This window comes from Opisthocomus hoazin, chromosome 15 (assembly GCF_030867145.1).
Source record: "Opisthocomus hoazin isolate bOpiHoa1 chromosome 15, bOpiHoa1.hap1, whole genome shotgun sequence".
NCBI lineage: Eukaryota > Metazoa > Chordata > Aves > Opisthocomiformes > Opisthocomidae > Opisthocomus > Opisthocomus hoazin.
The window spans coordinates 7,561,788-7,705,966 of NC_134428.1; the positions used below are offsets into that span (position 1 = coordinate 7,561,788).

Below are 144,179 nucleotides of genomic sequence, written 5' to 3' on the forward strand. Positions count from 1 at the left end.
CAGAGCTCCATGTGCCCTGTAAGCTTCCAAGCACCACACACAGCTTGTGTCACTTGACCTATTACCTTTTCTTGTTCCCTCAAAACTGCAGTTACGCATGCACAGGGTGAGATCCTGGTCCTCCTGAGTGCATGGGAGTTCTGCAATAAGCTTCCGCCGCACCCCGGGTTGGAACTACCCAGTAAGCACAGATGAAACACTGGGGTATGTGACTTCAGAATTTTTCTATGTTCATTACAGAAACACCTGTACACAACATCTGTGTGCTAAGTCTGCTGGAACAGAAAGTCCTTTACACGTTTTTAGTAGTGCTAATGGCTCATAAACCTGGCAATGAACAGAACCTCAGAAAAAGAGTGTTTGGGTAGCTGCTTCTGTTTGCTTTGCTGCAATGATATTGGATGAATTTCAGAAGAAGAAATGAAGAATCAGAACACCTAGCTTCAGAATCAACTCAGTGCATGAGTTGGTGCAAACTCTTTAGACAATTTATGATTCCTAGGAAGCCATGACACATTAGCAGAGGGAAAACATCAATTCAGAAGTCACTGGAGTTTGACATTTTGAACAGTAGAAAAGTCTAATTTTCATCATATGCCTTTATGAGTGCCACGAAATAGCCCATAAAAGCCCCACCTCCGGTTACAGGAGCATTTCCCTGCCTCAGGCACAACTACAGAAACAAGCCCATTCTGCCTAGAGGCTCAGGAGAGATGTGTGGAGTGCGGCCATGGCACCAGAAAAATTTGGGGCAGCCTGTGACCCACGGGGAAGCCTGAGGAACCTACGGTAGGCACAGCTAACCGCTACAGCTCCACCACCAACCTATCTAATTCACATGCTGTTTCTATCCGCAAATTCCTGACCAGAATCACAGATGGCAAAAAGGACAACTGCTTTGCTAGTAGAAATGCCTCTGCACAGGACTTTGTTTTCCAGATAAGTGAAAAAAGAAAACCCTCCAAAAAAACTCCTGCATCTGATTTTCCGTCTCTGCATGTTTTTTTCTCTGACGTTAGCCTGAACCTTTTGTCACCATGAGCAACAACTGCACTGGGTTCCCACAAGCATTTCTTCCATAAGGCTCTGACAGCAACACAGATGCACTACACTACAAACAAAAAAGTGCGCTGCCAGTAAATTAAGGTGTTCCACACACAGAGCTGTGGAGTCCAAAACTCTAAAGGTTGTCTGTTTTAGACCCCTTACCCTGGAAACATCTGTTCTCATGACTGTATCTTTTGAGCATGATCCTCAGCTTGCACAGACTGAAGATGGTGGTGACTTACATACATACACACAGGATAAGGTTTCATGACATTCCACACTGCACCTGCAAAGTGTCTCCAGGACTCAGACTTCAGAGTTTACTAGATCTGGGAAAAGATTCATGCTTTGCTCTATTCTTCTAGAATGCCCATTGAATTTTGCGTACAAAATAAATAACCCTAGTCCACAAATCCCTTTTGCACACAGTTCTGCGCACTTTATTTAATCCTAGTGTCTACACTTAAACACACGGGAGACTTCCAGTGACAAATATAGTCTTTAGTGTAATTATATAATCTTTCTATTTGGCATGGATAATTTTATTTTGCTAAAAACAGTTATGACAGGAAGCATTATTGTATTACATTATATCATCTCGTATATCACCCAGTGCTGACAACGTGAAAACAGGATGAGTACCACATTACTAAAAAGTGAGCATTGTTACTTTTGTGAGTGGGAAAGTCATATTATTGTGTCTATTGATTATATATGACTTCAGATAACCTTTGTCATTTACTTCAGCATTAATATAACACATATATAGTAGGATAGACGCTATGCTGACTTGGGTATGAAAGCTGGTTTTAGCCAAAAAGGACTGAATGAAAGTCCTGTTCATTTCAAGTTATAAAGCAATGTGCTGTCTGTATTGTTTCTAAAATACCATTACATGGTCAGTAAGAAATAGCTTCCAGGATACATTAAAGTCTCAATTAAAACAAAAAATAAAAAAAAATTTAAAAATCCTATATTAGTTCACTAACAAAGTCCTACAGAGGGTCCTACAGAGGTAATGCTATTATTAATACTGTTGGCTGTATTAAATGTCAGGAACTACTCAGAAAATTCCTGATAACTAATCCTCTAGAAATGAGATTGGTTTGGGAGAACAAAATCTGAGGTTTTCTAATTGCAGATAAAATTATTGCTTTACTGGTAGTTTGGCAGAAGATGTAGCATATAATGGAATTATTCCAAAAGTCACCTGGAGTCATGACAGAGTCCTGGTTTACAAGATGTGCATTACTGCTACATGACATCCCTATTGGCTTCTGACTCCTCCGTCCAGCTGCCGCCCACCTGAAGAGGAGCGACGTACAAGGGGATCCTTCACACCACACTCTGCTGTTCCCACCAGGCTGTCCACAGAAGAGCACAGGAATCCAACCCAACAGCGTCGGATTCAAACCCCAGCTTCTCTCTAGTGTTTGCCCACGGCATGAGCAGCGTTTTCTCGACAACAGGTTTAATGTCAAGCGGTGGCATTAGAAGAGATGAAGAAGGAGACTGTGCAATGTGACTTTGTCATTGGCAGCTTGGGTTATTGCTCACAGAGCGCACCTCCTGCGGCGCTCGTGCTCTGCTCTAGCAAACTGCAGAATGAGCCCAGCTGGCTCTCCTGGTATACACTGTGTAGGACCACGTTTAGGAGGGCAATGGCAGATGAGTGTGACTAATGAGGGGAGATAAACTTCAACATTTTACGCTAAACCACTAAATCAATTCATTTTAAAAATGTGACATAATAGCACATTAATCTCAGCCTGCAGATGGGGAAAAAAGACCCAGCAAACACTACTACAGCTAAAACCCCAGGGGAAAACCTTCAATGTAAACACCAACATACAGCTCCAATTTAAAAAGTGGCTGTAAAAAACAATTCTTGGAATTCATGCTTCATGCTTTAGAGATTTCCGGACTCAAAGGCACTCAGCCTGCAAGTAAGATGTGTCCTCATACCTGCCAACTTAATCTGGAACACAAGCGTTAAACCAGGCTTTTCCTCCCCACCCAGCTGCATTAATGAAAGACAGGCCCAAAGAAGATACTGGCTATATCCCGTTTCTGCACGTCAGTTGCTGTCAGACAAGTGCAGCTGATCGGACCCAGCACACACTGCTGCAGAAGATGCACCATGAAGAATTTGACTCACCTCACTCAGCTGCGCTCGCACTGCCAGGTTAGCAAAACATAAGGCATTTGTCACCCGTGGCAACAAAGTACGCTTTTGGACACTGGAACAAAAGCAGTCCTGACCCTACTTCTTCCCATCTCAGACTGCCAAATAAACAATGCCTGAACAGGCCAGGGCTCCCTGGACAGGCCCTCCCCATCCCAGGACTTCTCTTCTGGCAAGATAATGGTATTGCTTTGTGAGCAAGGTGTTCTCTTCAGTTTCATTAAATTTTTCACCTTCAGAGCTCGGGGTCCCTTTCTGGGAAGCAGAAGCTATGGATTCAAGCTTACCCGAGGCTGAGATAGGTCTAGAACCCCGGTCTATCACTGCTGCTCTGGTTTCAACTAAGAGAAAAGAATGAGATGCTGCTTGTACCTAAGTGCACGAAACAATGTTATAGGAAGTCTGGTCCTTCACACATGCACCACAAGGCTCTTTGTACCTATCGTTCTCTGCAGGTAACTTCAGGGCAATTTTGATTCCCAAAACAAAATCATTTTGCAAAATGACTCCCCCCCCCAGTAAAGGTAGAATTCTTTTTTTTGTCTGTCCAGTGCTTTAACAATACTGTCACACTGTTACACACACAGTTGCACCTTGCCTGTTTAAGTCAACACTAGCTTCCTTCGCCTAGCAACTTTGTCTGCATTTCAATTGTAAGAAGCATCACTGCTTGTTAATCGGGGTTGATGCTGCACTGGCAGAGTTCATCTTCTGTTGTGTGCATCCCTCACAATAAATAAGGCTGGGAGTACAACAGGCTATTGACAGTGATGATTTCAAATCAAGAGGCAGTGCTGCCACTTAATCTGAGGTTCAGCTACAAACTAGAACTGGGAAATGGGAATAATCACCAGCCTTTCCAGTGGTCATTGCCAGGGTTATTTTGTCAAGGAAACAAGCCTGACCCAGCAGCAGGCGTGGCAGTGGAGCCACTAATGCTCCCTGAGCAGAAACACATTCTTCTCTTTACTGCATGCAGCTGCTGGCCTCATTTTCACTCTCTAGTATTTGGGCTCACACTAACGTTTTGATCACAGTAGCTACTATTTGAGAGATTTTTGCCAATGTTAGTGCGCATAATTCCCTGAAGTAATTCGTCCCCAAGGAAAAGAGCACTTTACCTGCTACTTACTATTGCTTTAAGCAACAGAAACTCTGCAAAAATATCATAATTGTGCTCTTTTCCCTGCCACAGGCGAAGAGAAACTAGGTTTTGCTTTGTCCTTGCAGGGGTAAGGAGAGAGCTCAAGGATGCCTACTTTTCTGTCTCTTTGCAAGGCAGTGGTATACTTCAGTAGGGATTTTTCACACACACTTTGCGGGGGACAGAACTGACTGCTGAGCACAGAGACATCCTGGTGACTCTCTCGCATATGAAGAATGAAAAAAACCATGCAACTGAAAGACGCAAAGATAGATCGGACTACTGTGGCACCAGTACTGTCTTTGCCATATGCCTTGGGTTGGTGGCTACCTTCCACTACCTATTGGAAGAGCTCAGGAGAACCGCATGTTATTTTCAAAACTGATCTCCAGTGAACTCCAGCACTCTTCCTGAGCATCCCCTCACAACCGGCACTGGGCTTTCAGCTTCCATACCCAGGCAGCAGTCTCAGGAAAAGCCTCTCTCTCTGTGTATGCATGTGTATGCACACACACATTTTACAAGATTTTCCACATCAGTCGCTTAACCTTTGGGGCTTGACTGCCCAAAACTTTTGCGTTTGCAACACCATCACAGGGTAACACTCATTTGGAAAATCCATCTAACTGCCTTGCTACATTTTAGGGATCGGATATCACTTCTGAAGAGGGGATCTATATCCCTAATTTACTTTAGTGCTTTTGAAAATGAAATACTAAAGAATGTGACATTCTACAGAAGAGACAGCCTAAACTTTAGGGATGAAAAGTGCCCTTTAAGGCTGCAATGTATTTTACCATTACTGCTGTAGGAACGATAATACAAAGAATGACAGAGAGCAACTTGACAGGATCCATTAAGACAGAGACAGTTTGTGTATGCTATTATGTGCAAGACACTGCACAAGTCTGCCTATGCAGAGCAAACTGTTCTGGTTTCTACTAACAGTGATTTATGAGTTTGGGGTTTTTTCTGTTCTAAGAGATGTAGCTAAAAAGCACAAGGCTAAGAGCACTCCTTACAAAGGTGCCCTGCTGAACACAGCAAGAGACGCAACACTGTGCAGCGTGACTAACAGCAAAGGCCCTGATCCTGCACTGCTGTGCGAGTGGCAGGCTTGTCAGGGTGCAGAAAGCCAGAACCCACAGACAACACACATTCACTCTTTCATATGCAAAATTTTTTAGGCTCCACTACAAGTCATTTTTTTTCAATCAGACACCAACTAAATGGTATGGGAAAGGAAATGCAGCAGATACATGACAGCATTGCACAGATCTCCTGGGCTCAGTCACTGCTGAGACTGCAGTTCAACACAATAATGGCTACAACACTGCCTTGTAGCAAAATGCAATTATCCTGCCAGGATCTCACCTACCTGGTTGTCTTGTAACTTTGACACAGCTTGTAACAAGTAGGGACGACTCCTCTCTCAGGCGGCTGCTTGGCTTCGATGTGCGCGTTCGGAGTCCTTGTGAAAGACAGCTGCTACAGCCAACGGGATACTGAAGTCTGCATAAAGTCAAAGTGCAGGTATAAAACTTAGCACTTGCTACAAACAGCATCAAAATACATTGAATTTTGAGGTCCAGTTCCAATTTCCTTGTGATTTGCTGCCTAGCTTCTTAGAAACTCATGCCCTAGATACTCATTAGCTTCTTCGATTTTAGTGAATAGTTGGCTGCTTGCCAATTAAGATATTTTTCATGTTTCTACACAAAATGAGTGCCACACAAATACTGGTATTCCTCTTGCTGTTAATTCACTGTGTACAATTTATTTTATTATTAATTGATGATTTTATTAAGCAAGATATCATTCTGCAAAGACAGTAGGATGAATATTCACCAAGAAATGTCTCTTACCACCCCCAAATTTACTGATAATCACAGTTCAGTTATCTTCAGGGTTGCACTTCCTTTACAACTTTGTAATAGAAAAATTTACTGTTTTAAAAGCTCCTATATACACTACAAAAGCTATTCTGATGTTTTAAACATGTTTCTTTTCATAATAGGAAGAGAATATACATATATTTGCATAAAGATTGTCTCTGTGTGGAGTGTGAACAGGCGGAAGAGAGAGGACTTTACACTTAAGCAAAGAGATAATACTGAGTCTTTTACCAGCTCAGATCCCATTCCCCATGTCTATATTACAGCCACAACCACTGTAGAACAGTACTTTCTCCTACAGAAGTACTACAGACATTGAAGTGTAGCCAAGGCATTTAATCAACTTCAGGGAAAGATGAAGCTGACTTTCCAATAACGACTTTCCAATACATTCTATTGTACTTGTTCTCTCTTCAACAGTGACTTTTTAGGATGGGTCACAGTTTCAGAAAAAGATAAGACACAAAACTGCATAGCTATTCTTTGTAAAATATTACAGTAATCAGTAGCCTTGAAACTCTTTTCTCTTATCTGAAAATGGGAGGAACGTGTATTGCACCTCGTACATTTATATAAGCAAAGAAGCAGCAAAAGAAGAGGCAAACGCAGGCGAGACAGCGTGGTGGGCAACACCTCCTGTCAATGCTGTCAGTATTACAGAACACTGGCCACAGAGAGTACTACTGATGTTAACCGAAGCAAGCCTGCATTAGTATGTTTAAGCAGACAAAGGGCATTACTTTATAAAGACGTAATGTTATTTTTTCCTCTCTCCTCTGCATTGCCTTTTGAGTTTGGTTGGTTGTTTCCGTTTGGCTGGTTGATTTGGGGTTTAATACCAGAATGGCCATAGTCCCATCAACAAATTGAAAACTGAGAAAAAGGCAGATTATCAAAAATGTCCACTGGATCAAGACAAAGGTTACAAAATTTAGGAGGTGACTAAGGCTGCAGTAAGAAAAAAATATATAGAATTGATAGTGCTGCCTGTTAATAACTACAGAAGTTTTATACCATCTGCTTATTTCCCCTTTGTCAGCTGCACAAGGGAACCACATGAGAGATACCATAATAAACAGAGGTATTTTTTCCCTCTTGAAGATCACAAGTCTCCAGAACCTGTGGCATATTTGTTCACTTACACTCAAGCTGTTAATATATACAAGTGAGAAGAGACCCAGTATTTTTATCAATGTGGAATAGCAGCTGAGACAGACAACAGAACCTCCGCAGAGGGGCATATCCATATGTTACACAATAATGAATGCCAGAAAAATAACACAGTGTTGGGGCTTCTCCTGGAGAGCTCTAGTCAAAGGCATTTTAACTAGAGGTCAAAAAAGAGTCCATGAAGACTCTGCAAAAACTGACATAGCCTGAGATCTTAAAAAAAGCCATTTGGGAAGTAAATGCTCTACATTAATCCCTAGACCTGCTTCTATTATCCAATTATGACAAGCACTACCCTCCTGCCAAAGCCCTGCTATGCATATACTATATTTCTTGATCTTTCCTGTTTCCTAGTAAAGGTTTTTGAATCTGCTGCCAGTTCAACCCCCGAAGCATAGATGGGAATAAGAAGCATCTTATCTCCTAGTATACTATTCCATATCATGTTTTCTACTGTTTTCAAGCTGTTCAATCTCTCAAGTTGTACGAGATGCCTGTTTCCCTTGGGAGACTATTTCACATACACACAGAATCCCAATACCCCTTGTGCATATTCCTGTATGTAAGGCTCGGCGCTGCGATACAGAAAGGAGCCCTCTGCTCTCACCTGTTTTCATCTCAGTCTTTCAACAACAGGAGGAAGAATTTCCAGAAAGCTGTCTTACAGGTTTCTCCTCCAGAACTTCAGACTGACTGAAGTGCTCACAGGAAAGGCACTTTTGCACTCTGTTGGTGAGCACAGAAAGCATCTCCTGGAGCATGCAGATCAGAGGTTGTGGTGGTTTAACCTGGCAGCTGGCAACTAGGACCATGCAGCCGCTCACTCACCCTCTCCCCCACCAGCATGGGATGGGGAGGAGAATGGACATGGCCAAAACCTAGAATTTGTGGGCTGAGACAAAGACAATTTAATAAGACAGCACAGGAAGTAATAATAATGATAACAAAGAATATGCAAAACAAGTGATACATAATATGATTTTTCTTACTGCTCGATGACCAATTGCACAGCCTGTCCATGAGCAGCGATGACGGAACTTGCAGATTTCACAAAGTTCCTCTGCGCCCCCCATCCAGCCCCCATTCCTAAACAGAGCACACCGTCCATGGCACGGAACGTTTCCATTGCCCAGCTTGGGTCGCTGCCTGGCTGTGCCCCCCCCAGGCCCTGCACACCTGCCCATTGGCTGAGCACGGGAGGCTGGAAAAAGCCCTGGATTTCACAGCAACGACTGAAAACGTCAGTGCTACCAACATTCTTCTGGTACTAAATCCAAACCACGGCAGCTAGTGGGAGGAAAATGAACTCTGTCCCAGCTCAAACCAGGGCAGAGGTGCAGATTTCTTCCTGAATTCACCCAGTGACATCTTAAAAGTCAGCTGCTCGTTTCCAGTGGTAACATCTCCAATCAAAAAGCTGGCACGTAACAGTAGATAGCATAAACTTTATCAAGACTTCTGATTCGGGCTTGTGTCATGTTTCCATAAGAAATTTGGGAAATGGAGGTTAAATTAGCCTACTGTAAAGTATGACCATAATAGAACAACACAGTTATCAGTAAGACTCCGATAAATCACAACGAGAAATCAAACAACATTCTTCAAAAATTTACTTTAAAATATCAAAACACGTTTGTATTTCATTGTCTAGGTCAGTAAGGGAAAGTACTACAGTTACAGATAACTCCTGTCAGCTTAAAAAGGAAAGCAAAATAAGGATCAAGAAGTGCTCACCATATAGCACAGTGGCCCGAAGTAAACAGGCTGGAGCACTGAGGACTAATGCACAGTCCCATCTACACACAGTTACTATACATCACAGGTAGGAATAATAGCATAGACACGCAAGTTTTGGCATCACAGCTCAGGCAGCAAATCTGCAAAACATGAGGCTGGGAATGACACCACTATACAAACTGGCTATGAGTGAGGAAAATCAGACAGGCCAAACAGGCAAATGGCATCAAGTAATCTTCGGGATCTGCTCAGATGTAATAAAGCCTCAGCTAGAACACTGTGCCAAGCCTTCCAGAGATACAAGGGTCAGGAGGAGAGTACCAGGGAAGACAAAAACCAGTAAGGCAGTTGTAATCAGTTGTTACTTAAACAATCAGTATGAATAAGCAGAGGTGTAGAGAAAAGAAACTGTGAGGAAAACAATGAAAAACTACAGTTGCTTGTGCTACAGAATAGACAGCTGAAGAGAGATACTATGCACAGATTATATAATTTGTAACAAAGAGTCACTGGAAAAGACGACAAACCCACTCCTGTCTAGTGGAAACGGAACACGGAAGCAATTAGGCCCCTTCTCCCTGGAGAAGGGAAGGCTCACAGGAGGACCTCATTGTAGCACTCCAGTACTGAACGGGCGGCTACAGAGAGGATGGAGGCTCTCTCTTCATAAGGAGCCACGTGGGGCAGCAGGGTACAGCTGCACCAGGAGAGGCTTCATCTTGACATAAAAACCAAATTTTTTTATAGTGAGAACAATAATTGATTGGAATGGAATGAATGGAACAACCCCTGTCACAGGATGTTTTCAAGATGCGAGTGGACGGGATGCTAGCTAATCTCATCTAGACGCCCTTTCCCATGGAACGTAGGACCAGATGGCCTTTCAAGGTCCCTTCCAACCTGGGCTGAGTCTTCAGCTTCTCTGCTTACACCACTGGCAGCGCAGGTAAGGAGTGACACGCATAAACACTGGTGTTGACACTGGTCCATTGAAGTTTAACAAACACAGAGTATTTTAGGGGACATAGTAACTGACAACAAATCATGTTTTAGATGGCAGCATGAATACGTATACTTTAGAAACACAGTCTCTTCTCCAAAGATCTTGTATTTGAAGTAGAATTACCTAGCAGACAGAAGCTACCACTGCATGAGTTTCAAGGATTTGCTCGATTTACACTACAGCAGAGTCAGCAATTGTACCTGGGATTTTAACTACGTTCAGGCAGGCCTCTCCTCTGCAGGATATCACTGTGCTCTGAAAAGCTGAGTCCTTCTGCCACTCCTTAGAGAATCTGGGTTTGATTATTTATCTCCATGGACTTTAGCATTATCCTAACAGAAGATGGCAGATATTCCAACAGCAATTTTAGAGTTCTGCTGTTTGGATCGCTGCATTTGTGAGAATAGTGCATGTGTGAAACCAAGGGGGATCAAAGCATTGGTGAGGAAAGGGGCCTCAGATGTAAAGAGAGCCCTCCCCAAACTACTTTTTCCCTCACTACTTGTCTAGATGGAGTTACTGTAAAATGGGTGCCAACTCCAATACGAAATTGATAGCAATCAGCAATACATGTTGCACTGTGTAAGATTTTCCAGAGGTTCGGCACCAATGGGTATTTTCAGTCATGACTTGGAGTACAGACTACAGAGTACCCTTGCAGAAAGGAACAACTTTGGACTGCAAGTGCTCGTAAGATGTGACTGGAATTCAAATGGTCCTGATGATCCAAGCTATTTCAGACCAGTGCAGATCAGTAATGGCATTTGCAAAATGCTACTAACATGAGGACATGAAAAACAGACAAGGTAGGAAATGGTGGACTAGAAAACATTTCTGCAAAGAGTATTTTTGAGTTCTAATGTCATGCAGAAGACAAACAATATAATCCTTCTACTCATATGGGTAAGGCTTTAACGGAAATGGCATCCAGAAATGTATAACTGAGCTCCAGAAACAAGAAACAGCAATGGTCAGATGTTTAGAACTTACAAAGACTGAGAAGAGAGCAAAAGCCAAGATAAAATAAAACTTTGTTATTTTAGAGAGTATTTCTTTTATCCTAGAGAAAAGACAGCTATGGAGAGACATGCTTACATCCATGTAAAGAGTTGCTGAAAAGAGGAAAATAATATACCCCACTGGAGACAGAAGAAAAATCTAGTTGGTGTAACCGTGATTTAGTCATGTATCAGAAGAAAAACCTTTTGAACAGCATGGAATGACAAGCAGTGAAATGGATTATATACAGAGGCTGTGGAGTTTCCATTGCTAAATGATTTTAAAGAAACACTGAACTGACTCTGTCAAGAGTGATTTAGATATTGTTGAACCCTTCTTGAAGAAAGATGGGCTAGATGATCTTTCAAAGTCCATTACAACTCTTCTATTAATTTTTCTTCAAGGCCCACAGCAAAGATGGGACAGAAAGTCTATTCCCCTAGGAATGAGGTTTTTTATCACATTTCTTTTATCAGTTAGCAGCAGAGGAAAGCTGTAATTAGTAGCATCTGAAGTTTTTTCCCCAAACTCAGTGTTGTTAAACTGCAATTGCCCATCAGGGCACGGTCTTCCTAAAACAGAGTTATGCAGTAGCTAAAAGCACATATCTTTGGACATGCTACAGACTGGAAACAAAGAACCCTGAGGCACAAACTATTTTAACTGTGTTATTATGTCTTACCAATATCAACTTCATTCATACATTTGACAGTAGCTCTTTCATTCCACGTCCCTACCTGGCCATCAGCCACAGTCTTTAAAAGGTCAAAATCCTGATCTCCAATGGAACATCCCATGGAGATGATGTGATCTCAGAGGTAAGGAAAGAACCTGCCTTTACAAGACAACTTATGGCTACATCCTGAATAGATCATGCCTCTGGATTCCAAGAAAGCATTTGAAAGGGTAGAAGAGTAGAGAAGGGAGGTAGAAAGGTTTTGAACCAAGAAGTAATATCGGGCTTCCAAAAAACATAGGTTTCATTTCCCGGTCAGAAATGGACTTCCTGCATCATTTATGATGAATCAGTTCCTTTTTTTTTTGTGGTATTAGTTCATTTTAAAAATGAGGATAAAAATAATCTGTCTTTAATTTGACTATCAATTCCCTGGGACACATAGTCTAGTCCATACTGTTTAAGAGGGAAAGGAAAGGAATATATTCCCAATTGCTCCCAGTAGAGCTAGTGTACAAGCTCTAGTCAGTCCTGAGAAGCACGCATAGGGTTAAATCCACTGAGAACTTCGGCAATGACGTCACTGTGACCAAAAGTTGGCCTTAAGATAAATAAATGTGCTTTCAGTATTCCCTGCAGTCATTTGCTGTCCCTTGGCACCAAGATGAAATCATAATGCTTTGTAATTATAGATAAAAGGGATTTGACATGAGAGCTCTCCAAACAAGCCAAACATCCTGGAAAGTAAAAAAAAGACCCAACAACTTGCTTGCATGCTCATTCTCCAGACTCGAGAATAACCATCAAGACAATTTTCTTATTATTAGCAGCTGTTCAGAAATCAGTACTAGATTCATTAGTTAAATCAGTGGGCTTTCCCAGACAAAAAGAAAAATATGGAAAGAGGAGGATTTGAGAATAAATCAGCCAGACTGTAACAATGTCACAAACACAAAACCCTACAGCTCTGGCATGAAGAAATTACACAAAACCAAATCCCACAAACAAAAGATATATTCCAAGCATAACTGAATAATGTGTAACCTCCTGTTCTTTTGACAGCACAGAGGATGGACTCATCTACTCCAGCAAAGACTCCTCTGAGAAAGATTACAGGGGTGCAACAGGAAAAAAACAAGGAAACCTTATGCACTACTATCTCTGTAATTTAAAAACAGCTCTAAATGATATTTGAGGAAATGTTGCCATCACCCTACAAAGGACATGATCCTATTTTCCTAACCCAAGATCATAATACATATGTGAAAATTCTTAATAATTACCACTGTAACCACTGTTACAACAGTACATGTCAGTCACACGTTTAAAACCACCAGTTTGAGGTTTGGTAGCTTTCCACATGTGCTCTGCGGGTAACCCTCTTAATTCTGTAAGTATTTACTGTTTACACTTTTGGGCTTGTTTTGAGTTCTGGGCTGCTGCCTACATCAGACCCTTGGCTGTAGCAGAGACATTTGTTACAACTAGTGAGACTGACAAAAGAGACTTCTTTCCTCTTTTGGGAAACTCCAGCAAACCACGCTATTGCTATTAACCCACCAGAGAGAAAAGTGCTATAAAATAAATGTAAGTTGAATTTATATCAACAGTACAGATGTGCATGTAAAAAGCATAGCCCAAAGTCATACTTATAAAGTAGGCCTGTATACATTTTTATTGATGAAGTAGAAAAAATGTTTAAAAATCTAATTGAAGTACTCCACATTTGCAACAGAAAAAACCCAAACACATTAAATCTTTTCACAGTGAGTTCACCATTAGGAAATGAGGACCACATTAGGAAACTCCAATTAAGCAGTAACTGTGGTTATTTTAATTTTATGCCTTAAAGCTTTTTCTAAAAAATTTAAAAAAAATGACTGTTTTCTAGGATGAACTGTTTCCTCCCAGGTATGTTATCTTTTGAATGTGAAACACTTTGGCTTAAATAATACAAACTACAGATGCAACTGCAAAAGTGCATCTGAAATCAAGTAACCATGACCTAGTCTAAAACTTCACGTAAGTTTTGGCCATTAATTTTCTGTCTCTGTCAATGCTTTCTTTGATGTTGCTCTGTCTTGCTGTTGCTGTGTGTATAAGAATCCTTGACTTCAGGTTTGTAAACCAATGTCATGGTCTCTAACAGTAGAGTGTGGTGGGGTGTGTTGAAAGAGGATCATTAAACAGGATTTTTATTCTCCTTTGTACTGGTGAGAATACATCTCCCTTGACAGACTGTGGGAGAAACTCCTATATATGCCAAAGAAATAGTTTTTTAAATTTTTATTTTGTATTATTATTACCGTCCATAGACAACCATACTCCCTAAACACTCTAGCCCTAGTTGAATACAAATATATGCAAAATATAAAAAAGCAACCCTACAAGTTACTTTGCAACTTAGACATATCTTCTTGATCTCATTACACTACAGAATTGGTCACTTTGTATTTACAAATGTAAATCTAAACCAATTATTCAGCTATTTCACAGGGAAAGTGGTGATATTTGCTGAATAATGCTGGCAATGATAATTTAAGAGTTTATATACATGACCTTGAACCTTGAAGAGAAACAGATTGCTAAAAGTAGTATAAATTGGATTAATGTTTAAAAAATCATTGTAAATGTTAGAAAAGCCTAGTAGAATGCTTCGCCACTGATACCAGTAGGATCACTTCAGTAGTATTTATTTCAAGAAGAGGCAGCATCATGCCCAAATATAATCCTTATAGATACTTCCCTACTGACCTCCATAAGGATTAGCTCCCACCTGATGACTCTTACTCAGCAAGGTATTTAAGCACTTGCCTTGTATCCAACAGTTATCTGATAGCTAAGGGCAGAGGCTCTGGACTTAAAGCTAAACTTGTTCTTAAGCATCTTACGGCACTGGCCTCTAGCTGTGAAAATACGTTTCTGAAACATGTGGAGTTATTTAAATCAAAAGGATAGAAAGCATCTGATTACTTAACTAGATCCTTAGCTGGATTACTTAACCCAATACAACAAACTCCTGTCTGCACGCTGAGCTCAGTTTCTGGCAGACTTGTTTTGCCCAGTATTGACTTCTGCAGCAAGTTGCTTGTGCTGCAATAACTGCTCTAACCTCAACCAAAAGAAGAATTACCTAAAATCTTTTATTCTGTGGTTTACCATACCATCTGATATTGCATTAATTTCATTCATCATTTACATAAAGTATTAAATCAATATACAGTAGGAAATCCTAGATTGCATATTAAGCTATTTCCATTTCTACATGTGTGATTTCACTTTTCCAGTGGGCACTGTCTTCTAAGCAAATGAAACTACAAGACAACTTGTTGTAAGACAACTGCAGACTTAACAAAATTACAAAATATTGCTTTTATCTTTTTTTAATTGTTTAATTAAATGCCATTCAATAAACATTCTGAAAAGGAGAAAAGTAAGGAAAAGGGAGAGCAAGCACCTGACTGCAAAAAGGGACAGTTTTCAAGCATATCAATAGCTAATCAGTACAGAAGTACAGCCGTTCTGTATTTAAAGGGGGCTTATAAGAAAGATGGGGACGGGCTTTTTAGCAGGACCTGCCGTGACAGGACAAGGGGCAATGGTTTCAAACTGAAAGAGGATAGATTTAGACTAGATATAAGGAAGAAATTTATTTACAATGAGGGTGGTGCAAGCCTGGCTCAGGTTGCCCAGGGAGGTGCTCGATGCCCCATCCCTGGAACCATCCAAGGCCAGGCTGGACGGGACTCTGAGTAACCTGAGCTGGGTGAAGATGTCCCCGCTCACTGCAGGGGGGTTGGGCCAGACAACCTTTAAAGCTCCCTTCCAACCCAAACTATTTTATGATTCTAATCCTAGTGTTCTGAACAAAAGTGGTCACTGGTAACAAGTGGTGGGTTCTGAAAGGCCTGAGTGACTTCAGGGGATCTGGGATCACTTAGTAGATCTTCATAAATTTTCATAATTTGTTGACATATTATTCTTGTTTCTGTATAATTGTCAGTTTGTATGAATTTTTCTTTTTGGTGGTAGCTTCTTAATCTAAACGAACCTATTTCATATTGGAAGTACACATCTTTACTTCTTTACTGGGGAAGATTATTACTATAGCATTATTCAGAAGAAGAAACTGCACCATACATAAATACCTTCAAAATGATCACTGTCTTCATTCTCTGTAAAACTGATGCATGGTAAGGTGTATGTTGCTAAAAAAATCTAAGGAAGAAACTTTCATTTTAGCATGAGATTTTTCTTAAACTTTTTTTATGGCTACCAAGCTGAAAGAAAAGCTGCATTCTGATCCTGGAGAAAGCTTTCTCAGCTGAAATTCATTAAATCATTTTGCCTCAGGTCATAAAAGACAAATTTTTTTTTATTTCTTTTTGTTTGTTCTCTGTAACTAACCATCAAAGTAAATCGCCTGTTGGAGCAGTCCCCTAAGAACGACTTACAGCCATCCAGGTAGCCTGGAGTTTTCATACATGAGATTCCTCTTTATTTCAGTATTAGTTCTGTGTTTTTAGAGGATGAAAGGTTGCATTTAATAAAATGTTTTATCCATAGATGAGCTCTTTATGATTTTCTCTCACCGTACTTTATCTTTCCATAAGTGACTTTATGCAGCTTGCATGCACTCTCCAGCTTTGTAAGCACTAGCACAATATACATCACTGGATAAAACATCATCTCCAGTTGTAATGGAAGGTTGCAATGAAGGCAGATATTTCATAAATGTCTAGAAAGACAGATAGCAAGTCAGACAGAATTAGAAAAAAAAATAGACAGTATCAATCTACATAATATCATTCCTTGGCAAGAAGTGGGCTATCTTAAGTGTGTGTAAACAGCAATATTATTCATGGTTACACCACAGTGTAACTGCTTGCTGGATTTGAACGAGGTTCCCTGAATATAAATGAAGTGACAAAGTGAAGAGAAAAGAAGCAGCTGAAGCTAGAAACCAGCAAACTGAAAACAAAAATGATCGAGTCAGATACACCTTTTTTTATTTGGTCTGAATAGGAATGATTATTAAACCAATAGATTTATAATACTAGCCAGAGTGAAGTACAAAGAAGAAAGAAAACCGTTTCCCAGTGACATTCTGCCCATGTGTCTCCGCCTTGACATTCAGCATTATTGCCAGCATAACCCTAAGTCTCTTTTAAACACAGTCTTGAAATTGCTTCACACTGTATCAGAAGAACTGGTGATTTTCAGGAAGATAGACATCTGCAGAACCCTCATAAATCCCTATCTCTTTGTGCCAAGCAAAATCTAATACCTAGGTCCCTCATGCTAAAAGGCATCAACCAGGCCTGCCACGTCTTCAGCATGTTGATTATTAACTGAAAACTGTAACAAGAACAGAAGGGAATTTAATCTGCCATTGTCAGGGCGTCGCTGCTATTTGGAGTAAACCCAAGTGAGCAGCAATGTTCAACATGTAATTCCCTTGTTCTGAAACTAGAGCAACAGGATTACGCATAAACCTTTTCAAAAATTAGCTGCTGAAAATGCAAAAAGACCAATACGTGAGGTGATCCACCCAAACTGCATTCCCGTATCATACTGGGACCTGACCCACTGCACTCTCAAGACAGGCAGAAACCAGCACAGAAACTGTTACAAAACCCTGACAACAGAAAATCTGGCCTGAGGCAGCTTGAAATGAGAAGGCAACGTCCTCTCTGGTAGCCAGTACGGAGATGATGGAAGCAGTGCCGAATAGATGTGGGAAACTACTATCAGTGAAAACCAACAGGAAAAAGATATTGTTTGTCTTCTTCCAAAATGAGCATCTCTGCATGGAGCAGACAGCTGGAGTCTGGATTCCTCTAGACAAATTAAGGCTGGCTTCCTTCAATATGGACATTAGGACAATGTTAACCACAAAAGACAGCAGCAAAGACTAAGCTGAAGGAGCAAGAAAAATTTTACTCCATCCCAGGAAAACCACACTGGAGTTTGCAGTGGCAGACACAGAACAGTGGATATATTGGCTGTCTTGCCAGTCCACACCACAGCTAAACTGCTACAGAGACCAGCTGAGCTGGACACAGTTCTCTCACTATCTCCCAGCTCCTCCACCAGAGAAAGAGCTGAATTCAGATTAAAATAAGGCAGACTTGGGCATTTGCTTTATGAATTGTGACTAATTTTGATTCAGTATGTTAGAAAACTTTTTAAATAATTTTGAAATATTTCTGCTGCAGACATTTAAACTTTTAAAAGTATTTTTATTTTCGTTTTCTTCATTTAAAAATGAAAAGTTATTATACAGAAAATTCGGATGTTCATTTCTCTGTTTCATTGAGACTGATCAATTCGAAATGTTCTAAAAACCTGAGTTGACAAATGATTCTTAAATGGCGTTTCCCCAGGAATGTTTTCTTTTGACATATACACAACATTTGGCTATAGCTTTTTTTCCTTGATAAACGTACAATGGACTCCAGCTCCTGACATAACAGTACTAACATCTGAAACTGTCTCCACGTGCAAGCTCAGCACCTCAACAGGGTACTCGTTTCAAAAAAGTAAAGCAGTTCATATACATCTCACCTTCTTTCAACATTTTTGAAGCATAAACAAACTTTTGTAAAGAATCAAAAGATTTTCAAAGCTTTCATTTACAGTAGAATATACATTGAGCTCAATTTAAAATTTCATTTTTCTACTTTTTAACTCCAGTTGTACTTGTTTCCTTGTTTATTTGTATGGCAAATTGTGGATTCATTCACTGCACACTGTTAGCTGTCAACTGAAATGACATCTTGTATTTTTCAAACCCAGACATGGCCTCCTTCTGTAATGACATGAAACACTTCTTTAGAAGTTTCTGAGATCCTGTTTCACAACTTCTTCAAATATAGTGGGGGGAAAGGAAGCTAAAGACATTTTTATATCAATACTTGCAGGAATTATTCAGTGTACTTCAGACTCTACACGTTATAATTTTGATCACAGCAGACTATTTGCATAGTGTCAGCTTCCAAAAATAGAAAAGCTACTTATAAATACAACTACAATGGAAGCTTAAAACATCTAAGATCGTTAAAAGAAAAAAAAAGAATTGAGACTAATCTTACTGAGCAAAGTGGTAATTTGGGGATTTCAATGATTTCAAAACTTGCTGTGCTTAAAACAAGAAATTTTATGGCAGATGGGATTCCGAAACCGAGTTTTCAAATGCTGAGGTTCATTTTAATTTTATTCACTCAAATGTTAAATCTTGGACAAACATTGTTAAAAAGATTAAATCAAATCAGGCATAAAAAGTTCAACAGAAACACCTGTGCCATCTACTGAGTATGGTGACATTTGAATGAATACATCTAGAATAATATCTATTATTAAAGCATTACAGATAGCAAATGCTTAACCAAGGAGCTAATCCTGGAGCAGTCTAAGAGAAAGACAAGGTCAAGGGGAAAAAAGCACCTGAATAGTACAAGAAGAGTAGTACGGGATCACCCTGAATCTCATCTCTCACAACGGGCAGAGCAGCTCAGCAGCAGGTGCAGTTTTGCGAACAGCATAAGAACCGGCGAAGCACACTCACCCTGTCATCCACTGGCTTCCAGCAGTTCGCAGCAGAGGAGCTCCTGAGCCAAGCATGACACCTTTCCATTTACTAATTCTCAGTGATTCTTTTTCTTTCATTATGTTTCCCAGTCAATTTTTACACATGTAAACTTTTAGGACCCTCAACAACCTGGAGAACGGCATTCTGTAACATTTTCTGCTGCATGAGGAATAACCCCTTTTTGCTTGTTTTGTATCTACCTCCTGCTAATTTCATTTTATGCCCTCTGAGCATTTTTGAGAGATCCGCTGGATTTAGGAAGAGATGAAGTTGTGAACCTAAGATTAACTATTCTTTATGAAACTTCACATCCATTTGTTTCATTTGTTATCCTTCTACTTGATGCTCAGTAAATGATAATTTGTATATTAGAAGCTAATTTAATTAAAGCCTAAGGTTACAAAAAGACAAAAAAGGGGGGAGTGCAGAAATGCTAGCATAGAAACACCGAGGAAAGCAATACAGAAATGGAAACAGACAGGGACATACCGTCTCCTAAACCAATCCTACTAGTGCTGTAGGGCCCTAGTCTAGAGCTTTTCCACTCATGATCTACAGACATCTAAGGGCCTATGGGCTGCTTCTACAACCTTAGGAAGAAATAATTAAGAGAAGCAAGCGTCTCATCAACACTTTTAAATCCATCACGCAGAGGTCCACTTCACTTAGAAAAATCTAAGCTGTGATTTGAAAAAGCCTGAAAACCCCATTCTAGTCAGAGAGACAACTGTGTGGAGGAAATAGTCATTAAGCTTGTTGATTTACAGGGAGGCTAATGAGAACTATTGTACATCATGGTTTTAATGTAACAGCTAATGGATTTTTTTTGTTCAGAAGGGGACATAATCCTTCCCTTCCACAGATCATGCTGTACAACGGATCTTCCCCAATGTCAGGAAGCTCATAGAGATGGTAATGCTTCTCTCTTGATCCCCTTCTACTCTGACTCCCCTTGACAGGGAGTTATTTGAGAACAGATGTGAGTTTAAACTTCAAAGCAAGACAGCCAGAGGAAAACAAACAAGTTTAAGGCTAAAGATATTACCAGTTCCATTGGTTGCCTTCCTTAACTTCATCGTTAAAAGCTGAGTCAAGTGGCTTTTAACAGAGTTTCTTTTCCAAAGCAACACTGGCATGAATGAGAGGAGGAATGACAATATCCAAGTCAACCCAATGTAAGTTAATTAGCTTCTAAAGAGCCTCAGGATGTCAGATTTAAAGTATTAATAATAAATATTATATATTTTCATTGAAAAAAAAATTCATATCATTAATGTCCTTGTTTCCAAGGATCTCTGATGGGAATGGGACTTCGGGATTAGTTCTATAGCTGTCAGCCAAGTCACCAGGCATAGAATGTTACTTTAATAATGGATAAATGGCAACAGATTTAATGTCAACAGGTATGTAACCTAGGGACATAGAAGCATTAATTAAATCAGTAAAGGCAGGCAGAAGCTGAAGAGGAAAAACCTGAACAAGAATTTGGGAAGCACTGATAAGGTTTGATTTTCTCTCTCCACAGCTTGTGCCTCCAGCAATTCAGCCCCTAAGATGCAAAAAAGCTGTGAAACGAGCTATCAGAACACTTGTCAATCACTGGACAAGCTGTATCATGGTCAAAAGGTACTGCTAGGGCCTGCAGGAAAATAATGGAATGAATATATGATGCAGGATTATCAGTGACTAAGCAACTGCAGTTTTGATTATTGCAGCAAAGAGGCTTAAACAGAAGGGGGAGAGTGATAATGGCTAAGTTAAGGATTATAATTCTTTCTCTCTTTTTCATTTCAAAGACTTTGTTTCAATTGCATTTGCTAATCTCCATGTTACAGGAGATTTTCTGTATTACAGGGAGAAGGAAGACCATTCTGCAAATTGTTAATTGAAGCTAGATCAGGTGGTGCTCTTTTTAATTCCAAATCCAGGGTTCTGGAAGTTACATTGGCAGGCAGAGGTACCCATTTCTCACTGGAGATGCCTGTTCTTCTTTGAGGAAGACGCGATACAGAACGAGAGAAGAATAACGAAGAGTCAAAGAAATCTGGTAGTAGTCTCATTTATTAAATTATCAGTAAAAATGAATCTGAGCAAAGTCTCCAGAGTACACAAAGTGTGTTTATATGTTCTGTGTATGTATTTTATATACATATAAAGTATGTATACACTCTGTGTGGAAACTACCTTCTTTACATATGGAAATACAATTAAAAATCTACCAAAGTGTCAATTGTCTAGAGTCTTTGTTAATGGGCTGAGCAAGAATGGCTAGTAAATGAGAATTAACTTCCAACTTTGGTCTAAAAAATCTGTACCTTATCAGTTCAATTTGCAAGCAAATTAAACATGTTGGTATTTGTTCTCTGGACATAATCTGTCACCTTGCTATCATGTGAAGAATTGTTTGCCATCTGGATGATCAACATGGAAGATTAATGCTGTTGGCTCCTTAGGTCAAGTGAAATTAAATTAAGATGATGGTTAAATGGAAGATACGTGATTGTTCATGTTCAAATATGTACTACAGAGCTCAAAATCCTAGTCTGGAGCAGGAGTTTGTGCTTTTATCTCTACATATTTTTATTATATGACTGTAACACTTTTGAAAGGATCTGGTTTCATCTCAAATTCCAGCCAAGCAAGAGCAACACAGAGAAGACTGTTCCACTCTTTAGCAATGAGGTGGAACAAAGGGAATAGGGAATGGAGTACTTTAGTAGTCAGAGAAATACTTGTCTTCTAAAAAGAGACCATTTTTTAGACTTCGCTGTTCACTACAATTTCTTGAAAATCCTTGCATTATACTTATTATATCTTCTGTTCTTAATTTACACATGCATATAAACAAGATGGAAATGTAACATTAGAGAAAAAGTAAATAGAGCATTACAACCCAGCAGTTGAACATGCAATTGGGTTTTCAAAGCGTTATTACTTCAGATTTGTTCTATTACTAGTAACAGATTAAACACGTATCCAGTTTTCAAAAGAACATCTCTGTCATCACGAGTATGTGGACCACATCCTAGTCTGCACTCTCAGTGAAACTGAAGCTAATCTAGAGCCTTAATCTGGAAAGGGGTCCTGTTTCCTAGGTTTCGAAGAGGTGGAATAGGGCATAGTGGGCAGACCAGCAACTGAAAGAGCTACCTCAGAGTGACTAATGCAATCACCTCAAAATACCATAGACAGATGACAGATTGCCACAAGAAACCTTTTCTTAGATGCTTGCAGTCATTCAAATGACAGATATTTTCCATTCTCTTCTCCATATCTTAATGTGCAGCCACAAGAAGATTTTTTCAGTGTGTTACTTTTCTATAAAGCCCTGAAACTGTGGGAGAAGTTGTACGCTTCAGTTATTTATTCATTAAATATTTTGCATTTCATGTTACCTCCCTCTTAAATAACCCCAAGCAAAATTAGCATAAAAAGTGGTGTTTGAGAACGGTATTTTAAATTATTTGCACTGCACTAAGAACCTAGCTGAAACATGAAATGCACTTAGTTAGGCTTTTATGCCAAGAGTCTAAGAGAAGTTTTCTCACCAGTAGAAACCTTCTATTAGTGAAGAGTTTACCTCAAGAAAACTAGATCAAAACAATTTCAAGTGCTAATTATGTTCTGCATAGGAAGTTGCTCCACCTTCATAAGCACAAATAATGAATGGACGGATTTTTTAATAAACAACTCCTCTAACAGGAAATCAGAAAAGTACATCCCTATTGAAGAGAAAATAACAGCCGAGCTCATTTTTAATTCACAGAAAACAACACAGCAGTTTAGTCAGTATGGAAGAAGGAGACATCAGTTACAGGGGACTTGTGCATTAATAGCAGAACTAGTCTGCATAGGCGTGTTGTACAGATCTCTCTAGAGTCCAAGTCAGAGGAAACAAGATGTGACAAAGTGGAAGAGCTGCAAACGGAAAAACTGAAAATGTTTGTGAGAATGTTCAGCAGACTTGCCGCAGACTAATCAATCAGCTGGTAAGTATGCAATCAACACACTGGGGAATTCCCAGAGTGTAACAACAGGTAGATAAATTGCGTGATACAATTTTGCTAGTTCTGCCGCTACAACTGGAAAGCAGACATTCATTCTGGTGATGACAGTTATACCCTCTGGCCATCACCACTAATTAAATCGCTATCTTTCCCATTCCATTTTGTCCCCAGATATAGATGTGATCAAAGACAGCACCATATAAAGAAGAAGCAGGAAACTAGATTTAGGTAATAATTTTAAAAGCAAAGTAAGGTAGCCTGAGATATTCATGCAATCCCTTGAAAAACAAAGCATGCTTCTGCAAGCAAGATGGGTACAACAGTGTGTGAGGGGATGTGTGTATGACTACAACGTTGTAATCGAAACCTTGTGCCTTTCACAACTCCCAAAACTGCTAGAAAAATGCATAGCGCACATATAAATTGGAATAGTTTTTGGGAAGTATGTTTATCAGTAACGTACTATATACAGGTTATTGCAAGTTACAGTACAGCCTGTTTCAAAATTAGGATTAATTGATTCTGTTTCAAATACTCAGAGCAGTTGTCACTTTTCCTCAGAAAAGACAAGCCCTTCTTGAAAAACAAATCATACTCAAAATATTACTTATCCAAAACCAAAGACTAGCCTAATGTTTACAGGACTGTGTGCATACTGGAAGCTGTGCTCCAGTGCTCAAGCCCTCTCCCACCCACCACCATGCATTTCCAATGATAGACACAAAAGTTAAAGGAAAAATCAAATTAAAATACAACATGTAGAAACTGATAGCAGCATATCATTGTGGGTCTTAAACTACAGACTGCACAATACAACAGATGGGAGAAAGTTTCAGCGGAAGCGATCCACCTAACTAAGGTCAATTCCCTTTTCTAATTCTAATGCAATTGCTTTTCTGAAGTGGCTTGTGGATACTCTCGCATACACTCCCCCTTCCCCAGGCCAGCTCAGATGCCACTCGCTGCTGGACACGGTTGACTCCTCAGGTGCCTTGAAAACCTTATGTCACTGCAAGACTCTCCAGACTTTCTTTTCTCACACAAGGAACACAGACCTATGTGCAAATGGGGATCTAACAACAGCATGACTTTGAAATTAAAGCTCTGACACAAAATGAGCATAGCAATATTGATACAATTCCAGCAACTTCAGTAGTGACTGGCTCTCAGACGTGGGTGTTTTGCCTTTATCACGCAGTGGTAAGTTAAATGTTTTAGAAATGCAACACAGTGAAAAGTCAAACACTACTGTAACGTGTTTTTGCATGTTATCCTTTTGCTGTCTGAAATACCCTCATACGGAACATCGCTGTAGGAAAGAACTCGGACAGTACCCCCAAAAGACTCACACCAGAATCAGTGCCTTTCTTTTCCAGAAGGATTAACTAAAACTCCAGTAAGTGCAAAAAATGGCTTGAGGATTTTCTTTTCCTTCCTCAGTGTAACAGTAAGTCCTTTGTATGGTTTCTGATGACAGGGTGCCTCCTCACCTCTCTTAGTTACCAGCTGCTGTAACAGCAAGATCACCAGATTATAGGTATGTGGCAATAGGGAAATGCTGTAGAAAAAAAAGACAGGCTTGAAGAAAGATTATGAAAAATGCTGACAAGACTGAGGGATAACAAGTAATTGCAACACCCTAGTATGGATCAGCATGTGGTTGTGCCAGTCTTCCTACAAATGACACAGTAATCACACTTGTCCTTATCTTTGCACCAACATCCTGTTTCAGAGATTCTTGCCTGGAGAGACAGTTTCAAAGTTGCTTTGAACTCCGTAGGTTTCCTTCTCCAGCTACCGTCCCTTTTGAACAGAAAGCATCCACAACAAATATTTGGTTGACCATTTTTGGCAAATCTGTAGTTCATCTAAAACTAGTATTCCACCAGGAATGTCCTTTGCCCAAGTTAACACCAATGGAAAGCTGAATTACACAATAACGAACAAACCTCAATTCAGTCATCTCACACAGGTTAGTTCCCATTTATTTTTCTACTCATTTTTCTCAAAGGTACTTCAGATTTCACCTCACCATTAATGAACCCAGCTAGACTGATGGCTCAGCGGATCTTTGTGTCAGTGCCTAGCCAGGAGTCTGTCCATCATGAAGATGATCTGTCTGCTTCAGCCTCGTGGGTCTGATCCAGTACAATTGGTGAGGCTTAAGGAAAAGGTGGAGTCTTCAAATCCTGAAGCATTTTATAGTGGATCATTATCTTTAATAGCCTGTAATACTACATCTTAAGTTTTAATCACCAAGAACTATCTTGCTGCTTACTCCTTTGTGGAAGACAATGGTGGCCCCCACCCATTCTTATAATATTTTTTCTTTAAAAATAAAATAAAGTCCATCACTGCACAAGCACGCAAAATGCAGAAAATCAACATGAGAAAGCAAAGCTTTAAATTAAAAGTAGGACTGTAGATCACTTGTGGAACTTAAAAAGGGAGACAAAACATCCAGTACTTAGGGAGTAACTGAATCCCACACTTCAATCATCTTAGCTAGCAACCTAATGTCCTGGCACACTTTCCTGGGCTAGATCCTGGAGACTGGATTTAGCACAGCACACTTCTGTGGGCCTAAGCAATGGGTACAAAGCACATTCAAATTGCAAATGCCTGGTGCTGTGCTGGGTGTCTAGACATAGGGTCCGAAAAATATGAAAAGGTGTTCCTCGCACAACAATCCTCTCGTCTGCAACTCTTTGTTCACTCATACTTTTCCCTGGTAGTTCTCTAAGTACTGACATATCCTTAGAGGAATTTTGCAGCTTAAGACATTACTGCCCCGAGCTGTCAACCTCAGCCTTTCCACAGAGGTCACTCACAGCAGTTGCTTAAGAGGAGATGCCAACCTGTCAGCAGAGAAAGGCGAGATGTGCACACGCATCCTGCTCTGTCAACTCTCATATGGGCACGTTAACCTATGGCAGAAAAGATGGTGATATAATGCCAGGAACTGCTGAAGCAACATTCATCAGAAGATGTCGGCAGCCTAAACATGAGCCTTGTCACAAAAGGAGTTCAAAAGCATTTTAGATTCGGTACAGCAAGATATTAAACCTGTCAGCATGCTGGCCAAAGTTAGTATGATTGTACGTATACGTAAGATGATACCTGCTTAAGTACCTTGCTAAATTAGGTTTTAATACCTTACATATTGGTGTTTCTAAAGCAATTAATAAAAAAAAGCTAGAACATACCAGCACAAACCCCGCTGGGAGACCGCATTAACTGAAACAATCATGTAGTTGACACATGGCTTCTGTTTCTAATGAGGCATGCCAACTAAACAGAAGACAAAGGGATACAAGCCCTGATACTTCCAGATACAAGATAATTAGTCTCAGGACAGACAGCACTATTATCCTGAGAGATGACTACTGCATGGGTCACAACAGGTTTCTTCTACTTCATGGCAACTGTGGCCACAGCGGACACACAGACAAACGGTCTGACCTACCACGGAAGCTCCCGCATTCTGTTTCTTTAAGGAACAGATTTAATATAGGTCCATATGTCTTCCCTTTTGTCTTCATAACTCCTATTAAAGTAATTAATACTGGAGGGGTTTCAGATGGCTGGAAGACAGCAGGTTTGTCTACATGAAACTGTTAATATCACCCTTCATTAACTTAGTACACTTCTCCCTGGGACAGAAATGTATACAAAAACAGGGCTAAAGACATTCCTGCAATATTGGCAAAAATTGAGCAGGCGCTTGCGGCAGTGGCACAGGGAGCTATCCCATACTCAATTCCCTTTGGTAATTCCAGCAGTTCCAGGAGTGGCTACACCACCAACAGTTCCCAAGACATCCATTTAATGTTTTTTATTACCCTGCAGTCACAGCAGCCAAAATTAATTCTGAAAGAAATAGTGCCTGAAGATCTGTAAAGCTACACTGAGGTTTCACTGATCCTCAGTACGTGTGTTACAATACACGTCTATACAGACACAGTGCAGATACATCACTCTGCAATGCAAACTTCAGAAAATGCAGAACTGAAAGATAAATTAAAATGCACCTAAATTTACTGCCATCCTGAAAGAAGTAAAATGTAAACATATTATTAAAGAACAGATTAGCATGTCTAATTCAACAGAAATTAGAATATAGATAAAAATGTAATACTGTAATTAAAAGAATGAAGAGAGAACATTAATAGGATGAGCTATAAACTCTAATGCAAAATTATATGTAAAACTGTAGGCCTGTTTTCAAAATTACTAAATGATGAAAAAAACCAGTCTGCTCCTGGGAAAAGATTGGTAACAAGCAGTTATAGTTATCATACAAAAACTGTTGACAGCTTCTAAAACTTGTTCGATATCTTTCATCATTTGCAGGTACGTAGAAGAAAGTTTTCCTTCCATGCTTTACAAAAAGAATAGAAGGAAGTAGAATTTTTTGTTACAAACACTGCTGAATACATTGGCAATTATGTTTTCCTTCTTCGGCTACAGATTAAACCCGCAGCTTTATATTACCCATTTTTCCCATTATAGTCAAAGCATCTCAGAGAATTTCCATTTCTAACTATTAAAGAAAACAGTTTTCAGTTTCAGGTTGGAACTACAGACATTCTCCTGTTTCTTTAGACAGTATTTTTTTGGCTGAATTTCAATTTCAGTTTACAGGATGTTAAAATATTCTCATGTTATAGAATAGTTTGGTCAAGAGCTGTCTAAATCAAGGTTGAAATAAGAAGTATCAACAATACGGGTTTTTTTGTCCCCAACATTCACGTAGGAGAACATGCACCTCCTGGAGAAGAATCATCAGCTATAGTCCTAAAATAATTAAATCTTTTTGTTTTGAAAACTGATGTACATACTCATTTCCGTGGTAGCTTTGTTTTGCATTTCACAAAGTTCTAACTCCGGAATTTTTGTTGCACCCAATATATGATGCTATCTCGAAGTTACCATCTACACAATGAGTTGCAAGAGTATCAGTTGTATTTCATGTATTTACAGGTGCGAGAGATATCAGAAGATTCATATCCTTTCTCCACTTTGCAATCCTCTGCTTACTTCAGTTTTCTTTCTCTGCTGATTGCTTTTAATCAAACTTTCATTTTTAACTAAAACACAGACATGTAGTCAAGTGATTTCCACAGTAATTGACCTCTCTGCAGTACAACAAAATTCCTTGTTAGTTTTCTCGCTGCTGAGCGGAGAAAACAGGACCTGACGACTGTCTGGTTAACTCCACTGAACTCCAGCTAAAAGAGCATACACCCATATAGAAAGGTATAGTCACACCTGAGTCTAGAATCTCAGAATCTCTTTTGAGAATCATTAGAAAATATAAAAACATCAAAAAGGTGTCCACGCACACACAATCCACAAACAGACAGGAGTGAGGGTGGGAAACAAGCTGTGATTTCAACCACTGCAGCCAAACCGTTATTCACTTGCCTTGGTCAGAAAGCAGCACGCATTTCACGTTTTGAAAACTATTTACTCTACAGAGAAAAATGACTGCTTTACTGCACAAAGTACAAATACAGTGTTTGCTTTCTTTTTAACCCACTGAAGGAGTAACTTCTGGTGAAGCTGATTTTTATTATTTACTAATTTGTTCCCAACAGATTTTTCTAGCAATATAAGCGTGCATGTATGACTCACAAAGACATTTTGAAGATAAAGTACAGCTATACCTCATAATTAACAGGTCATAATTAGACCTCATCAACTAAAATCAGGGTTTCTATTACTGTATGTGCACTGTTCTCCAAAGGCAGCTCATTTTAACAGTGATCTCATAGGCACAACTTCTCCCAACAGACTCTGGACATCACTGGGTTTCCAAGCCCAGAAACCAATCAATTGCTCTTAGGTATAAGACAGTTTTGGGTCAGGTGTCCTAACAACACACTAACGGTTAGTTGCTCAAGAACTGGCTTCAGGTCAGATAGAAGCTCTAAGAGAAATGAATGTGACAGCTTGCACAGTTTAATGTCTAATCTGCCATAGGAGCAGACGGGTGACTAGTTGCACTTGGTGAAGCTCTACATATGACTACCTCAGCTGAGGAGCTTGCAGGATCAAAGCTGTGCCCTCAGGCTAAGACCAAATGACCCATTTCATGGATGACTTCAATCAAACTTTGATGCAGAAGTGAATTATTAACTTAACTCATTGTCTCCCTGTGGCACTAGTATTTGTAAGCCTCCTCAGACAGACCGTAGGCTAATTCAGGCTGGAAGGTACCTTCAGAGGTTATCTAGTCCAGCTTCCTGCTCCAAACTTCCTTCTGCACCTTTTTGATATGTATATAACAAACATACAAACACACAAACACATTTTATTACTGTATTTTGTAAGGAAATCCAGTTTAAGGAGGAGATCAAGGATGCTATTCTGCTCTGATTTAAGGAAAAAGCAGCCTCACCGCCTTATGAAAGAAACACCAACATCTAATACAACATGCAAAATGATACAGAGAATAAAGCATTAGCTTTAAGGCCATACTGGCTTTTCTGTTAGCACCAAAAGTGCACGTAAGAGTTAACAAGAAAAATTAAAACAAAATAAATATGCTCTGTAATGAACTAATATACGTGGGTAAGGTAACATCTGCTACTTTGTTTATAACAAATGTGTCAAACATTAGATATGCCAGCATTCATGCACATATTCTGATGGAAGCTGGAGAATTTGCTTTATTCGCCTAGCAGAAAATGGAAGATTTTATGTATGTCATGGTAGAGTACTATCAGACCTGAGAGCACTAGGACAAGCAGAATTTTCTTCTGAAACAGAGACAACCCTTCTGATAACTGTTATTAGTTGGTTCCTACAGAAAAGCAGTCTTAACTGAACTGATTTGGGAACAAGGAAAGAGCACATTTTTTGAGAAGTTCTGACCTACTTTGTATCTCTAAATACAATTCTAAGGAAGGAGTGATTAGTAAATTGCACTGGGTCAGGATTAGCCCTGGGAGGTAATGTGAGCCTGCTGCTTCCTTTGTCTTTCTTCTCCCTTGCCAGACAATCCCAACAGGAAAATCCCAGCATTTCCCAAGCCAGTCCAAATCTGCTCTCACAGAGAACGCAAGAGATATCCCCTACTTCTTCACAAGCTTTGTCTATTCCTTTGTAGAAAGTCTTGGGAGTAATGCAGTTTAGTGGATCTGTTAGCACCCACCTTAGAATCTTCTTGCTTACCGACTGCGTCAAAGCCTATTTTTTTACAACGGTAAGTTGTGGAGGATGAAACATTAAAGAACTGGGGACATGTGAGCAATCCAGCATTTTCTCTATGAGGCCATGAAGCCTTAGCATAAGGCAGCAGAGCCTTAGCATAAGGCCACAAGGGCATCTAGAGGACAAACGGTGGTATAACCAAGGAAATGAATGCAAAGAAAAATGAGTCCAGCATACTGAAGCGAAACTTGCTACCTGCAAGAAAGCCACGAGCACAGCGCGTGAACAAGTAATGCACACCAATCATAATCGGGTTGCTATGTGATTTAATTTGATTATTGCCAATGGGAGATCGCCGCGTATGTAATGGGGAATATATAAATGTGAGCTATCTGGGGCTAATAAACGGCTTGTACCTGATCACATTGATCGTCGTGTCGAGTCCGGTTCATCCTCCGCAACATCTGGCGCCCGAACAGGGACCCTTGTGTGCCCCGAAGACTTCAGGCGATGGGATCCGTCTGGAGGTAGAAGAAGGCGACCAAAGGCGGAGAAGCCAACCAAAAGCAGCCGCTGCCCCGGCGGCATCGGTCCAAAGTGCTGACGTGTGGAATCAAACTTCACAACTCAGAGATTTATAAAGCAGTGCCCACCGGACTGGGAAGAAGACGCGCGCGCCGATTGAGACAGGAAGGTTATCCCCGTGTGAATCTCACCAGGAACAGGTGAGCGGTTGGGGAGGAGATGGGGTCCACGCTGACAAAGGAAGAAAGTGCAGTGGTGAAACTCCTCCAACATATCCTCTCTAAGAGAGGGGTCTCCTACGATGCAAAAGTACTGAAAGAGTTACTGATGTGGGCACGAGAGCGTAACTTGATCCCCGGGGTCAGAGCCACGTTTGAGCTGCCCTCCTGGGAAGCCATAGGACAAAGCCTATGGGAGGAGATCAGTAGCGGGGATAAGACCGCAGGTCGTTTCTGTACTCTCTGGTGGTTAGTGAGAGGGACTTTGCAAGAAATGAAAAGTGAAAGAATCGTCGCCACGTCTGCTTTCGCTGCACTGACCCCTGCTACGCCGTCAGCGTCGGGAAATGCTATGCTGCTTTCAAACGACGCGCCGAATTTGTTTGAGAATCGCATACGTATGCCACCTTTATGGACGGTAAAAGAAACAACAGTGGCAGAGACACGTGATGGGGAAATAGCTGAAAGGGCTAGTGAGGAAATTCAGCCTGAAAAAATATACCCACAACTATCGCCGACCCGACCGGGGACCCCGGAAGGGGAAAGGGAGTCGGGGGCGGAGGACGATAGTTCGCTTAAACAAGTACTGCAGGAGATCAGCCAGCAGTTAAAGGACTTGTCGTTGTGGTCACCTTCGCCGGGGGCTGGTGAAACGCTTGAACCACCAATGCAGGCAGAGCCCACGAAAGGGAATCCATTCCAGTCCGACCAGTCGGACTGGAATCCTGAGCTGTTACCCCCCCTGCTTCAGTTGCCAACAACATCATTACCATCGTTACCGTTGCCACCTGCTGGAGAGACGCATCCTGGACAACAATGGACAGGAGTTTTTCGAGACCCGCTGGTGGAAGGACAATTCATCACGTCTGTTGCAGCGTATCCAGTGGTGACGGGGGTGGTCGGGGAATCGAAATGGGAAGCATTTGATTGGAAGTTATTGGAGAAAGTTAAGACTTCAGTAATGCAGAATGGGTTAAGATCGCCGGTAACCCAGCAAATGCTAAAGCATATTTTTACTGCTGATCGGTTACTTTCTATGGACATTTTACAAATTGCTGAAATTGTGCTAACTCCTTCACAACAACTTTTATTCCACAGGGCGTGGTCGCGACTGTGTGATCAAGAAGCTGCCCGGCCTCAGGATCAAAATGATCCACTATTTGGTATTCAATCACAAATGCTTACCGGACAGGGTCCTTTTGCAGATGCACAGATGCGGTTAGGATTTATACCGCAGGTGTTACAGCTGTCGCAGCAACTCGCATTACAAGCAATTCTTTCAGTGCAGGAGTCGGGTCTGCCTACTGCTTTTACACATATTAAGCAGGGACAAAATGAGCAGTTTACACAGTTTATTGATCGACTTTACAAAGTAATCGAGACGCACCCAGACCTAACAGGGGACATGAAGACCAAAATGTTCCAGTTACTAGCTTTTGACAATGCCAATGAAAGGAATAAACAAATACTAGGCTCGTTGCCACGATCTGCACAGGTAGCAGACATGGTTGAGTTGATGGAACGAACCCAACAGACCAAGTACGCTGCGCGTGTGGCTGCCGCGGTACAAGGGGCTATTGCACCATTGCTACACAAAAATAGGGAAAGGAGAAATTCAGAAAAGTGATGTTTTAGATGTAGGAAAGTGGGATAGACAGCCAGTCAATATTGTTTCTGATTCTTTATATGTAGTAGAAGTAGTGTTGTGTTTAGAGCGTGCTATGCTAAAAGAAGTATCCAATAGACATTTGTATAAAATGTTGCGGCAGTTGTTAGTTATGCTAAACAATAGAACAGTGCCATATTTTATAACCCATATTCATAGCCATTTGATGACAGGGGGCCTTGCAGAAGGAAATCATCGCGCAGATCAGCTTGTTCTGCCGACGTGGACGGGCCCACCCACGGATAGCTTTGCTCAGGCGCGCAAAGCCCATGAATTTTTCAATCAGTCCGCAAAGGTATTATCGAGACAATTTCACATTCCTTTGCATGATGCTCAAGGAATTGTGAAGTCTTGTCCAGACTGCCAAAACATAAGTCCAGGTCTCGGAGTGGGAGTAAACCCCAAGGGACTACGATCCTTGCAGCTATGGCAAATGGATGTCACGCATGTGCCAGAGTTTGGTACGTACATGTAGTGATTGACACATTTTCCATGGTCATTTGGGTAACTGCACAGTCCAGAGAAACCACGTGGCATGTAATGAAGCATCTGTATACTAGTTTTGCAGTGCTAGGAATCCCCACAGAGATAAAAACAGACAATGGTCCAGCATACACCTCAACAAAATTTGCTCAGTTTTGTGTACTCTGGGGCATCCACCATACCACAGGTATCCCACATAATCCCACAGGACAAGCCACGTTAGAAAGAGCACACCACACATTGAAACAATTACTGCATAAACAAAAAAGGGGGGAAACTGGGAGTATGCCACAGGAACGATTGAACAAAGCATTGTATGTCTTGAATTTTTTGCGTTTGACAGGGGAAAGGAAGGAACCTCCAGCATTAATACATCACAGGGCGTTGATGGAAGGAGAACAGAAACAGGAAAAGGTGGTGGTTCAGTTTAAGAATTTGCAAACAGGAAAATGGGAAGGACCAGCTGAAGTGAAATTAACTGGTAGAGGTTATATGTGCTTGCTTACAGATAATGGAGCAAGATGGATTCCTGCTCGATGGGTCCGTCCGTGGAAAGGTCCTCATAGAGATAACAACAACGCAGATATCCAGGCTTTGGAAAAGAAAGATTAATGGATGCTGGTCTGGAAGCACATACTGGAACAATTAAGTGTAACTATTGCAAGGCGTGTAATCCATGGGTTTTATTAAGTGTTATGTCTGTGGAAATCAGCAGTAGTGCAAGGTAGCACGTGCGCAGCGCTGGTGTGATCAATGCTTAGAAAGCCTATAACCCGAAAGGTGCCCTTGAAAGGAGGTGCAAATTGATCTAATGCCCAGTTTCTTCTGTAACTATGTAAACTGTTCACAGATTTTTATTGCTGTAATGGATAACAAATCTGGAAAGCTTACTGCATCTAGATTAAGCATTTAACAAGAAATTAAACCACTTCCTCCATTTTGCTTGTAAAGTTCAACAGTTCATAGTAGCCAAAATGTACTTTTAATTTGCCTTCAGTCCACAAACCAGAAAGCTGAGAAATAACAGAAACACAAAACCCTAAGAGCCAGTAAAAAGATTTCCATCCCACTTGTTTGGACTTTTTAAAGATAAATCATGTCTCACAGGATTGCTAAAGTGGAGTAATTTTTTTTGTTTAAGCTGTTTTCATACTAAACATTTCAGCTGGTTTACCCTGTTAAAACCTTTTTTTTTTTTTTTTTAACATTTTTGTCCCACTTTGGATAGAGAGGAACACATAACTGATGGAAATAATCTATCACAATACCACATTTACTTCTTACTGAAGCACTTTTGTATGAGGATTAAAATTGCTATGCCTGTTACTGCCTCTAAAAGAATATCCAAGATCAACCTGTGGTAATAACATATGGTACTTAACCCATGATGAATAACTTTGCTAAACAAAAAAAACAGTGAAAATTGCATTAAATAAGCACCTCTACTGTGCAGAAAAATAGGGAACTTAATAACACAGGATTTTACTTGAGAGTTGGAACAGCAGAACTGTCAAAGTTGTTTGGGCACTAAAGTGCTGAGCGTAATAAGGACAGATGGATCGGTGTGAAAAACTAGGTTGTGAAAAATACAAACTTTCTTTATAGTATCTCATAGGCAACCCCTAGCTCTTCTTGAATGTCTTTCTGCAGTTGTATATAGCGACTGAAAATTCACTGAGAACAGAAACTTGAGGCTTACCAGCTGAACATATTATTGGTGTAGGAAGATCTTCACCATACGCAATGATCTGGTGCACATTCATTTTGTGGTACAAAAGGAATATTTTTTCATTCCAGGGGCATTGAATGGCTATGACAATCTCCAGTGAAAGGAAACGTTGCTCCTAGTGTTACCCAGCTCAGGGACACTGGCACTCTTGTTCTTCAGAAGTCATCCTGATGGTCCTGCTACAGCGCAACAGTATGTTGTGCTTACTGCTTGACTGGAGTGCTGAATGCAAGGTGCATTGAGAAAGGATCCAGACTCTCAACTCTGCACTGAATTCCCCATGGGCAGAATTCCACTTTCACATGGAGATCTCTCAGCATCAATGGAAAACATTTTCTGCTTGCACTCTTAGGGACAAGAAAGTAGAGAACTGAACCATGACTGCCAAGACCAGTAAATGCATAACGAACAGCTCTTCGTGGCAGGAGGGTGAAGAGGTCACAGGCAATAAAAATTACTGTTTAAGAAGCTTCTCACACCAGCTCTGAATATTATCTGGAATCGGTGATTTCACTCATCAACCACATTCTCACTTCTCACTAGCCTGACCCTCCACTGCTTTGCTGACAGTCTTTTCAAATCAACACTAAAACATGCCTGCAAGTTCCCAGTCACTGCTATTATGCTATACTTCAGCTAGGTTTCTTCAGGGAATTTTGTAATCAATCGTGTTTTCAGAATATAGACCAGAAGTTCTTTTGACAAGATATAGCTATGAAAAGATCACCTAAATTATTTCAAATATGCTGACATTACTAAAATACATGCTTTCCTCTACATCTAACTTGCACATACACCTTCAGGGATGGAAACTACTTTACTCTGAAAATATGCTTTCTTAATTAACGTTTAACTAAATATTTGTAATTTTTTCAAGCTCTGTTGTGACACCAGAAAGTATTAATAATAATTCAGAGAAGAAATAATTTTCATTTTACATACTGAGTACATTATTTTATTTTCTTGATTACTATTATACACTGAAGTCGTTAAAATGGCATTAGACTTTTTTTTCTCTCATAATTCCCCTGCATCTTGCTTTCAGTAATTAAGTCCATCAACTTTTCTTCCTTTTTACTTCAAGCCATTTGACAGTCCAATAGTAGGTAACAGAACACTATGTTCTTCCCACCTGTCCTGATAGTTTGACATGAAGTATCCTGTAAGATGCTTATACCGTTACGTACACGTACATTCATATTCTAAGTGCTTTTATTCATTTGCTGTTTCTGAATATTCTGAGATAGAAACAAAACCCTCATTTTAAGTATCTGGACTTGGCAGGTCTGGTCATTTCTGCTGGTTTTGATTTGTGCTCACTGAAACGCCCCATAAAATCCTCAGGAACCATCACTGACTTTAAGTACATTTTTACTAGACAAAGAGAGTATGATTTCAAAACACTTTGACATATTCTTCAAATCTGGTTACTCCCCCCTTCCCTTCATGCTAATTCAATTCACGGATAAGAATACAAGATACATTTTTCTAGTTAAAATGTTTGTCTCTTATCTGTCACTTATGAAGTCCTGGCCCCACTGATACAGACAGTAAAGCTCCCACTGATTTATTTTGTGTAGGCTTCCATAACCTATACATAATTCACCAAGTCTTAATTATTAATATCCAAATCTCTTTAATAGTCCAAACAGTTCTGCAAATATCACCATTCTTCTAATCTCCAAACATCTAATGAAAACACAAACAGAATTAATAAAAAAAACCCAAAACACAAACCCCAAACACATAGTATGCCTACTATAAGAGAAAAGCTGTGATAGTAATAATTTATCATATCTCTCCAGGAATCTTAAGTTATTTATGCTGCAGCCCATAGTAATTTAACATCAAATTGTACCCAAATAAACTAGTCCCAAAAGTTTATTACAACATAAGGAGTTGTAGACAGTATTTTCCTTGGATGAAAAACAAGTTTACATACAAATAGCACTGGATTTCTGCTTTTCATATTAAAATAATCCAGTCTAAAGGGAAGGAGAAGGCAACATAACTACAACTATAGTCACCCCTTTCATTTCTGTGCTGCCAAAGGCAGGGGAACTCCAAAATGCTCATGTCTCTGTTGCTGAAGTAGATCAAAACTGCTTGGCACTATGATCACTGCCTTCTAAGATCAGTTTACAGGAGTTCAGGGGGTGATGGGAAATTTCCCAAGTAACAGAGTAATTTGATGAGTCTGCTGAGATGCAGGTGGTGTGGCTGTCCAGCTGTCACTTTCCCTCTACTTCTGCACAAAAAAATGGAAATTCATTTCTAGAAATGTTTTTCAGCACTACAGATCACATACAGACAGAACTTCTTTCACAAACTCATTTCAAATCATAAACACAAAATGTGTCTCGCATATCCTACACGCAAACACTGCATTAACACTGAGGAAAGATATCAGCAAGTTAGTCAAAAGTTTAAATGAAATTATTTAAAATGAGAGATTTAAAAGTTAAAATGAAATTGTGCTGCTGTGGATCAACTATAAACTGTATTTTGAAAGTAGTAGATCAGAATGAATTAACAGATAATCGCATATAACAAAAATGAGACAAGAAAGGGCATTCATAGCTATATGTTATAGATTTAGAAATTATCCACTAATTCTCCTCCAAAACCTGAAAAGCAGCATGTGTCAATGGGAAAATTGTAGGAGGGATAGACTAGGGCCTAGGCTTCAAAACAATTCTCTAACTAGAGATGTCAGCAGAGGCTCTCATGATTCTTATAAACCCATTCAAACAGGCAGTCTAAGCTCTGATACAGGAAAACGCTGTGATATTCAAGATAATATTTCACAGGTACCGAACACTTTATGAGGATGCCATCCTCAACACTCCATCACATTTTTACTCAAAGATCTCAAAATAATGAGACTAACCCATGTTTAGGTGAATGTCTTCATCAATATCCAATGGACTTGGGTGATCTGTAGCTGGTTAGCCAAACACACATTTTGATTGCCATATGGCAGAAACAGAAATTTGATGGCTTATGTCAGGGCTGCTGTGTTAAAATAATTTTTAGACTCTCTTCACTGGTCATGTGAAAGGATGAAAAATACCAGATCTCTGTAGTAAGCGTCCGAGTTCCTTTCTAGTGAATTATTTCACAAAATCTGGAGGGGATAGAGAGATGGAGGTCAGTCAAGTTGATACTGGAATGAATAATCCTTGAAGAACAGCTCTCAGGATACTTACAAATAATCCATTACAGATTGGACTGTAGTAAGGAATGCGTTTGTTTCATATGTACTGCCTCAAGGGCCACAGATGTAATCTGGCATTATAACTACAGATTCAACACAGACACTAAAGTTTACTCCATCAACACGCCGCTTATGAAACATCAGGTAAAAATACAGGAAACAAATATGCATAGAAGCACATAGCAGACTCAACTGGCAGTCCAGTCTGGCAGAAGCCTATCACCTAGTGACAGCTTCCTTTTCTCTCAGTCGTTCGAACGATACACAGAGCAATGAGTAAGACAAGTCCTGGGCTTCATTACTGTAGGAAGGAAATGGTTCCCAAGAGACAACCAATCAGCAAGTTGAAGTATTTTGATGTAATGATCAAAAAGGCATAAACATTTTTAAATGTTTTCAGATTGTTCAAGCCAACTATATTCATATTTGATGCACTGAAAAACAAACTTGCTGATATAGACAGAAAACAGTATTAGGGAAGTAGAATATTTAATGGAAGCATCAAGGAAAGGACTGAAATTTAACTCCTACCTCTAAATCACCCACTGCCAGGTTAGACAGAGATTTCTCCGGTGTATAAGAACCATAATTGCAACCTCCTCCTTTGAGTTTGGTGTTTATCTCCCAAAAACATAACTGTCTTGTGCTTGGGACATCTTAGTCACTGTGTATTTGTGAACACTGCATATGTCAAAAGAAAATATCACTGGTAGGAATACCATAGCCAGCACATGAATGTCATTACTTGAAGGTAACACACAGTGGGAAATCTTGACTGAACTAGTGGGAAACAGAACTGTGTAAAAAAAGTGAGGAATGAATCATTCTTTTCCATGATTTCTATTGTCTAGAAAAAAGCCCTCATATCTGCTTTCTACTTTAATTTCTCTTTTGTTTCCTTCCACTTACTGATGCTGCTGGAAAAGCTACACAAAACAGTGGCTCAACACACACACACACACACTGTAAAGGGTTTGCTAAGGTAAGGAAATGATAAGCCAAAACTTGTCTGAACAGTTCACAGGTAATACCCAATGATAAGAGACATCCTTACAAGAAATCTTGTGGCTTTTATACAACAGACATGCAGCTGCACAGTGTGGGCCCCATTAAGACTGTATAATGATGTTTAGATGAGCTACAGTATGGAGCTCTCAAGACAGTTTTGAATTTATTGCCAACGAGAAGGGTGAAACGAGCCAACAAGAGGAAGAGATGACATAAAACTTAATGGTTTTCCTGTTTAATTCATGAAGTAATTCCTTCTAAGAAAAAAACACGTCACTGTTGAAGAATTCTCGTGTTCTGTTCTTAGTCTTGTAATGACTGTATCTACTGAACTCTAGTATACGTGTCCTGGTTTTGGGTGGCACAGAGTTAATTTTCTTTCTGGTAGCTGGTGTAGTGCTGTGGTTTGGATTTGGGGTAGAAACAGTGTTGATAACATACTGATGGCTTTAGCTGTTACTAGGCAGTGCGGACTTTCCAGCTTCTCACGCTGGCCTGGCCTGCAAGGCGCACGGGAGGCTGGGGGGACACAGCTGGGACAGCCGACCCAAGGGATGTCCGATGCCGTACGACATCAGATGCAGCAACAAAAGCAGGGGCAAGGAGGAGGAAGGGGGGGACGTTCGGAGCAAGGGCGTCTGTCTTCCCCAGCAACGCGTGGCGGGGCCCTGCTCTCCTGGCGATGGCTGAACACCCGCCTGCCGACGGGAAGGAGGGAACAAATTATTCCGCATTTCACTTTGCTTGCGTGCGCGGCTTTTGCTTTACCTATTCAACTGTCTGCATCTCACCCAAGAGTTTGCTCACTTTTACTCTTCCAATTCTCTCCCCCATTCCAGGGGGAGAGAGGGCGGGGGGGCTGTTGTTTGTAAGCAGCTATGTGGGGCCTAGTTGCTGGCTGGAGTTAAACTGTGACTTATATACGCCTGTAAAATAGAAATGTGACCTTCCTGCAGGTGTAATAATCTGTAAAAGGTTTCCATGGGATGCTTAGAGCTTGGATAACCTCTCAAAATAAAAAATTTACATGGAGAGTTTTGGAAAATATGTTCTCAAAAAGACTTTCTCACTTGGGACGAGGACAAACATTTTTTCAACAAAACCCAACTCAGTAGGATCATTGTGAGATAACTGAGTTTTTGAAGACTCTCTATCTGTTATTAATCACTGGCTTGAGCAAATCCTTGCTCAAAACCAATGTCCACGTACATTTCATTACTCACGGGAACATTGTGAGCACACTGTGGGTCTTAAAAGGTCCCAAGGTTTTTCCATGGAAAGTGCAGTATTCAAGTAGCATTTGTACTGTCTTTACTTACTGACATGGAACAGCATTTGCATGCAAGCCACAGGTACCTCTAACAGCAAAGAGACCAACTGAAAAGCTTAATTACAACATGTTTCCTAAATCTTTACAATTATACCCACGCAACCTTACAAAAGAAAGGCTTGATATTTGCTGGAGCGAGGACTATAGGCCAGATCAGCATCTTTCAGAGGGTGAAAATGTACCATCACCTTTTGCTCTCACCAACTCTGAAGACCCTGTGCATCCCCTGTAAGAAAAAGTGAGACTCCTTCCTTTTTCTTCTTTCAAAAGAAGCAAGAATGGCTGGCAAACAAGTGAGGTATTTGTAGTTTCCTGTTCAGACATATGGTTGAACCCAAGTCATAGCTGAAGAACAGCTTGTAAGAATGGACTGATGCTGAAAAACACATATTTCCAATTTCTAGTTCATTCTGAGTGAGGATTCAGTACACTGCAAATTATTTCAGTAGTAACTGCTAACACCACAAGTGCCCTAGCTCCAATGCTCCAGCATGGAACAAGATGCCATAGCTGAAGAGTTAAGTAATAACTTGTTTTTGAGTCCCTTAAAATAACACTTGTCAAAGTGTTCAAGTTGTTTTTACAATAATTTACTATGTTCTCCACTTAAATCATCTTCTCTCAGTGTTTCCTAATAAAGACAGACATTGCAGTGACATTGGCTAGACCTTAGCAAATTTCCCCCCAGCGAGACAAACACGAGCAGAGAAATCAGTTTAGCGCATGGACAAATTCCTAAAGAGTCCCTGTGGAAGCTTGCATCACAGGCCTAATTCCATTTTTTTTCCCCTTCAACTTGTTAAATAAATGCCCTATAAACGCTAGAATACATTAAGGGAGAGAATGAGGAAAGAAAGAAAAACAACACCTACCACTGTGCTGATAATGCAGAGGCAAGTAGTCTCCGACTACCATATAGAATAGGTAAGGGAAAGGGGCAAGGGTCAGGCAGACATTATTGGAAGTAATTTAAAATATACTATGTTACAGAAAATCAGGAAACCTGTCTGACTAAAAAAAACCCCTTTATCAAAGAGAAATCTATAGTATAGTATAAACTCAAGAAAATAAATGTTTTATGATTTTAATCCTCAGACCTCCAAAAACAGAGAGTTCTTTTCTTGAGGATATAATTAATTCACAGATTTTTCTTTCGAATCTAAAACCAAAGTGTAATTTCAGTTCAGTTCCACTGAAGAAAGCAAAACGTTTATTTTTTGTACTTCATTACCTTGATCTCCTAGCTTTGCCCTGAAACATTGCCAAAAAATATTCAGCCTTGGTAACAGAATTCCATTCACCTTCTACAATATGATAAAGCAAGCTTTGCACTTGGCATGAACACAAAAACTTCTACTGGTCATTTTCTCTGGGTGTGTAAGAATGCTTTATGTCAGCTTAGAGTAAGTTCATTCACGCTTCGTTCAACCTGACTTTTGACTGTAAAGATAATATATGAACTACTTAAATTTAGCCAATGGGATTTTAGAAAAATATTGCCTTTTTACTCCCCAAATATTACACCCTACAAGAGTTTTCAGACTCAAATTGCCATCACAGCACTTAAGGGTCTTAGAAAAGTAAACTATTTTAACTAAGGCTGTGAATTTGAAGGACATTGATTAAATTGCATAAAACTATGTAGACAGTTTAATTCAGAATTTAAATAGCTTATTTCATGTGTCTTAATTCACTTTCACTGCAATTTAGGTGAAACCACATTAAGATCAATTTAATTACGAGTAAGGTGGCCTGTACAGAGATTTAGCATTATTTAAGTTGCTAAAAATCATTCAGCCCCTGCACAGACATTCTTGCAGGACATGATTACATGTTATATTCTCCTTAGTGGCAAAACCACTGTAACAAAAGGCCATGTCCCTCAGACATCTCTTGCCCGAGCCAGCTGGACTTGTCCCCCATGCTGCAGTTCATCACACACACAGTTTTGCAATGATCCAAACTGCAAATAACTTTCTGAAGCAAAGCTGCTGCCATGAGCAACACCTCAGATCCGGCAGTTAGACAACACGCAGCCAGCAGAGCTAGGCTGACCATTCACTGCGTTTCCCTCTCTGTGCTGACTGGGGTTTTAAGTTTTGTGTTCTCCCCCTCGCCCTCTTTGGGGCATGCTGGCATTTTCGTTGCTTTGGTTACTCCAGAGCACTTACCTTAGTTTTTCTGCAACTTACATTATCTAAAACAGTAAAAACAAGGTGAGTTTTTAAGAGCTTTCACAGATTCAGGATTTGATCATAATCAAATGACAGCTTTCTAATTTCATACAATACACCTATGTGATATATTTGAGACACAATAAATGCTGTCCTATTGGGCTCATCTGTGCTTAACCACGACCATACCACAAGCTGCTCTGCTAACCATTTAAGCCATTTTTAGTGCATGTGCGCACTGCAAAAAAAAAAAAAAAAAAAAAAAAAAAAAAAATCCAGATTATGATGCTCTTGAAGCATATCAAAGTGTCTGAACAAAATCACCTGTGGTTGCTGTTAGCATTACAGTTCTTTGGAGCTTCCAAATCCACACAGTTGAGCACCATTTTACATATAAAGTAGTCATCACATTGTAACACATAACTGCCAAAGATGCTTCAAAGGTCTGTTAGAGCCCATTTTGCTTTGAACTGCAGTGCCTGCTAAAGTACATGCAAATTTCACTGAAGTTGTATTTGATTTTAGCTTACAGCTTCTCACAGAGAACAAAATATATACAAGACATCATGTTTGCCAGATTAAGTGTTCCTGACCAGAGCTCAAAGAGCTGGCTCAAATACAGGTGAGAAATAAAAAAAGCTAAGCTTTGATTTCTGTTGGAATAGGTACAAAAGTTTATCTACATTCATAGTAACCTCTTCAGTATCATCTCACAATATATTCTCATAAGCAGGAAGATTCTATAGTCTGCCTCATTGTGTTTTCATATCTGCAATCCGATTCACAGCAGTGAGATTATGCCGGTAACTCAACAGGCTGGTACTTCTGATCCACATGGGATAAACTTCAGGCATTCATGTGCTTTATATATGCCTAGAGCTGCCTTCACATCCAAGCTGAAAAGATGTATTTCATATAAAACCTGGAGGCAAAGGCAACTCTAGCAATATATAAAACCGATTAATGCCTGAAGTTTATCCCACACATTTTTAGACAACCAGAGCAGACACACAGGTACTTTATCAGAAGTTACAAGTTTCCATCAAGACTGAGTGTTTTATTGAGGTTTAAATAAACACCAAGACCGTTTCTCAAACTCTGCCCTTGCTATGCAGAGGCACATAAGTTGTTTATAGGCTGAATCTAAGCAGTCCTGCTTATACAGGGAGTTGGAATGACCTCCAGAGGCTCTTTGCAACCTATACTGCTCTGCTATTCTACAAACAGCCATAACTGATGGCAGTACGTAATCATAAATCAGAAGTGGCACCTCTCAGAGAGCAACTGCTCTGAGATCATGATCATTGTCCTGGGTTTGGCCAGAACAGGGTTAATTTTCACCGGAATCCAGGAAGGGACACAGCCGGGGGGTGGGGGCTGACCCCACCTGGCCAAACAGAGCCCGGTATTCCATACCATGTGACGTCACGCTGGGTTCCGGTGGGGGGGGGCGGTGCGGCGGGAACGCACTCGCGGCTTGGGGGGGACGCGGCGCCGGTGCTGTCTGGGTCCTGCGGTTCGTTGTTGTGTTTTCTCGTTATTTGTATTGTTGTTGTTCCTGTTTTCCCTCTGTTTGCTGTTCTGTTAAACTGCCCTTATCCCGACCCACCAGTTTCTGCCTCTTTCTTTTCATTCTCCTCCGCACGCCGGCGGGGGGAGGGGTGGCCGCGTGGCGCTTTTGTTGCCGGCGGCAGCCGAAACCAAAACATTAAATTGGCGCCCAAGCGTGGGGCGGGGATAACGGCAGGGCTGAGCAGCGGGTGTTAAAACTGTTTTCTTAGATTTTGTTAAATTTTGTTGTAGGCATTCTGTGTTACTTAAATAGTCGCCGGTAAAAATGTTTCTGTCTTTCATCAGATGGTTGTGGTTTTTGAATCCGTACTTGCTGTACTTGTTCCCTGTGGTGCTATCCATCGTCACGGGGAAAAGGATCAGGATTATTATTTTACTGTACTGTACGATATCGACTTATGACATGATGACGTCAATGTGCATGAAATTAGGCTTGTGTTTGCATGCGGCACTGCGGTCATTTCCGTACCTCGGACCCTATATCTTAGAATTTGTTAGTAATCAAACCCAATCTGTGGGGAAAACCGAAGGGGATACCTTCCCCCACTCTTTCGCCCCCCCTCTCTTCCTCAGGCTGGTCCTAACTGCTTTTGAGAATTTCGAGTACCCCTGGGATGCTCAGGGCAGCACTCTCCTTTTGTTCTGCCTCCTGAACGGGTTTTGGTTTTTGTTTAGGGTTAAGCAAGTCGTTAAGAACATCGTGCAGAGACCTGCCCCGGGGCTGGATAGCTGTGAGTGGCTGGGTGTGTGGGACAGCATGGGCAAGTACCTAGGGCAGTGGGCGCCTCCGGTGTTTTTTAAACTCACCCCTGAGGAAGTACAGGATCCGGACAAACTAGTAAAGTATCTGCAAAAAGTGTGCTGCCACCCTGGGAACTCCAGAGAGACACAGATCACCGCAACGTGCTGGGGTCTGGCCCACGCCTACCGAGCCCTGTTCAACACTGTTCAGTGCCTTAAGGGGGAAAGGGAGGGAAACGAAGCGGCAGGCACTGCAGCTGGCGCTGCCCCCCCAGCCGGCCCTGCAGCCCCTCCAGCCCAGCAGGCAGTCACAGCCCCCCCGACCGGCAGCATGGCTGCTGCAGCCACTGGTGTGGTCCCAGCTCCCCCGGCGGGCACAGCAGCTGCTCCAGCCCCAGCTCCAGCCACAGGCACAGTGACTGAGCCCAATGACCAACCTGTGCAGGTAGCAGTCGCCCCCGTAAAACTAAAGAAAGACGCAAAGAGAGCAGATCGCTCCGGGAGGGATGATGATGAGCCAGGGTCATCACGGGAGATAGAGACAGAGATCATCACCCGGTCCCTGTCCCTGGGCGAGCTGCGGGACATGCGGAAAGATTTCAGCCGCCACCCAGGCGAGCACATTGTCACCTGGCTGCTGCGCTGCTGGGATAACGGGGCCAGCAGCTTGGAATTAGAGGGCAAGGAAGCCAAGCAGCTGGGATCCCTGGCCAGGGATGGGGGCATTGACAAGGCCATTGGGAAAAAAGAACAAATCCTCAGCCTCTGGAGGAGACTTCTGTCAGGCGTGAGGGAGAAGTACCCCTTCAGTGATGATTCTGTATGCTATCCTGGCAAGTGGACCAATATGGAAAGGGGTATTCAGTACTTGAGGGAATTAGCTGTGCGGGAGCTGGTTTACTGTGACACAGACGATGAGCAGGTACCCACAGACCCAGATGAACTCCAGTGCTCACAATCCATGTGGAGGAAGTTTGTGCGGAGCGCACCCTCCTCGCATGCCAACTCACTGGCAGTTGTAAACTGGAAAGGTAAAGACGCACCAACAGTGGATGAGGTGGCTGTCAGACTCCGCCAATACGAGGAGAGTCTCTCTTCCTCCCTTGTCTCAGCCGTGGAGAAACTGGTCAAGCGACTAGACAGGAATATGTCCTACTCCCCACCTGTACGGGCCAGTGTCTCAGCTATTAGGGGCAGGCGTTTCTCTGCTCAGGAGAGGGAATACAGAGGCTATACACCCCGGGGCACCCTGTGGTTCTACCTGCGTGACCACGGAGAGGACATGAGGAAGTGGGATGGAAAACCCACCTCAAGTCTAGAGGCACGAGTACGTGAGTTGCGAGGTAAAACAATCACCAAAGGGGATTCTGTTAGGAAAAGTGCCGCTCCAGTTTCCAGCAGCCAGCGCTCCAGACCAGGTAGGCAGTTTGACCTTGATTCCGATCCTCTGGAGGGGACCTCCAAGTCATTTTTACAGCAAGTGAGCAGCAAATTCTCTGACGAGGATTAGAGGGGCCCTGCCTCCAGCCAGGTGGAGGAAAGGGACAACCGTGTCTATTGGACGGTGTGGATTCGTTGGCCTGGCACGTCAGATCCACAAGAGTATAAAGCTCTAGTGGACACTGGTGCACAGTGTACTTTAATGCCATCAGAGTTCAAAGGGTCAGAGTCCATTTGCATTTCGGGAGTGACAGGGGGGTCCCAAGAGCTGAGTGTACTGGAGGCTGAAGTGAGCCTCACTGGGCAGGACTGGCAGAAGCACCCCATTGTAACTGGCCCCGAGGCTCCGTGCATCCTTGGGATAGACTATCTTAGGAGAGGCTATTTCAAGGACCCAAAGGGGTATCGTTGGGCTTTTGGCATAGCTGCTGTGGAGACGGAAGAAATTAAACAGCTGTCCATTTTGCCCGGTCTCTCGGAGGATCCTTCTGTTGTGGGGTTGCTGAGGGTTGAAGAACAACAGGTACCCATCGCGACCACAACGGTGCACCGGCGACAGTATCGTACCAACCGAGACTCCCTTCTCCCCATTCATCAGCTGATCCGCCAGCTGGAGAGTCAAGGAGTGATCACCAAAACTCGCTCACCCTTTAATAGTCCCATATGGCCAGTGAGAAAATCTACTGGAGAGTGGAGACTGACAATAGACTACCATGGCCTGAATGAAGTCACACCACCGCTGAGTGCTGCCGTGCCAGACATGCTAGAACTTCAATATCAGCTGGAGTCAAAGGCAGCCAAGTGGTACGCTACAATTGACATCGCTAATGCATTCTTCTCCATCCCTTTGGCAGCAGAGTGCAGGCCACAGTTTGCTTTCACCTGGAGGGGCATCCAGTACACCTGGAATCGACTGCCCCAGGGGTGGAAACACAGTCCCACCATTTGCCATGGACTAATCCAGACTGCACTGGAAAAGGGTGAAGCTCCAGAACATCTGCAGTACATCGACGACATCATTATATGGGGCGACACAGCGGAGGATGTTTTTGAGAAAGGGGAGAAAATAGTTCAGATCCTTCTGAAAGCCGGTTTCGCCATTAAGCGAAGTAAAGTCAAGGGACCTGCGCAAGAGATCCAGTTTTTGGGAATAAAATGGCAGGATGGGCGCCGTCAAATCCCAATGGATGTCATCAACAAAATAGCAGCTATGTCTCCACCAACCAGCAAAAAGGAAGCACAGACCTTCCTGGGTGTTGTGGGTTTTTGGAGGATGCACATCCCAAATTACAGCCAAATTGTGAGTCCTCTGTACCACGTGACCCGGAAGAAGAATGATTTTGAATGGGGCCCTGAGCAACGACAGGCATTTGAACAAATTAAACAGGAGATAGTTCATGCCGTAGCCCTTGGTCCAGTCCAGTCAGGGCAAGATGTTAAAAACGTGCTCTACACCGCAGCCGGGGAGAATGGCCCAACCTGGAGTCTCTGGCAGAAAGCACCAGGGGAGACTCGAGGTCGACCCCTGGGGTTCTGGAGCCGGGGATACAAAGGATCCGAGGCCCGCTATACTCCCACTGAAAAAGAGATTCTGGCAGCATATGAAGGCATTCGAGCTGCTTCAGAAGTTGTCGGCACTGAAGCACAGCTCCTCCTAGCTCCACGATTGCCGGTCCTGGGCGGGATGTTCAAAGAGAGGGTCCCCTCTACGCATCATGCCACCGATGCTACGTGGAGTAAGTGGGTTGCTCTGATCACCCAGCGCGCCCGAATGGGAAACCCCAGTCGCCCAGGAATTCTGGAGGTAATCATGGACTGGCCAGAAGGCAAAGATTTCAGAGCATCACCAGAGGAGGAGGTGACACGTGCTGAAGAGGCCCCACTGTATAACCAGCTGCCAGAAGATAAGAAACAGTATGCCCTGTTCACGGATGGGTCCTGTCGCATTGTGGGGAAGCAGCGGAGGTGGAAGGCTGCTGTATGGAGCCCTACACGACAAGTCGCGGAAACGGCCGAGGGAGAAGGCGAGTCCAGCCAGTTTGCAGAGGTGAAAGCCATCCAGCTGGCTTTAGACATTGCCAGTCGAGAGAAGTGGCCAGTGCTCTATCATTACACCGACTCTTGGATGGTGGCCAATGCCTTGTGGGGGTGGCTGCAGCAATGGAAGAAGAACAACTGGCAGCGCAGAGGCAAACCTATCTGGGCTGCCCCATTGTGGCAAGATATTGCTGCCCGGCTGGAGCAGCTGGCTGTAAAAGTCCGTCACGTGGACGCCCACGTCCCTAAGAGTCGGGCCACTGAAGAACATCAAAACAACCAGCAGGTAGATCAGGCTGCTAAGATTGAAGTGGCTCAGGTGGATCTGGACTGGCAACATAAGGGTGAACTGTTTATAGCTCGGTGAGCCCATGACACCTCGGGCCACCAAGGAAGAGACGCGACATACCGATGGGCTCGTGACCGAGGAGTGGACTTGACCATGGACACTATCGCACAGGTTATCCATGAATGTGAGACATGCGCTGCAATCAAGCAAGCCAAGCGGGTAAAGCCTCAGTGGTATGGAGGACGATGGCTAAAATATAAATATGGGGAGGCTTGGCAGATTGACTACATCACACTGCCACAAACCCGCCAAGGCAAGCGCTATGTGCTCACAATGGTGGAGGCCACCACCGGATGGCTGGAAACCTACCCTGTGCCCCATGCCACCGCCCGGAATACCATCCTGGACCTGGAAAAACAAGTCCTGTGGCGACATGGCACTCCTGAAAGAATTGAGTCGGACAACGGGACTCACTTTCGCAACAGCCTCATAGACACCTGGGCCAAAGAACACGGTATTGAGTGGGTGTATCACATCCCCTACCATGCACCAGCCTCTGGAAAGATCGAACGTTACAATGGGCTGCTAAAAACCACTTTAAGGGCAATGGAGGGTGGGACTTTCAAAAATTGGGATACCCATTTAGCAAAGGCCACCTGGTTGGTTAACACCAGAGGGTCCACCAACCGGGCTGGTCCTGCCCAGTCAAAACCTCAGCGCCCCGTGGAAGGGGATAAAGTCCCTGTAGTGCACATGCGGAACATGTTAGGGAAGATGGTTTGGGTTAGTCCTGCCTCGGGCAAAGGCAAGCCCGTCCGCGGGATTGCTTTTGCTCAAGGACCTGGGTGTACCTGGTGGGTAATGCAGAAGGATGGCGAAGTCCGGTGTGTACCTCATGGGGATTTAATTTTGGGCGAGAATAGTCCATAAATAAATTGTACAAAGTTAGTTGTTAAATAACCCTGTCACTGTCTGTTATCACTGTTATAATTGTTATATTTTGTACCAGTAGTAGCATAGTAAGAATTGTCCAGATTAAAGAAGGATGAACTTTTTCGATGAAAACCTAGCAGAGCACAGCGATGATGGAACTGGACCTGGTTTTCAACAACTGGCATCCAGCAACTTCATCAAGATCAACATCTCCTGCAGACTGTGGGCACGGGCCGCACCAGATACATCAGCCGTGAGCTCCGGATGCAGCAAGTGACCGCCCACCACCACACATCACCTCTCCTGCCACGGAAGACCATTATGACAGATGGAGCCTGAAGTCATGGATTAAATGAACTCAACGGACACTTTAGAGTGATGATCCATAGACTAAGGGAATGATATCTGGAGACAGGAGAAGTGGTGGTGATCAACCGGACAATGGGGGACCTGGGCATGACGTAGATGGTATGGAATAAGGGGTGGATAATGTCCTGGGTTTGGCCAGAACAGGGTTAATTTTCACCGGAATCCAGGAAGGGACACAGCCGGGGGGTGGGGGCTGACCCCACCTGGCCAAACAGAGCCCGGTATTCCATACCATGTGACGTCACGCTGGGTTCCGGTGGGGGGGGGGCGGTGCGGCGGGAACGCACTCGCGGCTTGGGGGGGACGCGGCGCCGGTGCTGTCTGGGTCCTGCGGTTCGTTGTTGTGTTTTCTCCTTATCTGTATCGTTGTTGTTCCTGTTTTCCCTCTGTTTGCTGTTCTGTTAAACTGCCCTTATCCCGACCCACCAGTTTCTGCCTCTTTCTTTCCATTCTCCTCCGCACGCCGGCGGGGGGAGGGGCGGCTGCGTGGCGCTTTTGTTGCCGGCGGCAGCCGAAACCGAAACAATCATTCTATTAATGCTAGTTCAACGCTTCAGGTAAAACACCACCACTGAACCTCTACCTGCAACAGTATGTGCCTTTTTTCCCCTGATTGCTTTGGCCACGTCCAACCGTGACACAGGGGATGGTCTAGTGATCCAGGAGGCCGGCTTGTTTGAGTATGCAAAGGAAGCCTTGTGACTTGTCACAGTTAAAACTGACAGATATACAGGCCACAAATACAAATGTTTACAAATGGAGAGAAAGAACATCCAACGTCATTATGTTAGGTTTCTCCTTGTGCATGATTAACACCAAAGGGTGAAACAGTACACAAACAATATCCACCATAATAAAAAATCCTTAGTATTTTCTGTGTCAAAGTTACCGCAATGCTGCATCTATTTTCCTTTGCTTGCAGCTTTTACAACAAAGTGGTTATTAAATTCGCCACTCTACTTGCTGTTTTTGGAGATGGAATTTTTAATCAAGCTCCTTCAGCAGTGGGATTTAGTCCTCAGCACATATGTGAAGACATATATACAAGAGCTGCACTCAGAGTAATGCAAAAAACAATAAGCTTGTCTAGTCTGAGTTTAGATACAGACACATTTATTGAAGAAGCTTCCCTGCATCTTTCTTTCATTTTTTTTGGTTGTTTTGTGGGGGAGGGTGTTTTGTTTTCTACTTGGCTTCTGCAGGCATTGTCACATATAAGTCCAAAGCTCACATCTTTCAGATAGTAGACCAGTCTTTCCCTTTTCATTAAAACCTTTAATTTATGGGAAAATATACCTAAGGAAAAACGGACCACAAAAAGGTCGAAGTTTTGACATCTCTCTCAATACTTGTTCTTTACAAAGTACTGTGCTCAGCAACCTTCAGGGAACAAGCTTGGGTACCACTGATTGTAACCAAGTACGGTTTTCCAGAGGCTTTCACCATCTTTTATTCCTACCTTTGCCTAACTTTCTCCCGATTAAGATGAAGGGTGTACAAAACAGATTTGTTGTAAAGCAGTAACATCTAATGGAGGAAAACCGCCACCTTATGACAGCAGAGCTTTTTCAGTAGTAAAAGTTTGACTGAAGGTCTTGTGGAGAATTTTCAAGCAGAAGATTCCTTTGCTGCTGGAGAATCTAAAGCCATGATTTCAAGCCTGCTGTGTAGCACTTTCCTTTTCTTGTGAAAATAACTGTAAGGTTTGCAGTGATTTTCCTCAAAAGAATCTCTTAGGGAAATCAGATCTTAAGCTAGTGTGGAATGATAATCTCACAAGGCATTAACGGAATCTTCCTCAGTTGGAAAACATGAGCCTAATTTTAACTCCCATTTGTTTTACAGCAAAATAAGTCAATGACATCAATACTATTGTAAATAAATGGGGTCAGATTCAAACAGTTTGCACTGTTCAAGATACAGTGTAATAAGCAAAATTCTATGCATTTAATAGATCATCACTGTGACATTTTTATAACAACTACGGTTAATGTTCTCCACGTGTTATTAACTGCTCTTCGCAACAAGTTCCCCCATACAGCTTCTTTGTCACATATGGATCAGTTCCTAATGTCATTTACTTTTAGAGAAATAATTCAGTTAAAATGAATAATACTTAAAGCTACTGAAATGATTCTACGTCTGCTCAAGCAAGGGCATTCAGACTCAGGACCACAAGGCTAAGTTAGTGGTTTACTTTTCCTATTGCTCCTCCTGAGATAATCTTTGAGATTTCTAAATTCCAGCAGTGGAAGCATCAAAAATATCTTACAAGAATCATAATCTTACTAATTGAACATTTAATTATTATCCAACTAAATTCACTAATAGTGCTCTCTAAATACTTAATGTGAAATAAGCAGCATAGGAAACATTAGGTAGCTCAAGATTTCTGGGGTTTCTCCAGTTATTTTTGTTTTATACTTCAGTCAAGCTGTATTTGATGGTCTGTTTCCTAATCGGAAATCCACCCATCTTTGCAACAAAATAATAACAAGGAGAACACAACATAATTTAATTTGAAGAGAAAGTCAGTTCAGTTGAATTTTGAAATCTATTTTATGTATTTTTCAAATGACATCAATTGCAGCCAGTGACGTGCCAGTTTGTCCTGCTTTCTCCTCATTTCTCTTGCACTCATCACAGTGAAATCATTAAAAGATCAAAATTTAATCACATGAAATTAAGGTCACTAGGAGGCATACAAAAGAAGTCACTCCTTCATGTGAATATGGAAGCTTTTTATTTGTTAGGTTACCATGCCGTTTGAAAAAGCTTATCACTTGCTCACAGAAAAAGTCATAATTTGCATGAAAGAAGGATCTCAGCATGCAGTGTTGATAGCAAGGTTCCACAGCTGATCTCTGCTGCAAAGCCTGCCACAGGAGACCAGGATAAAATTTTATTTTGGCTGAGAGCTGGCTAACTGCAAACCCGACCATCCTCTTATTTCATAAGAGCACACAATTCATTAACATCAAAGTTCAGCAAATAACAGGAGGTTTTGCTGCCCTCCTTGTACTGTTACCCCTCAAGGGCAACGGGTTTTCATCAGGAGGAATGCTGCATTCCACAAGTGTGAGATTTACTGTGTGGCTGCAATATGGTTCAATCACCACTACTGCACATCTAGAATAATTTCACTGCAGTATAAAGGCAGTACCCAAATACTGGGAAGGTATAATCCTTTGTGCTGTTGTCTATGGCTACATAAGAGGCAGGGAAAAGAAAGGTCTGATAGCTTGTCTCCTACTGTTCAACATTAAGGTTAAAGTATTTATATTCAAACAAAAATACTTTCCAATCCTGATACATAAAAAGTAAAGGCTACTTGTTGGAAAGCAGGAATGGCAAATATCACACGTCACACTGAGAAAGTTTCTCATTTAGATATGCTAACCCCTCTTTCCTGAGCATGGCAAGTCACTAGAAGTTTTGGGGAAGTAGAGCCATGCAAACCATAGTTTGTTTTGCTACTCAGGGCTACACCTCAAACCAAAACCTCCTTATTTCCTGATCAAGCAGAAAGTAAGAACAGACAAAACAACTGTATATTATATGAAAGATAATCTAACAAAACAGCACGTTACAGAGTGAACTTAATTAAAACAATAGGTCCCTTTAAGTCACAGGTCTCTGCTTCCATTCCAAATAATCCAATTAAGACAGCTAGAAAATGCAGCTTCAATATACAGTGTCCAAGCACCAAAACTGACATTATCCAGAAGAAACATCGAGAGCCACTGCCCTCTCCACCTGCAGAAATGACTATAGCACAAGTCAGGGTGTTTGCCAGTGTAGGCCATGATGAAATTGGCAGAGAAGTGGCAGATCCTGACATTTTAAATGAGATGAAAACAGAGAATGAGACTAATGAAGAGGTGGAATGTGGGCAATAAAAATGTACCCACATCACATATGCCAAGTAAACAGAAGAATGCCTGGTACGTCAAGCTTGGGTCCTGGGAGTAAGAAAAATCTGCACAAAATTAGCTGGTGTGTGCACTGCAACAGCCAGCCTTAAGCTAGCAGCCAATTTCCTGGGACAAGCAAAAGTTACTGACTGCAAAACCTAATTCAAAGCAAGAGAAAACCTACCTGGAACAGAACTAGATAAGCAGGTGCACAAGAGAGGTAGTGACAGAAGAAAACATGCAATACACTTGATACTATTCTAGGTCTTCTTACTTCAGATCACAGTGCAGAGTCTGAGCAAGCGAAACATCCCTGAGGCAACTCAGAGCATCCCTGACTCAGGAATTAGAGATTGGTTAAGCACAATCACCTCAAAAGGCAGAAAACGTAGTAGCAAGACATGAGGGTGTAAAAACAAACCCACCCACAACTACACCAAGCACCACTGACCCATCTTCCACCCTCCCCCCCCCCCCAAAAAAAAAGTGTTACGCACGAGGTCAGCCCTCTGTGAATCAAGCAAAAAGTGACAGGGAAGTGCATGTAGCACTGCTCTGGGGAACGCAGCAGGCCTTACTGAATAACAAACCAACGGGAAATCCCCGCTCCGACTGTCCTGATCCTCCGTGCAGGGCCCAGCCAGGGGTCTGCAGAGTGCAAGACCCTTCGCAGGAGACGGATCTGGAGAGACCATATGTCAACAGTCCCACGCCCAGGCACTGCAGGACAGCAGGCGCGAGCTCCCTTTCCCAACGCTGCTCCACAAGGCCTCACGCTACGCAGCCAGTTTGCCTTGGCCATTTGCACAACTTCCCAGCTCAAGGAAGAGGTTGTGTGGCCTGGCGGCAGTAAGTTTGTCTGAAGTGGGACTGATCTTTTGTTATGCTGACAAACACTGCTGGTGGGTCTGATCCAGGCCTCCAAGGTGCCAACCACACTAGAAATAACTAATAAAAATCTAGAAAAATTCCTTCCCCAATAACAAATTGCTATCAGTTTGTGTTGCTAGGATAGTTCACTGCTCTCCAACGCCTCTTAGAAATAAAGGAACAAAGGTTTTAAGCATTTTTGCTTGTTCCTTTGTAAAATAAAGGTGTGGGGGGAAGACAAGAGATGGAAAAGCAACAGGAGATTAAAAGGGCTCTGGGAATCTCCCCTTTCATCCCCTGCCTGTGTAAAGCATCAATCAACACTAGGCCCTTCACCCCCCGTTTACCTCCAAGAGAATGTCCCCCCTACTAAACCGATGGAGACTCTGGCCTGTCAGAGCACGCTCTCAGCCCGCACTCCCCTCCCCCTAGAAGCAGAATATTGTCCCCCATTCTCACCAAATGATCTGGGTAAACTCAGATCATCTGAACAGGTCTGATTTTTGTCTAGACCTCAAAACTCTTGCCTTCCTCAAGGGCCACTAACAACAGTGATTAGCCAGAAGTCCTCCCTGTATCAGAGCCCTATTTACAGAGCTTAGACCAAACATTTTTACAACAAAAGACAAGTGGTTTGGTTTTTTTTGTTTAACTGGTAGTGGGGGATTTTGTTTTTCTTGCAATTGCTGCAGGTTCATCTGTCCCTATGGAAACTCATCTTCTCAACTTCAGAAATGCACTGAAACTTCATAGCATACAACTTCTGGCAAAATAATGTGTGCTACCACCTCTTGAAAACAGGAATTCTGAATTCACCTGTTGCGGAGTTTTTTTGTTTTTTAAACTTGCAAGCACATACAAACTGCCAGGAAAGTCGCCCTATTGCTACTGAGGGTTACTTTCTTCTCTCTACCCTAAAAGGAATTAGCTAATTGCTTTCACATAGGGAGTTCCTATAATGCAGGATAGTTTTTCTTCGCTGACCTGATCACATAAAATATTAATAGAAGGGAGGTTATTGCATAACAACATCAACAACATTAAGAGTTACATCCAAAGTTACATAGTTCCTGTTGACGACTTCCAGTACTCAGTATTAATTTCACCCATTTCTCTGCAATGCATAAAATTCTTATGTATTAATTCATTCAGATAATCTAAAGTATCTTCCACACAGAAGTCTTAACTTGAAAATCATTACTTATGAGGTGTCAAGTGAACAGTATTACAGCTGTAAGAGACTATTTGATAGAGACTTGGGATGTGTTAAATTTTAAGAAACTGACATGCCTTGTTAATTAGAAATGCCAACATTTGACATTTTTATACCTAAGAAAATGGATTTATTATAGATCCATTTAATTTTGGAGGAAAAGCTGGTGCTAGGAATTCTGATTCACAGTCCACAAAGGTAGATTTCCAACCACAGTGCAGTACAGTTTCCGATAATTTATGTAGACCAAATAGATACAAACAACACACACAGAACCCTGTATTTCTAAAACTCTGAGTAAGCTCAGCTGTGTAAAAGAACCGATTTCCATCCACTTTCTGATTCCTCATTTCCCACCTGGGACTGTGCAAAGCACTTTTTAAGCAGTCTTTCTAGTAGCTAGAAGAAAACTAATGATTTCACCACTCCGTAGACAGAGCTATGCCAGTGACCAGCAGTTGCCTTTTTTTTTAAATTTTATTTCTGTCAAAATAAAAAATATGACATAACAATACAAACAGAATATACCCATTCCTGATTTTCAAAATTATTTTTGTACCTGGCAGTTCTATCTGAGGAGTGTTGCTGATGCACAGTGAACAGATTTCCTCGTAAAGCTGTGTAATGCCAACATGAAGCACTGGTCAGACAGACTTCGGAGGTATTTTTCCCAGAAATCCTGGTATTTCCCTACACCAGGGTACTTCAAACATTGGAGCAAACTGCTTTAAGAATCAGTGTAAACAAAATGGAAAAGCCCACTGATTTCAACCGTGCTGCAAATTTATTTTCTTCCCTCACTCAAACAAATAACAGTATCATAAGTGACCACCTTATAGCCTCCCACTAAATTAATCATAGTAGTCGATAAATTCACACAACCATAGAGACAGAGATAATAGCAATTTACATGTCAACACGTAGTTAAAGTGAGGAGAGGAGGGTGAGGTACACATAACTTGCTACTGTTGAAAGAACTTAAACCAGGACTAAGAGGGTACTTCTGACTACTCAGGGCAGTATTTGGAAGATTTCAGGCCAAAGCCCATCAGCAGTGATTCTTTCAGTTTGAGTAAAACAAGAGGTGTCTTATTCATATGACTGTGTCATAGTTTAATGAAACTTCATGTTATTTTTGCAATGTGTAACAGCAAATGTGTGTGTTTGAGCTTCTTCATGTGGAACATGAATGCTTCTGCAAAACAAACACAGCAAAACCTGATCATAACGGGCACCAAGGGGACTTCTACTTTCCAGGTCTTTGTAGCAGCTGGCTGAATAAAGCAGGGTAATTAGATTCAAGCACTCAGATGGCTGAGATTTACTGACTGTGAGAAGTAGAGCTGTCCCCAGCGAAGAAAGCAACATAAAATAACCGCTGGCTCAAGGGCTACCTTTGGACATACTGACATTGGCTTCACAAGGTATCAGTACGTCAAGCTCCCTCTGTGTGGGGTAAGCAGGCTAATCTGCTGGGGTGGGGTTAGCGTGCACAGAAAGTAACGGAGAGGCCATTTGAAGCATCTCTCAGCTTGAATATAACATATAGGAAAAGAACGTTCAAGGGAAAGATGCAGTAAGAAAGGCATAGAAAAAAACAAAAGGCGAGGAGAAAAACAATAGAGACAGTAAAGGAATCAAGCTAGAAGAATGTTCCAGAATTAGAAGCACAGACCTAGTCTACAGACTCCTCTTACACTTTCTTTAAATCCAAATGATTGCAGACTATTCTATAAAGAACTGTTGCACTACGGCTACGTCTACACTGTAGTTTTCACCTGTGTCCCTACAAGTGTTTTTGCCCAGGTTACATAAAAACCACTTATTTATTCTTCTAGTGCTTGCTGTCATTTGAGTGCAGGGGTTGTTAAAGGTCCTTCTGTATTTAGAAGGAACATTCTCCCATGGTTTCCTGAGGGGGAAAATAACCCTTGGACATTTGGCACGGAGAACATTGCAGTTTATCTGCAGAGACACAGGTGAGGACAGACCACGCGACAGCACACCAGCACAGAGGGGAATCTGTTCAGACTCCATGCCAATTATATGGCCTAACGGTGCAGCAGACTTACCTGTAGCTGCATCCCCATGGTTATTTCCCAACAGTTCGTTTTGGTAGAGGTGCAGGAAAATCTTACAGAAATAAAGCTTTGTGAGAGCCTTCCTAGGCACCACTAGCAAATATCAAAAACTGCTGAAGGCAAGTGGAAGGTGAAGGCAACAGAAAGAACAAAAGGCAGAGCTTGTCTTTTTTTCCTACTGATGTTCTGAGATGCCATTTCAAAAGGGTTTATCTCGAAGCACACAGACGTGTGCTAGAGGTTGGGCATAATTATTTAGACTCACTGACTCACAGATGTTACCTTTAACTAGTTTGTCAGTTGTCATGCACCATCTGACAATCACACTGAAGAGAAAGTACAAGCAAGACTGCACATGTACCTTCCAACTATAGTGCTGTACACTGCATCAAAGTGACTGTCAAAGACAGAAATATAAAGAGCAGCTCTTCAGTTTTTCACACTCGTAAACATGAAACAGGAGTGCCACATACTCATCTATGAGACATTGGCCTCTTGGTTTATGTACCAGGGTTTAACACCAGAGACTTACAGAGCTACCAACTTCAGCTTAGGTGCTAAGGGTACAAAGCATTCAGAACGTGATCAGTATTTTACTGTCAGACTATGAAGTCACATCAAAGAGGCTTTTGGACAAGTCTGTCCTTAACAGACAGTTAATCTCATCTTAACAGTGTGTATATTTCAAGTCACAATGCATTTATAAAGCTGCAGATGTCACTAATCTAAAAGAGTTTGCAGACATTCTAGAGGGACAGAATCAAAATTGTTTTGAAATCTGTTCAATGGAGAACTGTATGCTTTCCATGTTCTCTGTGACAAAAAGAATCAAGACTGACAGACTGGAAAATCTCTTGCTTTGCTGCAAAAATATTGATGCCCTAGTATCTGCTAAATTAAGCCAACCGCTGCAGGTATTTGTTCTGCCCCACTGGCAGGAGGTAAAAATGGGAGTCAGAGTGACATGTTCTAGGCAGCACTGAACTGTAACTCAGTATATCTGAATTTAGTGAATACAGAGTAATTTATTAATTTTTTTTTTTACAGTTGATGTAAATCTCTATAGTGACAAACATTAAGCTTCTTAGGAAGCCCAGCAATGAAGCATCATTGCCTCTGAACAATAAGGAGGCTTGAATAGTGCGATATTCTTGGTTCCATGCAGTCACCTCAGCTATTATGAAATACCACACGATGTACACTTATGTAGCTATGCTCAGTCATGTTTCTTAAGACACTTCAAAGAATTTCAAAACAAATATTTCTGACAGAAGTGACAAAGGAAAACCCTACATATACAAATTACATTTACAGTCAAGACCTATACTGCTACTCCCATTGTTTAGACTTGAAATGACAAGTAGAATTTAAGTGAAGCTTTAAAGAACAAACTCACATATAATCTTAATACAATTTCTTGCTTTTGATATATTTCCTGAAAGAGGCTATTGCAGTATTCTTAACTAATTATTTTAAATTGAAACTATGCCTAGTCACTACAATTAAGGGAGATAACCATACTCAGAGTAATTCATCTCCACTAATTCCTATAAGGAAAAGAAGATGAAATAACAAAAAAACCAAACTGCATTTTAAGCACATTGGCCCCTAACATATGCTAGGAACTATAAAGTAATTACAAGTTGCTTAGAATACCTTAAAAAAGTACTGGCTGAAATATTTCTAACAATTGAAGACACCAAATCATTGAAACCAAACGCTTTGCTCAGGAATTACGTTAAATGTATCTCCTTGAAAACAGGGCTTGAAGGTGACAGAAGGGCACCCTTTTAGCTGAACAGTTATGCTCCTAAGTGTTTTTTGCTTAAGAAACAGAAGTCAAAGTTTCTGAAAGTGTGGCTGAAATAGACATACCAAATTACCACAGCTAATTCTTTTAAAAGCTTTGAAATGTGCCAGTTGAATTAAACTTGGTTTCCTTTTTAGTTGACTAGATTTTAACTTTTCCTGTGCCAAACCAGAGAACACTTCTAAAAGCTGCATTGTTTCTTAGTGGCCCAGGAATAGATCCGTGCATGCAGGGCATGTGCAAGGTAGTACCTCACAGAGGATTCCTGTTACTTGTTCTGTGTTCACGATGTTAAAAACCCAAACAAAACACAATGACATTACCAGACTTCATAGCAAAACCAGGAAAACTAAGCTTCAACTAAACTTCCAGGTTTAGAAGTAAAAATATCAAATGCACAAACACAAATATGGGCAGTCTTGGCACACACACCAGATTACATCTATGAAATACTACAGACACTTTGGAATATGCAGACCGTGTCGATCCTAACACCCGTAGGCAACGCAGCACCCAAAGAGGTACAGCAGGTAATGGTTGTTCCATGTTACAGTATGCTGTTCTTTAAGACCGTGACTTGATCAGGTGGAACCCTCTGGTGAGAAGAGGAAAATTGTTCTTCCTCTTCAAGCTACATCATTTTCAGGGAGGGAAGCTTCAGACTAGCATAAGGGCAGGCAAAGAAAGCGGTAGAGCGCAAGAAGGGCTCAGCAAGATCTAGGAGCCTGCAGTTTATTCTAAGACCAGGAGACTACTGAGAAAAGCAGGTAGAGTTACTCAGGGTAACAGCAAAATACCAGCTCTGGGGTTGACCATCAGTGTTGGATACCAAGAGCTATGAAGGAAACTTGAAAATACCACCTTCTGTAATAAATTTGGTGAGTGATAATATATAGAATAAAAAACCAAAAGTGTCCAGAGACATAATGGGACAGTAAAGCATCAAATTCTTACTGAAAATGTGTTGGAAATGAGTTTCCAAAGTTCCCCTAGAACGCTTTGTCAACCTATATTTTCAAATTAACTCTTAAAACACAGTATCTTCTTAGGACAATCTCATATTAAAACAGGGTCCATCCTATTTCAGATTGCTTCCTATCGTCAGCTTTTTTCATTCTAATGCTTAATCAAACTGCGAATGTTGCCATATTTCTGATGTAGGACTGTCAAGAAAGGAAAACAGAATTTGTAGCCTCAACTTTAAGTTTATTTTACTTCATGCTAAAATTTCCCAGTCACCAGAGATTTCAGCTGCTTTGCCCTGAAAGGTATTTACTGACATGGAAAAAGCCTTTCTGATGGCATCTGTGACAATAAAGTCTTGGTATGCATTAGAGAAGCAGCATGACAGACAAAACATATGCGAGAGGCTGATTTCCCCGCTCCCTGCCATTGTTATCTAGCTATTCCTGTTGCAGAGCTTAAGCCAGGCTACAACACAACAGTGCCACGCTTTAACTACAGATGAATTCTTTCCAATACATTTTTCAATGTAATTTCTAGACATATTTTACATTTTTATTGCAAATTCAGTTCCCATAGGAGCTCAAGCACTTTGCAAACTATTTGAAAGAGTGCACCTCAACAGACTGTTAGGTTTTGGAGTAAGAAGCAAGTAAATACTAATCAGTGGGTGGCAACAGTTATGGGTAAAGTTAATTTGGGACCAGTACCTGTCAGAAAGAGGTCTCCAATACACGTAACTTCGTTAAAATGTAATTCAGTACTACCAGGATATGAGCCATGGATTTTATAGTGTCATACTTCAACACTTCTTGACAGACATTTTCTAACCACACTGAAGTTTCACAGTATGAGTTCTGAAGTTTAACATGTTAAACACACACAGCATCACATACCTTCCCTGAACTCCACTAGGGCTAGCTTACATTGTCACACCTTTGCCATATAAACACGCCAGGTTCATAAACGTAGAATGATTTAAGAAGGATCCAGCCTGTGGTAAGAAATTTACCATGCTTAAGTACAATTACACATTTTTCAGAAATACTTAATACACCTAGTCTCCTAACATGTGAGGATAGATTTCGCTCGAGCTTTCAGTGGACACCAACTCCAAGTAAGAATATCAACCAGCTAACTGAAACGTGAGTGCTCTCTTAATATGAGCTTTGGCCTTTTTCTGCAGCGAGATATTCAGTACTGAATGTAACAAACCATGTTGTCTCCAACTTACAGATATTATTAACAGCTGAATCATCACAAGGTATCTTTGGATGGGTATATAAAGAGTGCATAAAAATTCACAAGCTGTTTTCAGATTAAGCAACAACAGCAGTCCTTGCAACAAAACGAGTTAAACAAGCAGATTCTTCTAGTCATACGCTTTAAAAAAAAAAATTGTCCCCTAAATCTCATCTCAGTGTAAAAGAAATTAAAATTCTTTTGCCTGGGAATTCATTTTGCATTATTCTGCCTTGCTCCCAATGTCACTGCCTCCTATGAGCTTCTTTTTGTAAGAACCTTCTGGTCATAGGAAGTACAAAGTCCTAGTGATACCAACAGTAAATACATTGAGCATTTTATCATTTAATGTCATAAATTCACATTATTTTCTTACCATGTAATTTACAAAAACCAAGAGAAAGTATCCTGAAGGATACTCAAAATATGTCATATCAAATTAAATCTGACTGCAAAAACTACCCTTCTTTCTAAATGCAGAATGATTCCATGCTAAAAGGGTACATTCTTCCAAAGGAAAAAAGCTGACACAAGAGATCTAAGTTACCAATGGATAGAGAGAACAGTGAATTAAAGACCTGCAGATCAATCAAAATAGAGAAATGTAATTTGGATGATAGGGTATCTTTGGGGTTTTCATGAAAAGGAACATAAGGAACATATGGACAATCAGTGTCAGATTAGCATCTAGATATGATCGGATCACTGAATATTCCTGCACCTTTCAATACTGTTTCATCACACTATGCCCAAGAGGTACCTTCCAAGTAATTCCTATTAGAGAATGAACTAATTAACTAAGCAGTAAGATATTCAGAAACTCCTGTCAGTATAAACCAAGAATTAAATCTGGCAGATAGCTTTTCATGTTTTTGAAAACTAGTAAGGCAAGATTTTCAGTTAGTGTAGATTAAGTAGATATTTACAGATTTCAAAGGCTTTCTAATAGTTTAACAACTTTTTCAAATCTTCAACAAAACATTCTTTGATAACAGATGTTAGTCTCCTTTGTTTCTAAATCCAAAGGCAAGTAAGAATACCTTCCAAAACAGTCCTGTTTACAATTTAGTCTCAAGGGAGAAGAAAAAAAAATACCTTCAATAAAAAGCAATAAAGAAAAACAGTTTCCTATTCACAGGAGCTAATTATGTTTACTAAAAAAAAAATTCCGAAATCACTTTCAATAAAATGCAAAAAGTAGCAGAGGGAAATAAATAAAAACCCAGTAGAATTGCTTGGTGTGATTTTGCAGAAACAGAGAGCTGAAAAAGAATAAAAAGTTGCTTTCCAATAACATGAAAATAATAATGTTACAACTAGCCAGGCAACAGAGGCAGAAAATGGGTAACTAGAGGAGGGTGACAGAACCAGCTTTTAGTGACACAGGGATAAAAAGGAGATACAAGCAGCAGAAAACACTGATGAAACAAGTCCTTGTAAACACCAGATAAAGAACAGCTGAAGGCAATAACTCAGGCTATAACATGGCTGATAAAGCAGCCTTGCAACATTCTAATCACCTACAGTCCCAGGACTCTTGTTTTTGTGAGGAGCAAATAACTCATTGTTTTGACAGAGCAGTAAATTTCATGCATAATTTTGAAGTGCTGAAATAAGATGCATCCCTTAGGAAAGCAGACAGTTTCAAAGTAATTGAGAAATGGACATCGGAAATGGAATTACAATGTAGTTTGGATAGAACAATTCCTGCACAGAGAGATTCCCGCAGAGTGGGATGTCCTTATAATTAGACACCTCTTGGTGCCCAGAAGCAGCTTCACTTTTACTGTTTGACTCTGCACTGGTAATTTCTGATCATTCTACCTCATCAATATGGGAAGAGGGGTTGCAATGCAACAAAAGAGCAATCACATATAGGTTATAAGAAAGGATGTACAGGCTTTATAGAAGTCTCCCACAGCCATCTATGGGTGCACATGAACTTCAGCAGAGGCTTAACCAGAAGGTATTTGGGCATTTTAACTTGCTTCCTCCCTAAAAAGCTGGCTAGTCTCAAAGAGGTTTCACATATAACTATGCTCCCACCCATAAACTTTGCCAAATAAGCCCCTCAGAACCCACCTGCAGGGCACATAGATCTAGCTAATAAGAGTATGGCCAAAGCCCAGAATGAAACGTCACTTCAATACTATTAAAAACTGTCTCTAAGCATTTGTCTTCATTGTGTTTAAGTGATCCTGAAGTACAGAGAAATATGTGGATGGACCTTGGGCCAACAATAAATTCAACAGCAATGGAGCCTCAGAATGCGGATGGATGACATAGATGTGTTGGAACCAAATTAGACACCATAAAAAAATTGAACATTAGTCTTCGTATAATTAATTTGTTACTGATATTAATTGTACCTTTCCTTTTGAATTTCGGTGAAGCTATTCTCAATCACATAGTTTCTAATTTGCCTGAAGCCTTGTGAGGAAGCAGCATGTGCAATAACACAGGGCGATGCTTCCCATAGCGCCCTGCTGTTACATTCTAAATGACTCCTCTTTGCACAGACTCATGCCTCTTTGCTATATGTCTGTATTAGAAGTAGAGCCTTTACACTTGCTGAAGGCTTTTGTCATCTACATACTGTATACAACAGATTAAAGCTCGCACCAGGAAGGAATCAGAATTCATAGCTTTGAGAAGGCATTCCTCTTTTTATTATACATAAAAATATCCCTGTATAGTCCCATTAACAATAACATACAAGTATGAGTCTTCTCTCTGAGCATTCAGCTCTAAAATTCCCCCAGATCCTGACAAACAGCATGCAATTAAACGAAGAAGATCAGAACAAGATCAGAACAGGAATCAGACTTCCAAACCTCTGGAGAGTGCCATATCTGCGCACATGTTGATAGGACTATTCCCTTTACTTTGGTGATTATACTGCAAACTGTTTATAACTCTTTCCCCGACTAATAAAAACCACACTTGAATAGAGCTTCACCCACTGAGAGCCTGCAAGTTCTTCATGCACAAAATTTCCCTTTTATAAAAGAGATTCCTAACTGTTTCCATTGATTTGTTTGGTCTTTTTTTTTTTCTTTTTTGAAGGTCTATATGACAGTAATATTTTTTGGTGTACATCCGACAAAAGTGCATCAAGCATTAAAGATAGTAGAAGATTAATTTTTACCAGCTAGAGTTATGTGATATTTTGGTCACGCCAAAACTCTTTAGAAATTGACAGTCATTCTCACCCTTATGAATTCAGCCTTTTGCTTCCTTAGCTGTAATTCATTCTAAGAGAAGTCAAGCAAAACACAATTAGGTGGCACTATGTCAATCTTAGGGACTCATTAACCTGTCATTCCACATGAATTTTGGTTCTCGAGTGTATCTAGTGAAACTGGGAAAAAAACCCAACAACCTATAGGGGTGCATATTCAGATTTTAAGCCTTATTACGCATGAACCACTTATTAGGAGAAGTCCTGAAACACAGAAGAAGAATTTCCTCATCTTGAATCATTCTGACTGATAGAAAGATTTGGACATGGTGTCTACTGTCATTCTACCAGGAAGAAAATACTGTTTCATAGTGTGTTATATGTGATTAAGTGCTCCTTGTTACCTCATGTATTTTTCTGCAAGATTCCTGCCAATTTAGTGTGGTAACAAGTCCCCTGCAGAAACTGCACATGAAAAGAGCTGTAACCTAGGAAGCTTTTCCCCACTGATACTCATTAGTTTCTGACTGAAGAAAAGTCATTTGAGAGAACCCACAGCAACTCTTAAATTCCAAAGCCAAACCTGAAAATTTGGCAGGTGTCAAGTCTTAACCTGCTGAGCTTCACTCTGCATGTTTTAAAGTGCAAGTGCTCCCCTGTGCAGGGGCAGAAACACCCCACACTTGCATATCTTTTTGGAAACCACCCAATTCAAATATATTCATTGGGTACCCACCATCCAATCCGAGTAATAATTTTTCCATCCATCTAATTAACCACAATTTGCTGGTTCAGTTGAATTTACATTTACCACAGGCTCTTGAGAAGCGAAGATTTGAATATTGCTGTTACCACAAATCAGTTGGCCTTAGTTACAGTTTAGTAGTGGCTTCCTTTATTTGTGAAGGATTTACTGGGATGAGAGTACACAACAAATATTCCTATACCCGCTGGAGCTGGGTTCTGCCACCATATTTAAATCTTTGGCATATATTTCAAGAATATATACAAAATTTTATTAAATTTACGTACTTAGTCAAGCATTTAGAGGCACAACTCAAGCTTAAAATTACCAAATATTAAGTGCTAGAAGATTAATTAATCTCCTATCTCTAAACCATGCACTTTCTTTTTGATATCTAATCTTCATAGATATAAAGAGACACGGAGCAAAATAAGCCACGTATCACTTGTTTGATTAGCAAGCTACTTCATCATCGGATGCATACGTTTTTTCATCCTGTTTTAGAACATGCAGGTAGACCATAGCAATGTTGTTTTCCTACTGGTTTCTTACTTATCTAATCCACATAGGCTCATTTCTAAAGACAGACTCTTCACTGAGTTTGCACCTTTTTGCACAGCAATCACAGAATCACCAAATGTTAAGAGAGTATCTACAGCAAAACAGTAAAGGGACTTGAAGTAGTGGGTTGAAATCCCAGAGATAGTTTTAAGAACGATGTTTGTAGAGGGACAGAATCTCTTCTTCTGCCATCTGACATAGCTGGGGGAAAAATCCAAAAACAAGATACGAAGTGTTAAAGTCCTTCTGAAGTCATAACACATCCGTGGTATGAGACTGTATTCTTCTCCGATTTTACCTGAGTGTCTGTGTGGGGCTTCTCCTCACTCTGGACATACAGGCAGGTATCCCCCACCCTCATAATGATAAAGTTAATTTTCATATCTTTTAGTATAGTTGTAAGCTTCGGAAGTAACCGAAGGCGTAAAATTTCCCCTAGTGTTAGGCCAGCAACACTAAAATGTTAATTGCTTATAGAATACATTAACATAACTAACCTGTGCTTCACAGGTGATAAAAAAAATCAAATTTTATCATAAAGACAGCACTGAAAAGAAGGAACTAGGATTGCTGAGTTGCTAAAAAATGCTTGGATTATTTCAGAGGCATAGGCCTGAGTTACTTCAGCATTTAATTCCTATTGATCTTAATGGAACTCCGGCATCTCTATTCCTTTGTGCATCTGAGACTTGCATTCGTAAGGCCTTTCAATCACAGTGAAAAAATGTACCCTATCACTGGCTAAATAAGTTCACTCTAGGTCGTATTCATGTCAGCTTTCATATGGGCAATGCTAGCAAAGGGAACAGCAATCATTTTCATGTAGCTTGGGGCTTGAAACAAGCTCTCACTTATACAGGAGTAAATTCAGGGTAATTCCATTTACTTCATTTGATTGGATCTGGCCTCTTGCCTCTGACACTGCCTGTGGTAAAAAAACAAATGTACTGTAGCATTTTTTCCCCTCCAAAATAAGATTGCATTTTAAGGAGAATGCTTACTAAGAGGAATGTCAAGTTTTTGCACCACTTACAGAGATTGCTAGCCTCTCTCTATGGACATTGAAGCACAAGCAACTAAAATTATTTTTTGCAAAATGACAGGGAGAAGTCATGAACAGACATAACACTTACTACAAAATACCTTCCCCTCACACACACAATTACTCCCCACCCCCCATACCCCCCAAGAAAGAAAATGGAAGTCTAAACACACAAGATGCCTGTAGTAATGTCACCTCAAACTCTATTGACAAGGTCAGAAAGATCCATGCTAAGGATTAGTAGTCCAGCAGTTAAAAGAAAAAGGCAAGTCAGATACCTAAATATCTTTTCTGGCACAGTAAATTATTTTTACTTTTTTGTTTGCTCTGATGTAACTATTCCCAGCAGCAGCAGCCTGCCAGGCAGGAGCAGCTGTACAGCTGCTGCTGTGCCAGGTAACACACTGCTGAAAAGGGAAGCCAATTTTAAGCACCTGCAGAACACCTTCTATCACCCCCCTTAGCAGGGTTTCAAGTTTGGCATATCTTTGCGTCACTACTCTCAAGAATTTTGGCTTTGCTAATTAAATATACAAATATTCTGTAATAACTTACTTACAGTTCCCTGTGATAATTATTCTTTCCACTGAAAATTATGGCAACTGGAATCCTCTGCACCGCAGCACATACTGTGTACGCCAAGAAAGAAATCAAAGTGTGTCATCACTGTTGATAGAAGGATAAATATAGTCAAAGTCAGATTAATATTTCCAAGATTACTCATTTCTACTTCAAAAGAGAAGCAAAGATCATGTGCAAAATGACAGCTACCCATCTGGGACTAGAAAAGTCACCATATGGATGTCTTTTTGCTAATTATAGATAAATTTTTGAACTAAGGGATTTAAAAGTAGGGATCTGTCAGTTCAAAAATATACTTCCTCTCCTCCCTCATTCAGGCAGTGCTTTGGCGCTGGCTAATCAGTTAAGCAAAGAACTGGATCACATAGATTTGCTGCACCTTTAAGAAGGCAGTTTTCTCCCAACTTCATATAATATGCAGTCACATTTGTAGCTCAGTTAAAGGAAATTTGTTACAGTGATTCCTTGTCTTTTTCCAGATCAGAGGAACCTCTGTCATCCCTTAGCCCATTACTGCTTCACGTACCATACCTCTACTTGAACTACAGCATATACTCCTGAAAAGCATCCCAGGAAGATTAAAAGATGTTCAAATAATGTAATTCTCACCCAAGTAAGTTCTTCCAAGAGCAATCAATTTACATAAATGATTAAGTATGTATTCGTGACTTTGCTCAAGTTGGTTCCTCTTCCACTCTAACACTATTTTTTTTGTTGTGTTTTGTCTGCTTGACTGATTAATCCTCTATCAAATTACTGAATTGGCTACATGTATTATACACCAATCCCATTGTGCTTCAGCCTTCACTTTGATACACAATAGACTGGGCTTCTTCATCTTGGGAGATGTTTTCTATACTTGAAGTCAGAAAAAACGGGCTCCTCTAAACCCCGCAGCTTATGGCCTCCTTCTAGAACTGCAGACATGAGACAATGCTCCAATAGCAATGACATCAGTGCCAAACGAAGAGGCTGTGCAGTCTTTTCATACCTGCTTAGCATTTTATAGCACTTATACATGGATTGCATTAGCCTTTTTGTCACTACAGTAGAAATTAACTTCCGCACATAAATGTAGCTGATGTGAAGAAAATTGCATCCCTAATCAATGGGGAGAAACAGGCTTTTCCAGAAGACCATTGAGAGTACTCATACTATGCTCGTGATCTCCGATAAAGCCTTTTTCCTCCTCTCTGTTGAGCACACTGACGGGCAGGCAGAGCAAGTACTTTGGATGTCACCCCTCTCTCCCCACTGTGCTAGGGGTGGGGAAGACTTAAAACAATACAACTGAGTTCTGACGGGCCGCTGTGCTCTTCGCTCCTCTCCAGAGGAGTTCAAGACACATCACAGCATCTTCAGTTGCACTTTACCCATATGCACCCAGTATGAGTTCTGGTTAACATACAAATCTAGATACCAAAGACTCTTTTTTATGCTTTTCTTCTCCTGTCCTGGTATAGTCTCACATTCTGTCCACAATTAAACCAAGCACCTATCACTGTTATGCACAGAGTTAGTCCCTGTACCCGCCTTAGACACACCTGAGGATCTACTTCCTGAAGATCACCAAGTCATATTTGACATCTACACAGCAGCAAGACTGAGGATGAAAAGGCAGACGGATACGGTAATTGCACCTGACCTATTAGTTTACTGCTTAAAAGACAGCAATTTCAGCTTGCGGAGCGCCCAGCTGCCTCAGGAGTTAGTGCTCCCAGGGAAGCGGGCTGCCGGCAGGACCAGGGGAGGTGCTGCCAGCAGCTGGGGGGCAAGGGCCTGTATTCCAGCTGCTCCCATTACCTCCCCTCACAGCCCCAGGGGAAAAAAAAGAAATCAGTTCTTTTCTTACATGACTTCTAATACAGGCAGCAATGATCTAGCACAATGACTGTCTGTTGAGTAACATAATTGTCCTTTTGAGCATTAGTTAAGTAATCCTTTATCCTGGATATGATTCTTCTGTCATCACGGAGCTAGCTTAAGACAGCATTCTTTCCTCCAACTGTAACGCTACAGCATTTAACTACAAGTGTTAGCTCTGTCCTCATCACTAGACCCTTATATCCAATCATGTTGTTATGAACAATATAACCTTATACTTTATCCATGCCATGTAACCATGCATGAAAGCCTTTTGACTGTTGCAGCCACACTCCTGAATGAAGTGCGCCCACCCTCGCGCAGATCACACACTGCAAAACCATCTCACACCAGTCCCTACTAGCTTCAGGTTTTCCTCATCTTATCATGGAGTTTTCCACTATTACTGTCAAGGAGTAAAATTACAGCACACAAACGGTTTAGTCCCTCAGCTAAACCAAAGAGCCCATACTTCCCTAGAGAAAGCGCAGGAAGTTGGCCAGCCTTCCAAAGGACCATCAGCTTTGAACAAAATATAACATCCACCCCATGGACAAGACCAGCAGTTCTCCTCAGCAAAGCAAAGGTAAGACAAGGCACTATAATTCTAGGCTTATGTTCTGACCTCGTTTTGTGTTTAAAACCAAATAACCTGCATCTGCCCTAGTCACTCTCCTCACACCACCTCAGCAGCCATCTTCGTGCGCAAGCCCCCACTGCATTCACCCTCCGGCTGATATCCTGAGGAAGGGCTTTTCCCTCCCCTCACACCCTAAAAAAACATCAAGCAGCCCTGCCATCACAGCTCTGTTTATCCCAGCCCCAGCCCTTTTACGTGCTTCCAAAGCCACTCACAGACACAGCCGTTGCGCTCCCACACAGAGCTGCTGCAGCCAAGCAGAGGGGTAGCTGGCAGGGGGCTGCAGGCACCTTCTCCTCACGCGCCTGGTGCCCTCCAGACAGGGGCAGCTGCCAGGGGGCTGCAGGCACCTTCTCCTCATGCGCCTGGTGCCCCCCAGACAGGGGCAGCTGCCAGGGGGCTGCAGGCACCTTCTCCTCACGCTCCTGGTGCCCCCCAGACAGGGGCAGTTGGGCAGGGGGCTGCAGACCCCTGCTCCTCACACGCCTTGTGCCTCACCAAACAGGCTGCAGCTGCCAGCCCCTTGCCCTGCAGGGCCTGCCACCTCGCCCGCCCACAGGTGCCCCTCACAGCCACCCCGCGCCAGGGCCTTCTGGAACCTTCCGCTGCAGCCCCAAGCTAACTCCGGGTCTCCTCCTCTGCACAAAATGCTCAACTTCAAAAAAAAGAAGGGGGGTGGGGCTGGGTTTCAAGCTGTAGCACTGAGCTTTCCGAGCTGTGAGCTGGGTCTGGAAACCTCAGGGAGGGGCACAGAAAGGCCCGGGGAGTCACAGCCCTTGCGACGGGATCCCCAACTGTTAGTGGGAGGGGCAAAGAGCTGCCCTTTGCAAGGCAGCATGAGCAGAAACGTAAATATTCAGCACAAGCTCCTGAAAAATGTACTTTCATGGGAGTCAACAGTTGATGTGGTGAAATACATTCATTTGATTCGTGTCAATATGAAAGCTAGAACAGCATGATAAGATGTGATTTACTGTCTTGCATATCCTTGTATAACCACAAACTGAAAGAAAGCAGTGCTCTGGTTAATATACATTGTTTCTGTATCTTGCAAAGTTGCCTGACAAACACCCTGGTATCCCAGTTTAAACCAGTTTCGTTGTTACATAGTGTTACACAAGAGAAGCCCACAGGGCGCATGGGTAAAGTCCAGAACCTTCTCTATGAATATGTATTAACAGACTATATATAAACCGGAGACGGGAACTGGACGGTGTGTGTCTTGGTCGAGCAGAGACTCTCGGCACACCCAGTGCTGTTTGCTTGCCTTTATTTGCCTAATAAATTGGATACTTTAATTGAAACCCTGTTTGGGAGTTTTGTTTGTTTCAAGGCTTGTTTTTTGCTTTAAAAGATCAGTGTTTGCTGTCTCTGCCCTGCTGCGTTCAGCAGAGCACTAATACGGAATAAGTGAGTCAAAGTCCAGTCTCTTCCTTATCTGAAGAATCAACAGTGAAAACTCACTTTTCTTGCCCTTCTGGAGAGCAACCTATTTTCACAAGTCGTGCAGGCCATTCTTTACCTCTCCATCAAAGCTGAGCAACAGCTCAGCAGAATGTCTGGCCAGGCTGACAGGGCCGGGGACAGGGAGGAGGACGCTGGCCCAGCGACGCAGAGTGTGGCCCGAGGCGAGAGGGGACCAGCAGGCAGAGACTGCTTCAAGCACAGCACCAGCTTCCCTGTCCCCCGCTCTGGTTTGTGCTCTGCTAGGCTGGGTTTTTCATCCAGATGGCTGTACAGTGGGCCATGCTTTCAATCAACTACCTCCAAAATGTACAAGCATTTTAGCAAAACACCTAATATTTTATGCAACTGGTACATATTGTGAACGAACTTGTGGGATGCTAACATCCCATGTAGGTATTTCCCAGAGCTGTCGATGTGTTACAACAGATATCAGGTTAGTTCTTTGCTGCTTTGCACCAGGTTTAGTTTGCTCAAGATGGCTCTTTTTGCATTCAGCTGGAGGACCATTAGGACTAAGTAAGAAATTTCAGGTGGAGTTTCTACTAAAACGAATACCTCTCCTAATTCCCTGATGCTGTCCTTTGTCTTCACATGAAATTCAGGGGAAGGAGGGAGGAAATCCCTTAGAAGAACAACCAAGAAGAGAATTTACCCTGTCTGCAGATAAAAGCATTGGTATTGATGGAGTTAAGGGATTGGCACAATCAAGTTGTTTTTCTGCTGAAAAATATGAAGCATAATGTGAATCATTACAATTCCAAAGAAAAGAAGATCTATTCGAAAATGAACAACAGCATATGCTTATGCTTCCTTAAAATTAGCTTCAGGCCATTTGTTTGTATCCCACAGTAGTACCAAGCATGAAACAAAAGAAGAAAGTTTCTATATTATAAATTTCCTTTCGGAGTGAGTCCAAAAGGACATGGATATGCAATAAGCACTGCTCAGGAGAAAACACATCTGAGGTTCATTTCTACCAGAACTGCTCATAACGCAGCCACTTCAACACACTAACTAGAAAGTTCGGTGTTTTAAATGTAGAACTTCCCGATGTAGGGAACAAGTAATGTGAATTTAGGTCCTTCTGACACAACGCTAACTTTCTAAACATATGCAGGTATATTTAGGAGAACAGGATGTAAGGTACTGATCTGTCCGTCCATCAAGAGGGGTTGGATAACAGGTACTTCCGAACAAATGGCATGGCGTGCGGGGGCGGGGGTTGTGCAGTTTGTAAGTGTACAAAATTTTAATCATGGACAAATTGTGCATTCTGATGTACTAACCCAAATTAAAACAATTCACAGACATATATCCTATTCAGCATGTTATTATACTACAGAGTTAATGCTGTTATGCATATCTACATCTAAGGCAAAAAATGTTTGCAAGAAACTACAAAATGAAATAGTCAAATCCTGGACAAAATGTTAGAATACCAGCCTAGATGAAAATCAATATACTTTATCTGAAAGGACTTTAACAAAGCCACTCATGAATTCACTGCATGTTTCTTTGCCTTAGCTCAGACCAACAAATATCAAAGTAGTTAGAGTATGTACTTCAACAACAAATAGATTTTCTTTCATAAAACTTTAATTGGTAAGGGTGCCCTACATTCAACTTCCCACTCTGCTGTGGATATCTTAAAAGGAACTTATTTCTTACTCCATGCATTGTGCTGTACATCATCTGTACTAAGTTCCGCCTCTAACCTGTATTACAACAATGATCTTGCTAACAGGTTATTCTGATAGACTGGTCTGGGTTGGGAGGGACCTTACAGACCATCCAGTTCCAACCCCCCTGCCCTGGGCAGGGACCCCTTCCACCAGCCCAGGCTGTTCCCAGCCCTGTCCAGCCTGGCTTTGGACACTGCTGGGGAGAGGGCAGCCACAGCTTCTCTGGGCAACCCGTGCCAGGGCCTCACCACCCTCAGAGTAAAGAATTTCTTTTTTATATCTAATCTAAACCTACCCTCTCGCAGTTTAAAGCCACTGCCCCTTGTCCAGTCACGCCAGGCCCTTGTCACAAGCCCCTCTCCAGCTCTCTCGCAGCCCCTCCAGGCGCTGGAGGCTGCTCTAAGGTCTCCCTGCAGGCTTCTCTTCCCCAGGCTGAGCAGCCCCAGTTCTCCCAGCCTTTCCTCCCAGCAGAGGGGTTCCAGCCCTCGGATCATTGCTGGGGCCTCCTCTGCCCCCACTCCCACAGCTCCAGCTCTGTCCTGTGCTGAGGGCTCCAGAGCTGGATGCAGGACTCCCGGGGGGTCTCAGCAGAGCGGGGCAGAGGGGAAGAATCCCCCCCCCTCGCCCTGCTGCCCACACTGCTGGGGAAGCAGCCCAGGGGATGGTTGGCACACACTGCTGGGTTATGTTGAGCTTCTCATCACCCAGCACCCCCAAGTCCTTCTCAGCAGGGCTGCTCTCCATCCCTTCATCCCCCAGCCTGTATTGACACCGGGGGTTGCCCTGACCCAGGTGCAGGACCTTGCACTTGGCGTTGTTGAACCTCAGGAGGTTCACACAGGCCCCCTTCTCGAGCTTGTCCAGGTCCCTCTGGATGACATCCTGTCCCTCAGGCGCATCGACCGTACCACCCAGCTTGGAGTCATCTGCAAATTTACTAAGGGTGCACTCGATCCCACTGTCCCCATCACCAACAAAAATATTAAGCAGCGCCAATCCCAGTACTGACCCTTGAGGAACACCACTCACCACTGGTCTCCACTTGGGCATTGAGCTGTTGACCACAACTCTTTGAGTGTGACCATCCAGCCAACTCCCTATCCACTGAGTGGTCCATCCATCAAATCCATGTTTCTCCAGTTTAGAGACAAGGCTGTCATGCGGGACAGTGTCAAATGCTTTGCTAAAGTCCAGGCAGATGACATCAGTTGGTCCTCCCTATCCGCCAACGCAGTAACCTTTTACAAGATGAAAGGTTTTCTCTTTTCCTTAGGACATTTCTTCTCCAGGCAATATTCTCAATTTTATGTTTATATTAAGTAAAAGAATTCTTCTGTGACATCATATATGTCCACTGTGCTTTGCAGATCTGCAGTCGCAAAATGGAAAATAACGCACCTGTCTAACAGACTGGCTGGACCACAGGAATTACCTTCAGGCATTCCGATTGTTTACATAGCAAAGAAAAAACAAAAAATCCGGACAAGCTGGCAGCTCAGCAGCCCCATTTGTAGTGTGTGGGGACTGGGCTGGCACTGACCAAGCAGGGCTGGCCGAAGACCTGTCCCTCGTGCAGAGCCAACACAAGCGGAGCTGCTGATGAGGTGATAAAGGTTCCAATGAGGCACTGCCTTGGAAATGTGTTAACACCAGCCACCACAGGAAATATCAGATGTCAGCAAGCATAAGGTGCTTGCAGGAGGGTTGGCAAATGCAGGCCTCTCAGTAGTCTTTTACAGGCGAACAATGCTTTTGCTACAATCTCACACAGGTGTTTAAGGAGCCAACTTGTCTTACGTTCATTACCCAGAGTACAAGAACCTGCACTGAAATCAGAGGAGCTGCTGCTGGAGATGCACTCCCTCTCTTCTCAGTGGAACATGTCTCCATCTTCTCTAGCATGGCTAGAGGAGAGAAGGAAACTCCACAGAGGGAACTACTGAACTAGAAATGCTGTTTCTCCTAATAGCACTAGAAATGCTGTTTCTCCTATGCAGTAACCTAGAATTTTACAGTTCAAATAAGTATTCAGCCCAGCTTAAAAAATATAAATGCTAGTTTCAGTAAATACTGATTAAGCTTTTAAGAACTATGAGAACTTTAATTGTGTATTTTATTTTGTGTGTGTGTGCAAATGTATTATTATGACAATTAACAACAATTTCTCGCTTCAAGCCATGGATGTGTATGGCTTCTCCGACGACTAGATTCCAGTGACACAGTCTACACACTGTCCACTGAACAGCACGATGGCTTCTAGAGTACGGTACTGCCGAGGCTTAGTCATGAGGTCAGAGCCCCTTCCCACTCTTGTACCGATAAAAAATTTTGGGGAATATAATGTGTAGTAATTTACCATCTTTGCTTTCACCTGAAGCTCATGACACTGTGTAAATTGCTCATAACAGATAACCACGGGAACAATGACATTACAATAGGACAGATTTTGAAAAACTTACTTGTGCTGCTTTATATTCTATCAGGAAAGTAAGAAATATTGGCCCCAAGGGTGCCAGAAGTTGACCGCTTCCGTTTTCTTTGTTGTTATTTCCTGTCATTGCTACTATTTTACATAAATGAAAATGCAACTGCATAAGCAGATCAATATTATGAAATCTTCAGAAATAATAATACTGAGGTATTTAATAATATTTTAAATTTAAACATTTAAGTCTTTCAAAACTCTGTTTTTGAAATGCGTACAAAAATCTAACTACAGTGGCATGAAGTATAACCAAGGTAACCAAAACAAATTCTACTGTTTGATCTGCTGTACTGCCCAGAATATACATCTGGAACACCGTGCTGTGAGGTGCTGCACACTTACATCTAGGAAGCATAGAATGTTTGATTGCTCCTGTTCTCTGGCTAATTCTTGGAACTGATTTGTGCTCATGTAGTAGGAAGTTATCATAACGCATAATCCTGTGCAGCAGCAGCTCCAGGCTGTGAACAAGTTTTAGCCTGAGTTGGCATTATTATGCTACAAGATGTTACTACACAGTAACACAGTCTGACCTAGGAAAACAGAGACGTTTGACCTGCGTTCGTGTCATGGGTGCGTACGGTTGCCAGCAAGAGCTGCTGGCCATGCCCCTTTGTTTATGAATGTAGCTCAAGTATGGATTTCTACAAGAAGCAGAGGGAAAGTTCAGCATGGTTTTGCAGATTAGTGGAGCCACAGCCACAGATCTGAAGGCACGCAGTTTTGACCATTCACTCAAAATTACTTTCGTCAAAGGCAGTGAAAAAAAGGCTGCTATTCAGATAGTTATACCTTGTAGAACAGTCCATCAAAAATTATCCACCATTTTGATACCCATGCAATGTTTAACGTCAGTGGGTTAAACCACAATTCCATTTTTGTATAATCATTTTAACAAAGTATTATTCTTCATTGCCATGTGATGTTGCCATGATGGTCTCGGAAAGGGAAGTCAACAGCTGCTATTAAATATCTGAGGCACCGTGACTGTGCTTTAATACACAGTGTCTCAAGCTTGCTGTGAAAATTTAACAATTTCTGATCTTTCAAAGAAACATCTGACTTAGAAAGTGCTTGTGCCATTACTCACCTGTATTTACGTGTGTGACATTGTTGTCATTTCTTCTTCCATTTCCACCCTCTGAAGAAAAGTTCCCCAAAAATGTCTTCTAGTCCCTACAAGTTGAGGACAAAACAAAGATGTTTATCTTTGACACTTGGAGGCATGAAGTCATTCAAGAAAGCTGTAGTTTAAACTTTCTTCTATCTCTTGCTACTACAGCTGTTAGACAACAGACCAAGATCAGAAGCACAGCAAATGGGAGACAGGCCTTGAGTCAGTACATATGTGTACTTAAAAAAGGGGGTTTGAGTTCAAAAGTGGGTTAAGCTCCTCAGGTCTAAATAAAGTATAAAAAAATCTCCACACTCCAGAAAATGATCAGGGAACCAAGAAGCAGATAATAGGATTGTTTTGTACGTTCTGTCAGTAGCCTTTTCTCACAGGACATAACAAATGAGCTTTTCTAGCAGACGGAGAGAAAGGAGGTTCCTCTTTTTAAGGAACCTTTTCCTAGAAAAGTAGTTTGACAGGTAGGTATACGTTAATACAATTTACACATTTCTATAGCTTGGGTAGGTGTAGCCTATTAGTGCAGGATGATGTAACCTGTGTGACAAGAGGCTGGAAACTGAGGAGAGATGAAAGAAGATGCAATACAGTATGTGATGTGCAACTCACACCATTATTCCTATCACTTACGTCCCCCAGCTCTCACAGACTAGGAGTGAAACACAATCTGCATATATGTATGAATATATTGAAAGAGCCATAGGCAGCAACCAGGGGAGCAATGAAATTGGACAAGTATTTGAAGGATATTTCAAAGAGTTTTACCCTCGAGAAGAAAACTTGATCTATTATTAATCTGACTTTTTTTTTTCTCTCACAGTGCATTTGGACCACAAGAAAAAACTCTTTCACCTTCCTTCTGTGCACTGAGGAACAGAACCAGCAAATCTGGGAGATCACCTATTATATCTTGAGTTTTGTTACTCAGTATAAAAAAAGTAAGCTTCAATATCTCATCCCAGTTTCCAACAGAAGTCATTACTACACACTGTTTTATTTTCCAACTCTCTTAGAATTACTAAATCATTCCATTGGCCTGGCTGGCTTTTTTATTTACCACCTGTAATACAAGTCTAGTTGGAAGTCCTCTGTTCCAAATCTATGTTTAGAAGGTATATTCACCAGATATAAATCAAAAGCAACATAATATTTTCCTTGCTGTATTTAAATGGCATTTATCATACGAAGCTGCGTAACCTTACAGTTTCCTATGTTACAGAACTTCAATAAAAATTCTGACAAAACGCCTTCCAAATGCACGTCTGTAACTTCCTTCCCAGTATTTACATCAGCTTCCAGCAGATGAATACACGGCAGATGAAAATACTTTTTTTCCTGGAAAATTTTTGGAGCCTTCTACTGCAATATCCAGCACCCTGCCATAGAATCTCTGCCACCGAATGAGCTAAAAAAAGTGCAATTATTTAAGTGGCAGGGTTGCTAAAACATAACTGTTCAGGTCATGCACTTACCGTGTTAATAGTACAGACTGCATTCAAGAAGTTGGGGCGTAGTAAGAGATGGAACTTCTGATCTACACGTCACTTATTAACCTCCACATACAGAACCTGAGAGAGCAGGAGTAAGGTGGGCAAAGAAGATTCAATGTCATGTGTTAGTGTATTACATCTAGCTACATGAAAGATAGTCATAAATCTTTAAACTTCTACAGCTGTTTGCAAATAGCTACCTCAAATATCCTAACGTAAAAACCGCTGTAACAACACTATTTCAGTGTTACTGTAACCGTACACTGATGCGTGAAGAAACCAGGACCCAACTCCATCAAAACTCCAATGTCTAGAGGCCCTTCTTCCTCCAGCCTCCATGCCGTTCCGACAGCTGGTGCTTCTCCTCTGCACTCCCCTCTCCTCACGGCGCATCAGATCTCCTGTCTCTGCGGGAGCTCTCTCCTCCTCCTCAAACACAGCTCTGGCAGCGTGTGTAGCTGCCTAATACCCTCCTTGTTTCTAAACGTTTTTATAGATCTCCAGGATCTTGTCACCGAACAGCTTAGGCCGTCACAGAAACAGCTAGAGACAAAATTAGGGCCAATATCTTGTGATCATCCGTGTGCCCACAGGAACCACCAAGCAAAGGCATTTGAAAATGTTAATTTGTTTTGAGAAACACAGTTTTAATTTTTTTGTTAGCTTGTTCTCATTTTTTCTCCCCACATGCTACAATATTTAAAGGACATTAAAACTTTTCTAACACTTGGTGTCTCATATCAAGGCAGAAATAATACTTTCAGCTGTCTCACTTTGTATGAAGCTTTTAAAGAACCTTTGTTATCTGGAAACAGTAATTGACAACTCAAGACAGAATTACTCTGTGTGATTTCTTTTCCAAAGGGTAAACAGATTTCTTTCTTTTGTTTTGTCATTCTTTTTTCTCTCAACATATTTTGTCCTTCTCATTTGGGTGGCCTCCAAAGCTCTGACTTTACATTACCCTACGTACACACTAAGAAACCCACAGCTGAAATCAATAAAATAATTCAGATTGGAAGGGATCTCTGGAAGTTATCCAGTCCAGCCCCACTCACAGCAAGGTCAGCTTCAAAGTCAGATCTAATTTTCAGGGCTTTGTTTGATTATCTCCCCAGATGGAGATTCCACAGCATTTCTGGGCAACCTGTGCCAGTGTTGGGCTGCCCTCACCATGAAATGTCTTTTCCGTTGTATCGAGTTGGAATTGTCCTTGTGTTGGTTGGCCTTGGTCCTTTTGTGGTGCACCTCTGAGAAGGCTCTGCCTTCTCTATGCCCCGCCATCGGGTAACTGAAGTCAGCGAGCAGATTGCTCCCGCCTCGGCCTTCTCTGGCTGAGACCGTAAGCCTTGGACTCCTGGCATGCCATCCTCCAGCTCCCCAATCATCTTCACGGGTCTCAGCCAGACTGGCTCCAGTATGCCAATGTCTTTCTTGTACTGGGGATCAAAAAGGACACAGTACTCCAGGTGTGAGTGACAAGGAAGTTTGCCTCAGTTTGTTATTATTCAGCTATATTCAGAGTAAGCTGGGTATTTAACTTCCATTTTTCTCTCAGTATCTGCAAGTCACAAGGAATTCTTGCCAGCTCTGTGGCTAGAGAGTATTTTAGGGAAAGGCCTCAGACAAGACGAGTTTCCTAGACATCTGGAGTAACAGTAGCAGTAGTCTTCCACACACCTCAAAAATCAAATAACCATCTTTACCCCTTTAGTATGCATACATATCCTGTGCATTCTGGGATGCTTTAACTTGTAACTTGTAAAAATAATCCTAGTCCAAATCTAACAAAAGTAATATATTTAATGCAGTATATAATGTTTGAGAAAACCATAGTAATTCAACGAAGAAAAATAACTCTCTTTCTAAAGGTGGGGTAATCCTCACCCTTTCCCTCTGTTTCTACCACATGTCAAAGGAGCCTATCAGCACGGTAGCTGATCTATTTCCGCAGCAGGCATTCTATAAAAATTCTGTGTTACATGTATAAAGGTGCTTGTGAGACTCTCTGGTTCAGACCTGCGAGGACATCCCTAGTTTGTATTCCATTTATAAACCATTCTTTAAGTACAGATGGATTTTAAAGAAATGAGAAAAAGACCAAATGAAAAGTGGTAATGATTTCAAGTCTGATCAATTGAAAGTAAAAGCTGAAAACTCCTTCACCAGTCTGTCCACATATTTGTTCTCTGAAAGAGCTCTCAAAGGAAAGGGCCTAATAAATAACATTTAATCATAGATTCAGGGTTCCTACACAGAGAAGCAGAAGAACTAGAAACAGAGACAGAAATGTTGGTCACAGGGGGACAAATATATCCCTGTTGTAGCTCTACTGGAACCTACAATCTCGATTAGATCCACAGAATACAAAATTGAACAGATATTTCAGTAATAATTCAGTAGGAGATTTTATGAAAGAATAATTATTTAATAAACATCAAGTGCAAGTAGATAACAACAAGGTTCAAACTGTCTCAAAGGATCTCTGAAATACATAAAACTAAGTTAAGTCTCTGTCAAGAACTATACTCCCATATCTAGCTTTGGCAAATGAAAATCTAACCTCTCTCATTAGCCTGCTAAGTAGCTTTTCACACCTGCAAATCCTCAGGAGCCTTTGGAACATGGAGTCATCTGTACCTTTAGCAGCTAACATGCAAAACAATTACAGGAGCATAGCCTGGATCAGTTCATCTGGTGTTTTGCAATGCCTTCAGCTTCAAGCACTAATTGTTCAACGTTCTGTTCTCCAGAACATATTCACCCACAGTTCCCACGAGCCTGAAAGCCCTTGCTCATTACCCCAGCGATATTCTTTCCTGCTCTCCTACCACTTGCTTCTGACTCACCTCTAGACCAGCTACAAGGCCAGTCTCGGCTGAAGACTGCCGCCCTCTTGACCTAACCCAGCCCCTCCCCTCTCCTTCCCCAAGAAACCGAGCCCAAATCACCATAGGCTTCACTGCAGAAAATAAGCAGTCTGGTGGAGGAAAGAAAAGCCATTCCCTGTGACAGAACTGTAGGCTGTCAGGGTCCTCCTGCCAGGACGTATATACCCTGTTCCACAAGACACAGGTGTAAGGGCAAGGTGACCCACTTACTCCAGTGCGTACTTTACCCAGTTGCCGGGACTTTCGTAGGTGCAATCACAGCGTCAACCAACCATTTATGTAATCAAAACACAGCCCTTCAACCCAAATAACGTGTTCTCTTGTGGAACACTACCAGAGAGTATCATGTGTCCTATGGGGGAAATAAAGCAAGCGTGAAGTTCATACTACATTCTCTGGCTGATTTGTACACCTGATCAGGACCCTGATTCTTGATCTAGGTGAATCCATAGCACTGAAAAGAGGTGTTAATGATCACCTGACAAAGCCGGAGCTCAACTTTGAAGAAAGATGTATGGGTAGTTTTGTGACGCCCTTGCAAGCAGCAAGTATGACTCCCCAAGTAACTATAGCAAGCTCTTACGGCACAGTGCCTTCTAGAAAAGTACCGCAGATGTCTAGGCTGGTATATTTAAAAACAAGATCGACTGCAGGCTATTTATAAGTACTTCTGCTTGTGCACAGTAAAACTGAAAGAGTTTAAACTAAGAAAATGCACTGACTTCCTGACATTACTTTCTGCTTCAGCAGAAAACTGAGCAACGCCCCCCCCCCAAATTCCCAATAGCCAGGCAGAAGGAAAAGAAAAGCAACAACAGTGACACGAAAATTTAGCTAAAAGGAAATTACTTTGTTTTAAAGATGACCAAATTTGCTTTCTGATTATCGGATTCCTTCTATTACACCTGAATCTCTTACCTGGTCCTCATAAATAGGCAAGTGGAAAACTCAAGAATACATAAAACCTTTTAATATATTAGATAGTTGAAAATGGTGTGGCAATACTTCCTTTTTATCCCGACTTAAAGCTTTATTTATTGCTAATACACTAAAGTGACAGTTGTCTTAAAATCCCCTATTTCATGGGAAGAAATAGAAGTACAAAACTTCTTTTTCACACACTGAACAATTGTCATGTACAAGAGACTGATGGCAAATGCACAAGATTTTCACACCAGAACATTAGAGGTATCTTCAAGAAAAGAAAATATACATGAAGAGTGATACCTGAAAGTTTTTCTGACAGCTGGAACTTTCTTGAGTCAAGATTCAACTTTCTTGAGTTGGTGCTGTGAGATTTAATCTCCCTTGGTGTTCTGTAGCCTTTCTGCTTTCTTGGCCCTTACTTTGCTGGAATGAGATGAGATGAGATGAGATGAGATGAGATGAGATGAGATGAGATGAGATGAGATGAGATGAGATGAGGTAGGCTACAAATATACTGTTGCACGTAACAGTTTAATAGCATGATAACATTTGCTTCTGATACTGTGTCTGTGAAAAAAATCTTGGATGTTTATTAGAAGTTGTCATAAAACTTCACTACGCAGTTAACTATTATAACTATTCTTCTATCAATAAAATGACCTTAAATTCCTGATAAAGTATCAGGGCATGAACACGCAGATTAATCTCTAGTTTGCCTTCTGCTGTAAGATGCTGAGGGGCATGGTTTGGAGGCAGCAGGAGGGGAGAGGTAAACAGAAACAACAGACCGTTTGGAAATCTCTGTGGAGTTGGAGCAGTAACTACACATCAGCCTCTCACTTGACTAACTGCTTTCACCTTTCATGGCACTATTTCATTGTCATAGTTTACTTTTATAGTGACAACACAGTTGTGTGAATTAGATCATCAGTATGACTGGGTTGTTAAAGGATGGTACTGCAGCCCAAATTAGTTTACTAAGTCGTTAATATCACTAGTATAACTTTTAAATCCTTACTGGATTTGGAACATTACTTCTATCACTTGCAGTGTTCTAAAATGAAAACAGGAGGTGCTCTGCAGGCAGCCTGTCAACAGAATCTGAGAGATTCCAAAAATATGAAATTCCTGTCTTCAGCGTGCTCCTAAACTATAGGATGAGGTCTTAAACCCAGCATTCCCAGGCAATATGTTTACAAAATCAAATGCAATTTTCACTCTGTGTGAAAGCTTCGAATATTCTGGTCTCCAGTTTTTGGTCTCTTCCCTTATTTACTCACTGTAATTACACTCTATATTTGTGCTCAGTACAGTTTAACAAAGTTTATGTCTGTCAGAGGTTCCTTTAGGACAAAGGTAAACCTATGATGAAAATTAAAGTTTTTGAATAAACATCCACCTGGAAAGACTATGGGCAATGAATTAATCCAAAGGATTTTCTAGTAAGGCATTTAATCACGTTGCAATGAGATATCTGTTTCTCTTCACTGATTCCGCTCAGTGCCAAGACCAACAGCTTAGACAGAATCGCGATCACATCACCGTGTTGCAAAGACAGAGCCCATCGTTCCAAGCAGGGCGAAGCCCACCTGTGCTAGCTGATGTGCCTGTACCGCCTAAGGTACGCGTGCCCTCTTATACAAGGCTTTTTTCCCTTTTATTTTTTAAATACCTTTTACAGCTGTGGGACAAGGTCAAGAGGAGGCTATGCATGTTTCCCCCACCCACATAAGGGACTGGTGAAAAAGCTGAAGACCGAACACAGAAGATGCCCTCAGCTTCAGAGCTGGGTGAATACTTCAGCTTGAATTTTACTTTTTTACTGAACAGACCACATGTAGGTCAGCCAGAGACTGACTGATCCAAACTTGTTTCCATTTGTTTCAAAATATTTCATAATTGGAAGAGTTATTTCTCTTGCCTATATTATTTTCCGCCCTACAAATAAACTGAAAAACAATTATGTATCAGATTTTCCTCAGCTCCAGTCTATTCCATTAATCACAAGACCAGTCCTGATGTCTTGTTCAATAAGCACTCACATTTCTGATTTTACTTATGCCAGCATGCTGATTTGCCTTATTTTTAAGACAAATTTTCCCATTAAATGTGATTTTAAAGCAAACTCAGTCGACCCTGTATGTATATAGCAGTTCGAAGCTTTTGTAGTTCTGTTTTGAAAATGTATTAGACTGAAATGCTCCAAGTAATATTCACTCTTTGTTCACATTGTCCCTTTCAAACACGACACACAAATGAGAATACCTTATTATTGATGCTAGCCCATTAAGAAATCTGTTTTATGCTTACACTGGCTGTAGTACATTGAGACCACGGAAAAAATGACAAGAGAGACCCATTTCCCTGTATTGGAGTCTGCAGACAGTATCCATTTTCTAAGCATCAGACAACACACCGTCAGACCTCTGAGCTTTGCTTTTCATATCTCAAACCTCTCGTCAATGCATGACAAAGTAACGCTAAGTTAATAATGAAGGCTTAAGTGACTATTCAAAAGCAGACTGAATGACTTGCAAATGCAACATAATTGGCAACCAGGTGGGGAGGTTATCCAGAGCAGCTGACTTGCGCATCTGCTCCTGTCCACAGAAACTTCAAAGAGTTCTTATGCCTGAAGTTCATTTATAATGCCAAATCCACCCCAGTGTAATTATTCTAATTTTTATTGAATATGATGGAAGTATCGTAGATACAATTTGTCACGTCATTTCATTGCCTCCTATTTTAGTCATGGGTACATATTTTGAACCTTTATGCCAAAGCATGGAACTTTACCACAAAAGGGCATGAACCTCTGCCATTCTGAGAATAAATTTTGAAACTTAAACAAAATGAAGTGGGATTCCACTCGGCTACACTAAATACAAACTTTTTTTTTCTTTAATTTATTTTCACAATAACAACTCACAGTCTTTCTCCTTTTTTTTCTGTTGTTACCCGTTTAATGTCACCACACAACCTACTTGCATAAAAAACAAAGAACAAACAAAAAGCTTCTCACTTCTTTTAAAAATAACCTAAGACTATTTTCAAAACATAGAAATCACAGAAAAAATTACAGACACCTTATCTGGTTTATGCTTAATTGAAAATTTAAAATGTTGCAATTATGATTTTTTATTTTGACTCTGAAACAAAAATTACTAGGCTTTACAAAAATAAAATGGCTGAGTTGTTAGAGCCTGTGAGTTACCTGCTGTGCCCAGGCAGTAATGTTTTCTAATGTGTATGTCTATATCAATATAATGACAGCACCATGCTTCAGATCAACTGGATACTAATTACAGATTTACCTGATAGACTGGAATGGCTCCCAAGGAGCTGCTGCACTCTATTTAGCAAGTAAGTGATTCTCCTAAAAGCTGCATAAGGACTTGCAATGCTAAATAATCTCATCTGGATACCATTTTGTAATACACTTTTTTTACAAAAAGTTTTTACGTGCTTCAGCTAATGCTGTGCAAAGATGGGGTAGGACGTTGTAGACGCTTGGAGCTCCAAACACCGGGGTTTTCCTTCAACTCACGAAGCCCATTAGCATAGAACAGAGATTACAGCTCCTGAAGCAGCTCCTCAGATGTCAGTTCTAACATTTCCTTTAGCGCTGTGAAAAGCAAGAATTCTCCATTCCATGCACCATGAGAACTAGGATACATCCATTGAAATTGCGAAGCAGAATATTCAACAAAAAAAATCCATTCGTTCTTCAAACAACATGTGATTAAATTGTGGACTTCATAACTGCAAGAAATTGTGGAAGCAAAAAGAATAAGTAGATTCGAAAAAGATGAGCCCAGGGAACAGGGAATACAGCTAGCAGACCTTTAGCACGCTCTTGATACAACCTTACAGTCAAGTGACCTACTCATTTTTTTTGAAAGTAAGAGGATGGGTTGGTGGAATAACTGCTTTAAAGACCATAAGTACTTTCGACTGATTTTTCCCTTCCTTGAAGCAGCTCAGGCTGGTACAGAGCCCACAGCACGTACGCAACTCCCACTGCACATAACCAAGCCCACTGAAGCACCGTGGGAAGGTGTTACTCAACGTGCGCAGAGTATCAGGTTGTGAGCTGTAATCATTGTTTACACAAGCTTGGAAAGCCTTAGAGAAAAACTAAAAAAACTAAAAAAGACAATTTTTAATGAATACTCTCCAAAGAGGTGATTAATTTGCTCATGACCTGTTACTAAAAATGTAGTCAGTGAAATGTAAAAAATGTTTTATACTCAATATAATTGCCTGCCTGTAATGTAATAGTAATAATGAAAACACCTACAGTAAAGGCTTGCTAACTCAGTGTGGGATATATGATCCCCTTTGCAGCTGAAAGCAGAGAAATTATTCTGAGCCAGCATTGAGAAGAATTAGATGTAACAAGCGTAAGCAAGTGTCTTTTTGTTTCAAAAGCACAGTAGCATAATCAATTGTTCCCATCTCATTCGGAAAATCAACACTTACAGCTCCTATTATGAATCATCATTCTCCTTGTCTATCACTTAAAACAAATATGTTTTGCTGTTCCTTGATTGGTCTTGTCTTTCAGGTTTTCCATTCTGGAGAACAAAATGCACATCACTAACTACGCTAAGTAATGTGGTGATTTCTGAAATATGTACCCTGGGAAAAGCACAAAAATTACACTGAAACAAATTAAAATGCAATGCAAAATATACTACAGTTTATAAATGTTGTATCCTGATTACACTGTGGACAAATTCTTGCTGCTTACCTAGGCTCTTTAGTATCTTGCTCTACAGGCAAATTTGACATTTGTCTTTAAATAATTCACATTGCATCCAACCTGGCAGAAAAAGCCATTGTGCTTTCCTGGATCGGAATTAAATCACTGGACACTGACAGGAAAAAAAGGAGAATAGTTGCTGAATTCTAAAATTGTGGCAGAATTTTCATAAGTATATGGTACTTCTTACTTTTTACACTGCAGGGTTTTTGCCTGACATGTTAGTCAGGAAAAAAAAAATTCTACAAATGGTTAATAGCCTACAACTCATCATCACAAATCAGATTCTGACTTCAGAACACTAAGTAGGATCTTATCCCTTCACATTGAGATTTATTCAACAGAACTAATCTGAAAATGAGGTAGCATTCAACCTCAGTAATTACAAGCCTGCTCGCTCCTTTTCTGCAGAACCTTCTGGGGTTTGTTGTGGTGATTTGGGGCTTTGGTTTTAAAAGTGACTAGTAAAACGTACCAACAAACAGACGACAACGAGGGGAGTCCAGAGAGCAGATCACAGGTGAGACATTCTTGGAAAAGCAAGCAAAGGCCAGAAACAGCCACTGCTGCCAGGGTGAGTCCCCCGGCCCCAGGGAGCACAGAGCAAGTCTAAAAGCTCCAGGGAGAATTAAGCTTTATCACATCATCAGCAGTGACCTTGTGGCAAGAATGACAGTTCTGCCTAGGAAAGTGCTAAGAAGTATATATTTTGTATTCATCTTTTGTTATTTATTTTTTATAGGGCATAGGTCTGTATTTTGCTAAGCTTTACTGGTTCCAATCCTTAATTTCCTCACAAATAATCGCACCAAAAATAGCCCAAGAAATGATTAACAGGAAGCTGCAGTTTCAGATTATTGCTGACTTTATTTAATTACTGCATGTTGCTTTACCCTCAGATATGCACGTGTGCATACAAAAGTCTTACACCTTTCCTTACAAAAAATAAAATTACAGTAACTCCTGCAATCAGATTGAATGTAATAGGATTATCTGTTCCATCTATTCACTGAGTGCCTCCACACATGCTTCTTCAAATCAAGTTATGCGTAATAAAGAACTGTAAAATAAGCAGCTATTAAGAACAGGAAAAAAAAACTTAAAACACTGTGCTTTTGAAGTTTATTTTCAGTAAACAGTCTTCCCTTTTTCTGAAAAAAGAAAGGAAGAAGCATTACATTTTAATGCTAAAAAAGCTTAAAAAATGGGATTTTCTAAGGAACCCAAGGAGATCGGGCTCCTACTCCGTTAAGCGCCTTTGAAAATTGTAGCATTTCTCCTCAGAAGCGCTTACAGCCAGCTGGTGAGAGGCTGGCTGAAAGGATCCCGTCAGGATGTCGTGTGAGTTGTACCTTCCTCTTGGTTTGCTGGAGCTTCTGAGTAACAGAGGCAACACTGCTGTCCCAACACTGGTGAGCATACCCCAGCACGCCCTGAGAGGCTGGGGTGAGGAAAGCACGTTCTGAGCTTCAGCCAGAGGAGGGAAGCCTCAGAGAGGAAGACCCCCAGGGGAGGCAGGTGATCTGCCAGGCGCCTGGGAATCGGCCAGCCTTGAGCCGAAGAGCCAGTGCAGGACTGGGGAGCAGGGGGCTGCTTCCCTGGTCTCCTCTGCCCGAAGTCCCTACGCAGGGGAACAAAGGAATCATGAAAATCGAAAACCGTTGTGTGCCGGCTTCTGCCAAGCCGAGAAGGTTCACCACGAGGCTTAACCATGTACTTCTGTGACCTGAAGTCTGAACCACCAAGGACGGACTTGCCTCGACACATCCCAGCCTGTGCATCCCTGTTTTTGTTCTGTTTTGTTCCTTAGAGATTTGAACTAAATACATTAAACAGAGCTTCTTGCTTAGACACAATTTCACAACTAGTGAATGGACACAGAGTCTGGCTCTCAAAAACTGTAGTTTGGAAGAGGCACAGTAAATGCTACTAATATTGTTTTGTTAAACAAACGGAGACGTGTGAAACCTCTGACTAACTCAAACTGATTCTGTGCTGACAATGCTATACGCTTGTAAAGGTTTATGAGCATTGACTGGATTTGTTTTTATAGCTCAGAAGCCACCAGCTGTTCCTCTCAAAGTCTGCATATCTTTGTTCCCTGTCTGTATGGATGGAAAGATGAGTTTTCCAATACATGATTTGCATTTTAGCATTAAAGACAACAGCTAAATGGTATACAGCACAGTGCAGGAAACACATACACTTTCCAAACTGTGGAAATGCGTTAAGCATATGTCTCGAGTGGAAGCAAAGCAATTGATCTTATATTACAGGTCTGATCCTTCTGCAAAACATGCTGCATTCCATCTCCAGAGAAACAAGTTCAACAAACAAATATATACCATCGCATGCTATAAACAGTGAAGTCAAGCACAGAGAGCTCCTTTCATGCATCATTTTTGATTGTCCTACTTTGCTCTGTCAGAACAGCAGTGACAGCTTACATGTTTAAGCTTTTTGACATTGCAACAAAGCAAACAAAGCCTAGTTGCACATTTTGGAATTTATTTTATATCACATCTAAAATACAAACGAAATCGGGAGTTTTCAGCACTCAAACAATAGCAGCCACGAGGGACTGTTTCCAGAGATGATGTTTTCCTCATATAAGGCTTCTCGCTAGCTGAGTAGAAAAAACATACTTGATAGCCAGCTCCAGCGCCAGGCTGGCCAACACAATTATTGCACATTCTGTCAGCACATTTCCTCCCTTCAGCCTTAATTCTCCAATCTTTTTCAATATTGTTAAAATGAGCAATCATTCGTGATTCACACTCCCAAAAAAGGCAGAAACCAACAATTCCCAATGGCTATAAATTATTAATGCAATTGTGCCAATCACACAGAGCTTAGTGCTTTTAAAAATGGAATGAGATTATCTGCACAGTTATTTTCAATCAGATTCATCTCTTATTAGGGGGCATTATGCATATGGCTTGCTTTCAGAAAGCCATTTTTTTAAAAAAGATTATTGCACAGTCATTTCTTGTGAAATACTATGCAAGCTCTACACTTAGATACCAAATCAATTTTTTGTTTCAGGAAACAATTATATGTAATGGGTATTTTCTTCTGTAGATAGATTCTTTCCAACGTAAAAGCCTGTTCCATTCTCAGTTGTTATTCCCATTCAAACCATCCTTGCTTTGAGTCGGTCCTGATTTACACCAGTCTAGCAAATATGTAGACAGATCTGATGGCTACAGCATGGCATTTTTTGCTGCGATAGCTTTAACAGGGTGTAATAGAAAAGTCTGTAAGAGTTACTGTACAGTGCATGTATTAAAATATAGCTGGGGTATATGGCTGTCTCAAAAACTACAAGCTAGAAAATCTTCCTTTCTGGTACACAAAAATCTAAAAATCTTATAGTCAAGGGCAGTAGAGATTCAAAGGATTTCCGTACAAAGGTCAGTTCTGTGGCATCCAGAAGGCGGTCAAGGGAATCACTTTCTTTGTACGTTCTCTCTGGCATACGCTGTTCAAATGTCTGTGATATTTTGGACTCTGTCCTGCCCAGGACTTCACTGGAGGCGGTATGGAAGAGACTACATGAACTGGAGACAGAGGATGATTTTATATTCACTGTTGAATCTTGTAAGAGCCTTGTAAAATTGTCTTTGTACTCCCAGCTCTATATGACATGCTCGGATTATCCCAACTCACGCCATGGCGGCTAGGACCCACCGATACACTGAACGTGAAGAATCTGCACCCTGATTCAGGGATGCCTCAAGGTGCATGAGTAGAAAAGTTATTTTTCTATTCCCTTGAGTTCACCTGGCTAGCAAGGCGGAATCTGCCCTGCATTATATTCAGGTAGCTTGAGAGCTGAAATACTGAAATCACAAGGCTAAAGACACCGATTCAGAGCACATAAGCATGTTCCACATGACGGAACTTAAATGGACTCTGAATCAACAAAAACGTCAGTAGAAGAGTCTAGCACATGCTTAAGTGCCTTACTTAATCTAGGCCAATAAGCAGGTCTCACTTTCTAAGACCCTTGCTTTTTGCACTAAGCGTTACATTATTTATCCTTTGCACTGATGGAAAAAGTGATCTTTAAAGCACTGAGCTGTCAAAATACTGCATCAGGATTTTGCTATATTATTTTACATATTTCAGCTCTGTATTTCAAGTCCTGGCAATCATCATATTGAACACATCTTCTACAATATGGACAACTGTCTGATGCTTGCGGTCATATGCCATGGTGCCATTTAACAACATGGATTCCCATCTGTGGATTTTCTTTCTGGCATTTGGCTTGTACTTTATCTTTCCCATGTAGAAGTCTGGCAATGTTTCTCACTATTATTCTGATAAGAGTGTGGGTCAAACTCATTCCACTGTGAATGTGCATTTGTACTTGCAGAGAGTGAGTGATTGACGGGTATCAGGCCGAAGTGACTTCTCCTGTTCCATTTCTGGCATGTTGTTCTGTGGTTAATCAGTTCTACTGAGTGTCAGTCAGACCTACCAGATGTGACTCTAATGGAGAGCTGCTAGTTGCCTGATGTCTGTTTTGTCACTGATGGAGCTAGAGTGCTCCTAAAAGTTAAAAAAATAAAGGGGGACACAAAAGAGCACGTAGCTTAGCATGTAGGAGGAAGCTACGTTTAAAAAGTAGCTGTATTTGTATGTCTCTGCTTTTAAATATTCAGTCAGCTGATTTTTTCAATATGAATTAATCACAGCACTACCTGCCTTGTTTAATCAGGAAAGATTCACACAAAACAGTACTTGGGACTTTTTGGTATGTCCTCTGCGGGGTAAAAAGAGTGCTATTATTAATTTAGTTCTTTAAATATTGGAACACATGCATTATGAACAATCTGCACCAAAAACGCCACAGAAATTTGTATCACAACAATGCCTTTTAGGCTGAAGCAGAGTCCCATTGCAGTAACCACTGCCATGAAGACAGAAAGGAAGATTGTTCTTTCCCAAAAGAAGCTTCAAATTCAGTCATAGTGAAGGACTGATATTCTTTTCATTTAATTAAAAACCATAAATCCATCCAGTTTTAGACCCAATATGAATCAAAGACTGCAACTTGAGCTATCCCAAGGTTCTTTTTCCATTCTTGTTTCTATCTGAGACTCGCCTGGAACTACCAGATATTTGACAACCAGCAGACGGGAGCTTCCAGCTCCTATTTATGACCAATGTGGTTAGATTAATCAAATCGCAGACACTGAAGTATAGGGGTATTTATTCAAATATAATCTTTGGCAACTGCGCATCCCATGCCGCTGGATCTAAACTTTACTTACAGATCTGAACAGACCTGATACAAATTTTTAACAAAAGGTCAATTATTTCATTGTTGTTTAAGATTGTATTATATTGATGTTTTCCTCACCATATAAACAAACTTCTGTTGTGTATTTGCCAAGCATTTCAGCAGCAGTTAAATCCACTGCCTGCACAGTTCACTTAGTCTGTTCATTCATTAGCTTCAGTAACACTATTTTTTTCAGCAGGCTTTGGCTTCAGAAAGCCTGCCTGGCATTTGAAAATACAAGTGAAATGTGTAACACTGGCAGCCCAGCGCTGCTCACCCTGTTCAGTCTCACCAGAGCCAACAAGCTCACCCAGGTACGTGCAGCGCTAGTCCTGCTTGTGATGGAGCGGAACTGAGCAGTGGAACGAAACAACCTCAGTGTTCTGAGGCCTCTCGGAGAGCAAACCTTGAGACTACCTCCATATTTTAAAGTTCTAAAGTATGAAAAACATATTTGGAATAAATAAACCTCGAAGTTCACTGTGAACTTGATAGGTGAGCTTGTTTCAGGAATTACTACAAAATGCCATTTTTGTTTTCTGGCTTTTCTTTTTTAGACCTGATTTTTAACATGGTAGAACTGAAGAAATTGAATCCAAAATTGAATTATTTTGGAAATTCCAGGGTACATTCTTGTCCTAATGCAAATCTATAGCTGCTGACGGCTGACAAAACTTCTCATCAAATCTATTCCCAATTTGGAGATTACAACGATGCACATGTCATCTAATGGAGAGCATCAGGGCGGCAGATTTTCTGAGTGACAACTCAGAAGAATTTTTTATTTTGCTTTTAAGCAAACTGTAGCTTAAATCAAGCATTAATTATAAACCTTGCAATGAGACTGGAGATGGTAATTGTGCTTCATTTTGATCACGCAACGAAGGTGACCCTTTCTCTTCTGACACCTTAGAAAATACAGACATACATTCAATGCAAAGCACAAACTGACCTTAATTCACTGACCTAAAACATTTATATGCCTTTGTTGCTTTTCATTTTCAGTGAAAATGACATAGTATCTTCAACACACTCCCAAATAGCATTGTGGTGTTTTTACATTCTATTAATAGGTCAAGAATAGATCAAGATCACAGCCATCAGTCCTGAAACTATTGTTCTGCTGAAGCAGGTTTCGGAAACTAGAAGTGAACTTGGTTTATTGGCACTTTTCTGATTAGTATGAGTGTTCTGATTTTCACATTGCTGAGATATCATTTAAAAAATAATATGTTAAAGAATAATTCTGAGGAAAAAAGTCAACCTTTAATCATATCTTCCTCCAGATAAATTAATGATATTGAGAAATGTAGAGAAATTATGAGTTATGCTAAGGACTCGGAATTCAGCAGATACTATTTTTACAACTTCTACACACTTAATATGTGTAAAAGTATGAATGTGTCTGTACATATGCACACAATACACTCCACATTTGTTTCATGTATGACTTCCTTGACCATAAACAGACAAGTCATCACGAGCTGTAGCTTTAATAATTCCTTGTAAGCACAGAGATTTGGCAAGGAGGATACCGGATATAGATAACGTTAATAACGCCAAGAAAAAGGAGCTAGATGTGGTTTTAGAAAAAAGAGCAGTGTGGCAATAAGGATATTTATAGTACTGGAAGCAGAGAAGAGACATGAAGCTAAACTTAGCAAGTCAAAGGGACCAATTATGGAGCAGTACGGGCAACAGTGTGGCTGTAACTGAGTCTCGCAAAGGCAATGCTCACCTTTATCATGCGCACAGCAATGCTCTCTTACATGCGCTAGAAAAATGGAGCACTGAACAGGAAGATTTTACACTGCATAAACCTCTATAAAGGGGCTAAACAAAACATCACAGAGCTATGAATTTAGGGAAACAATGCTTCTACTCTGTTTATCAATTCACCCATCCCAGCCTATGCTGTAACAGCAGTTCTACAGAACTTAATTAACTGGTACTTGTAAAGAACTGCCAAGTTAATATCAAAGCAGCTAAGTAAGTGCAAACTATTACTATTTTCAATATGGAGACCTGCTCCTTGGAATGAGATAAAATTTTACTGCACATGTAGGAATGGGTTAGGCCCCTAAAAAAAGCAGTGAAGAAAAAACAGACAAACTCAGACCCCACAGTTTCAGTTGGGGTCTCTCTTAATTTAAAATCTGCAAGGAAAAAAATAGCTGAAGACATGAAGTATAAAAGAAGAGTAATAAGCATTTTGTACTGCAGGTAATACTTCCCAAGTGCAACTGAAATGCAAAGCAGGAAGAATAGCAAATTCTAGAAATAAAATATAAAGAGTTGCAAGTGTTTGTCTATCAAGCCAACTCCCTTCATGTTAGTGTTAGGAAACCTTTTTTATGTTTTCGGATGCAGTCGTTACCAGTAAAGCTGGCACAAGGGACAGAAGCTTGTCGTGGGGAACTGGGCAGCATCAGTCCCGTTCCTCTGGGTACCGCAGGCACTGCACGAGAGCCCAGGGCCAGACCCTGTGCTGGTGCAGCCCACGGGCACAGAGCTGCTCTGGTCTTCAGCAGGCCCCGGTCCTCCTAGGGAAGGGGACCGTTACAGAAGAATGCCCACTAGACAGGTGGGAAGATATTAACAACATGTATCTAGAGGAGAACAAGCAAGATAGTCTCTCAGTACTATTGTCTCAGCCAGCGACAAGTACACACGTGGGCTCCCAGACAAATATGCTGTCAGACAGCTACAGTCTGTAGCACAGCATCACTGTGCTGGTTTAAGACTCAGCTCTTAATGGCTTTCTGACAAACCCTTGGTTGTAGCTTCAGCAGCAAGCAGACATGTCCTTCCAAATCGCCACTTTATTTTTAACATCTTCATGCTACTAGTAGCATGCTGTTCATACGCATTTTTTTCCTATGTGTACATTCGCATCACACAAACAACCTACTCTAATCACTGCCTCTGAGCACCCTCAAACCACTTGCCTGTCACATCTTTCTTTTTCCTCCCTGGACAGCTGATCAAGTACAGGAACAAAGCTATTTTGTTGGACCTGCAATATTAATACCAAGATTTCAAAACATGTCTATGAATGGTACTGAGGAAATGTATTACTGAAGTTGACATATTTCACAAATCTGCCGAGTGATTTGGTCACCACATTTATATCAACATCTCCAGAAAGCTGGTGGATGCTTATGTCTGAGAAGATACAGATGCTTTTATAGCTCCACAACTGTTTTGTTCCTTAGGATGCTCTAAATTCATCATAAGGCCAGAAAGACAGGACAAAAACCTCCCACAATGAAAGCAAGCTGCTAGGTTGGGTGGTAATGCCGCCAATGGCAGTGCCTTTCTAAGTGTTCTTTGTGCTTGTTAGGTACTCTGTGTTTGCCAGCCTGCACTCTGATCAATCTCACCAGCTACAGCTGATAATGCGCTATATTATAACCTCCCAAATGACACGCATCAGGGACGGGGGGTGTTCAACCACTGGCCTTGACTACTGCACATAATGGCCTGCTGCGTGAGTTGCAGATCACGAAGTATGAATGTTGAAAAGATGTATTGCAAGTATGAAAGTATGAGCAAGGAATTTCTTAATCTAACATTCAAAACTCTTCATCCCCATCATGTTTATGGCTAAAACTTCTTTCAGGTCTGCCAGTCTAACCAGTGAATCAGACAACAGTGTTGCTGCTCAGTAGTCCTAGGTACTTGGAGGAGCACGCCCCAAACCTGTCTCAAGGTGTGTCTTGTAATAAAATGCAATGAAATTATAGTAAATGGGGTTTTTTTTTTATTATGTTCTTACTCCAGTTAAGGACTCTGAATTATAGCATTTACCTTAAAGGTGATGTAATTTTTTTTCATGCCTTAACTTGCGGAAGAACTGAAGTGGCTTATAAGCTTCCTGGCCTGGCTGTTTAGCACTAGTTCTAACATTTGCTTCACTACAACACACTCCTAGCAAACTGTTAGACACAGTTCTAAATCTTGATGTAGCTACATACTAGCCCCTTCAAATCACTCAAATCATCCCCTCTACTTCTCTACATGCCATCTTCATCATACACGAGCATGAGTAGCATTTCTAAATGTCATTTGGGTTATCACAAGGGTCTGTTCATAAGAAGAGAATGCTTGCATTTAAAAAAAGTCACATACACCCGGCAATGTTTTACCCACACCTGGAATTAATTATATGTTGGTCTGAAAAACAAAACTTCAATAAAAGACAAAAAATGAAACGCAACACTGCAAGAATTTCATGGAGCAGCTTATCCTGGAGGTCATCAACAAGCAAGTGGAAGAAAAGAAGGTTATCAGGAGTAGTCAGCATGGATTCACCAAGGGGAAATCATGCCTGACCAATCTGATAGCTTTCTACGATGGCATGACTGGCTAGGTAGATGAGGGGAGAGTCGTCGATGTTGTCTACCTCGACTTCAGCAAGGCTTTCGACACAGTCTCCCATAATATCCTCCTAGGGAAGCTCAGGAATTGTGGGCTGGATGAGTGGTCAGTGAGGTGGATTGAGAACTGGCTGAATGGCAGAACTCAGAGGGCTGTCATCAGTGGCGCTGAGTCTAGTTGGAGGCTGGTAACAAGTGGTGTCCCCCAGGGGTCAGTACTGGGCCCAGCCTTGTTTAACTTCTTCATCAATGACCTGGATGAAGAGTTAGAATGTACCCTCAGCAAGTTTGCTGATGACACCAAACTGGGAGGAGTGGTAGATACACCAGAAGGCTGTACTGCCATTCAGCGTGACCTGGATAGGCTGGAAAGTTGGGCAGAGAGGAACCTGATGAGGTTCAACGAGGGCAAGTGCAGGGTCCTGCACCTGGGAAGGAACAACCCCATGCATCAGTACAGGCTTGGAGCGGACCTGCTGGAGAGCAGCTCTGCGGAGAGGGACCTGGGTATCTTGGTGGACAACAGGTTAACCATGAGCCAGCAGTGTGCCCTGGCTGCCAGGAAAGCTAACGGGATCCTGGGATGCATTAGGAGGAGTGTGGCCAGTAGGTCAAGGGAGGTTCTCCTTCCCCTCTACGCTGCCCTAGTGAAGCCTCATCTGGAGTACTCTGTCCAGTTCTGGACTCCCCAGTTCAAGAAAGATGAGGAGCTACTGGAGAGAGTCCAGTGGAGGGCTACGAGGATGGTGAGGGGACACTGGAGTATCTCTCCTATGAGGAGAGGCTGAGGGAGCTGGGCTTGTTCAGCCTGAAGAAGAGAAGGCTGTGAGGGGACCTAATATATGCTTACAAATATCTGCAGGGTGGGTGTCAGGAGGACAGGGCCAGACTCTTTTCAGTGGTGCCCAGCGACAGGACAAGGGGCAAAATGAGCACAAACTGAAGCATAGGAAGTTCCAGCTGAACATGAGGAAGAACTTCTTCCCTCTGAGGGTGACGGAGCCCTGGCCCAGGCTGCCCAGGGAGGTTGTGGAGTCTCCTTCTCTGGAGATATTCCAGACCCACCTGGACAAGGTCCTCTACAGCCTACTGTAGGTGACCCTGCTTCTGCAGGGGGGTCGGACTAGATGACCCACAGAGGTCCCTTCCAACCCCTACCATTCTGTGATTCTGTGATTCTGTGAATTTTCATATTCGCTAACAAACAGCAAGAAGTATGATTTTGGAGTTTCCCCCACTCCTAGGACCAGTATTTTTTAGATTTTTTGATTTGTTGATTGTCATATTAGAAAAATAAAATAGAAAATCAAAATAATGCAGAAAAAAATACATATCAGCCGCATCTTTTGGAGTGTCCAAGCACAGAACAAGCATCCAGATGGTCTGTTCATATCTTAATTAGTTATAATTAGTCAGCAATCTGACATCTAAAAAGTATCACATATGACAAAAGATTATTTCCACTTTGTGACTGGTCTCTAACTGCTTACTTAGATTGATTAAAAATAAACCCCCAAAATCTTTCAGCTGCCTAGATAACACATTTTCTGATGTTCATTGCTAAATTTTTGGATAATATTTCTCAAGAGGCCTTGTGCAGTTAAGGAGGTTTTGATCACTAGGATCCTGTAGTGAAGGAAGGCCATTAACGGTGTGCCAGAGTGTGCTCTGGACCAGACAGAACGCAGAGGAAGCTACGGATCTTCCTCAGCGGTGCTCCCTTCCGCACACACAGACCATCCAGCCTAGCAATGCAGGCAGCTCCGGATAAACTGCAGAAACAATATCACAGTCTACAGGTTCTCCTGTTTTACTAAATAAATGACCTACTGCTGTCTGACGTGTCTCCTGCTGTCTGTTCAGGTGTATGTTAGCACCCTACGTCACTAAGCACCTGGCCATCGTTGCCACATTTTCAGGCTGCTTCACAATCATTCATGGATTTCTTTCTTTCTTACACCCCATTTAGCAAGACATTATTCCTGATATCCAGCCGGAGAATGGCAGTGACAAAAAGTCTGTGATTAAATTGGAGTTTCAGCTCCTGCCTCCCAGGCCTAGTCCACAGTCCTTCCCTACCTGGCTTCCTCCTCTGCTGTAGGCAGAGGACAGCATGTGGGAGTTGTCCGTTGCTGAGATGAACTGCAGAGGGCTGCTCTCAAAACACCCAGCAGTAAGGTTTTTCCACCATTCTGCCACCTCCTAAATCACGTCATCGCACAGAACATTTTGTGAACCTTCTGTACCAGGAAGGCTTTGCAATCACCCGCAGTACATGAACACAGAAATAAAATATATTTCATCTGTTAGAAACAGTGGTAATGTCTTAATCCCACAACTAAATACCACAAATCAAAGCAGCAATTAATCGTCAGTGGAGACCACACAGCTGAATTCCATCACATGCACCCACAACCGCACACAGAGAATCAGGAGGACAGCAGACAAATGAAAACAACATGTAACTACACTCCAGACAGGTCCTAGACAGAGGCAGAGCACAGTAGAACACCCCTACACTTTGGTACAGATAGGTCACACTGCAATCAGGGCTGCACTTTAAAATCAGCACGTGACATGTAGCCTACCTGGAAATGAACTGACAGCATAGAGGACAAATCCAGTGGCTGCTGCTGCTGGACTCTCACGTCAGAGGCCTTGCCCCCTCCAGAGATGGCAGGGAGACAGATGTGGTGCTAGGATGAGAACAGAGCGCCATTTATCCAGGACCCAAACCTCTTCCCAGTGAGGTTAACTGAAAAACCCCTGCCAGTTTAAGTGGACTTCAGCAAAAACTGATTCCTAGTTCATGGTTTTATCGTGTGCTTTCTTAGTTTTCATATCTATTACGGTAATTCTAAATTATTTCAACTTCCTTCGTTAGGCTGAAGGCACTGTGCATTTGTGATGGTTGCAAGAGGCAACCTAGCCTGTTTTAACGCATATATTATGAATCATATATTACTATTGGGTCATTAGCTTTTATGGCACAAAACCCTGTGAATTATGAGACGTGAAATAAGCCCAAGTTGTTTATTATCTCTTGCAGAAGATAGGCAGTGGTATAGCTAGCTGCAGCTCTCTCTAGTTCTGGAAAACATGAGTTTCACCACTATTTAAGTCCTCGGGCTTTGCATTTCAGATAGGTATGTTCTGCCACCCACACAAGTTTCTAACCAAAGCCTGAGTTCAGTAGGTGTGCAACATTTCTGCGTCCCAAAAGATACTGCAACATTTGGTACAGCCAAACATCTTGCTTAATTCATTATTCACTATTTAAAACTTTGTCAGAATTCCAGGCATGAAGTGAAAGAATAAAAAAAGTAAGATTTAAGCAATCACACACCATCATCAACAACATAAATAAATCAGAAAGCCCATATGCTGAAATTCATGAATCCAAATTACATGAAGAAAAACTCACACATAGCAGAAATAGCACAAACCCCAGGGTAAAAGCAGAAAAGAGGCACATTTCCAGTGAGTAATTGCCACAACCAGTAATGCCTGTAAATGCATGGTTTTTCCATGAACATGTAGCTTTATCAAGCGTGACAGCAAACATCCCTTCCTGATGCTTCCTGTAAATTTTCGCATCTTCCTGTAAACACAGTGGTGATCAGGGATCCACAAAAAGCTTTGCTGTCAAAGCTCCCCACCAAACCCTATAATTTATGTAGCAAACTACGTGCTTTTCCCCTCCCAAGACTTCACTGACTCAAGAGAAAAGTCAGTCTTTTCCGTAAGTCCTTGTGCTCCAGGCGCTCCAGAACAGCACTGGCAGAGCGCCAGGCTTCGGTGTTTCGCCCTGGGGGCAAGGGCTGCATCCTCCGTTAGTCAAGAGCTCTTTGACAAGTCTCTTCCAACCTGCGCAAAGAGCGAAGCAACTTTGTAGCTTTGGCAACCCAGCTTTAGTCTGTCTTTGTACTACATCAGTGATAAAGTGGAAAAGAACCACTCTTGCTGTTTCCTTTGAGAGATTTGATCGACTTAAAGTTACAAACCTGACCTCGGCTGCATAAGGATATTCAGCAGGCGTTACAGGAGTCTCAGAAACAGCCCAGGCCTGCAGGCGGCAGACCAAGTGCTGGCTCCAAGGCAATGGGAGGATGTGGAGGCTTAATGGACAGGGCGTCTGCCTAGAGGTTACAGTAGAAGTCGCCCCTGTAGAAATGGGCTGTAGCCACCAAACAGAGGCACTCCTGTCAGGCAGACTCAGAAAACGAAACTACAAGGTGTTCTCAGCAAAGATGTGTACCACTGATTCGATCAAAGTACAAAGGATTCACAACTCTTCTCCAATTCAAAATGCAGCTGATTACGAATCATGAAAGTGCACTTTGTTATTACAGTTTATACAAACCTTCGAATCTTCTCTGAAAGAATACCAAACTTGACAGGACGTATCCTTGTCTGAAATACTGGGGTTTGATACACTTATTTTTCAAGGAAAACCCTAAATATGAATTGCTCTATGCTGTCACTTTATAAGGTTTCGCATACTAGTCCTAGGGATATAAGATTTTAATAATAAATTGGTTATACGATACAGATGATTTATATATTGAAAATATAATCTATCACAAGCGTCAGGTTTTGTTGTTATCTGAAAAGACTGGCTAAAATTATTGGCAGAGTGTTAATAGTGCCACAAAGTTGGAAACTGTAGGCAGAAAAAAACAAGAGAAAAGAGGATGCTGTCAGAAACCTTCAGGCTAGAGCCCTGCCTTTGAGTTCCGAGATGTGCGATGAGAGGACTTACATAACACGGTTAAAACTCCACAAACACAGCCTGTCTGCTCAGGAAGCCAGAATCAGACCATTTGTTTCCCATAAGGAGGAATGTTTAAAATTATTTCTCTGTCATCAGTAAAATTATGAATAAACCCAATGAAAAACATAGAATCTGTGGGAGTAAAGAATATGCTTGGCTATAACTTCACTTTTGTTTAACTACAGAAGTATTGCTCTGTCCTCAAATATCGCATCTGCTAAGATAGCTCTCTATTCCAATCACCCACCAAGTAGGGAAAAAAAAAAGTGGGGCACTGAAAACAAACATCTTCCTGGTAGTCTAACCACCTTCAGTGGATGAAAATCTCTAGAAAAGAAAATCAGCTCTAGCCAGCTTAACAGTATCTGGTTTGCTGCTAATGACCTGCTCTAAAACTACTGGTATTGTGGGAAATGTGTAACGCTTTTTAAAATCTTACCAGAAGTCATAATGTAGGTTCACGGCATTCTCTTTTTGTAATGTGAGTGAAAATAAGTGTCACGGATAGCTCACACCAGCAGCATCCAATCTCTTCCATACTTCCCTAATGGCAGAAAGTGGGTACCTCGTTGTTCAAACCCTGTTTGAGTGTTCAAGCAGCACCGCGGGTGTTGGATGAAAGGCACTGTTTTATTTCTACCTCTTTCTTCTGCTATGCACATAATCTGAACATGTCCAGCAGCATCCTCAGATTCCTCACTCTGGAAACGAGTGCTGCAGAAATCCCGGCCGCCCTGACAATGGACTGGTCCATTAGAAGAGGCACAAGAAGCCTGGCCACTCATCCTTCCATCGAGGCAGGGAGAGGAGCTGCTCCTGGGGACAGAGGGAGTGAAGGCAGAGGAGGACAAACCATCAGTGCACCCTTGGGGCAGCGATGCTAACTGCACAGGCAGGCAGGTCACGGTGCTGAGTACTCCCTTCTCCACAGCGCTTGTGAGAGCTTGGCTGGGGTGCTGCCTCCAGTTTTGTGTCCCCAGTACCAAAAAGGCATGGACAGACTGGAGCCAGTCAGTTAGGAGGCTGGAGCATATAACATACCTGGAGATAATGAAGTCAAAGCTAGGGTCTTCTCAGCGACTAGCAAAAGGTCAACAGTGACAAGACACAGCAAAGACAAGTACAACCAGATATACCAGAAAAGAATGTTCACAGTAAGGGCAGTCAAACACTGGTACGGGCCTTGGAGGTATTTAAAACTTGCCAGAGCTAGACCCAAAGCAACGTGACCAAGCCCTGCTTTAAGCAGATAACCTTCACAGGTCCCTGTCAATTTAAATTATTCGATCTTTTCAGTTTGGAGATAAACGTGGTGTTTTAACAGCACACCATATATCAGAGTATATTCCCTCGACTACTTATATAATAAAAGGAACATGGTAGCAAGAACTTACTCCCATCATTGTCCAATTTGCATTTGTGACTTTCCTGTACAATAATCAAACGTATCTCTGCTGTACCATGTGGTAGTACTTCTGTAACTGTTGCTTCATACTAGGTAGGATGAAGGCACAACAAGCTACCTTCTAAAAATCACCATTCTGCAGTGATCCCAAAAGAACTGTTTAAAGGAGTTACCCAAGAGCTTCCTAAGTATGCAAGTAACAATTTCAGCCAAGCCGCAGGAGAGCAGTCAAGCTCTGGTTTACTCAACTGCTCCTTGACATCCTTTCTGTTGTACAGCCACTTGAGAGCCAGCATGTCCTAAGGTCAGGACAAGAATAGGTGGGAAACAACACAGTTCCTCTTCCAGTAAAGCGGGACACGAGGAGCTCCGTGGTGGCTGCCAACAGCCAGCTGTGAACAACCCAGCTCCCTGAGAATCAATGGAAATGGGATGCGGAGTTCCAAAGCTCCACTCTGCTAGATACGTTTGTATTCTGTATCTATTTTGCTGTCATATTACACACTGTAGAGAATAGGACTCATCACATCGGCAACCTTAAATCTGAGTCATTACAATGGACAAAGTTACTTTTCTTGCAGAAAATATACTGAATGCCATTTAACTCTTAGAATACACTCACAGCTTGGAAATGCAGAGGTGCGCCAGTTCAGCTGAACGTGTGAGCGCAAAATCTCCATGTGTTCTTGTAGTGAAAATCCTGCTAAGAAAGCAGTTCCACCCGGTGTGCCATCACGTCCTCAGGACTGGAACAACTACTTGCGTGAACATCGCTACTCACTCTATGAAAGCAAATAAGCACATGAAATCATTGAGCAAGGCAAGGAGGAGGAGGTTGATGTGTAAGCACATTCTCTGCTGAGCAAAAGCAGCATAGACTAAGTCCTTCTGAATGTCTGGAAGCCTATCTGAACTGAGCAGTCCTGATCTGGATGACCTTGTATGACTACCTACAAGTCAAAAAGGAGAATATTATGCATAGCTTGAGCATGCTTTGAAAACAGAACACAACTTGTCTAAAACGTGGATTTTTAGAAATCAAGAATGCTTCTAACAGAACCTGAAATATTTTCTGGTAGGAATTATTTGCTTACCCATGAATAAAATAATTTAAAATGAAATCACATAGGAGGCTTCATAAATACTGTATACAAGTTAGAAGTAGGCAGATATGTATTTCACTCTGATCACATTCCAACAGGACTCGCCTTCTGAGCTACTTTGCAGGGAACAGCAAAATACTCATCAGATCTATATGTTTCATAGCTAAAATAGTCCAGAGATTGACATTATTTTTAATATTATTTCCTTCCTACCACCTACATGACCAAATCTGAGTATCAAGGTTACCTTGTTAACCTAAACCAACACTAGTTCAGATCAACAGAAAGACATCCACTGCCTTCATCAGATTTGGAGCAAGTCTTCCGGAACGCAGAGCCCCTGCAGTGACGTGCTGGTTGTGCTGCAGCCCCGAGCGAGTCCCCCTGCCCAGGGCTTGGCTGCCGATGCCCAGGGCTGCCGCGGAGACAGCACAGCCACGGGTGCCCCCTTCATGGGGAGAGCTGTGGTGGGCTGAAGCTAGCTGGACACCGGTGCCCACCGAAGCCACTCTGTCACTCCCTTTCCTGAACAGGAGAGAGAAAATATAATGAAAGGCTCACGGGTCGAGACAAGGGCAGGGAGAGATCACTCACCAGGTACCATCACGGGCAAAACAGACTTGACTTGGGGAAATTAGCTGAATTTATTACCAATCAAATCAGAGTAGGCTAATGAGAAATAAAACCAAATCTTAAAAACACCCTCCCCACCCCTCCCTTCTTCGCAGGCTTGACTTCACTCCCCAATTCTCTGCCTGCTCCCCCCGAGCGGCACAGAAGGACGGGGAATGGGGGCTGCGGTCAGGTCATCACACCTTGGCTCTGCCCCTGGCTCCAGTGTGGGTCCTTCCCACAGGGTCACAAGCCCTGCCAGCAAAACTGCTCTGGCATGGCCTTCTCTCCATGGGTCCACAGCTCCTGCCAGGAGCCTGCTCCGGCACGGGCTCTCCCCAGGGTCACAGCCTCCTCCGGGCATCCCCCTGCTCCGGCGTGGGGTCCTCCCCGGGCTGCAAGTGGGGCTCTGCTCCCCGGTGGGCCTCCATGGCTGCAGGGGACCCTCTGCTCCAGCACCTGGAGCACCTCCTGCCCTCCTTCTGCACCGACCCTGGGCTCTGCAGAGCTGCTCCTCTCCCATATTCTCACTCCTCTCTCTGGCTGCAGTTGCCTAGTGTTTCCCCCCCTGTTTAAACACGTGATCTCAGAGGCGCAGCCACCGTGGCTGATCAGCTTGGCCTTGGCCAGCAGCGGGTCCGTCTTGGAGCCAGTGGCACTGGCTCTGTCGGACATAGGGGAAGCATCTAGCAGCTTCTCGCAGAAGTCACCCCTGCAGCCCCCTGCTACCAAAACCTTGCCACGCAAAGCCAGTGCAGGAGGGTGTCCAGGCAGCATCGGGGAGCTGCCCCCGGCTGAGGACGGGGCGATGGCCCACACTGCTCTCCCTTCGGGCAGTGGCGAGCAGAAGGAAGAAGCTGGTTTCTTCTGAGGCTCCAGCTCTCCATTAATTGGCGCAGTAGCTGGAGAATTACAGAGAACTTTGGCAAGTAAAATATTTATAAGGTTCTTGCCCTTCCATGACTTCTTTTCATCTGGTTTTAGCAAGGAATTACAGCAGAGGGTGGGTCAGGCCTGCACTGCAGATCGCAGCAGACCAGGGTTAATGATGGGGTCACTCTTCCCGATGAATCGATAACCTGTGGTTTGGGGGCAGTCGTTCAGTCCTAAGAAATAATTCCATTAAATTAAATCCAGCTTTGTGTAAGAGATGCCACTGCAGGTCTAACTTAGGCATATTCTTTGAACAAGACAAAAAATTTCATCCATTCCTTAAAACTCCTTACAGAATAATAATTTAATTGTAAGCCAAAAGCAGGATTTAAATTTGTTTCCAATACTAAATGGTATTTATAGAAATGCAACAGGGGTACATGTGCGTCTGTCATGAATGCACTGAGAGGCTGTTTTATCTATGGTGATTTGTTTCTGAATTTCTTTAAATATTTTGCCACTATCCATACTCTGACAACTGGAAAATAAGTAAGATGATGATGCATTACTTTCGTGTCAGCAAATTAGAGAGTATTATTAACACAATTGTTCCTAAAGATCTGCTGAAAGACATCTTATGCCTGAAGGCGACTTTTGTGTTTCAAATATGATGATGATTTTATGACTTGGGCTTTTAGAAATATCTTAACGAAATATATTAAAAAAAAAAAAAAAATCCCAACATTTTTGGTTCCATTTGGGACTACTTCTAACACTGATTTTTTTACAGCAAGATACATTACCTCCTGGAACTGTATGTTATTTGAGAAGTTTAAAATGGATCTTACTGGAGTTCTTCACAGAATGCCACTATTACCATTTTACCTACCCATGTTTTCTCACAACAGAAAATCCTGTGCAGAGCTTGATGGTTAACAGTAAGTTAGCTGAAAATCTGCATTTGTCCTCAAATTATTTTTGAACCAATAATAAGCTACAGAGCTTTTGCTTGAAAAGTATGTTGGAGAGAGATATTCAAACTCATGAGAAGAGCAATCTTCTACCCAACAGCTCTGCGGGTGAGCTCAGATCTTATTCTGCCTGTGGGCCCTTAACCTACTTTTGTACAAGGGGTTGCTCTGATCTGAAACACTCCAGTTACTCGAACACAAGAAGGAACTCTCAGTCCTTCTCATCAACACTGCTGCCCCTTGAAGTAGTGGTGAAACGTTCACCGAAACCAAACATGGAACGCAGGTGCCACGTACCAAGGTGTCCAGCTTGCATTTTCTTCTTCCTTTCTAAACAGCCAGGAAGCCAGGGCAGAGCACAGCTTTTCCAGTGGCAGCTCCTCTCCTGGTGCCACACGATGGCAATGACCCTGGTCACAACCGCTGTTATTCCGTCCTCCCTGTCTGGGCAGATGCTGAACAAAACGGCACAGCCAAGCCCAACCTCTCCAGGGCACAGCCTGCTCCTGCCCTGGAGCTGCTCCTCTGTTCCAAGCCTCTTCTCTCTCCCCACCCCCTCATTTCATCTCATCTGCTCTTGGCCCCACATCAAGATTGAACTGGGCAATGTAGCTGACTCATAAATTAGCAATAAACATTCCACTGCGACACCAGATCAAAGTTAGAAAGAGGTGCCTAACTTCAGGGCCCCCTGTACCCCTCAGCCAGTTAGGTGGGTGCTGCGCCTCACCCCGCCTTTGCACATCTGCCCTCGCCATGCAGTTGCAGAGGTTTCCCACGCATAGTCACCGCACAGACCTAAACACTGAGACTTCTGCACGTCAGGAAATATTAGATCAAAAGAAGAGAGTAAGAAATAAACTGACATTTTCTACACAATAAATAGCTTATCATTAGCATTATATAAAGTGTTATGACAAACTTAATTTTGGAACTATTGACAAGAGCCTGGAAGTTAGTCTTTAATCATGAACTTTTTAAAACTGCCTTGGAAAGGAAAGTCTCTACTCTTGCTCTGGCACATCTGTTTTCAGGTTTGGATTTACTGACGCATCACAAAGCTGATCTTCACTCACCACCCCAGGGCTTTTTGTATCTGTTCGGGCTGTTAGGTTTTAGAGTTACTTTGATTCATGTCATGGAAAACGGTTACTCCTATCCTTCCACTAACAGGCCCTAGTTCAGAAGACACTTTTCATTGGATCCCAAGTTACTCAAGACAGTATGAGATGAATCTGCCTTCTTTTAATGCAAACACGCTACATTGTAAAATACAGAATTGAACATTATTTGAAAGTAGGCTAGAATAGGCTAGAACTCTTGAGCAGAGCAACTTTGAGTTGGTGGGCAACACAGCTTAAAACAAAAGGATTTGTTAACAGATCTACTCCTCCAGTTACATCCTCACTGGCTGAAACCTTTGCTTCAATCATCCTTTCTACTCCAACACATCTCCATGGCTTCCCGGTTTCCAGCAAGCTCTATCAGCTCCTTCTTGATTACTATATGTGGAAAGTGCTATCTGCCATCCCCTCGAAGGCTCGCCTGTGGCCTGCACTCTGCTTTTCTAAGAGGTGCTCCTAATCATCTTCCAGACTCCGCACCTCTTTCTAGTTCTGTCCCATGCTTTCTGCTCCAGGGTACCGCAGAAAGCTCTCTGAGCTGAGAACACAGTGCTACGCTGCAGGAGGGTCCGCTTTCCCACTCCGCTGGCCCATTCTGCTGGAGCCGGGCAGTACAAGTCTCCCTCCAACCCCTCCAGATACTCAACTCTGAACACACAAACCAGATATACCGTTTATCTATCACATATACAGAAAACCAAGCATGCTATGAAGAACACGTTGAAAGTGCTTAAATACCTTCTTGAATAGGGCAATCCCTATTCAGATCTGAAGTCAACAGGAGCTTCTCCACCTTTTCCAGTAGGACCAATACATGCTAGCTGGAGGAGGTGCTAAGAGCCATAACTGCCGGTCTCTTGTACTGAGAACAATGACGGCTGCCACCGTATCTGAGCCCTCACTTATAATGATTTGAATATTTACTTTACCTGAAGATGTGATCAAGCATTTACCACAATGGGATCGCTCTCCAGTCTAACATTAAATCTTCCTTTCTAACTAGGTTTATCTGTCTCCTGACTTTAACACAACCCCTAAGATCTGCAGGCCATAGCAATGTAACTTAAAATACCAAAATAGTACCCGAGTGCTCTGAGCCTAAGACACGTTCAATGAATGCATAACATCCAGCACAAAGTTACCCTAAGGGTGATGGATTTTGTACAGTAATTTAGCAGTTCAAACACAGATCTTCTACATGACACTTTCTTCTTATTTCTTTTCCCCTCCTTGTTTTAAACTCCTGCATAAGAACTAACTAATAATTCTCATAAATCTTTAGGGCAGGGAAACATTGTGTACCTCATTATCCAACAGGAAAGGGGTCCATGAAAAAGCTGACCTGATCAATGACAGGAAACGATTGTCAGTCAGACTCAGGAACTCTCATCTGGAAGAGCACTGAACAAGATTGTTTGTTGGTCAATACCTAGTGCAAAGTAGGAGGAAAGCTCAACTGGGAGCTTGCCCGTTCAGCATTTAAGTTAAGCTCCAATACCCTCATAGCCAACTGAGATTAAGACATGGTTTAAAGATAACGCAGCAACCAAGAACCTACTTCCTGAATACATTTGAAATTAATTAATGAGATCAAATTGGTATTTCTCAGGTACTTCAGAAACCAACATCCATATATAACACTTTTAAAAAGTCAGAAGTTGCACACACAGTGAAAGTTTAGTATCTTGAAGGTATTCTTTTCTGGTTTTGAAAAATAGGCTGTAACTAACAAGTATTCACTCAAAGAATATAAACCTCTTATCAGTTGCTTCTGAAACTAAGTTCAGTGAACCCACTTGATGTAAACTTCAGTATTTACGAGGGCTTACAAGATCGAAATCCATTGTTCATACTCATGTTCTGAATTGTGGAAACAAAGAGCTTTTGACTTCTAAAATTTTCACACTTTCAGTCTAACAAACAAGAATAACTGCTGGTATTTTGAAGATACCAGTATACTTCTGCTGGTATATTATATTTTCCTCCTCTCCACAGTTTTTTGGGGAACATTTCAGTCAAGATAACTGTAGTTTTAAATAACCTAACATCCGGGGAAAGAAACTAAACGTAACTAGCACGTGCACTCTATTGTTTTGCTTAATCTATAGATGATGCTTAGCTACTGTGAAAGTCTAATTCCATTTCATTTACTTTGTGAAGTGAAAGAAACCCCTACATTATTCCTTTCCTGATCCTCAAGTTCTCAAGGAATGAATAGACAACCATAATTACTGCAAAATAATTCAACACAAAAAAAAATATGATCTTTTAGCAAAAGTAGACATCTTTTTGTTCTCCTCATACAGTTTAGAACACTTTGGATCATGTGCTCGACCAAGAAAGACTCACATGCCTGTTGTACAAAACCATCCATAGACAGCGTGCCCGTCACCACCTCCCATGCTCTCTACCACATGGTCACACATGCAAAGGCCACCTGACAATTTGGCCAGCAGCTGTCTCTTCATCATTTCTTCATCTTTGCCAGAAGATTTTCACGGTAGACAATCAATTGATCCTAGCCGTACTCTCATTATTTTCTGTTCATTAAAACTCTGTCTCTCCGTAAGACACCGTTGCTATGTTTGAACTAGTTTAAGCTAGACAGCTTGCTAGCAGCTTAGCTGTGCTTCTTACGTTACAGTACACGTAAAAGGCATGGGCAATAGCAAAGGAACATGAATAGCAAGCTGTAGTTTCATTTTGGTGATCACTAGCAGAGAAAGAGAATGCCATTAATAAAAATTTTACAAATATAGTGACACATAACTAAATCTCAAATGCCATTAATAGGTATAAGTATGTATTTAGGACAAAGTAATTTATTCTTATTCTTTAAGACAATGAGTCCTGTAATCATCTATCTCTTCTATTCCTAACAAACAGTAGAAATCCTCCATTCAGCAGAAAATTGCTTATAATCTGGCCAAATTACTGAACGTAAAGTGTCCCTTGGACAGAAGTTGGCTCCTTCATCACCTCCCTCTTTCAAGAGGAAACAGAAAAGAGTTACTGAAACATTTTCTAATAAATGGCACCACTTTAACATCTCAGTGCGAGTGGATCAGGTTTATTAATTCCACCACACTGTGGCTGGCCACCTCCCAGCTTAACATTTCAACGCTGAACACTTTGCAACAAAGGCTAAATATTTAAGGGAAAGAAAGTGTATCCCTGACAATCTTATCCCCCTGCTGACTTGCTTCAGTTCCCACTCCTTCGTGGTTTTTTTCTCTGACTTGATGAAATCCCTTTCCAACCAGTTCAATGGTTCTATTGTACATGAATTTTAAAAGGCTTGTAACTGAACATAAACACAGTTTTCAAACCCCAAGATTCCTATCTGAGCTTTTTAAAGCCCACAGGTCTTTCAAAATCTACCGATGCTGCCTGAAAAGCCACAAAAATCCAGCCACGTATGGAGAGGTGGCCATGACGGACACAGTGGTCAATCTCCAGAACGTTACTATGGCCTTCAACCACAGCAAAACATCTTTAGATGTGGGGAAGGCAATATTGTAAAACCAAATAAGTACGAGACCCTCTTGTTCTGAATGCTACTCGTACTTGTGTTCTTAATCAAGTCACCTATCTTCCTATCGAGTTGACTTCAATGATTTTTCACAGGGATGCTATTAGAGTCGACTAAAGAAAAGGAACTATGATGAAATATGGTAAAAAGGACAGCAAAAGTGCTTTGTAAAAACTGCTTAATCACAGGAAATCAAATTAAAGACCAAATCAGCAAATCAAGCATCTTTACTGCTCGCTAGCTGGAAGTTTCATTACAAGCATCAGGTGGAAGAGGCAGACTTTAATGGTCTTTTATTCTCTAGAAGAATAGAATCTCTGTTCTTTAATTTCCAAATTGCTAGGGTTCAGTGGAAGGCAAGAAATATGTTTAGCAAAATATGGAAGTTTCAATAGTTTTCCTTCCACGCCAAGGAACAAAACAACAAAAACCTTCAATATTTTCAGGGAGAGCATGGGAGACTTTGCCTCCTCAAATATCACATCAAACTCTCCACCTCTCAATGTATCTTGTTTGAGTTTTCACTTGCTGCAAATATTTAAACTATTTACCCTAAAGCCATCCCTGTACATTGTGATGCAGTATAAATAACCAAATATTCATTCCTTCTGCCATAGGTGATTTGAAATGTATTTCTTCTTATATCCCACATTTCCCCCTTCCTGTTTAGAAGAAACGTTATTTGTCAAGAATTGGAGAGACTGCTCCTTTCCATCAGCCTTTAAAATAATATCCAGAGCTTTGTGCAACAGCAATTAAAGAAAAGATGAGGTCTGACAGTAGCCTTTTTTTTTTTATAATTGCAAGAGAAAATGTGAAACTCAGATGGGTCTTGTTAGTGCTAAATGCACTCCTACTGACTCCAATTTGTTTTGTACTATTAATTTATCATCTTACATTTGGAATGATTTTATAGTCTGCTAGGAAAAGGTCTCAGAAGCATAAAGCAGCGAGATAATAGAATGAAGATGCAGCTAACTGTGATATTTCAGAGCAACTTGAGTACTATTTGTGAATACGCTATTATTCTAAACACAACCCTGCAGCTTTTTATGCCTACAGCATATACAAAACTGCTTAGTATTAACAAATCTGCCAGTCTCGCTGGCAAAACTCAGTGAACCCCATCAACACGAGCCTGCAACCCTTACCCCAAGTTTGGCTGGAGAAGACCCTGTAATTTGTTCATCTGTTACTGACGTGTCTCTGCATCCATCAGCTATCTCAAGTCTATCCAAGGCAATCCTCGAACAGCATGGGTAGTAAAATCAAAACATCAGGACTACACAAAATATTGAAGGTATTTGCTGATGCTATAATTTAGATTTAATCTTTTACTTGCTTGCTGATTATTATAAGAATATATATTGTTGCAGTAAGTTGGAACTGTGACTAAAGTTACACCATGACGCTTTCTTATTTAGACTGGAAGCCACACCAAACTTTGAGAGACCTTCAGTCTGCCTGACCGGTTTCAGGATTCTCAGGATTCGTGGCTTTCTTTTTGTACCAAAAATGAATAATGTGTTGCTTCATGCTTTTCTTATTTTATCTACTGGGAACTCCTGCCAACTACCAGTAAACAAAGACCACCTAAGGGATATTGTGATATATGGATACTTCTGCCTTCCAAGATGACAAACAAGTGTTCAACAGCACTATGAAAAATGTGGATCTACCAGTAGTCAGCGAGAGGCACACAAGTTGAATGTTTAATATCCTTCACAAACTTCTGCAGCACCACAAAAACACCAAGAACTACAAACTCAGTTACGCCTTACTGACCAGAGCTGTAGAAGACAGTAAAGAACTCAGAAAGTGAGCTGAACTAGTTCTCCAGTTCTGCTTTTTCCCCCCTGGATTATCGCCAGTGGTCAGCAAAGGCAGCTCACTGGCCGGCACCACTCCCTCTAAATCAGTAACAACGCATCTCCACATTGCTTGCAGGCTCTGCGACGCCAGAGATACTGCACCAGAACGACAACTACGGTTTTAGTTAGATTCCAGACACTATCAGAAAATCTGTGTTACTTACTAGTCTATTTGCTACATTTCTGCTAGAATTGTCACGCTCTTTTCATTCCCTATTTCATTTAACTACATTTGGTTTTTATTTCCTAGCGCTGCTATTAACCCACTTAAGGACACCTGACATTAAAAGCAGCTCCACATCTGCGCATAGAGCTGGCGTGAAACCAGTCACCTGTACAGTGAGTTACCTTCATTTCTGCAGAAAACAGCACCAGTCTGCAAATGCAAATATTTGCCTGTGTTATGATACACAGAGACTCAGTAACTAGTTTATTTGATAACAATCTTTATACTGTTTTGAAAACTACTGGATATGCTTCTAAGACTTCACAGGATTAGGAGAGCAAAAACCCAACAAGCTACCCGAGAAACACAACTGGGAAGAGCCAGCAGGTGTGGTCATTCCACATGCAGCCACACTTGCTCTTTTTTTTAAAAACAAACATAAAGAATTCCCATGAACAGAAAATAATTTCTATTTGGCAATTATCATGATGAAAATTTACCCAAATCTCATGTCTGACAGAAAAAAAAGACCTGGAAAACAGAAAACAATAATTTTTAACATAAATAAAGTATTTCAAATTTGTTTGAAGTGTTTAAAACCAAAAACTGAGGCAGAAATTCATTCTTTGGAAGAATGCCAGTCACAGTAATATATAAAAGGAAGCCAAAGCACATTATTGACTAACATGGGCGTCCAGCTCCAATCCAAGAACGCAGCAATGGCCAGGAATGTCTCAGCAGTGTGACAAGAGACCCAGCAAGGCAGCGAGGTGGCCCCAGCGTGGAGTGGGGGGCAGTGGGCAGGGCAGCACTCCGGCTTGTCCCATGGGCAGTGGGACGCTCGTGGAGGCATTGTGCTGCATCGCAAGGGAACAGGACCTGAGCAAAGTTTGCCCTCTCCTGTCACCAAGCTCTTCACTGGCAACCCCCTCTGATTTCAGAGGATGAGTTCCCATCAGGTCCCAGCTGACCTCATACGAGTGAAGTAAGACGCAGCCCATCTTTGCCAAGACATTGCTGTGCTCATAAATGGATTTGTCCGAGTCACTGTGCTTTACCGTAGCTGAGGTAAACACTTCTGGACTTGGTACAGTCCTGAGGATCTTTCCTGTAAGTCTCGTGGAATCACCATGGTAATATTCTCCGCTTGCAGTAATTATGCTTATATATCCTCTCTGAACATCTAAAGTAGTTCTAATCTGCAAAAATAAAAGTAATTACATACCAGTCAGTGTAATACAGCTGTGGACAGCTGTAAATAAAGTGTTTACATGGGGTGGAGACATTACAGAGCTTTAGAAAAGTGTTCTGAAAGACAAGAAAATAAGCCTGTTCCAGTTCGTGAGAATATGCAATTTAATCCATGTAGAAATCTTGTTCATCAGTAATTACAGAAGGAGATAAGAGTCTTCTCAATTAAGATCAGGCGGAAAATGCTTTCATTTAATGTGTCCTGAGAAGTCTCACATTAAAAATAATTAGAGAGATGTAAAAACTTCCGGATGTTTTAAAATTATTACCTCCTTTGAAATTTAGAAAAGCTTCAAAGAAACGTCAGGTTCTGCCACGCTATGGAAAGAGCACTTGTGTTTAAAAACAACAAGGCCTTTCCCCTAGTTTTATATATGCATATGATGGAGCCACTCAAAAAATAACAACTGCAAAACTGATTTAAATTCAGACATCATCCTTTGGATATCACTTTTAGCTCAATGGTTGGAATTATTAGGAAAGAGCCTGTGACAAATCCTAGATTGGGAACACGACACAAAGGAGTTTCTGTCAAGCTTTTTCAATTATTAGTCTTCTCCTCCTGGCTATTTATATTTCCTTCCAACTCACATGTATGTGTCATACAGCAGTAACACAGTAGCTTCACCTCTGAGGAACAGGCTTGCAACCTGTGCCAGCGAGCTTGTTGTTATTTTCACCATTTTAAGACTTCCTATGGGAGGCAAGAATGCTTTTTTTAAGGTTTACATTATTGTTCCATTTTTACAATGTCTAATCATTCCTCATGCCTTTGGTAACCAATCTTCAGGGCCCACTCTTACTCATTAACTAATCAATTACACACTTGCTAATATCTTTTACCCAAAGATAACAAAGCAGAAGGAAAGGGCAGACATGGATTTCTTTCTACTTCTTAAAAAAGATTTCCTTAAAACTCTGGTTACCCAAACCTGTTCTGAGCCATGGCCCCCAGCCTTCCATATGGATTTTCCAAGCATCCGTGTGAATTAATTTTGATTTGAGTCACTTATTGTACTCACTCAGTGAGCTATTTTGTATGATATGGATCGGCTAAGCACTGTCGTCGAGTCATTTGAAATCAATTCATTTATTGTTCACACCCGGTACACCATTTTGGACAGAGAGAGGGAGTACAATGAAGTGAGAAGAAAGAACCACTGTAAGGCAAATAATAGCACAGAAAAAAAGGGAGAAATATAATAGTTGTGGACTGGAGACAAGAGAATAGAAAAGACAGAAACATGGAGATTAAAGACAAACATTGATCAAAGACAGAAAAGGAACTGCAGACAAACGAGAACCTGTGATCAAAACCTGATGGAAAGGAGCGTGGTGAGATGTGAAAAAATGAGAAAGAAGAAAAAACCCTAGACTCGCTGCTTCAGAATATCCTGTGTGCTTTTGATTCTCTACCAGTCTCTAACCCAGCCACTTTTATGGAAGAAGTGTATGAATTCCTCCACGTCCCCTTAGGGACAAAAGATTTTTGCCTGTATATCTTTTCATTAACTCTCCCTTGTCCACTTTGCTGGGACGTTCCTCTTCCTAACACTATTTTCAACCTGCTCTGCCAGTTGCAAGACAGTATTTTCTCATATTTTTGTCACAAATATCTCAACAAAGCATGTGTGTTAACTCTTACAAGCTCAACTCTGTCACCAGGCTAATTTCTGCAGAACTCCTGCTGCAAATAGCTCTTGATCGCTATTTGTGGAGCTACTGCCCGATAACCGCTACCCTTGCCCTGACCGGCTGCAGTGCCAGTACCGGCTCCCCAGGAAGAGGCCTTAGAATTCCTGCGACACCAGCTTTGCAAAAATTGATCAGAGCATGGAAAATGTGAGGTTTGTTCCCAAAGAAATGGGCTGAATCCACACAGAAGTGGGAAATGGACTTTCAACCCATGAGTCCTTACGCCCTCAGATGTAAGCACGGTTTGTGGGCCATTATTCCCGCTGCAGATTTTGGCCAGAAACGGGGTCATACCACCAGTTCACGCCCCTTGTCTCTCGGCCTGCTGGCAGTGCTTTCCCTCATGCAGCCCGGGGTGCCCCAAGGGCACATCACTGGCTCATGCAGGTGTCCAGAACCCCCGGCTGCCTGAAACGGGGAAGCGCGCGCTGCCTTGGTTTGCACAGGCTCAGACAACAACAACTGCCTACATCTGAAGAGCTGGCACCGAACATGTTTCTCGTGAGGACATCTTGTGGCTAATATTCCACATTATTGGCAATAAGCCATGGCACAGAACTTGGCTGCAGAGAAGTAACTGGAACATCAGGCGCCTTAAATCTTCTCTTCTGCCAAATGCACGTCCTCTTTTCACATTTAGTCTTGGTTCATAAAGACGGGATCCAAATCAGGAGCTATATTTGTAAATCAAAACTATATTTAAACACCCAGAGATATTTTTGTGAGATTATTTTGCCTATGGTAGCATGCAAAATATTCTGTGTTTGCTGGAGATATTTTAAACCTTCATTATTGCAACTAATGGCTTGTGTGTTAGTGTGGCATTGCTATTCACTAGATACAGAACTGTCAGCACTGCACCACTGATGAGCCCTACAAACTGCTGAATATCTGGGAGATGGTGCTGTAGCATCTGTTCTAGGGACATGCACCTCTAGCAGGGAGACGGCAGATATCTTTCCAAGCTCTTCCAATAGCCGTTATGCACCACCCTGCGAAGACGACAGTAGTTTTGTAATGGATCCAAAACACTACTGCCACAAGACATTGCTAAGAACATGACATTTGGTAAACACAGCACTGCTTTCTACTGGCTGTGCAACACTGCGCAGAGTTAGCTAGGTGCTTTTCGTTAGAACATTACAATGCAAAGCTGCCAAGACAATTATTGAATTAGATGGACCTAGAGGACAAAACATATAACACTTTAGATTTTCAGCAGCTGGGGTGGAAGAACAAGATAAAAAAAATCTACATGGTCATTTCCAGTGAGACCAACTTTTCACTGCCACCATCTTGACAGCAGCTATGTGAAAGCAAGGGCAATTTTATTCCATTTATTCCCATTTTATTCCAGTAAATCTCCAGTCTTTACACCTGGCACATCAAGGCAGCTCTCAGAGTTTAGTATGCTTCAAAAGAACTAAAAATTCATCCTCCCCTTTATCCCAGATACCCTTATGCATTGCACTGGCAGGCACAAGGAAGTGATTATCTTAGACAAATTTGTTTGTATCATTTCTTGATCACAAATGATACCAGAATAGAAAATATTTGCCTTTATAAATCAAAACTTTTATAGCTATCCTAGCAATGTGTTACAGTACATTAGGATCTCAATCTACAAGCCGCTGATGAAAGATGAACTATACAGTTAATGATTTAATCAGTACACTGTGTTAATTACAAATGAAACAGAAATCAAGAGGAAAACGAAATATAGCACATACAGGACCAATCCTTCTTGCTTTATTCACTGTGGTATTCCTGCTCAGATTCAATGGGACTAGCTGCATGAATGAGGCAAGCAGGATTTGATCCTACATATATTATCTCTAATCAAAAATATTTAGATACTCCAGCCTGTAGCACATTTTACAATAATGTCATTACAGAGAAGATTAACTCTATATCACAGGAACAATGTTAGATGTTTCTAATGGAATGCAGAATAGTTGCAAAAAACACTTTTTGGAAATGTTCTCATTTGGGCTGCCTCATTAATCCCTCTAACCATGGAACTCACATTTTAATTGCAGATAGTACCCAGGCTCATGAGTCTCCGGAAGCACAACCGCTCCTCCACTGCAAATAGCCTGCAAAGACCCAAATTCTGTGGTCCCAGCAGTGGAGAGAATGCCTTGGGGGAAGCTGATAGAGAGGAAGGACTGGCCCATGACCGAGGCGCCGGCCAGACCAGCTCCCCAGGTGCTGCTGACGCACGGGATTTCCAGGCTTAAGCTCTCCACCATGCTGTTAACAGTGCTTCCTCACACAGGACTGCACTAGAAGATTAACCGAAACAGAGGAGTGAAGTTCGCGTTCATACCACTAACCATGACTGTCTTAATGATAGCTTCACCCAACCTTTTTGTTATTGCACTTCTGCTGAAAACCAGCTCCCTTTTCTTCCACGCTTTTCTGTTGTGCAGAGCCATACACTCTGGCTTTTTCAGCTGATGCAGTAGGTAAAATAATTTAAATAAGCCTTCAGACTTTCTTCATGGTGTCAGTGTTTTTTTTGATTTTCCACATGGCTTCAGGACCAGGAGAGAAGTATTTCACGTCACTTTACTTTTCTCTTTTGCCTCAGTCCCGTGCTTAGTACTGGTCTGGTGTACGTACCTTGCAGCTGGCTCCCAGCTTTAGCATTAACAACTGCGATCTGGAGTATGTTTTGCTGAGTACATCTAGCACTGTTTTGAAGTAGTAATATAAAGAATGGCAAACGTATTCAGATAAAACAAACCCCAGTGCTGACTAGCATTTAATTGTGCCCCAGGAAACTTCTCCTGCCCACATGTGCAGGGCATGCAAGGAAGCATCTCTTGCTGGTGATCCCACCATAAGCCACTTAAACTCATGACACCAGCTCCCTTTCAAACAATAACAACGATTTAACGTCCCCCCCAATAAACAGTAATTTTAAAAATTGTAGTAAATAGATGAGGTTGAACAAGAACCCAAAAATCTTCACCTCAAACTCCAGCTAGTACGTGACAACTCTCTTCAAGGTTCAAATAAACAAACAATACCCTGCACAGACACAAGCTTTCTGACTCTGCCTTCCTTAATTCTTGACTTAAACTAGATCCAGAAATGGCTGAACACAGACTGTGAACCTGTGTTCTGGATTCAAGTGTTTCTAAGAGAATTTGGGGTTTTTTAATTTTGCAAAATCTAAGCTGAACTAAGCATTTCCCATCCCTAACATAAGTAGTATATATTTATACATTTGTATAAATTAGGTATGTGTGTGTGTATCTTGCCACAAGGATGTATTACAAGCAATTAAACCCTTGATAATAAATGGTTCATCAGTCCGCAGGTGATGTACTATAAGTGATTGCTCCTGTAGGTAGTAATCATCTGGTGCAATTGCTAGAATTATAAATTCCCTCTAGGCTGACTGGATTTTATCAACAAGCAGCAGTGAAGTAAAAAAGCGTTTGGGGGTGAGGTTCTTTAGTCTAAACCCTAATATTAGAAATCTGCCAACTGGAAATGAGTCCCTTTCACTGGAAGGCACACCCTCACGATGACTGAAGAGCCATCAGAAAAAAGGAACCGTTTTCAGAACAGCCTCTGGGACCAGAGTATATTCTAAGGCAAAGATCACATAAAGAGGTTTTTTCCCACCCCCACAAAAACATAGGCAACTCTTACGCGTACTGAAATGGTTTTCCCATGGACAAAGAAACATTCCATAAATCTATATAGGGACTGAAATAACTTGATCATATTTAAATTAAAGCATAAGAGCTAGTTACTATTACCATTTGGACAATCTGTCAGTACAATTTATGGATTATATTTGAAACTATTACTTGTCAGACCACCATTTCCTCTGATAGCAAACCGAGGAACTTCTATGTAAACTGAATTTAGACCACTGATGAAAATGGAACAGTATGCTTGAAGTTTTAATAAAACCCCTACCTGTTAAGAATACTGTCCTCTCTTACATTTTTTCTTTTACTTTGTCACAGAATCAGTTCTCTTTAATCAAATATCAAAGCAGTAAAGACAGCTGTGATGAACAATAATCATCAAAAATAAATCAAATCCACAAAATCAAAAAGCTCTCTAAAATGGTCTAACACTTATTTCCATGTCACATGGTTTCTTTTCAAGTTTTTGAAAAAATCTATTACTTTATAACCTCTAAATTTTAGTTACTAATATTGTTACTTTACAAAACACATATAATGGAAAAAGGCTATCCCAAAGACTACAAGAATTCAGAATTAACTTCAAATGGACATTTCATAGCAGCACCCAGATTCTTTTGTAATTTTTCTCTTGAAAATTCTGTGGAGTACAAGGTGTGTGCCAGCCATTTCAGCTTCCCTTGGGGAACAGGATTACATCCTAAATTACAAAAAGTGAAGCGGAAGACCGACGCTTTGTTTTGCCGTTTATGCCTGCGCACCTAACTCCTAACACAGTAGCTGAATGCCGTTACTTTCCCAAGTTACACCAAGCCCAAACATCGCCAGTTGCCCCCAGCAGCTGTTCCAGCCAGGAAAACCCTGGAGACAGCATGGTGCCCAGCCCACACAGCTGGGAGCTCTTCAGAAGGGAAGAGAAAGTAACAGTTTCAGACTGAAAATTGTTTTATGAGGAAATAGAATGGTAATATGGGGAGGTATCGATACAGCTAAACAACTTCTAAATCATCCCAAATAAAGCCGTTTCAGTGTTGCTCCACTACACTGATTCATTTATACAGGAACCAAGAACCTCGCTACACTAGCAGAGTCAAGAAGGCAAAACACAGTAACCACGGCCATTCTGCACCTTTCTCATTCAACATCATCTGATTTTTTCAAACAAAGGTAAGTTATTTCTTTTTCTCACACAAGCCTCTTCCATATCTTCATCCCGGTTCACTCTTCCTGCCAGGAACCACCACGACCTACCACGCCAGCTAATAAAAGTGGGACTGACTTTGCACTAACTCTGCCCAGTGCCACACCAGCTGGGGCTGCCACAGGGCCCCCTGCCCCCTTACTCACAGAGTGTTTTAGCGCATGCTTCACTGCTGGCTGTTTAAGGAGGAGCTGGAGGAGGAGGAGTGCCCGTACGCTTGGCAAGCAGGTCTCTGAATCGTGCCATGCACCTCTGCTGCATTCCCAAGCACCGGCGTTTGCTCCGAATTCGGACAACAAAGACTACTGCACAAGCCTTGCTCCCCTGCTGGACCTCCTTCTGTATGCTACTGCCATCATGCAATATAATGTCTAATTACACATCATAATTTTAGACAATCATTACTGATACAAATTTAAAAGTTGTTCCCCTCAATGTATACATATCTTTATGCAATACTTTGCACTCTTCTGCTACACCACTTCCTTCTCTTTCCTTTTTTTTTTCTCCTTTCTTATAGTCTAAATGAAATGTCAAGATGTTTGGGATGGGGATTTTTTAGACCATATACACATCTAGATGCTTTAGGATAACACACAAGAACAATACGAACTTGACATATAGAAGATAAATGGGAAAATGAGACCTTTGAAAACACAGCAGAGGCATCTATGAACGGCTGAAGGGTCATCCCTGTTAATCTGATTATTCTGACACTGGAAATCTACTTGCAGTGAAAAGTAGCAATTACAGTGAACTCAAATTAGACAAGAGCAAATTTATACCAATAACCCAATAATCTTCGAGCCAGCTTAACTGACATTTCAAACCACCAGCCTGCCTGCTTTGCGCAAGTGTTGGGAAAGAGGGCGATCGCTGTTGTGACATAAGCGGAAAACTTACTGTAAAAGACAACTATGCAGCTGCCTTAGAACCCTTTCATCTGGAGCTATGACATGCTTCTGCTTCCAGTGCAGAACTACAGGCATGCCCAAAAAAATGTGGGATAGTGGCTATTAGAAACAAACAGAAACCCCGCTATTTCAGGGGGTTTCTATTGCAGAAGGAACTTCTGCAGCACCATTCGTTCTCTTGAGGAACTGCATTCATTAGCATTATAGCCACGTATTGCGAGCCAAATAAGAAAGTGAGACAGAAAAAGAACTTATCTTTGGGTGAGGATTCTCCAAGGCCTGCATCATTCAGTTAGCAACCCGAAGTATGTATCACACGTGGTTCTCCCGGGTTGCTTTGGAAATAACCAGACATTGCGCATAACATTTTCAACACCACAGGGACACTACGGTTCTTTGGAAAAATAGCGCGTAGGTTCCACATCACTTGGGTACATTTGAAACGCGTGAGGCATAAGAATAAAGATTGAGGGAAAACCAAGAAAAAAATCAGAAAGCAGCCAGAGCCTGTCACCGTATTCCCTCTTTAAGCACAAACTGAAGACAAGTTACAGCTAGTTTTAGTGCATCTTTACTAGATTCCTAATTTTCCATCTAACATTAGATATAATTTTAAGAATCCCGAAGATAAAACTGACCGAGATATAAAAGGGGAAAAAAAGAAGAAAGAACCCACATAGCCATTGCGTGTCTGACTCGGGACAGGGAGAGGTATTTATCATTTTCTTCTTTCGCCCTTTAGCAAAAACATTGCTGCTGGAGCAGATTTTGTCCTTGGGTATCTTGATATTTGCTCCAAAACTTGAAGCATGGATCTAAGGATTCATGCAAGTTTGTTTATTCTGAAGTTCTGCTGCAAACCCTCCTCCGCCTGGAAGGCCCTGGGTCCGTTCTGACAGCCGTCAGGGTACCGGTGAGGCAGAGGGTGCTGCAGCCCTGCGCAAGGCTAGCTGGGTGCAGGACTGCTGCACTTGTTCCCCGGTGACACCACGTCCTGCCGGCTCCGTGAGTCAGGCCTCTTTTCTACTAAATACAATTACTTCACATGGAATCATAGAATCATCCAGGCATTGGAAGGCTGGTGTTAGGTCCCCCGAAGCCTTTTCTTCCCCAAGCCAAACCAGCCCAGTTCCCTTACAGCATCGCCTCACAGGGAACTCCAGCTCCTTTACCATCTTGGGCTTCACTGGGCTTGCTCACCTTTATCTGCATGTTCCTTGTACTGGGGACCCAATGCCAGACGCAGCTGGGAAGGGGGCTGTGTTCATAAATTAGATTTGTACTATTACCTCCAGAGCTCTTCCAACTCTTTGGGCTTCAGTCAACAGAACAAGCTGCCACAGTGACCAAACCCAGTGGATCAGGTCACAGACATCACGTGTTAAAACCGGATCATTCTGTAAGCTTACTTCATCACGTGCAACCCCACTGCCCAGGACTACAACCAGATCTGTAACGCACAGCCGCTTGCCCAGGAAGAGAGACATGTAGCAGCAGCTCAGGACAGGATCTCGCAAAAAAAAAAAGGAAAGAAGAGCAAGAGACATTTCCAGCTTTCATATCCGCTGCTTATTTTAATATGCCAATGTACAACTGATTAATCCAATTAATTAGCACACATAAGTCTTTTCCACTGACAAGCTTCCTTAGGGATCATTTTACATGCAACATTCCTATACCATCAAGGAGATGAGCTGGAAGATCTTCTAGTCTTTCGGGCTTTGTTTTAACGGGAGCTAGGAGTCCAGCAATCATTTGATATCTTACACCGATCTTGTCTCACCACACTACTCATAGCAGCATTTCTATCTGAAATATTAATATACTTTTCTGGGTTTGATTATTATTGGGTAATCTTCAGAGCATTCCGCTGGATTCCATTTAGGAGTGACAATATATACTACTTTGCTTCTGTCCTTTTTTATTTTCCTTGCTTTTTAATTGTCACAAACTATCAAGTAGTCCAGAGTGCTTTCAGGGCTCCACAGGCACCTGGATTCCTGGATCTAGCATTTATAAACTTCTGCATAATTGATTTCAACTACAGCTGAAAAAAATGCCATTTTGATCCCAGCCCACCCTTGGAAATCAACAGCCGAAGAGCCACCAACACTCAGCTACAGCATTTTCCACCTTAAGATCTCAAAGCACCTTTCAGAAAAACACTTCTCATTCCCGTAAGGGAAACTGCCCAGCCTGTCTACCCACACACAGGAGCAGGCAGGACCGCACCAGAGAGCAGGCTAACTTCTGGCTCCCTTCAGGCAGGCTGAGCTGCTCTGCTGAATGCCAAGCACCTCTCGACTCTGCTGACTTCCCTGATGCTCTAAGGTCATTCTTGCCCGTAAGTGTATGGTTAATGTAAAGTTCACACCAATGCACGATGCACGACCACGGATTTACTATTTCCAAAGTTTGCAGGCATTCAGATTACATTATTTAGGTCATTTGTATTAAAAATATACCTATTTCTGCAGAATTTCCCTCTGAACAGCATGCTCAGTTGCGCCCTGTAGGATGTTACTTAGCAAGGTACCATGGCAAGGTACCAAGGTGCTAAATTATTTCTAAGTATTTTGAATTCAGAATATTTTCTTTCTTCAGTGATAAGCAGCGTAAGCCGTATCCAGCAAAACCTGGAAACCGTTGTTTGAAGTGGTATCATTTTTAAAACCACTTCAGCAGCATAGCAGAATCAGGACATCTTTAAGGGAGTGGGAGGAGGAGAGATCCTATATGAAAGAGAAAACGCTCTCACTCTCTCCAAAACTCAAGCATGAGCAAAATGAAAAAAAGACAAATATTTAAATGAACTTCTTGAAATTTATAATGTATTTGGAAGAGCAGACTTAAAAGCCAGCACTAACTGATGAAGGGGGTAAGCTGACACTACCTTTTTGGATTTATAATAGCTTTTGAGAATTCAAGCTCAGAGGGATCAGAAAGCAAAAACACAAAGTGCATCAAGAAGATGGGTCAACTAAAAAAACACAAGAGCTTTATGGCATTAGTGCAGGCAGCCACACACTTCTCCCTTTTTGGAAGCACTCCAATTCTTTAAATCAGATTAGGGTCAGTCCTAATTGTTTCAAGCACAAAGATGTGTGGTATTTATTTGCTGGATGCCTTCTTTTCTGACTGATTAGCTTTATGAAGATTAGCTGCCAGTAATTTCTGAAATGGCTAATGTAAGGTAATTAGCTCACAGCGTGCCACAGTTTGCGCTGCCCAGGAGAAGAGTTCGCTCGTCTCAGCTGAGAGAAGGATTACAGAAGACATTACAGGCAAGGAGCAGAAAGTTAGCAGAGTTCCTCCAGAAAAGTTCCTGCAAAATTTGATTCAGCTCTTTTCAAAATCTACTTTATAAATAGAATACGAAGGAGATTGGTGCGGCCTGAACTATGCTAGGAAATACTTAAAAAGACAGTACAAAGTGCTTCCAGAAGGGTTTCCTTAAAAATAGTGTGGCATCTCTCACAATTTTCATTCTCTGAGGTATTATGTTTAATCTTTCTTTCATAAAGAAAGGTGATGCACCCAGTAAGCGAATGTGCTTTGAAGGAGAGCTTACAGTACGATTTATAAAAGTTTCTTCTGAAAGCAGTCTCAAGAAAACACAGCCTGGAGGCAGCAATATGCTAACTGGGGCATTCAACAGATTCTAATCATAAAGCCATAATAAAGACGAGTGGAAGAAACTATGATTTTCCACAGAACTACATGATATTCTGGCTCCCAGTTACAGGAGAAAAGGGGGAAGTAAACAGGGGTTGAGAGGAAGAAGCAGGACTTTTCCTTTGAGGCTAAAGAAAGGGCCAAAGACCAGCTCCTTTAGATAGTTCCAACCAGCACTTACGATGATAGGAACAATGAAAATCCCCTCTAAATTCTTCGAGGTAGGTGACTACTGGAGAAGTTAAAGCAGCTCAGCAGTTATCATAAAAATCAGCTAAGCATCCTCAAGCCAATAATGACATTTGTTATATTAAGCATGCTGTTAATAAATTTTCCATTTTGTTTCTGTATGCGTGTTCTATGACTCAAAACAAAAGACTTTTGATAAATCTCCCAAGTGAAGCTGAGAGTTTGGTTACCCTTAGAACTGGGATTCTCATGGTCTTGTACATACCATGAAAACTCCAGGTACCCTAAAGCTTTTCGGGTGCTCGCTCACAGGGAATGGTTAATACACGTACCTGCATCAAAGCAAGGTTATCCATTAACGAAGTTTGCCCTGTCATCCAGCAAGACAACGACCAACACATGAACACCAGCAAGTGTGCAAGAGACTCTGCCAAGCACTTTGTGCCGACAAGCCTTCCAACTAGTCAGTGACCTGCTGCTGAAAGTCCGAATCTCTGACTTATTGAATTACAATAGTTAAGTAGCTACCATCTTCACCCAATTCATATCCAGTTTGCTTTTTCCCTAGAGCTACCTGTAGTCAGTGTTCAGCAAATATTGACAAGCCTAACTTACAAAAGGAAGTTCTTTCAATACAGGAAGCTATTCACCACTGCTCAGAGGCATGAAACTTTAGCTATGGTTCTCCTGCTCCAGCACGTGCTGGTCATCACATTAAACTGGAGTGAAAGCCTCGTAATACGTTTTTAGAGAGAACTTTTCCATAAATTTAATCTCAATCCCTATTTTATTATGCACAGAACTTTTGGTTCTTCTTACATAAAACCCATCACACAATACATGTCAATATACAGTGACTCAGTTAATGGGTAGGTGGGAATATGTGACAGGTAAAATTTGTTAATGAAAAACTTAATGAGAGTATCAAACAAAATACCTATTAGCATTAGGAAGGACTGAAATATTTTTTAAATGATTACTAAAAAAACAAGCTACTTATTTAAATGTGAGATGACGAGTGAAAAAGAGAGTATTAAAAGTTACTTCACCATAGAAACATAAGATGTCATTGATACACAAGAATATTGTGGTTGCCTTAAGCTATACCCAGCTACAAGTCTTTAGGTTGCTATAAATAACGTTTGTTAAAGTTCTTGGACTGGAAGGTAAAATGAACAGAGTTTTTAATCTCAGGAGAAACCATGGTTAAGCATTATAATTATTGAGACCAGCTATTTTAATATTGTGTTCATTTTAATGACCTTATTCATTAAAAGACTTCTGAAAAGGATGACTAAACCCTAAATGGAGAGAGTAAAATGTGTTCTGCTTAAACAACAAAGACTTTCAGGGATTCATGGCTCATATTTAAAACTCAACACACAAAGTAATCTGACTCATAACTCTCTTCTCTGTAATGCTAGAAATCTAGGGAGATACTAAAAATTGTTAAGCAATGCTAGGGAGAGCAAAGGATTTAATTAAACTAGAGTGTAATCCTTTTAAGGAATTTCAAAGCTAGAGCAGTGGCACTGTATAGAGTAATTTGATTGGTTTCCTTTACTACCTCTCTTCCCTTTTTCGAGTTGTAATATCACTACATTAAACATTAATCACTATAAATATCCACATGCCAAATTCTTGTGAAGAATCTCATCATCTCATGTCTCAAATATTGCAATATCCACTTCTTGGGCCTACTCGGATCCATTCAGATTACTGCTGCAAAACCAGGTCACTTACCAGTAACTAGCTCACAAGCACCCAGCATGGGCAGAACAAGGAAAAAAAAGGCATTTCTTCTTAGCGTGACTACATCCTCCCTCTTTGAAAATTAGTTTGAGGATGTCATTCCATGTCTGCCATCCGTAGTGTACCTCCTTGCAAAAGGTAAGCTAATGCTTTACCACCCTTGGGAACGCAAGGAGACATTCTGAACATCTGACCACAGGCAGACACACTGTTGTGAGCTTTCAGAGCTTCCTGACAAAGACGACGAGGGCAGATGCTACCATGGAGTGCCTGACAGCTGAACGTACACAGATTTTTGTGACTGCAGAGGAAGGTGCGATCTTCCCAAGCAGGTAAGACAAGTGTGCCTACTAGTCAGAGAGGTGAGTGCATAGTAAGAAAGGCATAACTTAAAATTTACAGCTTTCGGAGAAGTTACTTTTCTCTTCTGCAACTATGACTTTTAAAAGAAAGGACAGAAAATGAAAGAACAAAATACTGTCAAGGAAAAGAAAAAAATACTGAAGAGATGGACTAAGATGATTTGAAGCATCAGTCTGACCTTTAATACAGTGGAAAAAAAGAAATCAAAATTATGGACTGCAAAACTTTCTCCACCTTTTCCAGTAGCTTACTTTTTTCTATTCTGCAGTTTTTAAGGTCATTCACAGCCTCTTATCAGTATCATTCTGTACTGACAGATCAAGCAACCATGACGCTCACCTCCAAATCTCAGTGATTATATTTTCAGACAAATGACTTCTGTTTCTCTGAAGTTGTCTTCACACTTAGAAAACTCTCTTCATGAACACCTGCAGTCACGATACTCCTTTCAGTTTCTCAGAACTGCTCCTGACCATGGTACTTAGAAAAAACTTGGGAATAGCTATGGTTCTTTCAGCTGAAAAAACCCATGCCTATAAAAATGAGTGTTACTGATGACATCTCCATGGCATTTTGAAAGCAGAGGTGAACAGCCTCTGCCTATGTTGCATGATGGGTGATGAGCACAGGTCAGCGGTACTCAGAAGGATGACAGCTAGGTTACCACGGTGCTGAGTGTCTCAGCAGGACTCTCTAGCCTGGGCTTACACCAACAAACCTGGCCTCTGGTTTGGAGCTGGCAAGCAGATAGCGGGGCTCTGTCTGGAGAAGACCACAGGCACGCAACTCATTCTTTCCAGCTTTTGCCAGATGAAGCAGAAATAGTTACATTTAAAATGCACAGATAAGAACAAAACCTAAATTCTCCTCAGTTACATTTCTTGACTGAAATGGAAATATGCAAAATCAATGTTTTATAATATTGATATATAAAACACTAGCTCCTCTCATTCAACTGCTGAGCATAAGATTCTATTCTGATCTTTTCTAATCTTTTGGTTTTCTTATTTACGATGCAGATGTCACAGGTCTGCACATCATCTACAAGGAATGTTTGTGCTGGCATTAATGGTATTTACACTTGTGGTCAACAGAAGAGTTTAATTTGGAGATAAGCTCTTTTTCCTTTTTATCCTGGAGATGCTAAGTGCCACCATTAAATTAAATACAAATACTACTAAAGCTGTTTAAAAAACACCAACAGAAATACGTCTTCACATTCTCATAGTGCAGTAGGATAGGTGAGTTTTCATGAGCTTTTCGTGTTGATCTCTGTGTTCTCTATAATTTAAGTCCCTGTTTAAGCTCTACAAGCCACATCTACACTGCCACATGCAGATCCATCGCTCCACCAGCCAGATCCACAGGAGAGTGTCTTGGTGCCTTTCTGTGACAAGTCTAACACAAATCTACTTCAGCTAAATGCTTGGCAACTGTGTCTGAGCAGACCTTTCAAGTTGTGAGGTAACAGAAAACAAAAACCCCCGCAAAGCAGCGTGCGCAAAGGCAGCCTGATCAAGGGACTTTCTGCCCCTGGAACCCGGGGCAAGTTTCTGACAATTAGTGGAAATGTAGAATGATAGTGGTGAAAACGCAAACAATGAGCGCTCTCTTTTCCTGTAATTGTTGCACTGGATCATGAAATTAAAAGTCATCAAGTAGGAAAGATCCTGTATGGATTTCCAGAGATACTGCCTGGTTTGGCTAATTGTGCCTGCCTGGAGTAGCTAATTAGCATAATTAATCCAAACTCTGATTAGCCAAAGGAAGGAGATGTTCCTGGATGCACAAGTGAAATACAGTGACTGAGACTTCGAGAAGCTAGTGTAGAGTAGCTAGGAACAGTATCCCAGAGTCCTGTTTGCCTGTCTCTTGCTTTCTTAAAAAAAGGACGGAGGAGGATCAGGACAGCACACCACGTTCGGCCCAGTGCTTTGCTGAGGGCACAGGGTTGGAAGGTGTTCGGTTTTGACTAGTTAATGACAAAAGAGCTGTACTAATTGCCTGTACTCCAGTACCGTAGCATTATTACAAACCATCTGTAGTACAACAACACTCAGTGGTCTCAAATCAAAGGTGAGTCCTTGTGATGCCCAGAAATCACAGAAAAGTCCTAGCAGAGGCTTAAAGATAAGAAAGCCAGGAAACAAGAAAAGAGAGGTTCAAAAACCTGAATCTTTGCCACCACAGTAGTCAGAGAACTACAGCTGGACTCCAAGTGCCTTATAGCCTAGAAAAAAATGTGTCACCCAAGAAGTCAGTCTTTTCTGACATCAGAAGAGCATTATATTTTTAAAAGAAAATTTCCATAATTTCACTGTTTTATATTGTTATTGCACATCTGGCCTCAGACCCAGCCTAATCTATCCTAAGTAAAAGCAACCAAAGGCATAGACTGTAAGCAGCTGGAAAAGAAACCTAACAATTCCCAAAAAGGAGGATCCAGTAACTGTGATGATGTTCCAGTTGTGTTCTGTCAAGTCACTAGAAGAATATTTTAAAAGCTCCAGATGAGCAGTTCATGGACACATTTAGAACTTTTTATCGACAGTCTGAGTCATGTGTTTGGTTGTCCTCAATTATAAATCAGTAAAGCTTCAGCAGTGGCAACAGCTGAGAATCCAGCTTAATCCTTTTACTATTTTCTATTACCTCAGGAAGAGAATGGCAGTTACATAAGTCATAATGACAATGTAAGATGTTTTTTAATGATTACATATGAAATATTTTTAAAGAAAACATTATAATGAATTTTGAGTGCAAGGTGCATTACTGGAAACCTTCTGTTTGTTCTCATTATGAGCACTGATGATGAAACATTTCCTATTCCCATCACCGCTCTTCATTTCTCATCTGCAGAGAATAATTATGGGGTTTTCAATTAAAACTCTCTGCTAATTCAATCTGTCATTCTTTGGTGATAGTGCCAGCAAAGAGGGGGCTCATCAACTACAAATCGGACTGAAATTGCAGTTGTGTTGCCACATCAGCCACCAGGCAGTCAAGGCCAAGAAAACCCAACGTGTTATACTCCATTAGGAGTACAGGTCACAGAGCAAAACCCAGACTTGAGTGGTCTTCAAATATACTAGCTACCTTTACAAGGTCACTATATTCTATCCTTTGAAAACATGGGCTTATCAGTCAAAGAGAGTTTTGTGTTTTTTTGCAGTCTTTAAAAGCCTTTCCAAATGCTTATAAAATCTGGTCTTTGGGCATAAGCTTTTAGATAATGAAAATGAGGTTTCATTCCACTGGAACGAATAACAAAGGAAAAACATAAATGAGACTCCAGGACTGGATTCACTATTAAGCAGCAAGTATTCTCACCTCTAGTACAGCTAGCTGGCATAACACATCCTGCCCTAACATGTAAAATGGTCTCACACAAATGTTTGCTGATGCCTTGTCCTGTTCTTGTCTAGATGAGGCTGCTCTCCCGTCCCGGAGACAAGCTGCAAAGACATTTGGTCAAAAACTCCAACACAAATATTTCGTCAAGACGTGCACAACAGCTGCAGAGCCTTCCAGGTGAAAAAAACCCAATGACTGCAGTGATGTGCCACTGACTGCCACCGAGCAGATGGAAAATGAGACACTTCCCCAAACTGAAACCCAGCTGCTCTGAGCAGGGGGAAGGTACCGGCAGCACAAACACGGACACGTCACTCTGCAAGAAAAACTGCCAGCACATTTGCGAAGTTCATTAAAATGTGGAGATGTTCTCCTTAAATCAAGTTTCCCAAAACCTTCACTACTTCCTAACTGAATGAACAAACAGCTTGATCTAAAACTTGGCAGAATCATAAAGAAACTTAGAAGTATACTATATTTTACAGTCTTATGTCCAGGGGCTGGAGACACAGCTAGTGTTTAGTTTCACAGCCCTCACTGTATCTGCTGTTACTCAGGATGCAGCTGGCTTGTCTCTAAAACTGAACTCAATGGATAAACAAATACTCTCCTCACAACAGCACTTGGCCACACTCTCGACCAGAAGAGGCTGTCCTTTCAGGTGCACAGCTAGCTCCCTGCTCCTCAGGAAGAAGGCTCGCTTTGATCCCCAGGAGTTTCATTTCAGGAGCGGTCCTGCAATTGCTGCACACCACGAAAGCTGTTCTGTGAAAACTCGATCAGAGTGAGGACTAAAACTGAGAAATGAGTGAAATCAATTGGCATGGAATTTCCAACAGAGCCTCCCCTTTGCCCTGGGGAGACAAGGCAACTTGTTGCTCAGGACATGGCTTGGAAAAGTGTTCCGAGACAGCTGTCTTGTCCTTAAGCTGGAAGGTTTGCGTGCTTTCAAACACCTGCTTAACTCCTTGCACACAGTTTAGTTCATTATTCTGTGCTGGAAAGGATCTGCTTGACTTTCCCAGTATTCTGCTGAATGAAGGGGAGACATGTGCGGGAAGGAGGAGAGGCTCGTGTTGTCATGTGTTGCCAGAGGCTGGCTTAGTTTTGAAAGGCTCACAACACTGTACCATTTTTCATGTTAAATGGAGCTGCTTTATTTTAGACCCTCAGAAGGGCTTAAATCAGAAGAAGACATTTCTCTAGGCTAATGTGCTAACCTTCAAAGTATTAGCTTTCTGAAGTCAAGCATGAGCTACTTCCCTATGGCTGAAATGAGCATGCCTTTAGGTTCATTCAGAGCTAGATGTCCAACAAATTCACTGCTGTCAGTCATGCATGAGCCACACGCAGCCCTTGGCTTCCAGAGGAAACAAACTCTCCTGCAATTCCCAAGAAAACCCAAGAGGCCGGATACCGAGTCTCCCAACTAGTCCCTGCAGCTGCAAGGAGGACACCCATTCTGGGCTTCCCATTCCACAAGCCAAGCGCTGCTTTCTTGGCCCCAGCTCCTCCCACAAGGAGTTTAGGCATAGGAGGGAGACAATCTACTATTTTCTAAACATATAATTACTTTTCTCAACGCTTATTTTACAGGAAGACAACTACTTACGCCACATAAACACTGATGCTTTAGCTGGTCCGCAGAAAGATCTGGATGGAAAACGGGACCTGCTAAGGTTAGGTAGCATGGCAGTAGTAGAAAAATTGTGCTGTTCATATGGATTTTGCTTTAATTTTTCACAGAGCAGTTCACCTTTCTCTTTGCTGTGCTGATGAGGCACTGGAGTAGTTTAGGAAATACCACATTCCATGGCAGAAAAGCAAATCCATTTTCAAAAGCTAGAACACTTCGTCTAATTAGGGTGGCTCAGATACTTTGATCAGAGATAAATTACTGCTTTGTATCAGATCCTGCTCTTAGTTGACTTCTTTTCCTAAATTCCCTCATTAATGCTTTCTAATTTCATATGGGAGGAGATGGGAGGGGGGGAAGATGAAAGGAAATTTTTTAATCAACTTTCTGTAAATTTAAGAATAGTTTGCTAAATGTTTGTTTGTCTTTACAAGAATATATTATGATCTTGTCCTGTTAACAACTTGTTTTACTTCTATCACTATTTATTAAACCATTGTATGGTATATAGAGCAGGAGAACCACAATGCATTGGGTATTTTACACCCAGTTCCACATTTGTGATTATTTTCTCATTGCAGCAGTGAGGGTAGGGACCATAGAGTTGTTGTATAGTACTAGTAATCACCTGTATCAGTCAATACTCACACTCCAGCTACATTTCTTGTATGAGTAACTCTATTAAGTTTAGTGGGACATTTTTGTACCCAAGGAAGCCTTCTAGCTGTAGAAGTTTCTAGGCATGCTCAGCAATCATCTGCTCTGCATTTCAGTGTGCTTGCTCACTTTCCCAAGCCTTTTTCACTATTTGTACTGTCCAGCTATAAAAGCCAGGGCTTACATGTGAAATGATTTAGGAAAGGCTGAGGAATTTCACAGCAGAGGAAGTAGTAAATTAATTCAACCTTACTCCAAAACTGCCTTGGATCATATTTACACAGTGGGATCTCTTGTAATAACAAAAAAACCCAAGAAAATACATGTAACTGGTTATAAATTTAGCAGAAAGTTTAAAAACTGGAAGTTTGATGAGCATTCGTTTTTCCCCATCTGCATGCTTAACCAGTTGTGAGTCCATTAGAGCATCTTGGTTCACATCTCTGACATTCCCGTGTTCACAGCAATCAATTCTCACTGAATACCAAGGAAAACACTGTCTTAACTACAATGATATAACAACACAATTTTCAAAATTAGAAGTTGAGGTCCACTTCAGGCCAAAAAGATTCACGTAAACCATAAGGCCTATAAGAATTCCCCAGGAGAGCTTCAGGCAGTACACCTGCTCTTTAGAGATCCCAGATTTGACTCTTTTTCATTTGCTCAACCCCTACCAGCAGAAGACAGAGCTCTGCTATTTCTGACCATTAGTTCCCTTTATAGCCAGGTGCCTCTCAACAGCCTGGATCCTTCAGTCATATAATGACGCCGGGCTCACGGGACACAAGAACTAGTTACAGACAAAGGCAGACCCCTCCAAGAAATCTGGCCACTCTCAGAACAGATGTGACAGTCCCATTGACAAATTTTGGCCCCTGAACAATCACAGCAAGAAGAAAATTACATTCATCATAATTTAAATAATTTTTAAAATATACAAAAGTCATTTGTGATTGCTCAGAAAAAGGGGGGTTTCCATCTGGAATTTTAAGCCCAGATAACTTGTTGGACACATATAATGGCAGAAGCAGTTACACAGATCTGATGCTAACATAATGGGTACCAGCACAATAGATACTTAGATACAGAAGACAACTAAGGTGTAACAAAAAAATATAGTTGAAGCACATACGTAAGACTTGCAGTTTAACAGTCACAGACAGCTCACAAGCAGCAATCATCTCAGGTAGCTGCAAACAGGCTGGTGCACGAGACAGGGAGGAGGACAAGCAGAGACCCAGCTCCCATCTCTCAACAGATGGTTAAGATCTGTCAGCAATTTTGATCCACTTTCATCACTGTGTCTAGCAGACTTCAGTTACTCACATGCTATAAAATCTGCAGTGTGTTTTTCCTCACACTTCCTATTTCTTCACTTTGATGTCAGAGCCATGAAATGCTTCCCCTCCCAGCACTGGGATTCCTGTATTTTCTCAACCTGACATATTAACATGCAGGGAGGACTCACTAGCCTTTTCCATCGGAGACGAAGGCTTAATTTCACTGTGACACTGAGTGTATATTACTGCACAGCTAAGCAGGGAGGCTGTGCAGCAGGGATGCAACTGTTCAGAATTCACTGCATTATAAGTAAATCCATCAGTAACACTCCCAGCTATTATTGTCACTGGATTTAATAAAGCAGCGTGCTATAATTTTCATTGTCATGCCTTTAAACAAGTAGTTTACCTTGTGTAAACTAGGCACAAATGTGTTTCTGAGGTTAAGAACTATAGAGTGACAGAGTCACAGACTGGCTGAGGTTGGCAGGGACCTCTGGAAGCTCGTCTGGTCCAACCCACCTACTGAAGCAGGGCCACCTAAAGCCTGTTGCCCAGAACCATGTCCAGAGAGCTTCTGAGTATCTCCAAGGAAGAAGACTCCACAACCTCCCTGGGCAAGCTCTGCCAGTGCTTAGTCACCTCCACAGTAAACAAGTGTTTCCTGATGTTGATCTTCAAAGGTCCCTTCGGGCTGAAACCATTCCACGATTCTAAGATGTTCAGAGGGAATCTCCTGTGTTTCAGCTTGTGTCCATCATCTGTGGTTCTTCCACTGGGCACCACTAAGAGGAGCCTGGCTCTGTCCTCTATGCACCCTCCCCTCAGGTGTTTAGATAAACTGGTAAGATCCTCCTGAGCCTTCTTTTTTCCAGGCTGAACAGCCACAGCTCTTTCAGCCTTTCCTCACAGGAGAGATGCTCCAGTCCCTTCATCACCCTTGTAGCCCTTTGCTGGGCTCTCTCCAGCAGTTCCATGTCTCTCTTGTACCGGGAAGCCCACAACTGGACACAGTGCTCCAGGCTTGACCTAGGTCATGTAGGCCATCTAGATGCAAATGCAAGTTCATAGAAAATAATATAAGAAAAACACGGAATGTTAAGACTGACTAGTTGTTGTAGCTCGTGGCAGGCATTCCTAAAGAACTGTGGAAGTACGGAGTGTCTACTGGCTCCATCACAGCATATTTGGGTTCATACTTCAGCTTCCCAGACTCACAGTTGTCCAGTAGCAGCACTGCAATGTCTAATTCACACAAACATTACTAACTTTTGCACACTCTCAGATCTGCTTTCTTGCAACTTTCTGCACGGTAACTCCTCACTGAGGACCATGCTGCCCGTTAGCTTGTGTTCACGGATCTTGTGGACTTTGAGCAGCAGTGATTCAATTAAAATTCACAATGTTCAATATGGCTTATAGCACTTGAGATTTCAAGTCCTGGGCGCTTGCTGTTTAGCTGTAGTTAAACACACTTGACAGGCTGCAGCACAGCCGCTGTCTCTGGCAGTGCCCAGCAACGCAAGAAGCTGATGCAAAAGTCATTTTCTTCCGTTCCATCAGCCGCACTCATCATCTCCTTCCAGCAGCGCTGCAGTGCCACAGGCTGCTTTTCAAAGCCTACTCCGACACAACAGCAACAAGACACCTCGCACAGAGCTCCCCGGAGCCCAGCCACTCCTCTTGCCTCCCACTGCAGAAACGCTGCAAGATGGACCAAGCAGGGCACTCCGCATCAACTAAGATGATGCAAACTCAGGTCGTGCCCAGAATACAGGAATGTTTATACACCAGAATAGCTTTTCCTCCAGTTACAAGTAAAACATAAGCACGAAGCGTTACTAAATCCTTCAGGTCACCTATAAAGTTATTGCATATATGTATAATATCCACATACCACAAATATGAAGGAAAGTGCATGTGCATATAAAGAGGTATTTCTGTTTAATGAACAACATCGGGTTGTACATTATACTTCATGTCTGTCACTGGGATTTGTCTGTAGTTCATGAGAGGTTAGAGTCTAAATGCAAACCCAGAATGAATGTTGCCAGTTGCGTGCAGCATGCACATGGGAGTACCTTGCATCGTGTTTATCTCCCTGCCGGATGAACATTGTGATCATCTGAGAAAACTTTCAGGTACAAGAGAGAACGTTTCCAGCTCTAAGGACTGTCATGAATAAAATCCTTGCCATGTTAGGAAATGTGCATTGCTATCACTGACATAACATCCACAAACCCACCCTTAGAGAGAACTGAAATTTGGAAAAATACAAATGCACATACTTGAAACAAGAAGAAAACCCCTTTTGATTGAGATTTCTGAACATACTTGTTATTCTCTATGCACTCACTGATGTCATGCTAAATCAGTTGACCCAATAAATTCTGTACATGGTAAAATACTACAGGTAATATGCTAAAATAACAAAGAATTCTCACCATGTCGTTATGTTGCAATTGACAGGAAATGCTTTTTTCCAGTTTTTTTTTCTTAGATAACAAGGAGTCCTTCAAGTTGTCCATAGCAACAATAAGCAAATAACCCAGCAACGTCATTAAGAAAAAGACTAAAAGAAGAAAAAGCTATATTTTAGTGATCATCGACAAGTGTATTCTAACATTTTTTGTTCACAACACTCCTTTACCAAGTGCAAACGTGTTCATTTCCTTGCTGCTCCTTGCTTTTCCAGAAGGAAAGCTGCAGAACCCGCACTGAACTACAGCACGCCAATCACTTCGACGAGTACCTTCCTCCCACTTCCGCCTCCCTCACCCCACACTTCTCTCCCCTAACAGAAAACAACAAGAAGAGCTACATCTGAACTCCAGAGACCTGAAGTCAAAATTAGTGCATGAGTCAATTCTCAAGAACTAAAAAAGAAATAGATATTGGTTTGTGTACACAGGCCATAATATTTTTGCCTTTCCCTGGAGATAGCATTGGAAAAGACCTCCTTGTTTACTAAGCCCAGTACCTTCTTTTGTTGCACGCAACAACGCTACACACTCCTCTTCGAAAACTCATTGTGGGGAACCATAAAATTAATTACATTTTGTCTCCCCTCCTCCTGTCTGCCTATTCCAGCACAACACACCCACCACAGCAAGAAACCATCTCATAATTTCTACTTAAGATTTATTTACAATCAGTTTATTACAGTTTGACTTTGTGTTACCTTTTAGCTCAAATCCACCTTTTCACTCACTGGTATTTAAATTCTTGGTATATTTAGAGATAGCAATGCATGACAGGCCATAGTTTCTTGTAAAACTGGATTTTCATTCCCAATTAACCTAGCAGATTTTCCTTGTAACTGCTGACCAGGATGGTTTCGAGCATCCTAGGTTCAGTCCACTAGTGTCTTTTACAGAGGCATTAATTCCTGCTGTAAACTCCCCCACGCAGCAACTCCTCAAATCGCATGCGCACTTTGGCACTTTCACACCACACAGCAGCTAGTGGTTTCCTTCCACTCAGCAAGCAACCTTTGCACAGTGGAGGGTTTTTCACTCCTGATTATAATTGCCGAGCCTGATCTCACATGCTGTATTCTCATACTTTCATCCTATTTCTACCATTACAACCCTCAATATCACCCATTCTTTCCTCTTTAATATTCTACTACTTCTCCAGATTGATGTCATCTTCAAGTCTGAGTTATAAGCAAATTAATTAGCACATTTGTACTTGTTATGCCAAGATCACAAGAAGTTTCCTGGGAATTCTAAATGCATCAGTTTAGAACTCTCTCCGTCACTGCAAATGACCGTTGCACCGTGTTTACTACCTGCCACTCACCTCTGAATTTTTGCATAAATATGTGCACAGATCATTAGTTCTGCACCCGAATTTATAATTTTCTATTTGGCATTATGTTTCTGAAATCCAGATTGATTAAACTCTTTCTCAGTTATCTTCTCAAAAATAGTACTGTACGATCACCTGGTTTATCACTGGTAAAGGAACAGCATGTCATATACCAGTTCCCATTATCATCATCTTTTATTTACTCTTATTGTTAAAAAGCATCCTAAGGACTTACATTTTATTAAAAGTAGAGTCAAGAGCTCACAATGTCTGCCTCACTTTCTTCCACTCCTGATTTTTTCAGAGTTTCAGCTTTTGTAACAAAAATCTACCTTTTTCTATCCCAGTTTAATATAAGCAGATTTTAACTAGCGATTTCTTGGTCTATTGTATCTTCTGCAATAAGCAATTCTATAATCTTCTCATTAATAACCAAGAGCATGGCTAAAATAGAAAATTTCTCACAGATTCAGTAATTGCTTTGTGAAGCAACGTGTCACCTATTCCACTCCAAAGCATCCAGACGCTACTATTGATAGCAAAATTGGTTCTTCAATCTACATTTAGGAAAGTGGAGTTTTCCATAAACGCCACAAATCCCAGCATATAAGTCAACTTTTGAACTGTCACTGCATCACATTGTAATGTACTAAAAACACAAAAGGATTAATGCTATTAAAACATCGTGTCTCTGAGAAGAAGATGATCAGAAATACAGCAGGAAATGACCCAGAAAACTTTCCTAGGATCAATGCTTTTTTCAGTCGTGGCCTATTCTCATCATGAGTGAGCAAAACACAGGAGTCGGGTTTACTAGCTCTGCTGGGCTGTGTAATAGGATGAGAGTTGGATATGAGCTCCCTAAATCCTGCTGTCATGAGCACAGATCCTGGTTACAAACACAGGTGGAGTGCATATTTGTGTTTCACCAGATCTAACTACCCAAGGACGGGAGAAAGCGACTGGAGAAACACACAATTTTTATTCTAGCCATGCAAACCACAAACTACACCAGGCAACCAATATATTTCTGTGGTGCCCAGCGACAGGACAAGGGGCGATGGGCACAAACTGAGGCACAGGAAGTTCCGTCTGAACATGAGGAAGAACTTCTTCCCTCTGAGGGTGACGGAGCCCTGGCCCAGGCTGCCCGGGGAGGTTGTGGAGTCTCCTTCTCTGGAGATATTCAAGACCCGCCTGGACAAGGTCCTGTGCAGCCTGCTGTAGGTGACCCTGCTTCGGCAGGGGGGTTGGACTAGATGACCCACAGAGGTCCCTTCCAACCCCGAACATTCTGTGATTCTGTGATTCTGTGACTCAAGCACCGGGCATCATTTCTCACCACACTGAACTTCTTTCCCCCTCCTTTCATGCATGATTTCCCTTCAATTCCTTGACTGGCACAGGAGAGTTGCGATGGCTGCACAGAAATTATTATTACATAATTCATGTTGGTTCATGCAACATCATTCATGGCATACAGCTGTCATTTATTAGGTAGGTTCTCAGCTGTTTGGAACATTTTATTCATCTTTGGGAAGCCATCCTACTTCTGCTGAGGCCAGAAAATTGTTCCAAGATTGGAGTTACTACAGTTCCTGTGTAACCCCTGCCAGAATGCTGCCAATACACCCCTGCTTCCCAGAGACTTTACAGATTTATTTTAAATAACAGAGGAACTGTACAAATTATGTGCTATTCCAACATCATTTGTCCAGGTCTTTTTTCCACATGACACAGGCTTGGAGGACTGAGAACAATTTAACTAACATGACCTACATAATTAACTAGTACTTTCTGGCCATTTTTGCTTTCCCTCGCAACTATGTTTCTCTGAAAAACTCACTAAGTTACTTTTTGTTTCCAGGAATATCTGGAGAATCTGATACTCCATGAAGCAGCCAAGTCCGACATCTCCAGATTTTAGGATTTGTGGCAAAAATAACCCAAAATTTCTACAGCAAACGAACTGCATGGAGAGCAGTCCCACAGGTGCAGCACTCACACATAGGTGCGCAAATGCAGCAGCCAAACAAGCAAACAGTTAGCAAACAAACTTCCTAAAATGCACGAATAAGAACAAAAAACCTCATTACATCACACCTGTGTTTATTTTTAAAATTAAGGGCAAAATTGTAATGACTAATGACTGAATTCATATTTATTCTTACCTTTGACCTCTGGTTTTCCTGATCTGAGAAAACTAAGTCTTTTTTCAAGTGCAGAAACTCTGTTTCAGAAACCTGAATTTTAAGCAGCTCACCCACATTAAGTGCTACTCTAAGTAGCCCTTTATGATCCAAAATGAAAACACAAATCGTCCTCCTCATTGAGACTGTCAGGTTAAACACCTATTCCCCATATCATGGGGGAATATAACAAAAAAGGAGAATGGGGAATTTTCCTTTACAGAGGTTTTTTCTTCAAAATATGTTTTTGCTTTTTAGAAACTGCAAATTATTCCACTTTTCTTTGCAACTACAATGAGATACCTCTTTCCAAGATAGTTTCATTTCTATTTAGGTACTTCCTTTTGTTGAACTGTCCTAAAACATCATCTTCTGAGTCATCATCTCCTGAGTCCGTTCAGCAATAAACTGCACTCCCCCAGCTGTGGCTCACTGGCTTCTGGGAACACTGACACTAAATGCTTACAATTTCCATGTAAATATTGATGTCCCAAGACGGCTGTCAAGATATGCAAAAGTTGTGGAGACTGATACTTTGTGTGAATGCTAAAAATGTATCATAAGTCTTTAAAATCCAATCCTCTCCAGGCTTACTGGTAGGCATTTGTGTGCCAACACATCATCTCTCCCAGCGAGTGCCCCAGTTTCCCTCAGAGGGAAGCGGGGGAGGCCGGTGGGCAGGGCGTCCCTGTGCACCCCGGCCCTACACCCTGCCCAGACAGGCAGGGACGAGGAGCGAAGCACGCTTCGCAGCGCAGCCAGCATACGCCCTGGAACCAGGGCTGCACCCTTCACCCTAGAACATGGATGGAGCTGAAAACAGCAGCACCTGGCAGGACCTCTCTCCGCGGGACGCGTGACCAGCTTCTTCGGCTGAGCTGCTGCTTCTGCGCCCAGCAAAGGAACAAGACGGCCCCCCTGGCCTCCAGGCCGAATTTGCTCCTCTGCAGCATCATGGCCAAGACAGAGCCTCTGAGGCTGCCTCATGTGGGGCAGAGCCTGCAGAGCCAGCGGCCCTTGCCAACGCAACTCCTGACTCCGGCCGCCCTGCTGTGCCTGTCCTCTTTTCCATACGGAGGAGTTACCTGTCTGGGCCACTCCAGGAGGAACATTCCGGACGGACGGACTGTCATTCAGCTAACGACAGCACTGAGACTATTTCTGAAAACCTCTTGTTCTCTGCCTGGCATTCAGACCTCAAACCAGAGACCTCCACTAGGCCAGCTCCCACCATGTCACTGCAACCAACCATTGGCAAGTGATTGCAATGTTTGAACCACTTCTTTAATTTCATTATCAAGTACGCTGTCTGACCCAGATACCATTTATTCAATTTAGACTCAAAAGCTATATGTTTAATAGCTGATTTTTCTGGATGGAACTTCACTAAAGCAACAATATTTTTTATTTTAGACTATTCTAAAATAATAATATATTTTTAAAGTAATAACAGAAGTTACAAATAAATGTTTGCAAGCCTTCACTTGAACGAAATTAAAAAACTCTGGTGTTTTTGCAGTCCAGTTTATTCACTTGAAACAAAAACTTTCATAAGTGACAATAACTAAATTTGAAGAGTGCATGGAGGCAGTAGAAAAAACAGTGTTTGCACTTGAAGTATGTGAAAGGCCATCTTAAAATCTCTCAGGCTTACCTACGTTTATGCATCAGAAAATAGACAATATGATTTGGGAAAATAATCACACAATACAAATAGGGTGCAATTTCTCCCTACTGCCTATGACCACATGGAAATCATCAAACTAGAAAGTAGATTTATCTAGTGCAGATACTAAATGCAGTAGCAATGATCAATTCTTAGCCTAAAATAGATCTTAATCAACAATTGCTCAAGCACTCTTGAGCAAAAAAAAGAAATTATTGAAATAAAAAAAGATAGCAGTAACAGCAGCTTAAAGTCCATTGAAGTGTAATTCACATGCAGGAAAAAGAAGGAAGATTCACACTGCCAACACCAGCACTTGGAATTCTGCAGCCCTGTGCTATTGCTGTTTGTATAACTACGCTTTTCTCTGGCAGATCTGCTTTTAGCATTTCACCTGGTCTGAAATTGAACTACAAAATGAGGACATTAAAATCAAAGGGGAAAACTGGTGGAGAGGCTCCGTGGAGAGAGGAGCAGGCCTTTGCACCATCCTGTGCTGGGGACGTAAGCTTCATTTTCCTGAGAGGAAGCGGTACGATACAGTGAATTCCACGGGTGTGAACAGCAAGTTCCTGTAGAAGCAGCTACGGCAGTCAAGTTTTTTGTTCAAAATAGTTTTAACAACAACTGGCCATTTTCAAAACCAACCTTTCATCAAAATAGAAAACTTCCAAACTTTAACTCCTATTTTTTCTGCCTTCCTTTTTTCTCTCCCTGCAGCTGTTTGGTTTTGGATTATTTTTTAGGAGAGAGCTATATTATTCCTCGTTTTTACCTGGGTTTTTTTTTGGTTTTTGTTTTTTTTTTTAAATAACTCTGTTCTTTAAGTCATCTTCAAGTTTGTACAATTTTTGGAGCTCTAAAATGGGAAAAAATAA

At 41.6% G+C, this 144,179-nt stretch overlaps 1 long non-coding RNA gene across 1 annotated transcript; it reads right to left on the minus strand.

Moving 5' to 3' along the window:
• Positions 1-5,760: 5,760 nt before the first annotated feature.
• On the minus strand, positions 5,761-83,533 carry LOC142363270 (uncharacterized). Its single transcript, XR_012765635.1, has 5 exons — positions 83,425-83,533; positions 79,289-79,384; positions 77,775-77,860; positions 68,525-68,631; positions 5,761-5,888 (listed from the first exon to the last, which is right to left on the minus strand). It is a non-coding gene; the product is annotated as an uncharacterized LOC142363270 (long non-coding RNA).
• Between the last annotated feature and the right edge of the window lie 60,646 nt (positions 83,534-144,179).